This window comes from Anser cygnoides, chromosome 22, assembly GCF_040182565.1.
Source record: "Anser cygnoides isolate HZ-2024a breed goose chromosome 22, Taihu_goose_T2T_genome, whole genome shotgun sequence".
NCBI lineage: Eukaryota > Metazoa > Chordata > Aves > Anseriformes > Anatidae > Anser > Anser cygnoides.
Genome location: NC_089894.1, coordinates 4366874 through 4505312, shown reverse-complemented (window position 1 = coordinate 4505312; position 138439 = coordinate 4366874). Strand labels below are relative to the sequence as shown.

General features: G+C 53.9%; 10 protein-coding genes, 1 long non-coding RNA gene and 4 pseudogenes across 11 annotated transcripts; 13 read left to right on the top strand and 2 right to left on the bottom strand.

The window, feature by feature from the left end:
• Window positions 1-37: 37 nt before the first annotated feature.
• Window positions 38-343, top strand: LOC136786738 (feather keratin Cos2-3). The gene has a single exon (XM_066981415.1). The coding sequence runs from the start codon at window positions 38-40 to the stop codon at window positions 341-343; it is 306 nt and encodes a 101-aa protein (XP_066837516.1).
• A 10821-nt stretch (window positions 344-11164) lies between these two features.
• Window positions 11165-12971, top strand: LOC136786785 (feather keratin Cos2-3-like; annotated as a pseudogene).
• A 783-nt stretch (window positions 12972-13754) lies between these two features.
• Window positions 13755-15340, bottom strand: LOC136786787 (uncharacterized). Its single transcript, XR_010826257.1, has 2 exons — window positions 14897-15340; window positions 13755-14668 (listed from the first exon to the last, which is right to left on the bottom strand). It is a non-coding gene; the product is annotated as an uncharacterized lncRNA (long non-coding RNA).
• A 6289-nt stretch (window positions 15341-21629) lies between these two features.
• LOC136786786 (feather keratin Cos2-3-like) lies at window positions 21630-23492 on the top strand. Its single transcript, XM_066981663.1, has 2 exons — window positions 21630-21810; window positions 22186-23492. Exons 1-2 carry the CDS (start codon window positions 21712-21714, stop codon window positions 22510-22512), a joined length of 426 nt encoding a protein of 141 aa, XP_066837764.1. The 5' UTR covers window positions 21630-21711; the 3' UTR covers window positions 22513-23492.
• Window positions 23493-34627: 11135 nt separating this feature from the next.
• LOC136786832 (feather keratin Cos2-3-like) lies at window positions 34628-36111 on the top strand (annotated as a pseudogene).
• On the top strand, window positions 34742-56343 carry LOC136786835 (feather keratin Cos1-1/Cos1-3/Cos2-1-like). Its single transcript, XM_066981776.1, has 2 exons — window positions 34742-34761; window positions 56017-56343. The coding sequence occupies exon 2, from the start codon at window positions 56038-56040 to the stop codon at window positions 56341-56343; it is 306 nt and encodes a 101-aa protein (XP_066837877.1). The 5' UTR covers window positions 34742-34761; window positions 56017-56037.
• Window positions 39145-43915, top strand: LOC136786834 (feather keratin Cos2-3-like). Its single transcript, XM_066981775.1, has 2 exons — window positions 39145-43012; window positions 43388-43915. The coding sequence occupies exons 1-2, from the start codon at window positions 42914-42916 to the stop codon at window positions 43712-43714; spliced, it is 426 nt and encodes a 141-aa protein (XP_066837876.1). The 5' UTR covers window positions 39145-42913; the 3' UTR covers window positions 43715-43915.
• On the bottom strand, window positions 56148-59906 carry LOC136786737 (uncharacterized). The gene is given in 2 exon segments (XM_066981414.1): window positions 56148-59113; window positions 59115-59906. Coding segments are annotated over 2 exon segments (1059 nt in total). The 3' UTR covers window positions 56148-58846.
• A 5085-nt stretch (window positions 59907-64991) lies between these two features.
• Window positions 64992-66328, top strand: LOC136786815 (feather keratin Cos2-3-like). The gene is made up of 2 exons (XM_066981717.1): window positions 64992-65187; window positions 65563-66328. The coding sequence occupies exons 1-2, from the start codon at window positions 65089-65091 to the stop codon at window positions 65887-65889; spliced, it is 426 nt and encodes a 141-aa protein (XP_066837818.1). The 5' UTR covers window positions 64992-65088; the 3' UTR covers window positions 65890-66328.
• A 10359-nt stretch (window positions 66329-76687) lies between these two features.
• LOC136786820 (feather keratin Cos2-3-like) lies at window positions 76688-77012 on the top strand. Its single transcript, XM_066981732.1, has one exon. The coding sequence runs from the start codon at window positions 76707-76709 to the stop codon at window positions 77010-77012; it is 306 nt and encodes a 101-aa protein (XP_066837833.1). The 5' UTR covers window positions 76688-76706.
• Window positions 77013-84537: 7525 nt separating this feature from the next.
• Window positions 84538-85833, top strand: LOC136786811 (feather keratin Cos2-3-like). The gene is made up of 2 exons (XM_066981705.1): window positions 84538-84686; window positions 85062-85833. Exons 1-2 carry the CDS (start codon window positions 84588-84590, stop codon window positions 85386-85388), a joined length of 426 nt encoding a protein of 141 aa, XP_066837806.1. The 5' UTR covers window positions 84538-84587; the 3' UTR covers window positions 85389-85833.
• Window positions 85834-99051: 13218 nt separating this feature from the next.
• LOC136786813 (feather keratin Cos2-3-like) lies at window positions 99052-99623 on the top strand. The gene has a single exon (XM_066981715.1). It carries the CDS (start codon window positions 99075-99077, stop codon window positions 99621-99623), a length of 549 nt encoding a protein of 182 aa, XP_066837816.1. The 5' UTR covers window positions 99052-99074.
• An 8664-nt stretch (window positions 99624-108287) lies between these two features.
• LOC136786802 (feather keratin Cos2-3-like) lies at window positions 108288-109615 on the top strand. The gene is made up of 2 exons (XM_066981698.1): window positions 108288-108474; window positions 108850-109615. Exons 1-2 carry the CDS (start codon window positions 108376-108378, stop codon window positions 109174-109176), a joined length of 426 nt encoding a protein of 141 aa, XP_066837799.1. The 5' UTR covers window positions 108288-108375; the 3' UTR covers window positions 109177-109615.
• An 11545-nt stretch (window positions 109616-121160) lies between these two features.
• Window positions 121161-122002, top strand: LOC136786805 (feather keratin Cos2-3-like; annotated as a pseudogene).
• A 3224-nt stretch (window positions 122003-125226) lies between these two features.
• Window positions 125227-126483, top strand: LOC136786806 (feather keratin Cos2-3-like; annotated as a pseudogene).
• Window positions 126484-138439: the final 11956 nt, after the last annotated feature.

The following is a 138439-nucleotide window of genomic DNA, read 5'->3' as shown; positions in this document are numbered from 1 at the left end:
CTGCCCTCTCTCCCAGGTGCATCTCTAGCCCCCAGACATGTCCTGCTACGACCAGTGCCGGCCGTGCCAGCCCTGCGGCCCGACCCCGCTGGCCAGCAGCTGCAATGAGCCCTGCGTCAGGCAGTGCCAGAACTCCACCATCGTCATCCAGCCCTCTCCTGTGGTGGTGACCCTGCCCGGACCCATCCTCAGCTCCTTCCCACAGAACACTGCTGTGGGATCCTCTACCTCTGCTGCCGTTGGCAGCATCCTCAGCTGTGACGGAGTCCCCATCAACTCTGGGTGCTGTGACCTCTCCTGTATTACCAGCCGCTACTGTGGCAGCAGGTGCCGCCCCTGCTAAAGATGCCAGACAGTGCCCCAGACCAGGACCCCAGGAACTCAGAACATGCTGCTGTACAAAAATGGATAAAAGAACAAACTTTGTGTTGTTGTATTAAGAGGACCTGACCATCTCTGGTTTGTCCTGTAAAGACAGACAGGAAGGGGCCTGCCTGGATTCTGTGACAACATGGCCGATGTATATCTATCCTGTTTCCCACACACTCTTGTTCTTTCTTTTCTTTCTTGCCCTCTGCTTTCCGTGAGGCCCCCAGAAACCAGCCTGGAGTGACCTGCTAGCCCCTCTCCACTTGTGGGCCAGGTAGATTGATGCCCTGTTGCAAGCCTGCCATTGGAAAAGCTGAACAGATTTTTGTCTGCTCCTGCTGTGCTACGATCTCGGGGCCTCCTCTTGGAGTCAACTCATTTCCCTCCTGAGACTTGATAAACATTTGCAGCAACCCTGAGTGTGTCCCTGTGTGGTCTTTTCCTCTGAATACAGATGACCAAGGGAGAAAACCATTCCTTAGTGGGAATAGGTTGAGGGCACTGCCTCATGCCTCTAGGCACTGGAATGCAGGACATACTGCAGCAATTCATCTTTCGGGCACTGTCTGTTGAAGCTGAGGAAGACATCCCTAGTTCTTCCACAGCCAATGGACACCAGTCCTTGACTTGTGACGTCTCCGCCTAGACAAGTGCTGTTGACATTGGAGGCCCCAGCTCTTGGGGAAGAGAGCTCCTATTGCTTTGGGTGGAGCTGTGCTGGGGATGGAGGCTCAGACAAAGATGTTCCCAAAGGACTGCAGAAACTGGGAATGGTTATTTGTCTTGGGGAAGGCCCTCTGTCTCTACTCCACTTTCACCTTTCCTCCACCACGTGATCATGGGCATCATGTCTGGGCATGGAGAGCAGGTAGAGCTTCCCTGTGCATCCCCATCACCCTTCAGCACAGCATCTGTCATGGCTCAGCTGTTGCCAAGATGCGTAGGGCTGAGGGGATCCACAAGTTCGTACTGCTACCAGTCACATCAGGCCACACACTGGAGCCCCCAGTCCCTGTGAACCCAAGTGGCTTTCTCTTCCCCAAGCTTGGGTAAACTTTCATCAGGCCCTGGAACTCAGTGGCCCTGTAGGTGGCAGAACCCCACCATGCTCCAGAAAAGACATTCTGTGGGTGCAGATATCCAGGTGAGTGAAAGACAAGGGAATAGGGAAAGTGTTTGGATACAGTCAAGGATCTTGCTCAGCATTATAGTCCTGCAGGCCAGGCTCAGAAGAGGCCCAGCACCAGAGCAGAAACGGACAATGGTGTTTCTGGTACCCCCTCCGCACCCATGCTCCGAAGGAGAGCAGGAAGTTCTCCTTCTTTCTCATGAGTTTCTCATGAGTTTCTTTCTCATGACTGAGGTGCTATGCAGTGCCTCGTGCGTGGCAATTGGAGAGCAACATTGTGAAGATGAGAAACTCAGTGATACCCTGGAGAAGGGGAAAAAATATCTATGGCAGGCAGCTGGAAACACAAATGGTTCACCTGATGACATGGAAAGTCTCCAGTGTTTGGGGAGCAATGGTGGTGGAGTACAAGTTCTCCAAGAAGGTGAGCGGGCTGAGGAAAAAGTGCATTGGGATACTGGGGGGCTGGTCACTCCCCACAGTGACAAAGGGGGGCCATTCCCCATAGCCTTCAGAGGGATGAGGAGAAGGTAATGACAAAGAGGATGATGTGCCAGCCGGGATGGTCTGTTAAGCTCAGAAGAATGAATTCAGTCCCAAAGGTCCTGTTCTCCTTTGCCATGGCTCTAAGGTTTCAGAAGGGGATGATGTCAGACTGAGGTTTCATGTTGTAATAAGAGCAGCAGAAAACATCAACAAAAAGTCTTTTCCTTGCCTCTCGTGGCCTCTCTTGATCTCTCATTTTCCCTCCATCTGCCCTCTCTCCATCACACTCTACTTCCGTAGAGACAGCCATACAAACAGCTGTCCATCCTTCTCCAGGCATCCACCCATCCACTCTTGACTTCATGACCCTCCTGGAAAAAAGTACAAAGTACAAATTACAAAAGTGCAAGCTACAAAGTACAGTCTTTCATTAGAAATATTAATGTTTTATTTTTATTTTTTTATTTCATCTTTGAAAAGAAATATTAATGTTTTTTTTTCATTGCTAGAGAAAGATTTCTTTGTGTCCTACAGTGCAGTATTACATTCAATAATTTTCTGCGTAAAAGAAGCTCCCAACTCATAAAAATTCCAGCCAGACAACAAAAATACTGCTATACACTATCATCAGTATCAACCCAGTGATTTTTTTTTCAATCAAAGTGAAGAGAAATTAAGCTTCAGAATGTTGCAAAAGAAACAAAAAATAAATGAAATTTTAGAAGTATTTTTATTCTCTACATTTCCCAGTTCAGCTTTTTCTGAACACGGCCACGGAATGCTCAGAAGAAGATGATGAGAAAGAAGTTTTAAATGTTTTCCTTAGTGGAACATTTTTTTTCCAATATTAATTGCATCATTCCGATTCTCATCCTGGAATTTAACAGCTGTTTGATCAGCTCCAGCCATGTTTCCAGGCAAGAACAGGAGGGAAGGCATTGTTCCTGCAGAGGTGTTCAATGTCTCCAGAGAATCCTTGGGGCAATGATCCCGGGGGTAGATCAGACCCCTGCTGAGACAAGGCTGAGGCTGGTGCTGCCTTCCCCGAGAGCACAGAGGAAAGAGGGCCCATGGCTGCCCCCTGCTGGGAGCTGCCTAGGCCAAGCTTTTCTTTCTCTGGCTTGCTTTGCTTCTTGCTCTTGCAAACAGACAAAAGAGTTTCCTCAAGTCTGAGGACATCAAAACACCACATTCAGCATGCTTTGTGAGACAGAGGAAGCTTCATCAGCACAGCCTCGTTTCTCCTGCCTGGTCTCGGCATTTGCAGCCTGCAGGACACCCAGCTTGTCCCAGACATGCAATCCCCCACTGCCGCAGGAGCTGGTCATTATGACACTGCTCCCTGTGCAGGGGCTGAGGATGATCGCAAATGCCTCCAGCTCCCCTGAGGAGACATCAACGAACTCAGTGGGCTGTAGGTCTTCATTTATCTCTTGCTCTGATTGCTTACTGTGATGAACATGGAGAGCTCTTGGGCCTTTGGCACTAAGGGCTGCTCTATTTGTTCTGTCCCTTAGGCACAGGCTTTGGACATGAACTGCCTGAAGGTCTGGAGGTAACCTGGTGGCTGGGATGCAAATCCAGTTTATTGACTGACTCATTGAAGAGAGAGAAGAACCCTGCAAATCTCTGTCAGAACTACTTCTAGGGGTCTCTGGGCTGGGCTGGCCAGGGCTCCAAGCAAGCTGCTTTATCATGGGCTGGCAGGAATTTACTCACCTTGGGGCTGAGGGGCTGAGAGCCAGCCCCTAGGGGAGTCTTATCTCCCAGCAGGCTCTGCCCTATTCTGTCAGACTGGGAAGAGAGGAAAGTAGAGCCCTGCGGTCCAGGTCAGCCAGTCGGGGTCAGCCCTCTCTGCTCAGCCACAGACACCATCCCGTTTGAGAAAGAGAATATGGCTGTCAGATCTTGGAGTGAACAGGGGAAGCAGCGCAGCCAGGGGAGAGCTGAGGGCCCCATCCCAGAGCTCTGCCTTGCACACACACATCCCCTCCCCATCCGGGGTTGTTGCTCAGCCAGGGCAGCTCCCTGCACCAGGGTGTCACTCACAGCACAGAGGTACAAGGCGCTGTCAGAGAGCTCAACTCCCTTCAGCCGCAGAACACTGTATTTCCCATCAGTGTTCAGCTCCGTGGTGAAACGGTCTTTCTGCTTGGTGCCCTTTCCTGCTTGATAGGAAATCAGCTGAGGGGATTGTCCCTTCTTCTGCTGGTACCAGAACAAACCATTAAAGCTGGAGCTCTGGTACATGCAATTGGTCTGGAAGGTGTTTCCCTGCTCCACGGTGACTTGTCTTTCTTCCTGGGTGACGGACACCTGCCCCATGGTTTCTGGAAGAAAGAGAAGGTCAGCAGCTCTTTGGGGAAATCTCCAGGCAGCCAAACAGGAGTGAATTCAGACCTGTGGGAGATAAGTCTCCCTGTCCTTTACTGGGCTGAAGGGTCCTGAGGCCTGGGCACAGCAAGGTGTTTTGGGGGCAGAGCTCAGAGCTCCCTGGCCAGAGCGGACCCTGAGAGAGCTGTGCTGTGTGCCTGCTCCTCCTGCCTGCTCTCCTTCTGCCCAGAGGACCAGGGCACAGCCTGTCATGCCTGGCTTTGTGTGCTGGGTCCAGCATCCTCCAGCAGGTTGAGGTGCCCATGCAGCTACTGGGAAAAGGTTCAACCTGCTTCCTCATCCCTGTCATCTCAGTGGCCTCCAAGGCCCATCAGTACACACAAAGCTGAGGTGAGTGGTGGCAGGAGGGAGCCCTGGCTGTGCTGACAAGCAGGAGGACATTGGAGACCATGGCAGGAACACATCAGGCAGAAGACAGACTGGACACCCTGGTAATGTCCATGGGAGGAGAGCTTTACTGTCCCTGTATCCACTTGGACACAATCCGGCTGTTTCTATAGGAAAGGGAGAAATGAGGGACTGCAGAGACTGATGAAATCTTCTCTGGTGACAGTAGGTGGACCAGAAGAGAGAGACAGAAAAGAGATGGAATGAAAGGACGAGAGAAGCAGGAGAGGTCTCTTCTGCATCTCCTATTTACAAATTTCGAAGAATAACAGCATCTTGAAGGAACCGGTCCAAGAACCAGAAACGGGAGCCAACATTTACCAACATTTTCCCTGTGATTCAAGAGTTGGTCCCCACATAAACATGGTAAGGCTGATGAGGGCTTCCTGGGGAAAGAAGATTTATGTCTTGATTAAAAGCCAGCACTTACCCAGCAGTTGCCCCAGGAAGGCAGTGAGGACGAGATACCCACGGTGCATGCTGAGACCGACCCTCCTGTTTGCTGAGGGAGAGAGAGTCAGAAAAGCACCTCCCAGCCCCGAGAGAACAGAGCTGCCGGAAATGACTCTGCTGGGGGAACAAGGGGAGATTCAGTGACGAGAAATGTTCTGGTCTGACTGTGCCCAAAATGCTCCCTGGGGTTTCTCCCTCCTTCAGCAGGAGCAACCATTGAGGATTGTCACAGTCAGGGGTCCTGGGAACTCTGGGGGCCACATCAGGGGAAGGGGCTGCTCTCATCTCCTCTCCCAGAGGGGTCCTCACCTCCCCAGCTACAACTGCCTTCTCTTCTGCACACGCACTGCTTGGCCATGGCTGATGTCAGGGCAGTCTTGCCCACTGAGCTTGTTCTTTTTACCCTGGGGTCCTCTGCTCCATGAGGATGTTCCTATTTCCTGTGTGAGGAGAAGACACCTTGATTTCTCTCCCACATCCCCAGAAAGAAGGGAGGAACCATGCTACGCAGCAGCCCAGGGTTTCTGGCTGTGTCCTGTTCTGGTGGGATAATATAGCTTTTGCAAGAGGAATGGGGCTCCAGTGTAGTGTGGGAAGCCACAAGCCCAGAGGGGACAAGGACCATGTGTTCCATGGGGTAAAGGGTGGGGAGTCATCAGGGAAAAAGATGTGGGTTCAGTGGGTCACGTGCACTCACACTGGTGGGCCACAGGGGGCACCCACCCACGGCCACATCCCTGGCAGTCTCTGCTTCCCTGATGCTTGGGCCGCCTCTATCACCACCCCTAACACCTTGTCTGGCTTGGCAGCACCTGGCTAGTTGTGTTGTCTTCCCCCATACCTCCCTCAGCACTCCTCAAACGTGGAGCTCTCAGACACCCAAAGGAATGACACTCCAAGACCTGCAGACCCCAACTGTTCCTTTCATACACCCAGGCAGTGTGAACTTTCTCCCTCTCTCAAAAAAAATTTACTGCACGAAGCAGTGAATCCTCTTCACTGCCTGTGGTGGACCGAAACAGAAAGAGATTGTTCATGGAGATGTTTGGGATCTGCATGGCAGCTCACCTGAGTAGCCACAGAGCTCTGCTGTCAACATCCTTTAGCATGTGGTAGTGAGCATGTGGTGAGTCTGCAGGAGTGAAGCAACGTGTTGTTTGACGAATAGAGTTGTCCATTTCTAAGAAGAATTTCACAAAATCCCAGAAAATCTCCAAAGATAACAATGCCAGTGAATCTCAGCAGGAGCAGGGTCTGCAGCGTGTGCCTTGCCCTGACAAGTGGTCTGTCTTATGTTCCTTTGGTGAACTCCACTGCAACCACTCCCTCGCTCCCCCTGCTCAGAAGACAAGAAGAAAGAAATTTGATATAAGGGAAAAATAAGAGAGAAAAATAAGCAAGGGCCGCAAGGAAGCACAGAGAGAAAAGAAAATTATTCTCTACTTCCCCTCAAAAAGTGATGTCTGGCCATCTCCTGGGAAGCAGGGCCTCATTACTCATAGCGGTCGTTTGGGAGGACAGATGTCTTTGTAATGAGAACTCCCCCATTTCCTTCCCCTTTCCCACCATTTTTTTGCTGAGTGTGACATCACATGGTATGGAATATCCCTTTGGTTGGTTTAGGTCAGCTGCCCTGGTGATGTCCCCTCCTTCCTCTTGCCCACCCTCCACTTCCTGGCTTTGGAGGGGTTGGAGAAAGAGTCTTGATTCTGTGCCAGCACTGCTCCATAATTGCCCAAACATTGGTGCAATGGCAGTGGAGTTGTAGCTCCAAGCACAGAGCACAGCACTCTAGGGGCTGCTGTGGGGAATGTTAATTCTGTCCCAGGCAGTCCCAGTACAGCTCCATAACTCAGGGTTCCTAGCATCAGACAAAAACTTTGCCTATGCTATTCCCTTTTTCTTTCTTGTGTTACCTACAGCTAATGGTATTTTAATCAGTACTGGAAGGCCACTCTTGCTGACATCCATCTACATTCACAATCCACCCTCAAGAAAAGCAACAAAAGTCACAATTTCTAGTTCGAATTTTTCATGTTCCAGACTGTGCGCATTGCCTTGTGTTCTTTTACTTGTTCAAGAAGAGTTCGGCTCCATTTGGCTCTTGAATATATCACCTAGGAACGCAATATGAATAGACAGCTGAAAAACAAAGATTAGGAGTATTCTAATGTGAACTCACCGTGTACTATCCTAATTACAAGAGTAAAAAATCACGCCCCTGTGCTGGGAGACCCCGGCCCGACAAGGGACCCTTCCTCTCTGAGGATGCGCAGATTGATTCTGTCATGGCAGCACTATGCTAGTCATGTAACCATTTGGAGGGGTGGGGATTGTACAAACAAGCTAATATATTGAGAAGGGGTTTTATAAAAGCTGGACAAAAGGTCTTAAGGGCTGCCAGGTTTGTGGAGAAATTGCAGTGCAGAGTTGCGTTGTGTCCCACCTGGATGGCGGTTTCTTGTGCAAAGTGCAGCACAGAGTCCTTCTGTGCATGACCTGCAAAGCCAGAACAGCATTTCAGCACTGCTTGAAGGTGTGTCTGTTCTCCCCCTTTCTCTCCTGTGTCTCTCATTTCACCAGCTTGCTCACTGTCTCCTCTCTCCATCTCCCTTTTCAGGGGCTGTAAAATGCTGAGCTAAGTACACAGGCACTCTTCTTTCTTCAGATGCTGTTTAATTCCCATATCCAAGTCTGTCAGCTTACTGACTTTTTAGCAGTATCTCACCAGGCTTTGAGTCCATACATACCTATCAACAATGCATGTAAGAATGCTAGGCATCTGCAAAGGAAAAGTCTAGATGCTTATTCCTCCCTGCACACTTATTGCTCCTGACATCTCCCAGACTGTCTCCTTTACTGGTCTGCAGCCCCTGCTCTCCCTACAGAAAACACTTGCAGTTCTTCCAGGGAGGCAGGACTCCAATTTCCCCCCTCCAGAAATGATGGGATGCCATCTTGCCCCTAGCTTGCCCTCCTGAATGTCACATCTCACCGAAGTCTGACAGTGCCATCAAGGCTGCCAGAAAAAGCAGGACCATGTCACGCGCTCGCCTTCACAGGGTGCCCACGGAGTGCCCGGAAAGAGGGAGCTCAAGCTTGCGAGTTCACTTCCCCCTCTGCCAGCTCAAAGCAGCCTCTGAACCTCAGCACAGAGGGCGGAGCAAAGCTCTCCCCCTGCTGCTCCTTGGGGCACACCTCTGCCACAGCAAGGCTCTCAAGAGAGGGATGGGCCAGTGGTTAAAGCAGTCAGAAAGGAATCCAGCCAATCTTTGCTGTGCCCCAGGTTCCCCATTGCCAGTCACAGGTTCTCCAGCACCGCGAGCTTCACACTTGTGCCGTTAGCTCACAGCTGCAGGCCTGTGAAGGCCAGGACATTTCACTTGGTCAGCGGTAAGGCAAAAGGACACCAACATGGTCACTGTGTGCTTCCCTCTTTTTGCCCCTTCTGGCAGGTGGGCAGCCCCAGCAAGGGGCAAGTGTCCCCAGTGGTTTCCCGCTGCCATCCTGTACCCGGCCAGACACAGAGGCCTGCACCCAGCTCTGCTGTCAATGGAGATGGGATTGCCCGCCCCCCCTCCACCCAACCCCCTCAGGAGAGCCACACTCTCCCTCTGGCAGGGAAGGACGCCCCACCACAGCCCTCTGCTCAGCAGTCAGCACCTCTGCACACACAGACAGGAGTGAATCCTGCTCCAAGGGCACACCTTCAACGGCGCTGACTAGTGCAGCAAACTCCTCAACGCCTCAGTCCTTTGGCAAGATCCAAGGTTCCAAAAGGTGTCACTAGAGGCAGTGTCCAGCACAGACATTTGTGGCATTGCCAGGACGTCATCTCAGCGCCAGAGGTGCTGGATTTGGGCTTGGGACAAAGCCTGTACAACAAGCTCCTGAAACGAGACCACTGCAGAAAACGGAGGAAACCCGACGTGGCTGTTCCGATGCTCCCTCGGGCCCGTGCTGTTTAACTCCGGGCCCTGCAAGGGGACTTCCAAGCACCGGCAGCGCCCCCACGTGGCTCCGGCTGTGGCTGTGCCCCCGCCTCGCCCCCGCCCCACCTGCCCGGCCCCACGCACTGCGGGGCACCCCCTGACCCCCCCAGCTCCGCAGGCCGTTGGCTGCCTTTGCTGCAAGGGCGCGCTGCTGGCTCGTGTGTGGCAGGGTGCCTCCTGCACCCAAAACCCTTTCCTGAGGCTCTGCTTCCTCGGCAGCCAGCCCCCACCCCGCATTACTCTGGGGGTGCTTCCTGCCCAAGAGGAAAATCCTTTTCTTTGCTCCTTTGCACCATCCTGAGGCTCTGGTCAGCCCCTTTCTCCAGCCTTCCTGCATTCTCCGAAGCCCCCTTGTGACCTACGCTGTCACCACCTGTGTGCCCCGGTTGGGGACCATGCACAAACTGGCCAAGGGTGCCCTCCTTCCTGACGTGCGGAAAACAGACTCCACAATAAGGAAGATTGTAAAGTAGGTATGTTTATTCAGCTGTGGGCAGCACGGGGGGGTAGCCCCTCCAAAATCGTGTGCACCTGATGCGGCAACTGTCCATGGTTATATGCAGCAAAGAGTTACATATACATGAAGTTTCACAATACACCTATACATATTCATAACCTATCCCCGCTTCATATTAAAATTAGTTCCAAGGAGTCATTTCCATAAACTCCTCCCATCTGCACTTGCGCAGTGTATTCTGGTGGTGGTCTCTGGGGGCCGTGGGGATGAAGACTGATGACTATTCCTCGTCACCGCTGGTTGACCTCTTGTCTCTGCACGGACGCAGTTGCTTCTTGGATCTTGTCCATCCACAGGAACACTTTCTACCAGTTTCTTAAGATAGGCTCACACTCTTATTAAGAGACTGACCTTGGTAAAGGGGCTCAAGGCTTCTTGCTTTAATTAATTTTCACAAGCAGCATAGTTAGTAAAGACACTAAGTAGCATCCTAGTTTCATGCCGTCAGCACTCTATCTCTACTTGATAAGATTCCCCTAACTCCCTCTCTCAGTCCCCCCTTTTAGTTAGTACGTTAGAAAGTTCTATTTTAAAAAGTTAGTAAATTATTGTATTCTCCAAACTCCTTCTCTCATTCCGACTGCTCGTAGCCTTAATGAAAACGTTCAGCAGGACTGGATGACTCTGGCATTGCCAGGTGCTACTCAGGCAGAAGGTGCCCTCCATGCCAAAGCTGCTGGTCAGGGCCCCTGGGAAGGGCTCCCAGGAACTATGAACATGGTGTTTGATGGTCAGCCATGCTGAAGCACTCCAAATGCTGAGCATTTGTCTGGCGCAAGGGGGGGCAGCAAGCAGTTTACTCTTGGCACTGTGTGATCCCTTTGCTGTGAAATCCCGCACGTGGAGGAGCGACAGCTGCCCCTGTGCCTTCAGGAGAACCAGCCTGACATGGGCTGGATGGGAATCTGTGCCCCCTGTGGTGCATTTCTGAGACAATGCTGGCAGGCCTTTACAGACAGGTGTGAGGAGATGGGCCTGGCTCCGGCACTGACTCCCAGGAGGACCTGGCAGTGTCCAGGGGTGGAAATCCCTCACTGACAGGCACTATCAGGAGCCTCACAGCAGTCTGCTTCTCCTATACATCCCAAGGTGGTCGATGGACAGCCACGCTGAGGCACTCCAAACATTGTTACCTTGAATTAAACCAAGGACCCAAACTGTCCTGATACGGTCCTTGTTGGGGCCTGAAGTTGGCAGTACCAGAGGGTGATTGTTGCAGCGTGAGGAAAAAGAGGACTCAGAAGAAAGGAGCTGTGTTTCAGTGCCTCTTCCCTGGACACATCTCTACCAGGCTGGTGCCATCTCCGTTCAGCAGCTCTCAGTCTCCTTCTGTCCCTGGGAACCTGCTCCCCTGCACGACTCATGCACAGAGCAGGGGAGAGTGCTGACACTGTGCACATTCCCTCGTGATAAAGGGAAAACAAGGACACACGCATGTGCTGATCTATACCTGCATGAGTCATGCACAAATCTGTGCACCCACGTGCGTTCACACAGAGCCAGCTGCACACAGGTTGTCACAAGACAAGAGCAGATTAGAGAACACAAGCAAGCAGGCCCTCAGGTGACTGCACAAGGTGAGCCTATGAGGAGAGGTGCTATATTCTGGACCTCGTTCTCATAGCAGCTGGGGCTGGTGGGAATGTGAAGCTCAAGGGCAGACTTCGCTGTAGTGACAGTGGAATGGTGGAATTGAGGATCCTGAGCACAGCGAGGAGGAAGCACAACAGACTTCATGCACTGGACTTCTGGAGAGCAGACGTTGGCCTGCTCAGGCATCTGCTTGGAAGTGTACCATGATACAAAGCCCTGACGGGGAGATGGGCCCAAGAAGGCTGGTTAATATTCAAGGATCACCTCCTCCAAGCTCAGGAGCGATGCATCCCAACAAAGACAGAGTGAGGCAAAATGCCAGGAGACCTGCGTGGATGAACATGGAGCAACTGGCTAAACTCAAACATGACAGAGAAGGCCACAGAGGGTGGGAGCAAGGACAGGTAACCTGGAAAGAATACAGAGACATTGTCTGATGAGTAAGTTAGGAGAGCTCAATCTGCTCTAATTAGATTAGAGAGCTAATCTCTGCTCTGCTTCACTGAGACCCCACCTGGAGTGCTGTGTTCAGCTTTGGGGCCCCCAGCATGAGAAAGATATAGACCTGTTAGAGTGGGTCCAGAGGAGAGCCATGAAGATGATCAGAGGGGACCCGTCCAGCACTTCCGGTGAGTCTTCTGCCCTCACTGATGCATTCCTGCCCTAGAAATCCTTGGACATTTCATCCCAGCACTCTAAAGAAACCATTGCTGTGGAATGGCCATGGCCTAGATCTGGAAATGAAAAGGCAGCAGTGCAGGAAACCAACACACAGACCATAACATTTGTTGGAATGGTTTGCATTCAAGATGAGCTTCTCAGAAAATTGTTACCTCTGCCAAGGGTGCCCCTGGGCCTGCGGCAATGAAGTACCAGTATAAAAGGCAGCCCAGCTCCCTGCTCTCTCATCCAATTCTCTCGCCTCATCCTCCTTGGGAACCAGGTGAGTCTGAAGCCCTCTCTCCTCCTCTTCTGAACTAGAAGGGATCTTGCATCAATAGACATCACATCTGATGGTGGTTCAGTGCTATGCTGGGTCTTGGAGTTCCTTGCCATGGGAGAGGGGTGGAGAGAGACATTCTGTGTAGAGAGAGGCTGGGACATGGTGCTGAGGCAGCTTTTTGGATTACGTGCTACGGGATTGTCTCATTGGTTCAGGCTGCTCTTTGAAGGGCCCTGTCAGCACAAAGCGATGAAGACCATGAGCCTCCTGGCAGAGCCTCCCCATCCACCCTCAGCAGTTGTCTTGGCTCCTTTGTTTTGGGTAACAGGGCTGCTCCTCACCTACCCATGCGTTCTGCTTCCTCTCTGCCCTCTCTCCCAGGTGCATCTCCAGCCCCCAGACATGTCCTGCTACAACCAGTGCCTGCCATGCCGGCCCTGTGGCCCGACCCCACTGGCCAGCAGCTGCAACGAGCCCTGCGTCAGGCAGTGCCAGAACTCCACCGTCGTCATTGAGCCCTCTCCTGTGGTGGTGACCCTGCCCGGACCCATCCTCAGCTCCTTCCCGCAGAACACCGTTGTGGGATCCTCCACCTCTGCTGCCGTTGGCAGCATCCTCAGCTGTGACGGAGTCCCCATCACCTCTGGCTGCTGTGACCTCTCGGGCATTTCCAGCCGCTACTGTGGCAGAAGGTGCCTGCCCTGCTAAAGCCACTGGCCATGGCCCTGGGGTTCCAGCACGACCATGGTGCTGGACAATAGAAGGAGGAATCTTCAGGCCATTGCTTGCAGAATGACTGACTTTCCTCACCTCCTCTGGCAGACATTGGCAGGAGCCAGACCAGAGGCTACCCCGAGATTTCTCAAAACATGCCTCATGTCTCTCTTTCCATCCCTCCACCTACCTCCTTCTCTCCCTTTTCTTTGTGTTCTTCTTCTCCCATGGGCTGTGGGGCTCCTCAGAGACCGCCCTCCCACTGCGGTAACAGCAGACACATGCCCTGCATGATCTGCGCCATGGGCAAGGGACGCTGTCTCTCACTAGGCCCTGGTGATCCCTGCACTGAGGGGCCTCTGCTCAGAGTGACCTGCTTTTCCTCTGTACACTCATTAAAGATTTCTGCATCCCAGCCTTGGCTGTAGATGTTATTTTCCCCCCGTGTATGCCCTCTTGAGCTGCCCAGGGAGAATGGTTTTGCCCTTGCTGGGTACAAGATGGGTGTTTAAGGAGCCTCTTCCCTACTCCCAGAAGAATGGGAGGTTGCGACACGCTGCAGAGGGTCCTCTCTTGGGCACTGCCCCTTGCAGCTGCAGAAGACATCCCTGGCTTTCACAGAGCAAGGGGCAATCTATCCCTGCCTTGCAGCGTCTCTGCCCACAGCTCCCCCTGTCCTGCAAACAGAGAGCACAATCTCTGCTGTCCTCACGGGAAAAGCTACGAGTCTGTGGGAGGCTGTGGAGGCTGGGCACCCTGCAGGCTCTTAGGAACGGGCTTCCTCTTGCTCAGGACAGTGCTGTGCTGGGTAAGCAGGTGGGGACAGAAGATGGATGACAGATGTGGGGAATGGGTGGAATAAGTGCAGGGATGCCCCACCGCTTCTACTCCACCTTCATCTCCCCTCTTTTGCCCCACCTCAGGGCTATGGCCAGCACACATGGGCATGTGTGGCAGGAACATGTGTCCCATGAGGCCCAACTGCCCCCAGCACAGCACTTGGCAGGGCCCAGGTGGTGGCACACAGGCAGGGCCGACCCCCTTCACAAGTCAGCATTGGTGTTAGCCGTAATGGACCATACACGGCAATCTCCAGTCCCTGAGGACCCTGCACCCCCATGGGCTGGGTCAGTGCAAAGACAGCAAGCAGTTTGCATGCCCCCACGCTGCTCTGTGGTGCCCACTTGCCCCCAGGCATGCAGCAGCTTTCCTCAGGCCCAGGACCTGCACTCACAGGGACTTCCTCACATTCCTTTCCACTTTTCCTGACCGTTTGGTTTGCTCCTGCTCAAGCAAGAGGTTGTTTCTCTGTTTCTTCTTTCCGTTATGTAGAGGCTATCTTCAGGATGTTTGCAGCGCTCTGGTGCCCAGCTGCACTTCAAGGATGCCCATCGTTTCCAGGCCCAGTTTGACTGCTGGCAGACATTTTTCCTGTCATTGCTTTGCAGCCCCCTGATGTCTGCAGTTTCTCATTAGAGCCTGGTTACCTCTGTAACAGCTCCCATCAGCAGGGCACCCTGTCCCTGCTCGATTACAGAGCTGTTTCCTTAGAGATCCACGTATGGCCCTGCTTGGTACAGCCTTGTCATGTCCAGAAGGAATCAACCATGCAGGCAAGAGAGAAGAGCCAAAGGTGTGCTGGGGTAGACCCTTTGTCTTTCCTGGTGTCAGAGGAATGGAATCAGCCACAGCTGCAAGAGAACGTAACCAGTTTAGCCCAGGTGAAGGAATGGCACTGCCAGGGCTAAGGTGTGGGGTACACAACAGGAAAGAGACCCAGGCAGAGCTCTGACAAACATTTCTGGTTTGTTGGGATGGCCCATGGCCCTGGAAGGGCTTGGCCTGTGTTGCAACTCAATACAGGACTGGTAGTTCCTGGAGACATTGGTTTGTTAATTGCCCTACTGTTTATTGCCTACCTTCAATGCCCCAGGAGACAGTATGTCAACCTTGGGTGAAGTTCTTGGTGTGTCGTTGGCAAATGGATAAAACTGTGGGTGGATTCTGCTTCTGTGTTTGCACAAGGCAGCTTAGCTTGGATGAGACACCCACTAAGCTGAGGAAACCCCTCATGTGGAGCTGCCCCTTTGCCTTCAGGAGAACCAGCCTGACGTGGGCTGGATGGGAATCTGTCCCCTCTGCGATGCATTTCTGAGACAATGCTGGCAGGCCTTTATAGACAGGTGTGAGGAGATGGACCTGGCTCCAGCACTGACTCCCAGGAGGACCTGGCAGTGTCCAGGGGTGGAAATCCCTCACTGACAGGCACTATCAGGAGCCTCACAGCAGTCTGCTTCTCCTATACATCCCAAAGTGGTCGATGGACAGCCACGCTGAGGCACTCCAAACAGTGTTACCTTGAATTAAACCAAGGACCCAAACTGTCCTGATACGGTCCTTGCTGGGGCCTGAAGTTGGCAGTACCAGAGGGTGATTGTTGCAGCGTGAGGAAAAGGAGGGCTCAGGAGAAAGGAGCTGTGTTTCGGTGCCTCTTCCCTGGACACATCTCTGCCAGGCTGGTGCCATCTCCGTTCAGCTGCACCCAGGCTCCAGACCCTCAGCAGAACTGGAGTGCCTTGGAGGGGCCGGGCTGGCGGGGGAACCCCCGGGGCTGCGGGGCGAGGTGGTCCCGGCGGGCGGAGCGGCAGCGCCCCCTGGGGGCTGTGCCCCTGCCTCGCCCCCGCCACACACGCCCGGCCCCGCCCGCCACGGTTCCTGCCCGGCCGCAGCCCCGGCTCCTCTCCCCGTGGCTCTCAGGGCGCAGTAATACACCGCCGCGTCCCGAAGCCGGGGCTGGGCGAGCCACAGGGCGCTGGACCGGCGGTCTGCTGCCACCCACAGCCACCCCTCCGGGTCTGACACTGGTCTGGAGTCTTTGCGACTGCTCACGAGGAATGCGGGGCCTCGGCCCGGGAGCTGACGGTACCACTGGATGAAGTCGCTGGTTTGGATGTTGGGGTGTGAGCAGGTGATGTTGATGCCGGTGCCATCCCTGGTCTCTGCCCACGGCTCCTGCTGCACCTGGGCTCTGCCTGTAGCCACTGCCAAGAAGAAAAGGAGGAGAAAACTCAGAAAAGGGCTTTTCTACTACTGAAAATGTCAGGCGGAGGGGGGAGGGGGATGGAGAAGACGAAAACGGTTGACAGCTGACGGGAGCATTTTCTCAGAAGAAAGCACACAAAGGCATTTCTCCGGGAATGGTTATTTGGGGACCAGGTCGGAGCAGGGCTGTTTGGAAGGAGGGTCCGAGCCGAGCCAGGAGGAGAAGGGAAGCAGGCAGGAACGAGTGGGGGTGTGCCGAAAGGAGAGGAGGAAGGCAGGGAGCAAGGCAAGGTGGGAGGGAACGGCCGGCTGAGCTCGCTGGAGGCAGACGGGACGGCTGCAGAGGGAGGACAGAGGGGAGCGAGGTCCGTGAGAAGCCGGCGGGCCAGCAGCGAGGGCAGCCCCGGCCCCCCGCAGCCCCCGTCCCGGCCCCGCCGCCGGCAGCCCCGCGCACCCAGGAGCACCGCGGCCAGCCCCGCCAGCCCTGCGGCCCGGCCCTGCCGCATCCCGCCGCTCCGCCGCCCGCGCCGCGCTGCCCCCGCCAGCCCCGGCTCTGCTCCGCCCGCGGCGCCTCCTCCCCGCCGCCGCCGCCCGGCGCCGCCAGCTCCGCCCCGGGGCCGCTCGGGGGCTGGCCCGGGCTGCGAGTGCTGGGCGCCTGGGGGCGGGCAGGGCTTGGGCTGCTGCCAGCGGGGCTCTGCCCGTCCTGCAGCCCAGCCCGGGACGCGGAGGCGTGCGGGGAAAGGCTGAGGCAGCTCCTTCGGCACGGGAGAGGAGAGGGGAGGGGAAGGGAGTGGGAGGGGGAGAGGGAGTGGAGAAAGCAGCTGCCCGTCTGCAGCGTCCCCAGCAAGAGGGGCAGGTAGAGGGCAGTGGGCCTGGCTAGACTGGGCCTGGTAGTGTGGTGATGAGAAGCACTGGTTCCCCAGCTGTGGCCGGCACTGCCGGCAGCTCGAATGGTATCGAAGCTGAGCACATATCCGGGAGACACACAGACAAGGTCATGCACACCGCATTTGAGGACTATACACCCAGGCCGGTACCCCCAGTAGCTGCTTTTGGAGACCCAAAAGACTCCTGCCACATTTGCCTGGAGTCTGAGACCCGCTTCACCTGCTCCAGGCGCTTCACAGGGACCCCCTGGCTCCAGCAGCTGACAGCACAGGCCAAAGGCGACCTCACCCCCAGTCTGACTCCAGCACCTGGTGCCAAATCCACTCCTGCTGCTCCACCAGCAGCTGGCCCTTTCTCCTTGCAGCACACATGCACATGGGACAGAGCGAGATTACGCAGAGGTAAGGAAAGATTCCAGAAGAGGACAGGACTGACGGCGGTGCTCAGGTGCAGGGCCCAGCCACACAAGTGCATGGAGCAGCCCCTTTTACACCTTGCTCTGTCTGCCCTGGTGTGCTCCTCCTGGCTCCCCTTGCCCTGCATGTCCCCTCCTGGGGTTGTATAGGTCTGTCCTGCACCCATCCCAGCCTGTGTCCTGGCCCACAGCTGTAGGAGGTGCAAGGCCCAGGCTGATCTTCCTGGCAGTGGCACCTGTGGCTTCTTGATAGGCCGACAACTGGTGTGAATGGTGAGGTTTGTCTCTTGTCATTGCCTCTGTGTTTGTCTTCTCTGGTCTTGGTCTCTGTTTGCTTGTTGAATGCCTCCTCTTTTCTTAGCATCCCAATGGAGAAGGTCCCCAATCTGATAACCTCACTGGCATAAACATGTCCACAGCCCCGTGTACGCCCCCCAAATGGCGTGACTGCCCACATTTGGTCTCCTCACTGCCTCCCTCATCATCTGTCAGTCAGGTTTGTATCTCTGTGTGTTTTTTCCAGCTTCCTACTGTTCTTTCTCTCTGCCCCCCTCGCAAGTGCTGAAGGGCTGCTTCTAGGGTAGGAAACAAGGAGGGAATAGCTGAAAGGTAAGAAAGAAAATAAGGGCTGCTGTGGAAGCAGTGATGGCAGCTTCCCCAAGACCTCCATTGCTGGAGAGTAGAGAAAACGGCATGGCCCTGAAAGCAGAGACAGAGAGCACAGCAGAGGAAACAAACAAACAACCTCCCTCTGTTTCTCAGGTTTCCCATGACTTCCTTTACCTTTTCAGTCCTTAGGCTGTAGATTGGTGCATGGAGCAGGGGCATCACAGCCCTGGAGAAGATGGACACCACTTTGTTGAGGGAGACATTGTCAATGGGGTGGGTATAGAGGAGGAAATGTAGCCAGCTCTCTGCAGAAGCCATCTGCATGAGAGAGAGCGAATCCCAGAAGAAGCTGTGATTGTGTAGGGCCAGAGCAGGGCAAACGAAGGGTGAGCGCCACTTGCGCCAAGGAAGGGAGCAGGAGCTCAGACCACAGGCCTCCCACCAGACTGGAGTACTGCAGTGGGTGGCAGATGCACACAGCTTGGTCCTAGGTCATGAGTGAGAAGAGGACATCCCTGTTTAGGCCCACTAGTGGAGGCAGAGGAGCCAGAGCACACAGCTGGAAAAGTAAATTGTCCTATCTGCAGAGAAGGCATCTAAAAGCATAAGAGGCATCCTGACCAAGACGTGGCACATGTCAGTGAATGGGAGGTTTCCAAAGATAAACTACAGGGAAGGATGCAAGGGCTGGTTGGGCTCCACCATCATGAGTGTATTCCCAGTCTGGATCAAGAGGTAGATGGCTGAGTCCAGAATGAAGAGCAGTAGCTCTCAGCTCTCAGCCAAACCCAGCAGCAACAAAAGAAACCACTCTGTAGACCTTCCCCTCACCCCTGTGGGAAGATACCAGGGGCAGGAGGAAGGAGGAGATGGAGTTGCTGCTCAGGATTCAGGGTCTTCCACCACTCGATATCTTCTGAGGAAAAACACAGCAGGGTCTCAGCAAGCCAGGATGTTCCTTCAGAGACAGGAGAAAGTGAGATCAGAACCCTGGAGTTCAGGAGAGCAGCATTTGCTTTCTTTGCTGTGTGAACACGTACCTGTCTGTGTGCGCCCAAATATACTTCAGTATGCATCCAGGAGTGTCTGTGAGTGCACCCATGAGTTCATGCATCTTTTTACATGAGCAGCAGTGTGCATGAGTGCTGTTCCCTCCACCCGCTTTTGATGTCATGAATGATATCGATATGTGATCGAGGGTCACATTGGGAATTAACAGGAAAAGTGATCTGTCAACAGCATCCCTCCAAGGCTGAGATGTGGTGACTGTGCATGTTGCCCCATGCTTCCTGAGCAGTCCGAACGAGAGGTCATCTGAGAAACCCTCCAGAGGATCACAGGCTGCACCTCCAGCACGCACGTAGTCCAACCCTGTGTTCAGAGCGGGTCTCATCAGATCAGGTTGCTCAGGATCAAGTCCAGGCAAAGTCTGAACTCTTCCAAGGATGGAGCTCCCCTAGCATCTCTTTGGCAATCTGCTCCAGGCCTTGACCGCCTTCAGGGTAAATAGGACCCATGTTCCTCTGGTTCAATGCCACTTCTGCCCAAGGTTTCAGCCCCTGCATGACTCAGCTCCAGGCCCATGAGTCACAGAAGTATGTGTGGCATTGGTTTCCCCATGGGGGACCCCTGTCCCACCCCAGACACCACTGACACCGCACCAGCAGCAGATCTACGTAGGGCTGGGCCTGCTTGAAGAGGGCAGGATTTCTCAGCCTGTCTCCCTGTACATAAAGCTAACACCATCCTTTTGAACTCTCTAGCCATGGGGAGTGCAGCTGTGTCCTGGCCTGGAGAAGCAGGGAGGGGTGACTGGCACCACGCTCTTACACTCTGAATCTTGTGTTACAGAATTAAAATAAGGATCCAAACTGTTGTGGGCCCATTCTTGTTGGGGACTGAAATTGGCAGTGAACTTCCTAGGGTCGGGAGGCAGTGGGCTACAGATACAGAAGGCCGCATTTCATCATGTGTGCTGTGGGCACTTCTGGGCTGGGTTTGTTCTGTGATTGTTCAGCTGTTCTCAGGCTCCTTCTTGCCCTGGCTGCTCTCTGGAGCTCATGGACAGAGCAGTGGAGAATGCCCTGAGGTGACCAGCCCATTTTCTTGTGAGGGGGGCCACACAGTTCTCACAAACACACACCTTCTCTTGCACACCTGCGTGGAATCATGCAAAACTGCACCCACAGACACTTGCACAAATCCAGCACACAGGCTGTCGTAGTTTCACACTGATGGCCAACTAAACTCCACCACACAGCTCTCTCACACCCGCTGCTGAAAGGAAGATGTGGGGAGAGAATGTGATTTAAGCTAAAGGGCTTAAAAGTTGAGGTAGGGATAATATAATTAAAGGGGAAAAAAAAAAAAAAAGAAGGAAATAAAAGAAGAAAAATAAAGAATGAGCAAAGGCCATTTGGAAACAACTTGAGAAATATTTATTCGCCACTTCCCATCAGCAAGTAATGTTTGTCCATGTGTTTGGAAGCACAGACTCAATATGCCCACCCCTGGTTTTCCTTCCCCTTTCACATCTTTACTGCTGAGTGTTCGAGTACGGAATATCCCTTTGGTTGATTTAGGTCAACTGCCCTGGTGACGTCCCCTCCCCACCTCTTGCCCACCCCCTACCTCCTGGCTTTGGGGGGCTTGGAGAGAGTCCTGATGCTGTGCCAGCACTGCTCCACTATAGCCCCAACACTGGTGTGATGGCAATGCTGTTCTAGCTCCAAGCGCAGAGCACAGCATTCTAGGGGCTGCAGTGGGGAATGTTAACTCTGTCCCAGGCAGCCCCAGTACAGGCAAGTGCCCACAAGAGAGGAACCTGTGCATGAACGTGACACAGTGTGCAGCAAAGATTCTGGACAGCATTTGGGCAAAGTACATGCTGTGACCTCGTAGGGAGGGGAGGTGGACTGGGAGCCTTGCAGAAGGCACTGGAGCCAGGGCTCTTGACAAGACAACGTCAGCTTTCTTGGGCCTTGCACTTAAGGCCTGAGAATCCCATTTGTTAGCCTGAGTAGCAGTGGTAAGGGAAAGTGCTGGAGTGCCCCTACTGATCATTGGTGGGTGTCATGACAGAAATAAGCTTGCATCATGTAAGGAGGAGGTGTATGATTTTATTTATTTTTTAAAACAATAAATGAAAGGCATGAAGTTATGGGAGTGAAGAAGGAATTCTCTATGGACAGGATCTGCACTGTGTGTCTTGGGAAAACCCAGCCGGCTCTGTCCGATGCTGGTAGAAGGCAGGGTCACCTGCACATGAAAGGTTTACTTTCTGTCTACATTCATGTTCTTATTCCTTCTAACTAAAACAGACAATGTCCTGTTGGGCCTTTCTTTTGGGATCCAGAAAGAGCCCTGCACAACCTCTCGCCCCATACAGATATCCCTGGGTCAGATCAGGAGGAGGCAAAACAGGCCATCAGGTTTTCCCTGAGGGCAGTGTCAGGAGGGGTAGGGTCACAGGCAGGAGCTGGGTCACCTGTAGGCAAAAGGGCCCCAAAGAGCCCCTAGGGAGTCACCCACACTGACCTCATTTGCCTTTCCTGGACCCTTCCAGCACGTGAGCTGAGTCTTCTGCCCACACTGATGTGTGTTGCCTGGAAATACTTGGGCCTCCCTACCTGCCACTCAGAAGTTGCCTTCTCTGGGGAAAGGGCATAAAGCAGGAAATGAAAAGCAGCATCACAGGAAGGCAACACACATCCCGTATCATTAGGTGGGATGTTTTGCATGCACGAGTAGCTTGTCAGAAAATAGTCCCTGCTTCAAGGGATGCCTCTGGACATGGGGCAGCTAAGGCGCACTATAAAAGCCAGCCCAGGTCTGTGCTCTCTCATCCACTTCTCTGGCCTTCTTCTCCTTGGGAACAAGGTGAGTGTGAAGCCCCTTCTTGTCCCCCTCACTCTCGCATGGGAGGACTCAGTTCCATGGACCTTTCAGCTGCTCTCAGCTGTGTTCCACGCCAAATCTTGGGGCTGCTGGTTGTGGGAGAGTCAAGGGGTAGAAGGTTTGTCATGGAGGAAGACTGGGCCTTTAGTATGATGGCTCCTGGGCTGGAGCCTAGAGTGTAGCCAGGCTCTGGTGGTTCTTTTTGGGCTCTGGCAGGGTGAGGCCAAAAAGCCCTGGCACATCCCTGCACAGCCTCCAGCTCACAGCACTGCCTGTGCCTTGGTTCCCTCAGGGTGTGGTGACATGCTTTTCCTCATGCATGCCCATGTTCTGCTTCCTCCCTGCCCTCTCTCCCAGGTGCACCTCCTGCCCCCAGACATGTCCTGCTACGACCAGTGCCGGCCGTGCCAGCCCTGCGGCCCGACCCCGCTGGCCAGCAGCTGCAACGAGCCCTGCGTCAGGCAGTGCCAGAACTCCACCATCGTCATTGAGCCCTCTCCTGTGGTGGTGACCCTGCCCGGCCCCATCCTCAGCTCCTTCCCGCAGAACACTGTTGTGGGATCCTCCACCTCTGCTGCTGTTGGCAGCATCCTCAGCTGTGACGGAGTCCCCATCAACTCTGGATGCTGTGACCTCTCCTGTATTACCAGCCGCTACTGTGGCAGCAGGTGCCGCCCCTGCTAAAGATGCCGGACAGTGCCCCAGACCAGGACCCCAGGAACTCAGAACATGCTGCTGGACAAAAATGGACGGAAGAACAGACTTTGTGCCGCTGTTTTAAGAGGAGCTGACCATTTCTGACTTGTCCTGTAAAGACAGACAGGAAGGGGCCAGCCTGGATTCTATGACAACATGGCCGATGTATATCTATCCTGTTTTCCACACACTCTTTTCCTTTCTTTTCTTTCTTGCCCTCTGCTTTCCGTAAGGCCCCCAGAAACCAGCCTGGAGTGACCTGCTAGCCCCTCTCCCCTTGTGGGCCAGGTAGATTGATGCCCTGTTGCAAGTCTGCCATTGGAAAAGCCGAACAGATTTTTGTCTGCTCCTGCTGTGCTACGATCTTGGGGCCTCCTCTTGGAGTCACCTCATTTCCCCCTGAGACTTGATAAACATTTGCAGCAACCCTGAGTGTGTCCCTGTGTGGTCTTTTCCTCTGAATACAGATGACCAAGGGAGAAAACCATTCCTTAGTGGGAATAGGCTGGGGGCACTGCCTCATGCCTCTAGGCACTGGAATGCAGGACATACTGCAGCAATTCATCTTTCAGGCACTGTCTGTTGAAGCTGAGGAAGACATCCCTAGTTCTTCCACAGCCAATGGACACCAGTCCTTGACTTGTGACTTGTGACGTCTCCGCCTAGACAAGTGCTGTTGACATTGGAGGCTCCAGCTCTTGGGGAAGAGTGTTCCTCTTGCTTTGGGTGGAGCTGTGCTGGGGATGGAGGCTCAGACAAAGATGATACCGAAGGATTGTAGAAACTGGGAATGGTTAATTGTCTTGGGGAAGACCCTCTATCTCTACTCCACTTTCACCTTTCCTCCACCACCTGGTCATGGGCATCATGTCTGGGCATGGAGAGAAGGTAGAGCTTCCCTGTGCATCCCCATCACCCTTCAACACAGCATCTGGCATGGCCCAGCTGTTGCCAAGATGTGTAGGGCTGAGGGGATCCACAAGTTCGTACTGCCTGATGTGACTACCAGTCACATCAGGCCACACACTGGAGCCCCCAGTCCCTGTGAACCCAACTCTTTTTATGAAGGCAGGGCAAGGACAGGGACTGAAGCCCAAACATGCCCTCATGGCTGCTCGGTCTTGCTTTCTTTTCCCCAAGCATGGATCAGCTTTCATCAGGCCCTGGAACTCAGAGGCCCCATAGGTGGCACAGCCCCTCTATGCTCCAGAAAAGACATTCTGTGGGTGCAGATATCCCAGTGTCCACTGAGACATAGCAGTGAGAATGGGACCTGAGTGTGCACTCAGCAGGATCTGTGTATGGGCCCTGAATGGCACAGGGCAAGCACTGGCCCAACCACAGGGCACACACTGGGGGATCTTGTCTCAGGCATCAAGCTCCTCTGTCATTCCCAGAGCCGTGAGGATGAAGTGGCCCTTGTGCTCCAGGCAGCACCGCTGCTCCCCAAAACCAGGCCAGGGCCTTCCCACATCTGCACACACCTCGGGGCCCTGTGGTGTGGGGGTACTTTGCTTTCACACAGACTGTACATGCTGCCAGTGCCACGGGACCAAGACGGAGGATGGGGCTATTGCTCCATGGTGTGAGGGTGGGGGGACCTCTCCACAGGCCAGGTTCTCTGGGAGGCAGTGCTGGCTCAAGTGGCAGCACAAGGGCAACAAGCATCAGAACCAAGACCACCAAAGCCCAGGATAACCTCGGCTCCCAGCTCTGTACTGACCCCTCACCCGGGGCCTCTGCACAAGCTCAGGCCTAGCATAGCCCTGCCCCAGCTCTGCTGCATGTGTGCCTGTGCCTGGCCTCGCCTAATCTTTTCAGCCTGGCCTGGCCAGCCTCCTAGATGGTGCAGGTCCATCACTGGATGGAGCCTTTAGCCAGGCCTCTCTGGGGTCTGGCCTTAGCCTGCGCCCCAGCCCCAGCTCTCACCCAGGGACCGAGACCTTCTACACATAACACATCTATTGCCTGGGTTAGAGCAATAATCAATAGGTGCTCCTGAGCCAGAATTGTCTCCTGGCTAACACTGAAGTCTGAGACGGAGGAGCACACTCACAATTTGGAGATTCAACTTTGTCTTGGAAACGACAAAATCCTTCTAGAGAACAGGTCAACTTGTTGATTCCATCTTTCCTATTCCCAGCCTGCAGCATAAGTTACCTGAGGAGAACAAGAACAACATTTTAAAAAGACGTTGTCCACATAGCATCTCGTTGTCTCTGAAAACCATAGAATAACAGAACTCTAGGATATCCTAAGTTAGAACAGACAAACAAGGATCATCAAGTCCATCTCCTCTAGCTTCACGCAGGATTACCTGCAAATGAAACCACAGGTCTGAGAGTGTTGTCTAAATGCTTCTTGACTCCAGGCAGGCTTGTTGCTGTGACCACTTCCATGGGGAGGTTTTTTGAGTGCCTTAACTCACTTGCCATTCACTGCTTGGTAAAGAATATATATATTGACAGAAACGTCCTCAGAGAATGGGAACTGTGATGGGGTGGGAGGCACAAGCAGGAAATGTCTTGTGGTGAGTGAAAGACAAGGGAAAAGGGAACGTGTTTGGATACAGTCAAGGATCTTGCTCAGCATTATAGCCCCACAGGCCAGGCTCAGAAGGGGCCCAGCACCAGAGCAGAAACGGACAATGGTGTTCCTGGTACCCCCTCCGCACCCATGCTCCTAAGGTGAGCAGGAAGCAGAGTTTCTTTCAGGTCACTCCCCACAGTGACAAAGGGGGGCCATTCCCCATAGCCTTCAGAGAGATGAGGAGAAGGTAATAACAAAGAGGATGATGTGCCAGCCGGGATGGTCTGTTAAGCTCAGAAGAATGAATTCAGCCCCAAAGGTCCTGTTCTCCTTTGCCATGGCTCTAAGGTTTCAGAAGGGGATGATGTCAGACTGAGGTTTCATGTTGTAATTTCAGCAGTAGTAATTTGAGACAAGGCTGAGGCTGGTGCTGCCTTCCGCGAGACCACAGAGGAAAGAGGGCCCATGGCTGCCCCCTGCTGGGAGCTGCCTCGGCCAAGCTTTTCTTTCTCCAGGTTGCTTCAATTCTTGCTCTTGCAAGCAGACAAAAGAGTTTCTTCAAGTCTGAGGACATCAAAACACCACATTCAACATGCTTTGTGAGACAGAGGAAGCTTCATCAGCACAGCCTCGTTTCTCCTGCCAGGTCTCGGCATTTGCAGCCTGCAGGACACCCAGCTTGTCCCAGACATGCAATCCCCCACTGCCGCAGGAGCTGGTCATTATGACACTGCTCCCTGTGCAGGGGCTGAGGATGATCACACATGCCTCCAGCTCCCCTGAGGAGACATCAACAAACTCAGTGGGCTGTAAGTCTTCATTTATCTCTTGCTCTGATTGCTTGCTGTGATGAACATGGAGAGCTCTTGGGCCTTTGGCACTAAGGGCTGCTCTATTTGTTCTGTCCCTTAGGCACAGGCTTTGGACATGAACTGGCTGAAGGTCTGGAGAAAACCTGGTGGCTGGGATGCAAATCCAATTTATTGACTGACTCATTGAAGAGAGAGAAGAACCCTGCAAATCTCTGTCAGAACTACTTCTAGGGGTCTCTGGGCTGGGCTGGCCAGGGCTCGAAGCAAGCTGCTTTATCATGGGCTGGCAGGAATTTACTCACCCTGGGGCTGAGGGGCTGAAAGCCAGCCCCTAGGGGAGTCTCATTTCCCAGCAGACTCTGTCCTATTCTGTCAGACCGGGAAGAGGGGAAAGTAGAGCCCTGCGGTCCAGGTCAGCCAGTCGGGGTCAGCCCTCTCTGCTCAGCCACAGACACCATCCCGTTTGAGAAAGAGAATATGGCTGTCAGCTCTTGGAGTGAACAGGGGAAGCAGCGCAGCCAGGGGAGAGCTGAGGGCCCCATCCCAGAGCTCTGCCTTGCACACACACATCCCCTCCCCATCCGGGGTTGTTGCTCAGCCAGGGCAGCTCCCTGCACCAGGGTGTCACTCACAGCACAGAGGTACAAGGCGCTGTCAGAGAGCTCAACTCCCTTCAGCCGCAGAACACTGTATTTCCCATCAGTGTTCAGCTCTGTGGTGAAACGGTCTTTCTGCTTGGTGCCCTTTCCTGCTTGATAAGAAATCAGCTGAGGGGATTGTCCCTTCTTCTGCTGGTACCAGAGCAAACCATAAAAGTTGGAGCTCTGGTATGTGCAATTGGTCTGGAAGGTGTTTCCCTGCTCCATGGTGACTTGTCCTTCTTCCTGGGTGATGGACACCTGCCCCATGGTTTCTGGAAGAAAGAGAAGGTCAGCAGCTCTGTGAGGAAATCTCCAGGCAGCCAAACAGGAGTGAATTCAGACCTGTGGGAGATAAGTCTCCCTGTCCTTTACTGGGCTGAAGGGTCCTGAGGCCGGGGCACAGCAGGGTGTTTTGGGGGCAGAGCTAAGAGCTCCCTGGCCAGAGCGGACCCTGTGAGAGCTGTGCTGTGTGCCTGCTCCTCCTGCCTGCTCTCCTTCTGCCCAGAGGACCAGGGCACAGCCTGTCATGCCTGGCTTTGTGTGCTGGGTCCAGCATCCTCCAGCAGGTTGAGGCACCCGTGCAGCTACTGGGAAAAGGTTCAACCTGCTTCCTCATCCCTGTCAACTCAGGGGCCTCCAAGACCAATCAGTACACACAAAGCTGAGGTGAGTGGTGGCAGGAGGGAGCCCTGGCTGTGGAGACAAGCAGGAGGACATTGGAGGCCATGGCAGGAACACATCAGGCAGAACACATCAGGCAGAAGACAGACTGGACACCCTGGTAATATCCATGGGAGGAGAGCTTTACTGTCCCTGTATCCACTTGGACACAATCCAGCTGTTTCTACAAGAAAGGGAGAAATGAGGGACTGCAGAGACTGATGAAATCTTCTCTGGTGAGAGTAGGTGGACCAGAAGAGAGAGGCAGAAATAAAAGGACAGAAAGTACAAGAAAAAAAAAAAAAGGAGACGCGCCTCAGGTCTATCCTCTGCATTTTCTTCTCATTTTGAAGAATAACAGCATCTTGAAGGAACCAGTCCAAGAACCAGAAATGGGAGCCAACATTTACCAACATTTTCCCTGTGATTCAAGAGTTGGTCCCTACATAAACATGGTAAGGCTGATGACGGCTTCCTGGGGAAAGAAAATTTATGTCTTGATTAAAAGCCAGCACTTACCCAGCAGTTGCCCCAGGAAGGCAGTGAGGACGAGATACCCGTGGTGCATGCTGAGACCGACCCTCCTGTTTGCTGAGGGAGAGAGAGTCAGAAAAGCACCTCCCAGCCCCGAGAGAACAGAGCTGCCGGAAATGACTCTGCTGGGGGAACAAGGGGAGATTCAGTGACGAGAAATGTTCTGGTCTGACTGTGCCCAAAATGCTCCCTGGGGTTTCTCCCTCCTCCAGCAGGAGCAACCATTGAGGATTGTCACAGTCAGGGGTCCTGGGAACTCTGGGGGCCACATCAGGGGAAGGGGCTGCTCTCATCTCCTCTCCCAGAGGGGTCCTCACCTCCGCAGCTACAACTGCCTTCTCTTCTGCACACGCACTGTTTGGCCATGGCTGATGTCAGGGCAGTCTTCGCCACTGAGCTTGTTCTTTTTACCCTGGGGCCCTCAGGTGCATGGGGATGTTCCTATTTCCTGTGTGAGGAGAAGACACCTCGATTTCTCTCCCACATCCCCAGAAAGAAGGGAGGAACCATGCTACGCAGCAGCCCAGGGTTTCTGGCTGTGTCCTGTTCTGGTGGGATAACGTAGCATTTGCAAGAGGAACGGGGCTCCAGTGTGGTGTGGGATGTCACAAGCCCAGAGGGGACAAGGACAACCTGTTCCATAGGGTAAGGGGTGAGGAGTCAGCAGGGAAAAAGATGTGGGTTCAGTGGGTCACGTGCACTCACACTGGTGGGCCACAGCGGGCACCCACCCACGGCCACATCGCTGGCAGTCTGCTTCCCTGATGCTTGGGCCCCCTCTATCACCACCCCTAACACCTTGTCTGGCTTGGCAGCACCTGGCTAGTTGTGTTGTCTTCCCCCATATCTCCCTCAGCACACCTCAAACGTGGAGCTCTCAGACACCCAAAGGAATGACATTCCAAGCCCTGCAGACCCCAACTGTTCCTTTTATACCCCCCAGGCAGTGTGAACTTTCTCCCTCTCTCAAAAAAAATTTACCACACAAAGCAGTGAATCCTCTTCACTGCCTGTGGAGTCCTGATACAGAAGGAGATTGTTCATGGAGAAGCTTGGGATCTGCATGGCAGCTCACCAGTGTAGCTACAGAGCTCTGCTGTGCTGTACAGAGCTGTGCAGTCCACATTCTTTGGCACGTGGCAGTGAGCATGTGGCGAGTCTGTAGGAGTGAAGCAACGTGTTGTTTGACGAATAGAGTTGTCCATTTCTAAGAAGAATTACACAAAATCCCAGAAAATCTCCAAAGATAACAATGCCAGTGAGTCTCGGCAGGAGCAGGAGCTGCAGCGTGTGCCTTGCCCTGACAAGTGGTCTGTCTTATGTTCCTTTGGTAAACTCCACCGCAACCACTCCCTCGCTCCCCCTGCTCAGAAGAACTAGGGGAGAAGAAAGAAAATTGATATAAGGGAAAAGTAAGAGAGAAAAATAAGCAAGGGCCGCACAGAAGCACAGAGTGAAAAGAAAATTATTCTCTACTTCCCCTCAAAAAGTGATGTCTGGCCATCTCCTGGGAAGCAGGGCCTCAATACTCATAGCGGTCATTTGGGAGGACAGATGTCTTCATAATGAGACCTCCCCCCTTTCCTTCCCCTTTCCCAACATTTATTGTTGAGTGTGACATCACATGGTATGGAATATCCCTTTGGTTGGTTTAGATCAGCTGCCCTGGCGATGTCCCCTCCTTTGCCTATGCTATTCCCTTTTTCTTTCTTGTGTTTCCTCCAGCTAATGGTATTTTAATCAGTACTGGAAGGCCACCCTTGCTGGCATCCATCTACATTCACAATCCACCCTCAAGAAAACAATTAAAGTCACAATTTCTAGTTCGAATTTTTCATGTTCCAGACTGTGTGCATTGCCTTGTGTTCTTTTACTTGTTCGAGTTCGGCTCCATTTGGCTCTTGAATATATCACCTAGGAACGCAATATGAATAGACAGCTGAAAAACAAAGATTAGGAGTATTCTAATGTGAACTCACCGTGTACTATCCTAATTACAAGAGTAAAAATCACGCCCCTATACTGTGAGACCCTGGCCCAACAAAGGACCCCTCATCTCTGAGGATGCGCAGAATGATTCTGTCATGGCAGCACTATGCTAATCATGTAACCATTCGAAGGGGTGGGGATTGTACAAACATGCAAATGTATTGAGAACGGGTTTTATGAAAGCTGAACAAAAAGTCTTAAGAGGTGCCAGGTTTGTGGGAAACCACCAGGTACCCAGACTTGCACTATTCTAAAATAAACAATCTCTTGAGCTTGTGTGTGGATTGGCTCATAGTACACCGGGTAAGAAATCTGGACTTTTTACCTGGTTGTGTCTCCTCCCACCTTCACCTGCACCTCCAGCCTCCTTGGTGGAGGGTAGCGTGAGAAGCTGAAAAGTCCTCGACTTCGTCTAAGCACTGTTCTGCAACAGCCAAAACATCTGTATCTTTGGCTGATAATTCCCTTTTCAACCTTCTGTTTTCTTCCTCTAAACTTCCAGCCCATTCCTTCTCAATTTTCCACGTTGCAGCTAACAACCAGCACACTCCTTCCTTCCTTTTGTCTTTCCTTACCATACACGCATCCTTCCATTTATTAAATTCATTCCCTGAGGCATTTGGATTGTGGTGTACTGACCTTAGCCACTCCTGCTTTGCATCTTGCCATCCATTTCCAAGAAAACCCTTCCACAGTGTGGCCCATTTATCAAGGGAACCATTCCTTATTCTAACACAAGGATCCTGCTGACTACACCCAGGTCTGTCTCCCAACACTACAGAGCACTGGCAGGTTCTTTAGGGATCCTTGGCAGAAGGAGGACTGGCCACAGGTTGTGGTTATAACTAGAGATTTATTATTACATAAGAAATTACTAGAAATACTAAAAATTACTACAAAATCCTAAAGATTACTACAAATAAATTACTAGTTGAATTACTAGAGTGATAACACTAATGCCCTTTCTCACCACAATGGTGGGTGTCTCCACATGCTGGGGCCAGTGAGAGGGAGAGACAAGGGGGCAGCGGTGCACCTTAACAGCCCCCTTCCACATTATGGATATTTGCCTTACTGTTGGTTATGCTAACCACACTGCCAGGCATCAGGAGCAGGGGCTGCCACTCACACCTGGCTCACCACAAGCCCCACGTGTCCTTGCTGGGCAGGCTCAGCTCAGAGCTCCATGCAAACTGTGATGAGAGGGAGCTGCTCCTCACAGCACGCGCACCTTCCTGTATAAAGCTGCATGCTGCAGGCACCAGTGTGGTTTCAGCGCACACAGGTAGACAGCGCTGTCCTGGAGCTTGGCGTCTTGCACGTGGAGAAGCACCTGGGAGTTCTCCATGGAGAGCACAGAGGAGATCCTCCCGGAATGCACATGAGGCTTGGACTTGCTCACCTGCAGCAAGAACTGAGGGGACTGGGTCGGGCGCTGCTGATACCAGAAGATGTAGGGAGCAAAGCTGCTGGTGGAGAAATTGCAGTGCAGAGTTGCGTTGTGTCCCACCTGGATGGTGGTTTCTTGTGCAAACTGCAGCACAGAGTTCTTCTGTGCATGACCTGCAAAGCCAGAACAGCATTTCAGCACTGCTTGAAGGTGTGTCTGTTCTCCCCCTTTCTCTCCTGTCTCTCTCATTTCACCAGCTTGCTCACTGTCTCCTCTCTACATCTCCCTTTTCAGGGGCTGTAAAATGCTGAGCTAAGTACACAGGCACTCTTCTTTCTTCAGATGCTGTTTAATTCCCATACCCAAGTCTGTCAGCTTACCGACTTTTTAGCAGTACCTCGCCAGGCTTTGAGTCCATACATACCTATCAACAATGCATGTAAGAATGCTAGGCATCTGCAAAGGAAAAGTCTAGATGCTTATTCCTCCCTGCACACTTATTGCTCCTGACATCTCCCAGACTGTCTCCTTTACTGGTCTGCAGCCCCTGCTCTCCCTACAGAAAACACCTGCAGTTCTTCCAGGGAGGCAGGACTCCAATTTCCCCCCTCCAGAAATGATGGGATGCCATCTTGCCCCTAGCTTGCCCTCCTGAAAGTCACATCTCACCAAAGTCTGACAGTGCCATCAAGGCTGCCAGAAAAAGCAGGACCATGTCACGCTCTCGCCTTCACAGGGTGCCCACGGAGTGCCTGGAAAGAAGGAGCTCAAGCTTGCGAGTTCACTTCCCCCTCTGCCAGCTCAAAGCAGCCTCTGAACCTCAGCACAGAGGGCGGAGCAAAGCTCTCCCCCTGCTGCTCCTTGGGGCACACCTCTGCCACAGCAAGGCTCTCAAGAGAGGGATGGGCCAGTGGTTAAAGCAGTCAGAAAGGAATCCAGCCAATCTTTGCTGTGCCCCAGGTTCCCCATTGCTAGTCACAGGTTCTCCAGCACCGCGAGCTTCACACTTGTGCCGTTAGCTCACAGCTGCAGGCCTGTGAAGGCCAGGACATTTCACTTGGTCAGCGGTAAGGCAAAAGGACACCAACATGGCCACTGTGTGCTTCCCTCTTTTTGCCCCCTCTGGCAGGTGGGCAGCCCCAGCAAGGGGCAAGTGTCCCCAGTGGCCTCCCACTGCCATCCTGAACCCAGCCAGACACAGAGGCCTGCACCCAGCTCTGCTGTCAATGGAGATGGGATTGCCTCCCCCCCCTCCACCCAACCCCCTCAGGAGAGCCACACTCTCCCTCTGGCAGGGAAGGACGCCCCACCACAGCCCTCTGCTCAGCAGTCAGCACCTCTGCACACACAGACGGGAGTGAATCCTGCTCCAAGGGCACACCTTCAACGGCGCTGACTAGTGCAGCAAACTCCTCAACGCCTCAGTCCTTTGGCAAGATCCAAGGTTCCAAAAGGTGTCACTAGAGGCAGTGTCCAGCACAGACATTTGTGGCATTGCCAGGACGTCATCTCAGCGCCAGAGGTGCTGGATTTGGGCTTGGGACAAAGCCTGTACAACAAGCTCCTGAAACGAGACCCTGCAGAAAACAGAGGAAACCCAGCGTGGCTGTTCCGATGCTCCCTCGGGCCCGTGCTGTTTAACTCCGGGCCCTGCAAGGGGACTTCCAAGCACCGGCAGCGCCCCCACGTGGCTCCGGCTGTGGCTGTGCCCCCGCCTCGCCCCCGCCCCACCTGCCCGGCCCCACGCACTGCGGGGCACCCCCTGACCCCCCCAGCTCCGCAGGCCGTTGGCTGCCTTTGCTGCAAGGGCGCGCTGCTGGCTCGTGTGTGGCAGGGTGCCTCCTGCACCCAAAACCCTTTCCTGAGGCTCTGCTTCCTCGGCAGCCAGACCCCACCCCGCATTACTCTGGGGGTGCTTCTTGCCCAAGAGGAAAATCCTTTTCTTTGCTCCTTTGCACCATCCTGAGGCTCTGGTCAGCCCCCTTCTCCAGCCTTCCTGCATTCTCCGAAGCCCCCTTGTGACCTACGCTGTCACCACCTGTGTGCCCCGGTTGGGGACCATGCACAAACTGGCCAAGGGTGCCCTCCTTCCGACTGCTCTTGGCCTTAATGAAAGCATTCAGCAGGACTGGATGTCTCTGGCATTGCCAGCTGCTACTCAGGCAGAAGGTGCCCTGCATGCCAAAGCTGCTGGTCAGGGCCCCTTGGAAGGGCTCCCAGGAACTATGCACATGGTGTTTGATGGACAGCCACGCTGAGGCACTCCAAACATTGTTACCTTGAATTAAACCAAGGACCCAAACTGTCCTGATACAGTCCTTGTTGGGGCCTGAAGTTGGCAGTACCAGAGGGTGATTGTTGCAGTGTGAGGAAAAGGAGGGCTCAGGAGAAAGGAGCTGTGTTTCAGTGCCTCTTCCCTGGACACATCTCTGCCAGGCTGGTGCCATCTCCGTTCAGCGGCTCTCAGGCTCCTTCTGACCCTGGGAACCTGCTCCCCTGCACGACTCATGCACAGAGCAGGGGAGAGTGCTCACACTGTGCACATTCCCTCGTGATAAAGGGGAAACAAGGACACACGCATGTGCTCATCTATACCTGCATGGAGCCATGCACAAATCTGTGCACCCACATGCGTTCACACAAAGCCAGCTGCACACAAGTTTTCAAAAGACAAGAGCAGATGTGTGAACACAAGCAAGCAGGCCCTCAGGTGACTGCACAAGGTGAGCCTATGAGGAGAGGTGCTATATTCTGGACCTCGTTCTCATAGCAGCTGGGGCTGGTGGGAATGTGAAGCTCAAGGGCAGCCTTGGCTGCAGTGACTGTGAAATAGTGGAATTGATGATCCTGAGCACAGCGAGGAGGAAGCACAACAGACTTCACGCCCTGGACTTCTGGAGAGCAGACTTTGGCCTGCTCAGACATCTGCTTGGAAGTGTACCATGATACAAAGCTGTGAAGGGGAGATGGGCCCAAGAAGGCTGGTTAATATTCAAGGATCACCTCCTCCAAGCTCAGGAGCGATGCATCCCAACAAAGACAGAGTGAGGCAAAATGCCAGGAGAACTGCGTGGATGAACATGGAGCAACTGGCTAAACTCAAACATGACAGAGAAGGCCACAGAGGGTGGGAGCAAGGACAGGTAACCTGGAAAGAATACAGAGACATTGTCTGATGAGTAAGTTAGGAGAGCTAAATCTGCTCTAATTAGATTAGAGAGCTTATCTCTGCTCTGCTTCACTGAGACCCCACCTGGAGTGCTGTGTTCAGCTTTGGGGCCCCCAGCATGAGAAAGATATAGACCTGTTAGAGTGGGTCCAGAGGAGAGCCATGAAGATGATCAGAGGGGACCCGTCCAGCACTTCCGGTGAGTCTTCTGCCCTCACTGATGCATTCCTGCCCTAGAAATCCTTGGACATTTCATCCCAGCACTCTAAAGAAACCATTGCTGTGGAATGGCCATGGCCTAGATCTGGAAATGAAAAGGCAGCAGTGCAGGAAACCAACACACAGACCATAACATCTGTTGGAACGGTTTGCATTCAAGATGAGCTTGTCAGAAAATTGTTACCTCTGCCAAGGGTGCCCCTGGGCCTGCGGCAATGAAGTACCAGTATAAAAGGCAGCCCAGCTCCCTGCTCTCTCATCCAATTCTCTCGCCTCATCCTCCTCGGGAACCAGGTGAGTCTGAAGCCCTCTCTCCTCCTCTTCTGAACTAGAAGGGATCTTGCATCAATAGACATCACATCTGATGGTGGTTCAGTGCTATGCTGGGTCTTGGAGTTCTTTGCCATGGGAGAGGGGTGGAGGGAGACATTCTGTGTAGAGAGAGGCTGGGACATGGTGCTGAGGCAGCTTTTTGGATTACGCGCTACGGGATTGTCTCATTGGTTCAGGCTGCTCTTTGAAGGGCCCTGTCAGGACAAAGCGATGAAGACCATGAGCCTCCTGGCAGAGCCTCCACATCCACCCTCAACAGTTGTCTTGGCTCCTTTGTTTTGGGTAACAGGGCTGCTCCTCACCTACCCACGCGCTCTGCTTCCTCTCTGCCCTCTCTCCCAGGTGCATCTCTAGCCCCCAGACATGTCCTGCTACAACCAGTGCCTGCCATGCCGGCCCTGTGGCCCGACCCCACTGGCCAGCAGCTGCAACGAGCCCTGCGTCAGGCAGTGCCAGAACTCCACCATCGTCATTGAGCCCTCTCCTGTGGTGGTGACCCTGCCCGGACCCATCCTCAGCTCCTTCCCGCAGAACACCGTTGTGGGATCCTCCACCTCTGCTGCCGTTGGCAGCATCCTCAGCTGTGACGGAGTCCCCATCATCTCTGGCTGCTGTGACCTCTCGGGCATTTCCAGCCGCTACTGTGGCAGAAGGTGCCTGCCCTGCTAAAGCCACTGGCCATGGCCCTGGGGTTCCAGCACGACCATGGTGCTGGACAATAGAAGGAGGAATCTTCAGGCCATTGCTTGCAGAATGACTGACCTTCCTCACCAGAGGAGGTAACATTGGCAGGAGCCAGACCAGAGGCTACCCCGAGATTTCTCAAAACATGCCCCATGTCTCTCCTTCCATCCCTCCACCTACCTCCTTCTCTCCCTTTTCTTTGTGTTCTTCTTCTCCCATGGGCTGTGGGGCTCCTCAGAGACCGCCCTCCCACTGCGGTAACAGCAGACACATGCCCTGCATGATCTGCGCCATGGGCAAGGGACGCTGCCTCTCGGTAGGCCCTGGTGATCCCTGCACTGAGGGGCCTCTGCTCAGAGTGACCTGCTTTTCCTCTGTACACTCATTAAAGATTTCTGCATCCCAGCCTTGGCTGTAGATGTTATTTTCCCCCCGTGTATGCCCTCTTGAGCTGCCCAGGGAGAATGGTTTTGCCCTTGCTGGGTACAAGATGGGTGTTTAAGGAGCCTCTTCCCTACTCCCAGAAGAATGGGAGGTTGCGACACGCTGCAGAGGGTCCTCTCTTGGGCACTGCCCCTTGCAGCTGCAGAAGACATCCCTGGCTTTCACAGAGCAAGGGGCAATCTACCCTTGCCTTGCAGCGTCTCTGCCCACAGCTCCCCCTGTCCTGCAAACAGAGAGCACAACCTCTGCTGTCCTCACGGGAAAAGCTACGAGTCTGTGGGAGGCTGTGGAGGCTGAGCACCCTGCAGGCTCTTAGGAACGGGCTTCCTTTTGCTCAGGACAGTGCTGTGCTGGGTAAGCAGGTGGGGACAGAAGACGGATGGCAGATGTGGGGAATGGGTGGAATAAGTGCAGGGATGCCCCACCGCTTCTACTCCACCTTCATCTCCCCTCTTTTGCCCCACCTCAGGGCTATGGCCAGCACACATGGGCATGTGTGGCAGGAACATGTGTCCCATGAGGCCCAACTGCCCCCAGCACAGCACTTGGCAGGGCCCAGGTGGTGGCACACAGGCAGGGCCGACCCCCTTCACAAGTCAGCATTGGTGTTAGCCGTAATGGACCATACACGGCAATCTCCAGTCCCTGAGGACCCTGCACCCCCATGGGCTGGGTCAGTGCAAAGACAGCAAGCAGTTTGCATGCCCCCACGCTGCTCTGTGGTGCCCACTTGCCCCCAGGCATGCAGCAGCTTTCCTCAGGCCCAGGACCTGCACTCACAGGGACTTCCTCACATTCCTTTCCACTTTTCCGGACCGTTTGGTTTGCTCCTGCTCAAGCAAGAGGTTGTTTCTCTGTTTCTTCTTTCCGTTATGTAGAGGCTATCTTCAGGATGTTTGCAGTGCTCTGGTGCCCAGCTGCACTTCAAGGATGCCCATCGTTTCCAGGCCCAGTTCGACTGCTGGCAGACATCTTTCCTGTCAGTGCTTTGCAGCCCCCTGATGTCTGCAGTTTCTCATTAGAGCCTGGTTACCTCTGTAACAGCTCCCATCAGCAGGGCACCCTGTCCCTGCTCGATTACAGAGCTGTTTCCTTAGAGATCCACGTATGGCCCTGCTTGGTACAGCCTTGTCATGTCCAGAAGGAATCAACCATGCAGGCAAGAGAGAAGAGCCAAAGGTGTGCTGGGGTAATCCCGTTTGTTGGGATGGCCCATTGCCCTGGAAGGGCTTGGCCTGTGTTGCAACTCAATACAGGACTGGTAGATCCTGGAGACATTGGTTTCTTAATTGCCCTACTGTTTATTGCCTACCTTCAATGCCCCAGGAGACAGTATGTCAACCATGGGTGAAGTTCTGGGCACGTGTCATTGGAAAATGGATAAAACTGTGGGTGGGATCTGCTTCTGTGTTTGCACAAGGCAGCTTAGCTTGGATGAGACACCCACTAAGCTGAGCAGTCCCCTTTGCTGTGAAATCCCTCATGTGGAGCTGCCCCTTTGCCTTCAGGAGAACCAGCCTGACGTGGGCTGGATGGGAATCTGTGCCCCCTGTGATGCATTTCTGAGACAATGCTGGCAGGCCTTTACAGACAGGTGTGAGGAGATGGGCCTGGCTCCGGCACTGACTCCCAGGAGGACCTGGCAGTGTCCAGGGGTGGAAATCCCTCACTGACAGGCACTATCAGGAGCCTCACAGCAGTCTGCTTCTCCTATACATCCCAAGGTGGTCGATGGACAGCCACGCTGAGGCACTCCAAACATTGTTACCTTGAATTAAACCAGGACCCAAACTGTCCTGATACAGTCCTTGTTGGGGCCTGAAGTTGGCAGTACCAGAGGGTTATTGTTGCAGCGTGAGGAAAAGGAGGGCTCAGGAGAAAGGAGCTGTGTTTCAGTGCCTCTTCCCTGGACACATTTCTGCCAGGCTGGTGCCATCTCCGTTCAGCTGCACCCAGGCTCCAGACCCTTTCAGCAGAACTGGAGTGCCTTGGAGGGGCCGGGCTGGCGGGGGAACCCCCGGGGCTGCGGGGCGAGGTGGTCCCGGCGGGCGGAGCGGCAGCGCCCCCTGGGGGCTGTGCCCCTGCCTCGCCCCCGCCACACACGCCCGGCCCCGCCCGCCACGGTTCCTGCCCGGCCTCAGCCCCGGCTCCTCTCCCCGTGGCTCTCAGGGCGCAGTAATACACCGCCGCGTCCCGAAGCCGGGGCTGGGCGAGCCACAGGGCGCTGGACCGGCGGTCTGCTGCCACCCACAGCCACCCCTCCGGGTCTGACACTGGTCTGGAGTCTTTGCGACTGCTCACGAGGAATGCGGGGCCTCGGCCCGGGAGCTGACGGTACCACTGGATGTACTCGCCGGTTTGGATGTTGGGGTGTGAGCAGGTGATATTGATGCCGGTGCCATCCCTGGTCTCTGCCCACGGCTCCTGCTGCACCTGGGCTCTGCCTGTAGCCACTGCCAAGAAGAAAAGGAGGAGAAAACTCAGAAAAGGGCTTTTTTACTACTGAAAATGTCAGGCGGAGGGGGGAGGGGGATGGAGAAGACGAAAACGGTTGACAGCTGACGGGGGCATTTTCTCAGAAGAAAGCACACAAAGGCATTTCTCTGGGAATGGTTATTTGGGGACCAGGTCGGAGCAGGGCTGTTTGGAAGGAGGGTCCGAGCCGAGCCAGGAGGAGAAGGGAAGCAGGCAGGAACGAGTGGGGGTGTGCCGAAAGGAGAGGAGGAAGGCAGGGAGCAAGGCAAGGTGGGAGGGAACGGCCGGCTGAGCTCGCTGGAGGCAGACGGGACGGCTGCAGAGGGAGGACAGAGGGGAGCGAGGTCCGTGAGAAGCCGGCGGGCCAGCAGCGAGGGCAGCCCCGGCCCCCCGCAGCCCCCGTCCCGGCCCCGCCGCCGGCAGCCCCGCGCACCCAGGAGCACCGCGGCCAGCCCCGCCAGCCCTGCGGCCCGGCCCTGCCGCATCCCGCCGCTCCGCCGCCCGCGCCGCGCTGCCCCCGCCAGCCCCGGCTCTGCTCCGCCCGCGGCGCCTCCTCCCCGCCGCCGCCGCCCGGCGCCGCCAGCTCCGCCCCGGGGCCGCTCGGGGGCTGGCCCGGGCTGCGAGTGCTGGGCGCCTGGGGGCGGGCAGGGCTTGGGCTGCTGCCAGCGGGGCTCTGCCCGTCCTGCAGCCCAGCCGGGACGCGGAGGCGAGTGCGGGGAAAGGCTGAGGCAGCTCCTTCGGCACGGGAGAGGAGAGGGGATAGGAGAGGGAGTGGGAGACTTGGTGCATGGAGCAGGGCATCACAGCCCTGGGGAAGATGGACACCACTTTGTTGAGGGAGACATTGGCAATGGATTGGGTTTAGAGGAGGGAATGTAGCCCCCGGCATGATACAAGTGCAGCCAAGTGAGAGTGAGCAGAGAGTGTCTTGTGTCTCCTCAGATGTCTACATTGAGAAGGAGACCAGGAGCACCCTGCAGGAGCTCAAGGAGGACAGGAAAACTGGTGGTGCTGTTGTAGTCAAGCAGCACAGCAGTCCAGAAGCTCTCTGCAGAAGCCAGCTGCATGAGAGATAGCGAATCCCAGAAGAAGCTGTGATTGTGTAGGGCCAGAGCAGGGCAAACGAAGGGTGAGCGCCACTTGTGCCAAGGAAGGGAGCAGGAGCTCAGACCACAGGCCTCCCACCAGACTGGAGTACTGCAGTGGGTGGCAGATGCACACAGCTTGGTCCTAGGCCATGAGTGAGAAGAGGACATCCCAGTTTAGGCCCACTAGTGGAGGCAGAGGAGCCAGAGCACACAGCTGGAAAAGTAAATTGTCCTATCTGCAGAGAAGGCATCTAAAAGCATAAGAGGCATCCTGACCAAGACGTGGCACATGTCAGTGAATGGGAGGTTTCCAAAGACAAACTACATGGAACGATGCAAGGGCTGGTTGGGCTCCACCATCATGAGTGTATTCCCAGTCTGGCTCAAGAGGTAGATGGCTGAGTCCAGAATGAAGAGCAGTAGCTCTCAGCTCTCAGACAAACCCAGCAGCAACAAAAGAAACCACTCTGTAGACCTTCCCCTCACCCCTGTGGGAAGATACCAGGGGCAGGAGGAAGGAGGAGATGGAGTTGCTGCTCAGGACTCATGGTCTTCCACCTCTTGATATCTTCTGAGGAAAAACACAGCAGGGCCTCAGCAAGCCAGGATGTTCCTTCAGAGACAGGAGAAAGTGAGATCAGAACCCTGGAGTTCAGGAGAGCAGCATTTGCTTTCTTCACTGTGTGCACACGTACCTGTCTGTGTGTGCCCAAATATACTTCAGTATGCATTCAGGAGTGTCTGTGAGTGCACCCATGAGTTCATGCATCTTTTTAGATGAGCATGAGCTTTTACAGTGTGCATGAGTGCTGTTCCCTCCACCCACTTTTGATGTCATGAATGATATCTGTATGTGATCAAGGGTCACAGTGGGAATTAATAGAAACAGTGATTTTTCAACAGCATCCCTCCAAGGCTGAGATGTGGTGACTGTGCATGTTGCCCCAGGCTTCCTGAGCAGTCCGAATGAGAGGTCATCTGAGAAACCCTCCAGAGGATCACAGGCTGCACCTCCAGCACGCACGTAGTCCAACCCTGTGTTCAGAGCGGGTCTCATCAGATCAGGTAGCTCAGGATCAAGTCCAGGCAAAGTCTGAACTCTTCCAAGGATGGAGCTCCCCTAGCATCTCTTTGGCAATCTGCTCCAGGCCTTGACCGCCTTCAGGGTAAATAGGACCCATGTTCCTCTGGTTCAATGCCACTTCTGCCCAAGGTTTCAGCCCCTGCATGACTCAGCTCCAGGCCCATGAGTCACAGAAGTATGTGTGGCATTGGTTTCCCTATGGGGGACCCCTGTCCTACCCCAGACACCACTGACACCACACCAGCAGCAGATCTACGTAGGGCAGGGCCTGCTTGAAGAGGGCAGGATTTCTCAGCCTTTCTCCCTGTACATAAAGCTAACACCATCCTTTTGAACTCTCTAGCCATGGGGAGTGCAGCTGTGTCCTGGCCTGGAGAAGCAGGGAGGGGTGACTGCCACCACGCTCTTACACTCTGAATCTTGTGTTACAGAATTGAAATAAGGATCCAAACTGTTGTGGGCCCATTCTTGTTGGGGACTGAAATTGGCAGTGAACTTCCTAGGGTCGGGAGGCAGTGGGCTACAGATACAGAAGGCCGCATTTCAGCATGTGTGCTGTGGGCACTTCTGGGCTGGGTTTGTTCTGTGATTGTTCAGCTGTTCTCAGGTTCCTTCTTGCCCTGGCTGCTCTCTGGAGCTCATGGACAGAGCATTGGAGAATGCCCTGAGGTGACCAGCCCATTTTCTTGTGAGGGGGGCCACACAGTTCTCACAAACACACACCTTCTCTTGCACACCTGCGTGGAATCATGCAAAACTGCACCCACAGACACTTGCACAAGTCCAGCACACAGGCTGTCGTAGTTTCACACTGATGGCCAACTAAACTCCACCACACAGCTCTCTCACACCCCCTGCTGAAAGGAAGATGTGGGGAGAGAATGTGATTTAAGCTAAAGGGCTTAAAAGTTGAGATAGTGATAATGTAAATATATGAAAAAGGAAGAAAAAAACAAAAACCAATGAGCAAAGGCTTTTTGGAAACAAATTGAGAGAAAATTATTCTCCACTTCCCATCAGCAAGTAATGTGTTTGGAAGCACAGACTCAATATGCCCACCCCTGGTTTTCCTTCCCCTTTCACATCTTCACTGCTGAGTGTGACATCATCCAGTACGGAATATCCCTTTGGTTGGTTTAGGTCAGCTGCCCTGATAATGTGCCCTCCACACCTCTTGCCCACCCCCTACCTTCTGGCTTTGGGGGGCTTGGAGAGAGTCTTGATGCTGTGCCAGCACTGCTCCACTATAGCCCCAACACTGGTGTGATGGCAATGCTGTTCTAGCTCCAAGCGCAGAGCACAGCATTCTAGGGGCTGCTGTGGGGAATGTTAACTCTGTCCCAGGCAGCCCCAGTACAGGCAAGTGCCCACAAGAGAGGAACATGTGCATGAACGTGACACAGCGTGCAGCAGAGATTCTGGACAGCATTTGGGCAAAGTACATGGTTTGATGTGGTAGAGAGGGGAGGTGGACTGGGAGCCTTGCAGAAGGCACTGGAGCCAGGGCTCTTGACAAGACAACGTCAGCTTTCTTGGGCCTTGCACTTAAGGCCTGAGAATCCCATTTGTTAGCCTGAGTAGCAGTGGTAAGGGAAAGTGCTGGAGTGCCCCTACTGATCACTGGTGGGTGTCATGACAGAAACAAGCTTGCATCATGTAAGGAGGAGGTGTACGATTTTATTTATTTTTTAAAACAATAAATGAAAGGCATGAAGTTAGGGGAGTGAAGAAGGAATTCTCTATGGACAGGATCTGCACTGAGTGTCTTGGGAAAACCCAGCCGGCTCTGTCCGATGCTGGTAGAAGGCAGGGTCACCTGCACATGAAAGGTTTACTTTCTGTCTACATTCATGTTCTTATTCCTTCTAACTAAAACAGACAAGGTCCTGTTGGGCCTTTCTTTTGGGATCCAGAAAGGGCCCTGCACAACCTCTCCCCTTATACAGACATCCCTGGGTCAGAGCAGGAGGAGGCAAAACAGGCCATCAGGTTTTCCCTGAGGGCAGTATCAGGAGGGGTAGGGTCACAGGCAGGAGCTGGGTCACCTATAGCCAAAAGGGCCCCAAAGAGCCCCTAAGGAGTCACCCAAGCTGACCTCATTTGCCTTTCCTGGACTCTTCCAGCACGTGAGCTGAGTCTTCTGCCCACACTGATGTGTGTTGCCTCGAAATACTTGGGCCTCCCTACCTGCCACTCAGAAGTTGTCTTCTCTGGGGAAAGGGCATAAAGCAGGAAATGAAAAGCAGAATCACAGGAAGGCAACACACATCCCGTATCATTAGGTGGGATGTTTTGCATGCACGAGTAGCTTGTCAGAAAATAGTCCCTGCTTCAAGGGATGCCTCTGGACATGGGGCAACTAAGGCCCAGTATAAAAGCCAGCCCAGGTCTGTGCTCTCTCATCCACTTCTCTGGCCTTCTTCTCCTTGGGAACAAGGTGAGTGTGAAGCCCCTTCTTGTCCCCCTCATTCTCCAAAAGCAGATCTCAACTACATGGACCTCTCAGCTGTTATCAGCTGTGTTCCATGCCAAATCTTGGGGCTGCTGGTTGTGGGAGAGTCAAGGGGTAGAAGGTTTGTCATGGAGGAAGACTGGGCCTTTAGTATGATGGCTCCTGGGCTGGAGCCTAGAGTGTAGCCAGGCTCTGGTGGTTCTTTCTGGGCTCTGGCAGGATGAGACCAAGAAGGCCTCACACATCCCTGCACAGCCTCCAGCTCACAGCACTGCCTGTGCCTTGGTTCCGTCAGGGTGTGGTGACATGCTTTTCCTCATGCACGCCCATGTTCTGCTTCCTCCCTGCGCTCTCTCCCAGGTGCACCTCCTACCCCCAGACATGTCCTGCTATGACCAGTGCCGGCCATGCCAGCCCTGCGGCCCGACCCCGCTGGCCAGCAGCTGCAATGAGCCCTGCGTCAGGCAGTGCCAGAACTCCACCATCGTCATCCAGCCCTCTCCTGTGGTGGTGACCCTGCCTGGACCCATCCTCAGCTCCTTCCCGCAGAACACTGCTGTGGGATCCTCCACCTCTGCTGCCGTTGGCAGCATCCTCAGCTGTGACGGAGTCCCCATCAACTCTGGGTGCTGTGACCTCTCCTGTATTACCAGCCGCTACTGTGGCAGCAGGTGCCGCCCCTGCTAAAGATGCCAGACAGTGCCCCAGACCAGGACCCCAGGAACTCAGAACATGCTGCTGTACAAAAATGGATAAAAGAACAAACTTTGTGTTGTTGTATTAAGAGGACCTGACCATCTCTGACTTGTCCTGTAAAGACAGACAGGAAGGGGCCTGCCTGGATTCTGTGACAACATGGCCGATGTATATCTATCCTGTTTCCCACACACTCTTGTTCTTTCTTTTCTTTCTTGCCCTCTGCTTTCCGTGAGGCCCCCAGAAACCAGCCTGGAGTGACCTGCTAGCCCCTCTCCACTTGTGGGCCAGGTAGATTGATGCTCTGTTGCAAGTCTGCCATTGGAAAAGCCGAACAGATTTTTGTCTGCTCCTGCTGTGCTACGATCTCGGGGCCTCCTCTTGGAGTCACCTCATTTCCCTCCTGAGACTTGATAAACATTTGCAGCAACCCTGAGTGTGTCCCTGTGTGGTCTTTTCCTCTGAATACAGATGGCCAAGGGAGAAAACCATTCCTTAGTGGGAATAGGTTGAGGGCACTGCCTTATGCCTCTAGGCACTGGAATGCAGGACATACTGCAGCAATTCATCTTTCAGGCACTGTCTGTTGAAGCTGAGGAAGACATCCCTAGTTCTTCCACAGCCAATGGACACCAGTCCTTGACTTGTGCCGTCTCCGCCTAGACAAGTGCTGTTGACATTGGAGGCCCCAGCTCTTGGGGAAGAGAGCTCCTATTGCTTTGGGTGGAGCTGTGCTGGGGATGGAGGCTCAGACAAAGATGTTCCCAAAGGACTGCAGAAACTGGGAATGGTTATTTGTCTTGGGGAAGGCCCTCTGTCTCTACTCCACTTTCACCTTTCCTCCACCACGTGATCATGGGCATCATGTCTGGGCATGGAGAGCAGGTAGAGCTTCCCTGTGCATCCCCATCACCCTTCAGCACAGCATCTGTCATGGCTCAGCTGTTGCCAAGATGCGTAGGGCTGAGGGGATCCACAAGTTCGTACTGCTACCAGTCACATCAGGCCACACACTGGAGCCCCCAGTCCCTGTGAACCCAAGTGGCTTTCTCTTCCCCAAGCTTGGGTAAACTTTCATCAGGCCCTGGAACTCAGTGGCCCTGTAGGTGGCAGAACCCCACCATGCTCCAGAAAAGACATTCTGTGGGTGCAGATATCCAGGTGAGTGAAAGACAAGGGAATAGGGAAAGTGTTTGGATACAGTCAAGGATCTTGCTCAGCATTATAGTCCTGCAGGCCAGGCTCAGAATAGGCCCAGCACCAGAGCAGAAACGGACAATGGTGTTCCTGGTACCCCCTCCGCACCCATGCTCCGAAGGAGAGCAGGAAGTTCTCCTTCTTTCTCATGAGTTTCTCATGAGTTTCTTTCTCATGACTGAGGTGCTATGCAGTGCCTCGTGTGTGGCAATTGGAGAGCAACATTGTGAAGATGAGAAACTCAGTGATACCCTGGAGAAGGGGAAAAAATATCTATGGCAGGCAGCTGGAAACACAAATGGTTCACCTGATGACATGGAAAGTCTCCAGTGTTTGGGGAGCAATGGTGGTGGAGTACAAGTTCTCCAGGAAGGTGAGCGGGCTGAGGAAAAAGTGCATTGGGATACTGGGGGGCTGGTCACTCCCCACAGTGACAAAGGGGGGCCATTCCCCATAGCCTTCAGAGGGATGAGGAGAAGGTAATGACAAAGAGGATGATGTGCCAGCCGGGATGGTCTGTTAAGCTCAGAAGAATGAATTCAGTCCCAAAGGTCCTGTTCTCCTTTGCCATGGCTCTAAGGTTTCAGAAGGGGATGATGTCAGACTGAGGTTTCATGTTGTAATAAGAGCAGCAGAAAACATCAACAAAAAGTCTTTTCCTTGCCTCTCGTGGCCTCTCTTGATCTCTCATTTTCCCTCCATCTGCCCTCTCTCCATCACACTCTACTTCCGTAGAGACAGCCATACAAACAGCTGTCCATCCTTCTCCAGGCATCCACCCATCCACTCTTGACTTCATGACCCTCCTGGAAAAAAGTACAAAGTACAAATTACAAAAGTGCAAGCTACAAAGTACAGTCTTTCATTAGAAATATTAATGTTTTATTTTTATTTTTTTATTTCATCTTTGAAAAGAAATATTAATGTTTTTTTTTCATTGCTAGAGAAAGATTTCTTTGTGTCCTACAGTGCAGTATTACATTCAATAATTTTCTGCGTAAAAGAAGCTCCCAACTCATAAAAATTCCAGCCAGACAACAAAAATACTGCTATACACTATCATCAGTATCAACCCAGTGATTTTTTTTTCAATCAAAGTGAAGAGAAATTAAGCTTCAGAATGTTGCAAAAGAAACAAAAAATAAATGAAATTTTAGAAGTATTTTTATTCTCTACATTTCCCAGTTCAGCTTTTTCTGAACAGGGCCACGGAATGCTCAGAAGAAGATGATGAGAAAGAAGTTTTAAATGTTTTCCTTAATGGAACATTTTTTTTCCAATATTAATTGCATCATTCCGATTCTCATCCTGGAATTTAACAGCTGTTTGATCAGCTCCAGCCATGTTTCCAGGCAAGAACAGGAGGGAAGGCATTGTTCCTGCAGAGGTGTTCAATGTCTCCAGAGAATCCTTGGGGCAATGATCCCGGGGGTAGATCAGACCCCTGCTGAGACAAGGCTGAGGCTGGTGCTGCCTTCCCCGAGAGCACAGAGGAAAGAGGGCCCATGGCTGCCCCCTGCTGGGAGCTGCCTAGGCCAAGCTTTTCTTTCTCTGGCTTGCTTTGCTTCTTGCTCTTGCAAGCAGACAAAAGAGTTTCCTCAAGTCTGAGGACATCAAAACACCACATTCAGCATGCTTTGTGAGACAGAGGAAGCTTCACCAGCACAGCCTCGTTTCTCCTGCCTGGTCTCGGCATTTGCAGCCTGCAGGACACCCAGCTTGTCCCAGACATGCAATCCCCCACTGCCGCAGGAGCTGGTCATTATGACACTGCTCCCTGTGCAGGGGCTGAGGATGATCGCAAATGCCTCCAGCTCCCCTGAGGAGACATCAACGAACTCAGTGGGCTGTAGGTCTTCATTTATCTCTTGCTCTGATTGCTTACTGTGATGAACATGGAGAGCTCTTGGGCCTTTGGCACTAAGGGCTGCTCTATTTGTTCTATCCCTTAGGCACAGGCTTTGGACATGAACTGGCTGAAGGTCTGGAGAAAACCTGGTGGCTGGGATGCAAATCCAGTTTATTGACTGACTCATTGAAGAGAGAGAAGAACCCTGCAAATCTCTGTCAGAACTACTTCTAGGGGTCTCTGGGCTGGGCTGGCCAGGGCTCGAAGCAAGCTGCTTTATCATGGGCTGGCAGGAATTTACTCACCCTGGGGCTGAGGGGCTGAGAGCCAGCCCCTAAGGCAGTCTTATCTCCCAGCAGGCTCCGCCCTATTCTGTCAGACTGGGAAGAGAGGAAAGTAGAGCCCTGCGGTCCAGGTCAGCCAGTCGGGGTCAGCCCTCTCTGCTCAGCCACAGACACCATCCCGTTTGAGAAAGAGAATATGGCTGTCAGATCTTGGAGTGAACAGGGGAAGCAGCGCAGCCAGGGGAGAGCTGAGGGCCCCATCCCAGAGCTCTGCCTTGCACACACACTTCCCCTCCCCATCCGGGGTTGTTGCTCAGCCAGGGCAGCTCCCTGCACCAGGGTGTCACTCACAGCACAGAGGTACAAGGCGCTGTCAGAGAGCTCAACTCCCTTCAGCCGCAGAACACTGTATTTCCCATCAGTGTTCAGCTCCGCGGTGAAACGGTCTTTCTGCTTGGTGCCCTTTCCTGCTTGATAGGAAATCAGCTGAGGGGATTGTCCCTTCTTCTGCTGGTACCAGAGCAAGCCATTAAAGTAGGAGGTCTCGTATGTGCAAGTGGTCTCGAATGCATTTCCCTGCTCTGTGGTGACTTGTCCTTCTTGCTGGGTGACGGACACCTGCCCCATGGTTTCTGGAAGAAAGAGAAGGTCAGCAGCTCTTTGGGGAAATCTCCAGGCAGCCAAACAGGAGTGAATTCAGACCTGTGGGAGATAAGTCTCCCTGTCCTTTACTGGGCTGGAAGGTCCTGAGGCCGGGGCACAGCAGGGTGTTTTGGGGGCAGAGCTCAGAGCTCCCTGGCCAGAGCGGACCCTGAGGAGAGCTGTGCTGTGTGCCTGCTCCTCCTGCCTGCTCTCCTTCTGCCCAGAGGACCAGGGCACAGCCTGTCATGCCTGGCTTTGTGTGCTGGGTCCAGCATCCTCCAGCAGGTTGAGGTGCCCATGCACCTACTGGGAAAAGGTTCAACCTGCTTCCTCATCCCTGTCATCTCAGGGGCCTCCAAGGCCCATCAGTACACACAAAGCTGAGGTGAGTGGTGGCAGGAGGGAGCCCTGGCTGTGCTGACAAGCAGGAGGACATTGGAGACCATGGCAGGAACACATCAGGCAGAAGACAGACTGGACACCCTGGTAATGTCCATGGGAGGAGAGCTTTAATGTCCCTGTATCCCCTTGGACACAATCCGGCTGTTTCTGTAGGAAAGGGAGAAATGAGGGACTGCAGAGACTGATGAAATCTTCTCTGGTGACAGTAGGTGGACCAGAAGAGAGAGACAGAAAAGAGATGGAATGAAAGGACGAGAGAAGCAGGAGAGGTCTCTTCTGCATCTCCTATTTACAAATTTCGAAGAAAAACAGCATCTAGAAGGAACCGGTCCAAGAACCAGAAACGGGAGCCAACATTTACCAACATTTTCCCTGTGATTCAAGAGTTGGTCCCCACATAAACATGGTAAGGCTGATGAGGGCTTCCTGGGGAAAGAAGATTTATGTCTTGATTAAAAGCCAGCACTTACCCAGCAGTTGCCCCAGGAAGGCAGTGAGGACGAGATACCCACGGTGCATGCTGAGAGCGACCCTCCTGTTTGCTGAGGGAGAGAGAGTCAGAAAAGCACCTCCCAGCCCCGAGAGAACAGAGCTGCCGGAAATGACTCTGCTGGGGGAACAAGGGGAGATTCAGTGACGAGAAATGTTCTGGTCTGACTGTGCCCAAAATGCTCCCTGGGGTTTCTCCCTCCTCCAGCAGGAGCAACCATTGAGGATTGTCACAGTCAGGGGTCCTGGGAACTCTGGGGGCCACATCAGGGGAAGGGGCTGCTCTCATCTCCTCTCCCAGAGGGGTCCTCACCTCCTCAGCTACAACTGCCTTCTCTTCTGCACACGCACTGTTTGGCCATGGCTGATGTCAGGGCAGTCTTGCCCACTGAGCTTGTTCTTTTTACCCTGGGGTCCTCTGCTCCATGAGGATGTTCCTATTTCCTGTGTGAGGAGAAGACACCTCGATTTCTCTCCCACATCCCCAGAAAGAAGGGAGGAACCATGCTACGCAGCAGCCCAGGGTTTCTGGCTGTGTCCTGTTCTGGTGGGATAACGTAGCTTTTGCAAGAGGAACGGGGCTCCAGTGTAGTGTGGGAAGCCACAAGCCCAGAGGGGACAAGGACAACCTGTTCCATAGGGTAAGGGGTGAGGAGTCAGCAGGGAAAAAGATGTGGGTTCAGTGGGTCACGTGCACTCACACTGGTGGGCCACAGGGGGCACCCACCCACGGCCACATCCCTGGCAGTCTCTGCTTCCCTGATGCTTGGGCCCCCTCTATCACCACCCCTAACACCTTGTCTGGCTTGGCAGCACCTGGCTAGTTGTGTTGTCTTCCCCCATACCTCCCTCAGCACTCCTCAAACGTGGAGCTCTCAGACACCCAAAGGAATGACACTCCAAGCCCTGCAGACCCCAACTGTTCCTTTCATACACCCAGGCAGTGTGAACTTTCTCCCTCTCTCAAAAAAAATTTACTGCACGAAGCAGTGAATCCTCTTCACTGCCTGTGGTGGACCGAAACAGAAAGAGATTGTTCATGGAGATGTTTGGGATCTGCATGGCAGCTCACCTGAGTAGCCACAGAGCTCTGCTGTCAACATCCTTTAGCATGTGGTAGTGAGCATGTGGTGAGTCTGCAGGAGTGAAGCAACGTGTTGTTTGACGAATAGAGTTGTCCATTTCTAAGAAGAATTTCACAAAATCCCAGAAAATCTCCAAAGATAACAATGCCAGTGAATCTCAGCAGGAGCAGGGTCTGCAGCGTGTGCCTTGCCCTGACAAGTGGTCTGTCTTAGGTTCCTTTGGTGAACTCCACTGCAACCACTCCCTCGCTCCCCCTGCTCAGAAGACAAGAAGAAAGAAATTTGATATAAGGGAAAAATAAGAGAGAAAAATAAGCAAGGGCCGCAAGGAAGCACAGAGAGAAAAGAAAATTATTCTCTACTTCCCCTCAAAAAGTGATGTTTGGCCATCTCCTGGGAAGCAGGGCCTCATTACTCATAGCGGTCGTTTGGGAGGACAGATGTCTTTGTAATGAGAACTCCCCCATTTCCTTCCCCTTTCCCACCATTTTTTTGCTGAGTGTGACATCACATGGTATGGAATATCCCTTTGGTTGGTTTAGGTCAGCTGCCCTGGTGATGTCCCCTCCTTCCTCTTGCCCACCCTCCACTTCCTGGCTTTGGAGGGGTTGGAGAAAGAGTCTTGATTCTGTGCCAGCACTGCTCCATAATTGCCCAAACATTGGTGCAATGGCAGTGGAGTTGTAGCTCCAAGTGCAGAGCACAGCACTCTAGGGGCTGCTGTGGGGAATGTTAATTCTGTCCCAGGCAGTCCCAGTACAGCTCCATAACTCAGGGTTCCTAGCATCAGACAAAAACTTTGCCTATGCTATTCCCTTTTTCTTTCTTGTGTTACCTACAGCTAATGGTATTTTAATCAGTACTGCAAGGCCACTATTGCTGGCACCCATCTACATTCACAATCCACCATCAAGAAAAGCAACAAAAGTCACAATTTCTAGTTCGAATTTTTCATGTTCCAGACTGTGCGCATTGCCTTGTGTTCTTTTACTTGTTCAAGAAGAGTTCGGCTCCATTTGGCTCTTGAATATATCACCTAGGAACGCAATATGAATAGACAGCTGAAAAACAAAGATTAGGAGTATTCTAATGTGAACTCACCGTGTACTATCCTAATTACAAGAGTAAAAAATCACGCCCCTGTGCTGGGAGACCCCGGCCCGACAAGGGACCCTTCCTCTCTGAGGATGCGCAGATTGATTCTGTCATGGCAGCACTATGCTAGTCATGTAAACATTTGGAGGGGTGGGGATTGTACAAACAAGCTAATATATTGAGAAGGGGTTTTATAAAAGCTGGACAAAAGGTCTTAAGGGCTGCCAGGTTTGTGGAGAAATTGCAGTGCAGAGTTGCATTGTGTCCCACCTGGATGGCGGTTTCTTGTGCAAAGTGCAGCACAGAGTCCTTCTGTGCATGACCTGCAAAGCCAGAACAGCATTTCAGCACTGCTTGAAGGTGTGTCTGTTCTCCCCCTTTCTCTCCTGTCTCCCTCATTTCACCAGCTTGCTCACTGTCTCCTCTCTACATCTCCCTTTTCAGGGGCTGTAAAATGCTGAGCTAAGTACACAGGCACTCTTCTTTCTTCAGATGCTGTTTAATTCCCATACCCAAGTCTGTCAGCTTACTGACTTTTTAGCAGTATCTCACCAGGCTTTGAGTCCATACATACCTATCAACAATGCATGTAAGAATGCTAGGCATCTGCAAAGGAAAAGTCTAGATGCTTATTCCTCCCTGCACACTTATTGCTCCTGACATCTCCCAGACTGTCTCCTTTACTGGTCTGCAGCCCCTGCTCTCCCTACAGAAAACACTTGCAGTTCTTCCAGGGAGGCAGGACTCCAATTTCCCCCCTCCAGAAATGATGGGATGCCATCTTGCCCCTAGCTTGCCCTCCTGAAAGTCACATCTCACCAAAGTCTGACAGTGCCATCAAGGCTGCCAGAAAAAGCAGGACCATGTCACGCTCTCGCCTTCACAGGGTGCCCACGGAGTGCCCGGAAAGAGGGAGCTCAAGCTTGCGAGTTCACTTCCCCCTCTGCCAGCTCAAAGCAGCCTCTGAACCTCAGCACAGAGGGCGGAGCAAAGCTCTCCCCCTGCTGCTCCTTGGGGCACACCTCTGCCACAGCAAGGCTCTCAAGAGAGGGATGGGCCAGTGGTTAAAGCAGTCAGAAAGGAAACCAGCCAATCTTTGCTGTGCCCCAGGTTCCCCATTGCTAGTCACAGGTTCTCCAGCACCGCGAGCTTCACACTTGTGCCGTTAGCTCACAGCTGCAGGCCTGTGAAGGCCAGGACATTTCACTTGGTCAGCGGTAAGGCAAAAGGACACCAACATGGCCACTGTGTGCTTCCCACTTTTTGCCCCTTCTGGCAGGTGGGCAGCCCCAGCAAGGGGCAAGTGTCCCCAGTGGTTTCCCGCTGCCATCCTGAACCTGGCCAGACACGGAGGCCTGCACCCAGCTCTGCTGTCTATGGAGATGGGATTGCCTCCCCGTCCTCCACCCAACCCCCTCAGGAGAGCTACACTCTCCCTCTGGCAGGGAAGGACGCCCCACCACAGCCCTCTGCTCAGCAGTCAGCACCTCTGCACACACAGACAGGAGTGAATCCTGCTCCAAGGGCACACCTTCAACGGCGCTGACTAGTGCAGCAAACTCCTCAACGCCTCAGTCCTTTGGCAAGATCCAAGGTTCCAAAAGGTGTCACTAGAGGCAGTGTCCAGCACAGACATTTGTGGCATTGCCAGGACGTCATCTCAGCGCCAGAGGTGCTGGATTTGGGCTTGGGACAAAGCCTGTACAACAAGCTCCTGAAACGAGACCACTGCAGAAAACGGAGGAAACCCGACGTGGCTGTTCCGATGCTCCCTCGGGCCCGTGCTGTTTAACTCCGGGCCCTGCAAGGGGACTTCCAAGCACCGGCAGCGCCCCCACGTGGCTCCGGCTGTGGCTGTGCCCCCGCCTCGCCCCCGCCCCACCTGCCCGGCCCCACGCACTGCGGGGCACCCCCTGACCCCCCCAGCTCCGCAGGCCGTTGGCCGCCTTTGCTGCAAGGGCGCGCTGCTGGCTCGTGTGTGGCTGGGTGCCTCCTGCACCCAAAACCCTTTCCTGAGGCTCTGCTTCCTCGGCAGCCAGCCCCCACCCCGCATTACTCTGGGGGTGCTTCCTGCCCAAGAGGAAAATCCTTTTCTTTGCTCCTTCGCAACAATCTGAGGCTCTGGTCAGCCCCTTTCTCCAGCCTGTCCGCATTCTCTGAAGCCCCCTTGTGACCTACTCTGTCACCACCTGTGTGCCCCGGTTGGGGACCATGCACAAACTGGCCAAGGGTGCCCTCCTTCCTGACGTGCGGAAAACAGACTCCACAATAAGGAAGATTGTAAAGTAGGTATGTTTATTCAGCTGTGGGCAGCACGGGGGGGTAGCCCCTCCAAAATCGTGTGCACCTGATGCGGCAACTGTCCATGGTTATATGCAGCAAAGAGTTACATATACATGAAGTTTCACAATACACCTATACATATTCATAACCTATCCCCGCTTCATATTAAAATTAGTTCCAAGGAGTCATTTCCATAAACTCCTCCCATCTGCACTTGCGCAGTGTATTCTGGTGGTGGTCTCTGGGGGCCGTGGGGATGAAGACTGATGACTATTCCTCGTCACCGCTGGTTGACCTCTTGTCTCTGCACGGACGCAGTTGCTTCTTGGATCTTGTCCATCCACAGGAACACTTTCTACCAGTTTCTTAAGATAGGCTCACACTCTTATTAAGAGACTGACCTTGGTAAAGGGGCTCAAGGCTTCTTGCTTTAATTAATTTTCACAAGCAGCATAGTTAGTAAAGACACTAAGTAGCATCCTAGTTTCATGCCGTCAGCACTCTATCTCTACTTGATAAGATTCCCCTAACTCCCTCTCTCAGTCCCCCCTTTTAGTTAGTACATTAGAAAGTTCTATTTTAAAAAGTTAGTAAATTATTGTATTCTCCAAACTCCTTCTCTCATTCCGACTGCTCGTAGCCTTAATGAAAACGTTCAGCAGGACTGGATGACTCTGGCATTGCCAGCTGCTACTCAGGCAGAAGGTGCCCTCCATGCCAAAGCTGCTGGTCAGGGCCCCTGGGAAGGGCTCCCAGGAACTATGAACATGGTGTTTGATGGTCAGCCATGCTGAAGCACTCCAAATGCTGAGCATTTGTCTGGCGCAAGGGGGGGCAGCAAGCAGTTTACTCTTGGCACTGTGTGATCCCTTTGCTGTGAAATCCCGCACGTGGAGGAGCGACAGCTGCCCCTGTGCCTTCAGGAGAACCAGCCTGACATGGGCTGGATGGGAATCTGTGCCCCCTGTGGTGCATTTCTGAGACAATGCTGGCAGGCCTTTACAGACAGGTGTGAGGAGATGGGCCTGGCTCCGGCACTGACTCCCAGGAGGACCTGGCAGTGTCCAGGGGTGGAAATCCCTCACTGACAGGCACTATCAGGAGCCTCACAGCAGTCTGCTTCTCCTATACATCCCAAGGTGGTCGATGGACAGCCACGCTGAGGCACTCCAAACATTGTTACCTTGAATTAAACCAAGGACCCAAACTGTCCTGATACGGTCCTTGTTGGGGCCTGAAGTTGGCAGTACCAGAGGGTGATTGTTGCAGCGTGAGGAAAAAGAGGACTCAGAAGAAAGGAGTTGTGTTTCAGTGCCTCTTCCCTGGACACATCTCTGCCAGGCTGGTGCCATCTCCGTTCAGCAGCTCTCAGTCTCCTTCTGTCCCTGGGAACCTGCTCCCCTGCAGGACTCATGCACAGAGCAGGGGAGAGTGCTGACACTGTGCACATTCCCTCGTGATAAAGGGAAAACAAGGACACACGCATGTGCTGATCTATACCTGCATGAGTCATGCACAAATCTGTGCACCCACGTGCGTTCACACAGAGCCAGCTGCACACAGGTTGTTACAAGACAAGAGCAGATTAGAGAACACAAGCAAGCAGGCCCTCAGGTGACTGCACAAGGTGAGCCTATGAGGAGAGGTGCTATATTCTGGACCTCGTTCTCATAGCAGCTGGGGCTGGTGGGAATGTGAAGCTCAAGGGCAGACTTGGCTGTAGTGACAGTGGAATGGTGGAATTGAGGATCCTGAGCACAGCGAGGAGGAAGCACAACAGACTTCATGCCCTGGACTTCTGGAGAGCAGACTTTGGCCTGCTCAGACATCTGCTTGGAAGTGTACCATGATACAAAGCCCTGACGGGGAGATGGGCCCAAGAAGGCTGGTTAATATTCAAGGATCACCTCCTCTAAGCTCAGGAGCGATGCATCCCAACAAAGACAGAGTCAGGCAAAATGCCAGGAGAACTGCGTGGATGAACATGGAGCAACTGGCTAAACTCAAACATGACAGAGAAGGCCACAGAGGGTGGGAGCAAGGACAGGTAACATGGAAAGAATACAGAGACATTGTCTGATGAGTAAGTTAGGAGAGCTCAATCTGCTCTAATTAGATTAGAGAGCTAATCTCTGCTCTGCTTCACTGAGACCCCACCTGGAGTGCTGTGTTCAGCTTTGGGGCCCCCAGCATGAGAAAGATATAGACCCGTTAGAGTGGGTCCAGAGGAGAGCCATGAAGATGATCAGAGGGGACCCGTCCAGCACTTCCGGTGAGTCTTCTGCCCTCACTGAGGCATTCCTGCCCTAGAAATCCTTGGACATTTCATCCCAGCACTCTAAAGAAACCATTGCTGTGGAATGGCCATGGCCTAGATCTGGAAATGAAAAGGCAGCAGTGCAGGAAACCAACACACAGACCATAACATTTGTTGGAATGGTTTGCATTCAAGATGAGCTTGTCAGAAAATTGTTACCTCTGCCAAGGGTGCCCCTGGGCCTGCGGCAATGAAGTACCAGTATAAAAGGCAGCCCAGCTCCCTGCTCTCTCATCCAATTCTCTCGCCTCCTCCTCCTTGGGAACCAGGTGAGCCTGAAGCCCTCTCTCCTCCTCTTCTGAACTAGAAGGGATCTTGCATCAATAGACATCACATCTGATGGTGGTTCAGTGCTATGCTGGGTCTTGGAGTTCTTGGCCATGGGAGAGGGGTGGAGAGAGACATTCTGTGTAGAGAGAGGCTGGGACATGGTGCTGAGGCAGCTTTTTGGATTACGTGCTACGGGATTGTCTCATTGGTTCAGGCTGCTCTTTGAAGGGCCCTGTCAGCACAAAGCGATGAAGACCATGAGCCTCCTGGCAGAGCCTCCACATCCACCCTCAACAGTTGTCTTGGCTCCTTTGTTTTGGGTAACAGGGCTGCTCCTCACCTACCCACGCGCTCTGCTTCCTCTCTGCCCTCTCTCCCAGGTGCATCTCCAGCCCCAAGACATGTCCTGCTACAACCAGTGCCTGCCATGCAGGCCCTGTGGCCCGACCCCACTGGCCAGCAGCTGCAACGAGCCCTGCGTCAGGCAGTGCCAGAACTCCACCGTCGTCATTGAGCCCTCTCCTGTGGTGGTGACCCTGCCCGGACCCATCCTCAGCTCCTTCCCGCAGAACACCGTTGTGGGATCCTCCACCTCTGCTGCCGTTGGCAGCATCCTCAGCTGTGACGGAGTCCCCATCACCTCTGGCTGCTGTGACCTCTCGGGCATTTCCAGCCGCTACTGTGGCAGAAGGTGCCTGCCCTGCTAAAGCCACTGGCCATGGCCCTGGGGTTCCAGCACGACCATGGTGCTGGACAATAGAAGGAGGAATCTTCAGGCCATTCCTTGCAGAATGACTGACTTTCCTCACCTCCTCTGGCAGACATTGGCAGGAGCCAGACCAGAGGCTACCCCGAGATTTCTCAAAACATGCCCCATGTCTCTCCTTCCATCCCTCCACCTACCTCCTTCTCTCCCTTTTCTTTGTGTTCTTCTTCTCCCATGGGCTGTGGGGCTCCTCAGATCCAGCCCTCCCACTGCGGTAACAGCAGACACATGCCCTGCATGATCTGCGCCATGGGCAAGGGACGCTGTCTCTCAGTAGGCCCTGGTGATCCCTGCACTGAGGGGCCTCTGCTCAGAGTGACCTGCTTTTCCTCTGTACACTCATTAAAGATTTCTGCATCCCAGCCTTGGCTGTAGATGTTATTTTCCCTCCGTGTATGCCCTCCTGAGCTGCCAGGGAGAATGGTTTTGCCCTTGCTGGGTACAAGATGGGTGTTTAAGGAGCCTCTTCCCTACTCCCAGAAGAATGGGAGGTTGCGACACGCTGCAGAGGGTCCTCTCTTGGGCACTGCCCCTTGCAGCTGCAGAAGACATCCCTGGCTTTCACAGAGCAAGGGGCAATCTACCCTTGCCTTGCAGCGTCTCTGCCCACAGCTGCCCCTGTCCTGCAAACAGAGAGCACAACCTCTGCTGTCCTCACGGGAAAAGCTACGAGTCTGTGGGAAGCTGTGGAGGCTGAGCACCCTGCAGGCTCTTAGGAATGGGCTTCCTTTTGCTCAGGACAGTGCTGTGCTGGGTAAGCAGGTGGGGACAGAAGACGGATGGCAGATGTGGGGAATGGGTGGAATAAGTGCAGGGATGCCCCACCGCTTCTACTCCACCTTCATCTCCCCTCTTTTGCCCCACCTCAGGGCTATGGCCAGCACACATGGGCATGTGTGGCAGGAACATGTGTCCCATGAGGCCCAACTGCCCCCAGCACAGCACTTGGCAGGGCCCAGGTGGTGGCACACATGCAGGACCGACCCCCTTCACAAGTCAGCATTGGTGTTAGCCGTAATGGACCATACACGGCAATCTCCAGTCCCTGAGGACCCTGCACCCCCATGGGCTGGGTCAGTGCAAAGACAACAAGCAGTTTGCATGCCCCCACGCTGCTCTGTGCTGCCCACTTGACCCCAGGAATGCAGCAGCTTTCCTCAGGCCCAGGACCTGCACTCACAGGGACTTCCTCACATTCCTTTCCACTTTTCCTGACCGTTTGGTTTGCTCCTGCTCAAGCAAGAGGTTGTTTCTCTGTTTCTTCTTTCCGTTATGTAGAGGCTCTTTTCAGGATGTTTGCAGCGCTCTGGTGCCCAGCTGCACTTCAAGGATGCCCATTGTTTCCAGGCCCAGTTCGACTGCTGGCAGACATTTTTCCTGTCATTGCTTTGCAGCCCCCTGATGTCTGCAGTTTCTCATTAGAGCCTGGTTACCTCTGTAACAGCTCCCATCAGCAGGGCACGCTGTCCCTGCTCGATTACAGAGCTGTTTCCTTAGAGATCCACGTATGGCCCTGCTTGGTACAGCCTTGTCATGTCCAGAAGGAATCAACCATGCAGGCAAGAGAGAAGAGCCAAAGGTGTGCTGGGGTAGACCCTTTGTCTTTCCTGGTGTCAGAGGAATGGAATCAGCCACAGCTGCAAGAGAACGTAACCAGTTTAGCCCAGGTGAAGGAATGGCACTGCCAGGGCTAAGGTGTGGGGTACACAACAGGAAAGAGACCCAGGCAGAGCTCTGAGAAACATTTCTGGTTTGTTGGGATGGCCCATGGCCCTGGAAGGGCTTGGCCTGTGTTGCAACTCAATACAGGACTGGTAGTTCCTGGAGACATTGGTTTCTTAATTGCCCTACTGTTTATTGCCTACCTTCAATGCCCCAGGAGACAGTATGTCAACCTTGGGTGAAGTTCTTGGTGTGTCGTTGGCAAATGGATAAAACTGTGGGTGGGATCTGCTTCTGTGTTTGCACAAGGCAGCTTAGCTTGGATGAGACACCCACTAAGCTGAGCAGTCCCCTTTGCTGTGAAATCCCTCATGTGGAGCTGCCCCTTTGCCTTCAGGAGAACCAGCCTGACGTGGGCTGGATGGGAATCTGTCCCCTCTGCGATGCATTTCTGAGACAATGCTGGCAGGTCTTTATAGACAGGTGTGAGGAGATGGGCCTGGCTCCGGCACTGACTCCCAGGAGGACCTGGCAGTGTCCAGGGGTGGAAATCCCTCACTGACAGGCACTATCAGGAGCCTCACAGCAGTCTGCTTCTCCTATACATCCCAAGGTGGTCGATGGACAGCCACGCTGAGGCACTCCAAACACTGTTACCTTGAATTAAACCAAGGACCCAAACTGTCCTGATACGGTCCTTGTTGGGGCCTGAAGTTGGCAGTACCAGAGGGTTATTGTTGCAGCGTGAGGAAAAGGAGGGCTCAGGAGAAAGGAGCTGTGTTTCAGTGCCTCTTCCCTGGACACATCTCTGCCAGGCTGGTGCCATCTCCGTTCATCTGCACCCAGGCTCCAGACCCTTTCAGCAGAACTGGAGTGCCTTGGAGGGGCCGGGCTGGCGGGGGAACCCCCGGGGCTGCGGGGCGAGGTGGTCCCGGCGGGCGGAGCGGCAGCGCCCCCTGGGGGCTGTGCCCCTGCCTCGCCCCCGCCACACACGCCCGGCCCCGCCCGCCACGGTTCCTGCCCGGCCGCAGCCCCGGCTCCTCTCCCCGTGGCTCTCAGGGCGCAGTAATACACCGCCGCGTCCCGAAGCCGGGGCTGGGCGAGCCACAGGGCGCTGGACCGGCGGTCTGCTGCCACCCACAGCCACCCCTCCGGGTCTGACACTGGTCTGGAGTCTTTGCGACTGCTCACGAGGAATGCGGGTCCTCGGCCCGGGAGCTGACGGTACCACTGGATGTACTCGCCGGTTTGGATGTTGGGGTGTGAGCAGGTGATGTTGATGCCGGTGCCATCCCTGGTCTCTGCCCACGGCTCCTGCTGCACCTGGGCTCTGCCTGTAGCCACTGCCAGGAAGAAAAGGAGGAGAAAACTCAGAAAATGGCTTTTTTTTGCACTGAAAGTATCACGCAAGGGGAGAGGAGAGAAGAAAGCGGTTGACAGCTGATGGGGGCATTTTCTCAGAAGAAAGCACACAAAGGCATTTCTCCGGGAATGGTTATTTGGGGACCAGGTCGGAGCAGGGCTGTTTGGAAGGAGGGTCCGAGCCGAGCCAGGAGGAGAAGGGAAGCAGGCAGGAACGAGTGGGGGTGTGCCGAAAGGAGAGGAGGAAGGCAGGGAGCAAGGCAAGGTGGGAGGGAACGGCCGGCTGAGCTCGCTGGAGGCAGACGGGACGGCTGCAGAGGGAGGACAGAGGGGAGCGAGGTCCGTGAGAAGCCGGCGGGCCAGCAGCGAGGGCAGCCCCGGCCCCCCGCAGCCCCCGTCCCGGCCCCGCCGCCGGCAGCCCCGCGCACCCAGGAGCACCGCGGCCAGCCCCGCCAGCCCTGCGGCCCGGCCCTGCCGCATCCCGCCGCTCCGCCGCCCGCGCCGCGCTGCCCCCGCCAGCCCCGGCTCTGCTCCGCCCGCGGCGCCTCCTCCCCGCCGCCGCCGCCCGGCGCCGCCAGCTCCGCCCCGGGGCCGCTCGGGGGCTGGCCCGGGCTGCGAGTGCTGGGCGCCTGGGGGCGGGCAGGGCTTGGGCTGCTGCCAGCGGGGCTCTGCCCGTCCTGCAGCCCAGCCCGGGACGCGGAGGTGTGCGGGGAAAGGCTGAGGCAGCTCCTTCGGCACGGGATAGGAGAGGGGAGGGGAAGGGAGGGGGAGGGGGAGAGGGAGTGGAGAAAGCAGCTGCCCGTCTGCAGCGTCCCCAGCAAGAGGGGCAGGTAGAGGGCAGTGGGCCTGGCTAGACTGGGCCTGGTAGTGTGGTGATGAGAAGCACTGGTTCCCCAGCTGTGGCCGGCACTGCCGGCAGCTCGAATGGTATCGAAGCTGAGCACATATCCGGGAGACACACAGACAAGGTCATGCACACCGCATTTGAGGACTGGACACCCAGGAAGGTACCCCCAGTAGCTGCTTTTGGAGACCCAAAAGACTCCTGCCACATTTGCCTGGAGTCTGAGACCCGCTTCACCTGCTCCAGGCGCTTCACAGGGACCCCCTGGCTCCAGCAGCTGACAGCACAGGCCAAAGGCGACCTCACCCCCAGTCTGACTCCAGCACCTGGTGCCAAATCCACTCCTGCTGCTCCACCAGCAGCTGGCCCTTTCTCCTTGCAGCACACATGCACATGGGACAGAGCGAGATTACGCAGAGGTAAGGAAAGATTCCAGAAGAGGACAGGACTGACGGCGGTGCTCAGGTGCAGGGCCCAGCCACACAAGTGCATGGAGCAGCCCCTTTTACACCTTGCTCTGTCTGCCCTGGTGTGCTCCTCCTGGCTCCCCTTGCCCTGCATGTCCCCTCCTGGGGTTGTATAGGTCTGTCCTGCACCCATCCCAGCCTATGTCCTGGCCCACAGCTGGAGGAGGTGCAAGGCCCAGGCTGATCTTCCTGGCAGTGGCACCTGTGGCTTCTTGATAGGCCGACAACTGGTGTGAATGGTGAGGTTTGTCTCTTGTCATTGCCTCTGTGTTTGTCTTCTCTGGTCTTGGTCTCTGTTTGCTTGTTGAATGCCTCCTCTTTTCTTAGCATCCCAATGGAGAAGGTCCCCAATCTGATAACCTCACTGGCATAAACATGTCCACAGCCCCGTGTACGCCCCCCAAATGGCGTGACTGCCCACATTTGGTCTCCTCACTGCCTCCCTCATCATCTGTCAGTCAGGTTTGTATCTCTGTGTGTTTTTTCCAGCTTCCTACTGTTCTTTCTCTCTGCCCCCCTCGCAAGTGCTGAAGGGCTGCTTCTAGGGTAGGAAACAAGGAGGGAATAGCTGAAAGGTAAGAAAGAAAATAAGGGCTGCTGTGGAAGCAGTGATGGCAGCTTCCCCAAGATCTCCATTGCTGGAGAGTAGAGAAAAGGGCATGGCCCTGAAAGCAGAGACAGAGAACACAGCAGAGGAAACAAACAAACAACCTCCCTCTGTTTCTCAGGTTTCCCATGACTTCCTTTACCTTTTCAGTCCTTAGGCTGTAGATTGGTGCATGGAGCAGGGGCGTCACAGCCCTGGAAAAGATGGACACCACTTCGTTGAGGGAGACATTGTCAATGGGGTGGGTATAGAGGAGGAAATGTAGCCAGCTCTCTGCAGAAGCCATCTGCATGAGAGATAGCGAATCCCAGAAGAAGCTGTGATTGTGTAGGGCCAGAGCAGGGCAAACGAAGGGTGAGCGCCACTTGTGCCAAGGAAGGGAGCAGGAGCTCAGACCACAGGCCTCCCACCAGACTGGAGTACTGCAGTGGGTGGCAGATGCACACAGCTTGGTCCTAGGTCATGAGTGAGAAGAGGACATCCCTGTTTAGGCCCACTAGTGGAGGCAGAGGAGCCAGAGCACACAGCTGGAAAAGTAAATTGTCCTATCTGCAGAGAAGGCATCTAAAAGCATAAGAGGCATCCTGACCAAGACGTGGCACATGTCAGTGAATGGGAGGTTTCCAAAGATAAACTACAGGGAAGGATGCAAGGGCTGGTTGGGCTCCACCATCACGAGTGTATTCCCAGTCTGGATCAAGAGGTAGATGGCTGAGTCCAGAATGAAGAGCAGTAGCTCTCAGCTCTCAGCCAAACCCAGCAGCAACAAAAGAAACCACTCTGTAGACCTTCCCCTCACCCCTGTGGGAAGATACCAGGGGCAGGAGGAAGGAGGAGATGGAGTTGCTGCTCAGGACTCATGGTCTTCCACCTCTTGATATCTTCTGAGGAAAAACACAGCAGGGCCTCAGCAAGCCAGGATGTTCCTTCAGAGACAGGAGAAAGTGAGATCAGAACCCTGGAGTTCAGGAGAGCAGCATTTGCTTTCTTTGCTGTGTGAACACGTACCTGTCTGTGTGTGCACAAATATACTTCAGTATGCATCCAGGAGTGTCTGTGAGTGCACCCATGAGTTCATGCATCTTTTTACATGAGCAGCAGTGTGCATGAGTGCTGTTCCCTCCACCCACTTTTGATGTCATGAATGATATCGGTATGTGATCGAGGGTCACATTGGGAATTAACAGGAAAAGTGATCTGTCAACAGCATCCCTCCAAGGCTGAGATGTGGTGACTGTGCATGTTGCCCCATGCTTCCTGAGCAGTCCGAACGAGAGGTCATCTGAGAAACCCTCCAGAGGATCACAGGCTGCACCTCCAGCACGCACGTAGTCCAACCCTGTTTTCAGAGCGGGTCTCATCAGATCAGGTTGCTCAGGATCAAGTCCAGGCAAAGTCTGAACTCTTCCAAGGATGGAGCTCCCCTAGCATCTCTTTGGCAATCTGCTCCAGGCCTTGACCGCCTTCAGGGTAAATAGGACCCATGTTCCTCTGGTTCAATGCCACTTCTGCCCAAGGTTTCAGCCCCTGCATGACTCAGCTCCAGGCCCATGAGTCACAGAAGTATGTGTGGCATTGGTTTCCCCATGGGGGACCCCTGTCCCACCCCAGACACCACTGACACCACACCAGCAGCAGATCTACGTAGGGCTGGGCCTGCTCGAAGAGGGCAGGATTTCTCAGCCTGTCTCCCTGTACATAAAGCTAACACCATCCTTTTGAACTCTCTAGCCATGGGGAGTGCAGCTGTGTCCTGGCCTGGAGAAGCAGGGAGGGGTGACTGGCACCACAGTCTTACACTCTGAATCTTGTGTTACAGAATTAAAATAAGGATCCAAACTGTTGTGGGCCCATTCTTGTTGGGGACTGAAATTGGCAGTGAACTTCCTAGGGTCGGGAGGCAGTGGGCTACAGATACAGAAGGCCGCATTTCATCATGTGTGCTGTGGGCACTTCTGGGCTGGGTTTGTTCTGTGGTTGTTCAGCTGTTCTCAGGCTCCTTCTTGCCCTGGCTGCTCTCTGGAGCTCATGGACAGAGCAGTGGAGAATGCCCTGAGGTGACCAGCCCATTTTCTTGTGAGGGGGGCCACACAGTTCTCACAAACACACACCTTCTCTTGCACACCTGCGTGGAATCATGCAAAACTGCACCCACAGACACTTGCACAAATCCAGCACACAGGCTGTCGTAGTTTCACACTGATGGCCAACTAAACTCCACCACACAGCTCTCTCACACCCGCTGCTGAAAGGAAGATGTGGGGAGAGAATGTGATTTAAGCTAAAGGGCTTAAAAGTTGAGGTAGGGATAATATAATTAAAGGGAAAAAAAAAAAAGAAGGAAATAAAAGAAGAAAAATAAAAAATGAGCAAAGGCCATTTGGAAACAAATTGAGAAATATTTATTCGCCACTTCCCATCAGCAGGTAATGTTTGTCCATGTGTTTGGAAGCACAGACTCAATATGCCCACCCCTGGTTTTCCTTCCCCTTTCACATCATTACTGCTGAGTGTTCGAGTACGGAATATCCCTTTGGTTGATTTAGGTCAGCTGCCCTGGTGACGTCCCCTCCCCACCTCTTGCCCACCCCCTACCTCCTGGCTTTGGGGGGCTTGGAGAGAGTCCTGATGCTGTGCCAGCACTGCTCCACTATATCCCCAACACTGGTGTGATGGCAATGCTGTTCTAGCTCCAAGCGCAGAGCACAGCATTCTAGGGGCTGCAGTGGGGAATGTTATCTCTGTCCCAGGCAGCCCCAGTACAGGCAAGTGCCCACAAGAGAGGAACATGTGCATGAACGTGACACAGTGTGCAGCAGAGATTCTGGACAGCATTTGGGCAAAGTACATGCTGTGACCTCGTAGGGAGGGGAGGTGGACTGGGAGCCTTGCAGAAGGCACTGGAGCCAGGGCTTCTGACAAGACAACGTCAGCTTTCTTGGGCCTTGCACTTAAGGCCTGAGAATCCCATTTGTTAGCCTGAGTAGCAGTGGTAAGGGAAAGTGCTGGAGTGCCCCTACTGATCATTGGTGGGTGTCATGACAGAAATAAGCTTGCATCATGTAAGGAGGAGGTGTATGATTTTATTTATTTTTTAAAACAATAAATGAAAGGCATGAAGTTATGGGAGTGAAGAAGGAATTCTCTATGGACAGGATCTGCACTGTGTGTCTTGGGAAAACCCAGCCGGCTCTGTCCGATGCTTGTAGAAGGCAGGGTCACCTGCACATGAAAGGTTTACTTTCTGTCTACATTCATGTTCTTATTCCTTCTAACTAAAACAGACGTTGTCCTGTTGGGCCTTTCTTTTGGGATCCAGAAAGAGCCCTGCACAACCTCTCGCCCCATACAGATATCCCTGGGTCAGAGCAGGAGGAGGCAAAACAGGCCATCAGGTTTTCCCTGAGGGCAGTGTCAGGAGGGGTAGGGTCACAGGCAGGAGCTGGGTCACCTGTAGGCAAAAGGGCCCCAAAGAGCCCCTAGGGAGTCACCCACACTGACCTCATTTGCCTTTCCTGGACCCTTCCAGCACGTGAGCTGAGTCTTCTGCCCACACTGATGTGTGTTGCCTGGAAATACTTGGGCCTCCCTTCCTGCCACTCAGAAGTTGCCTTCTTTGGGGAAAGGGCATAAAGCAGGAAATGAAAAGCAGCATCACAGGAAGGCAACACACAGCCCGTATCATTAGGTGGGATGTTTTGCATGCACGAGTAGCTTGTCAGAAAATAGTCCCTGCTTCAAGGGATGCCTCTGAACATGGGGCAGCTAAGGCCCACTATAAAAGCCAGCCCAGGTCTGTGCTCTCTCATCCACTTCTCTGGCCTTCTTCTCCTTGGGAACAAGGTGAGTGTGAAGCCCCTTCTTGTCCCCCTCACTCTCGCATGGGAGGACTCAGTTCCATGGACCTTTCAGCTGCTATCAGCTGTGTTCCACGCCAAATCTTGGGGCTGCTGGTTGTGGGAGAGTCAAGGGGTAGAAGGTTTGCCATGGAGGAAGACTGGGCCTTTAGTATGATGGCTCCTGGGCTGGAGCCTAGAGTGTAGCCAGGCTCTGGTGGTTCTTTTTGGGCTCTGGCAGGATGAGGCCAAGAAGCCCTGGCACATCCCTGCACAGCCTCCAGCTCACAGCACTGCCTGTGCCTTGGTTCCCTGAGGGTGTGGTGACAGGCTTTTCCTCATGCATGCCCATGTTCTGCTTCCTCCCTGCCCTCTCTCCCAGGTGCACCTCCTGCCCCCAGACATGTCCTGCTACGACCAGTGCCGGCCGTGCCAGCCCTGCGGCCCGACCCCGCTGGCCAGCAGCTGCAACGAGCCCTGCGTCAGGCAGTGCCAGAACTCCACCATCGTCATTGAGCCCTCTCCTGTGGTGGTGACCCTGCCCGGCCCCATCCTCAGCTCCTTCCCACAGAACACCGTTGTGGGATCCTCCACCTCTGCTGCCGTTGGCAGCATCCTCAGCTGTGACGGAGTCCCCATCAACTCTGGCTGCTGTGACCTCTCCTGTATTGCCAGCCGCTACTGTGGCAGCAGGTGCCGCCCCTGCTAAAGATGCCAGAGAGTGCCCCAGACCAGGACCCCAGGAACTCAGAACATGCTGCTGGACAAAAATGGAAGGAAGAACAGACTTTGTGCCGCTGTTTTAAGAGGAGCTGACCATTTCTGACTTGTCCTGTAAAGACAGACAGGAAGGGGCCAACCTGGATTCTATGACAACATGGCCGAAGTATACCTATCCTGTTTTCCACACACTCTTGTTCTTTCTTTTATTTCTTGCCCTCTGCTTTCCGTGAGGCCCCCACAAACCAGCCTGGAGTGACCTGCTAGCCCCTCTCCACTTGTGGGCCGGGTAGATTGATGCTCTGTTGCAAGTCTGCCATTGGAAAAGCCGAACAGATTTTTGTCTGCTCCTGCTGTGCTACGATCTTGGGGCCTCCTCTTGGAGTCACCTCATTTCCCCCTGAGACTTGATAAACATTTGCAGCAACCCTGAGTGTGTCCCTGTGTGGTCTTTTCCTCTGAATACAGATGACCAAGGGAGAAAACCATTCCTTAGTGGGAATAGGTTGAGGGCACTGCCTCATGCCTCTAGGCACTGGAATGCAGGACATACTGCAGCAATTCATCTTTCAGGCACTGTCTGTTGAAGCTGAGGAAGACATCCCTAGTTCTTCCACAGCCAATGGACACCAGTCCTTGACTTGTGACTTGTGACGTCTCCGCCTAGACAAGTGCTGTTGACATTGGAGGCCCCAGCTCTTGGGGAAGAGTGTTCCTCTTGCTTTGGGTGGAGCTGTGCTGGGGATGGAGGCTCAGACAAAGATGATCCCGAAGGATTGTAGAAACTGGGAATGGTTAATTGTCTTGGGGAAGACCCTCTATCTCTACTCCACTTTCACCTTTCCTCCACCACCTGGTCATGGGCATCATGTCTGGGCATGGAGAGCAGGTAGAGCTTCCCTGTGCATCCCCATCACCCTTCAACACAGCATCTGGCATGGCCCAGCTGTTGCCAAGATGTGTAGGGCTGAGGGGATCCACAAGTTCGTACTGCCTGATGTGACTACCAGTCACATCAGGTCACACACTGGAGCCCCCAGTCCCTGTGAACCCAACTCTTTTTATGAAGGCAGGGCAAGGACAGGGACTGAAGCCCAAACATGCCCTCATGGCTGCTCGGTCTTGCTTTCTTTTCCCCAAGCATGGATCAGCTTTCATCAGGCCCAGGAACTCAGAGGCCCCATAGGTGGCACAGCCCCTCTATGCTCCAGAAAAGACATTCTGTGGGTGCAGATATCCCAGTGTCCGCTGAGACATAGCAGTGAGAATGGGACATGATTGTGCACTCAGTAGAATCTGTGTATGGGCCCTGAATGGCACAGGGCATGCATTGGCCCAAGCACAGGGCACACACTGGGGGATCTTGTCTCAGGCATCACGCTCCTCTGTCATTCCCAGAGCCATGAGGATGAAGTGGCCCTTGTGCTCCACGCAGCACCGCTGCTCCCCAAAACCAGGCCAGGGCCTTCCCACATCTGCACACACCTCGGGGCCCTGTGGTGTGGGGGTACTTTGCTTTCACACAGACTGTACATGCTGCCAGTGCCACGGGACCAAGATGGAGGATGGGGCTATTGCTCCATGGTGTGAGGATGGGGGGACCTCTCCACAGGCCAGGTTCTCTGGGAGTCAGTGCTGGCTCAAGTGGCAGCACAAGGGCAACAAGCATCAGAACCAAGACCACCAAAGCCCAGGATAACCACGGCTCCCAGCTCTGTACTGACCCCTCACCCGGGGCCTCTGCACAAGCTCAGGCCTAGCATAGCCCTGCCCCAGCTCTGCTGCATGTGTGCCTGTGCCTGGCCTCGCCTAATCTTTTCAGCCTGGCCTGGCCAGCCTCCTAGATGGCCAGATCCATCACTGGATGGAGCCTTTAGCCAGGCCTCTCTGGGGTCTGGCCTTAGCCTGCGCCCCAGCCCCAGCTCTCACCCGGGGACCGAGACCTTCTACACATAACACATCTATTGCCAGGGTTAGAGCAATAATCAATAGGTGCTCCTGAGCCAGAATTGTCTCCTGGCTAACACTGAAGTCTGAGACGGAGGAGCACACTCACAATTTGGAGATTCACTTTTGTCTTGGAAACGACAAAATCCTTCTAGAGAACAGGTCAACTTGTTGATTCCATCTTTCCTATTCCCAGCCTGCAGCATAAGTTACCTGAGGAGAACAAGAACAACATTTTAAAAAGACGTTGTCCACATAGCATCTCGTTGTCTCTGAAAACCATAGAATAACAGAACTCTTGGATATCCTAAGTTAGAACAGACAAACAAGGATCATCAAGTCCATCTCCTCTAGCTTCACGCAGGATTACCTGCAAATGAAACCACAGGTCTGAGAGTGTTGTCTGAATGCTTCTTGACTCCAGGCAGGCTTGTTGCTGTGACCACTTCCATGGGGAGCCTTTTTGAGTGCCTTAACTCACTTGCCATTCACTGCTTGGTAAAGAATATATATATTGACAGAAACGTCCTCAGAGAATGGGAACTGTGATGGGGTGGGAGGCACAAGCAGGAAATGTCTTGTGGTGAGTGAAAGACAAGGGAAAAGGGAAAGTGTTTGGATACAGTCAAGGATCTTGCTCAGCATTATAGCCCCACAGGCCAGGCTCAGAAGGGGCCCAGCACCAGAGCAGAAACGGACAATGGTGTTCCTGGTACCCCCTCCGCACCCATGCTCCTAAGGTGAGCAGGAAGCAAAGCTTCTTTCAGGGGCTGGTCACTCCCCACAGTGACAAAGGGGGGCCATTCCCCATAGCCTTCAGAGAGATGAGAAGGTAATGACAAAGAGGATGATGTGCCAGCCGGGATGGTCTGTTAAGCTCAGAAGAATGAATTCAGCCCCAAAGGTCCTGTTCTCCTTTGCCATGGCTCTAAGGTTTCAGAAGGGGATGATGTCAGACTGAGGTTTCATGTTGTAATTTCAGCAGTAGTAATTTGAGACAAGGCTGAGGCTGGTGCTGCCTTCCGCGAGAGCACAGAGGAAAGAGGGCCCATGGCTGCCCCCTGCTGGGAGCTGCCTCGGCCGAGCTTTTCTTTCTCCAGGTTTCTTCAATTCTTGCTCTTGCAAGCAGACAAAAGAGTTTCTTCAAGTCTGAGGACATCAAAACACCACATTCAACATGCTTTGTGAGACAGAAGAAGCTTCATCAGCTTGCCTGGTCTCGGCATTTTCAGCCTACAGGACACCCAGCTTGTCCCAGACATGCAATCCCCCACTGCCGCAGGAGCTGGTCATTATGACACTGCTCCCTGTGCAGGGGCTGAGGATGATCACACATGCCTCCAGCTCCCCTGAGGAGACGTCAACGAACTCAGTGGGCTGTAGGTCTTCATTTATCTCTTGCTCTGATTGCTTACTGTGATGAACATGGAGAGCTCTTGGGCCTTTGGCACTAAGGGCTGCTCTATTTGTTCTGTCCCTTAGGCACAGGCTTTGGACATGAACTGGCTGAAGGTCTGGAGAAAACCTGGTGGCTGGGATGCAAATCCAATTTATTGACTGACTCATTGAAGAGAGAGAAGAACCCTGCAAATCTCTGTCAGAACTGCTTCTAGGGGTCTCTGGGCTGGGCTGGCCAGGGCTCGAAGCAAGCTGCTTTATCATGGGCTGGCAGGAATTTACTCACCTTGGGGCTGAGGGGCTGAGAGCCAGCCCCTAGGGGAGTCTTATCTCCCAGCAGACTCTGTCCTATTCTGTCAGACTGGGAAGAGGGGAAAGTAGAGCCCTGCGGTCCAGGTCAGCCAGTCGGGGTCAGCCCTCTCTGCTCAGCCACAGACACCAGCCCGTTTGAGAAAGAGAATATGGCTGTCAGATCTTGGAGTGAACAGGGGAAGCAGCGCAGCCAGGGGAGAGCTGAGGGCCCCATCCCAGAGCTCTGCCTTGCACACACACATCCCCTCCCCATCCGGGGTTGTTGCTCAGCCAGGGCAGCTCCCTGCACCAGGGTGTCACTCACAGCACAGAGGTACAAGGCGCTGTCAGAGAGCTCAACTCCCTTCAGCCGCAGAACACTGTATTTCCCATCAGTGTTCAGCTCCGTGGTGAAACGGTCTTTCTGCTTGGTGCCCTTTCCTGCTTGATAGGAAATCAGCTGAGGGGATTGTCCCTTCTTCTGCTGGTACCAGAATAAGCTCTGAACGTTGGAGCTCTGGTATGTGCAATTGGTCTGGAAGGTGTTTCCCTGCTCCACGGTGACTTGTCCTTCTTCCTGGGTGACGGACACCTGCCCCGTGGTTCCTGGAAGAAAGAGAAGGTCAGCAGCTCTTTGAGGAAATCTCCAGGCAGCCAAACAGGAGTGAATTCAGACCTGTGGGAGATAAGTCTCCCTGTCCTTTACTGGGCTGAAGGGTCCTGAGGCCTGGGCACAGCAGGGTGTTTTGGGGGCAGAGCTCAGAGCTCCCTGGCCAGAGCGGACCCTGAGGAGAGCTGTGCTGTGTGCCTGCTCCTCCTGCCTGCTCTCCTTCTGCCCAGAGGACCAGGGCACAGCCTGTCATGCCTGGCTTTGTGTGCTGGGTCCAGCATCCTCCAGCAGCTTGAAGCGCCCCTGCAGCTACTGGGAAAAGGTTCAACCTGTTTCCTCATCCCTGTCATCTCAGGGTGCTCCAAGAATCAACAGTACAAACAAAGCTGAGGTGAGTTGTGGCAAGAGGGAGGCCTGGCTGTGCTGACAAGCAGGAGGACATTGGAGACCATGGCAGGAACACATCAAGCAGAAGACAGACTGGACACCCTGGTAATGTCCATGGGAGGAGAGCTTTCATGTCCCTGTATCCACTTGGACACAATCCAGCTGTTTCTACAAGAAAGGGAGAAATGAGGGACTGCAGAGACTGATGAAATCTTCTCTGGTGACAGTAGGTGGACCAGAAGAGATAGACAGAAATAAAAGGACAGAAAGTACAAGAAAAACAGGAGACGCGCCTCAGGTCTATCCTCTCTGCATTTTCTTCTCATTTTGAAGAATAACAGCATCTAGAAGAACCAGTCCAAGAAGCAGAAACGGGAGCCAACATTTACCAACATTTTCTCTGTGATTCAAGAGTTGGTCCCCACATAAACATGGTAAGGCTGATGAGGGCTTCCTGGGGAAAGAAGATTTATGTCTTGATTAAAAGCCAGCACTTACCCAGCAGTTGCCCCAGGAAGGCAGTGAGGACGAGATACCCGTGGTGCATGCTGAGACCGACCCTCCTGTTTGCTGAGGGAGAGAGAGTCAGAAAAGCACCTCCCAGCCCCGAGAGAACAGAGCTGCCGGAAATGACTCTGCTGGGGGAACAAGGGGAGATTCAGTGACGAGAAATGTTCTGGTCTGACTGTGCCCCAAATGCTCCCTGGGGTTTCTCCCTCCTCCAGCAGGAGCAACCGTTGAGGATTGTCACAGTCAGGGGTCCTGGGAACTCTGGGGGCCACATCAGGGGAAGGGGCTGCTCTCATCTCCTCTCCCAGAGGGGTCCTCACCTCCCCAGCTACAACTGCCTTCTCTTCTGCACACGCACTGTTTGGCCATGGCTGATGACAGGGCAGTCTTTGCCACTGAGCTTGTTCTTTTTACCCTGGGGCCCTCAGGTGCATGGGGATGTTCCTATTTCCTGTGTGAGGAGAAGACACCTCGATTTCTCTCCCACATCCCCAGAAAGAAGGGAGGAACCATGCTACGCAGCAGCCCAGGGTTTCTGGCTGTGTCCTGTTCTGGTGGGATAACGTAGCATTTGCAAGAGGAATGGGGCTCCAGTGTGGTGTGGGATGTCACAAGCCCAGAGGGGACAAGGACAACCTGTTCCATAGGGTAAAGGGTGAGGAGTCAGCAGGGAAAAGGATGTGGGTTCAGTGGGTCACGTGCATTCACACTGATGGGCCACAGCGGGCACCCACCCACGGCCACATCGCTGGCAGTCTGCTTCCCTGATGCTTGGGCCCCCTCTATCACCACCCCTAACACCTTGTCTGGCTTGGCAGCACCTGGCTAGTTGTGTTGTCTTCCCCCATACCTCCCTCAGCACACCTCAAATGTGGAGCTCTCAGACACCCAAAGGAATGACACTCCAAGCCCTGCAGACCCCAACTGTTCCTTTTATACCCCCCAGGCAGCGTGAACTTTTCTCCCTCTCTCCAAAAAAATTTACCGCACGAAGCAGTAAATCCACTTAACTGTGTTGTTGTGTCTCCTCCCACCTTCATCTGCACCTCCAGCCTCCTTGGTGGAGGGTAGCGTGAGAAGCTGAAAAGTCCTCGACTTCGTCTAAGCACTGTTCTGCAACAGCCAAAACATCTGTATCTTTGGCTGATAATTCCCTTTTCAACCTTCTGTTTTCTTCCTCTAAACTTCCAGCCCATTCCTTCTCAATTTTCCACGTTGCAGCTAACAACCAGCACACTCCTTCCTTCCTTTTGTCTTTCCTTACCATACACGCATCCTTCCATTTATTAAATTCATTCCCTGAGGCATTTGGATTGTGGTGTATTGACCTTAGCCACTCCTGCTTTGCATCTTGCCATCCATTTCCAAGAAAACCCTTCCACAGTGTGGCCCATTTATCAAGGGAACCATTCCTTATTCTAACACAAGGATCCTGCTGACTACACCCAGGTCTGTCTCCCAACACTACAGAGCACTGGCAGGTTCTTTAGGGATCCTTGGCAGAAGGAGGACTGGCCACAGGTTGTGGTTATAACTAGAGATTTATTATTACATAAGAAATTACTAGAAATACTAAAAATTACTACAAAATCCTAAAGATTACTACAAATAAATTACTAGTTGAATTACTAGAGTGATAACACTAATGCCCTTTCTCACCACAATGGTGGGTGTCTCCACATGCTGGGGCCAGTGAGAGGGAGAGACAAGGGTGCAGGGGTGCACCTTAACAGCCCCCTTCCACATTATGGATATTTGCCTTACTGTTGGTTATGCTAACCACACTGCCAGGCATCAGGAGCAGGGGCTGCCACTCACACCTGGCTCACCACAAGCCCCACGTGTCCTTGCTGGGCAGGCTCAGCTCAGAGCTCCATGCAAACTGTGATGAGAGGGAGCTGCTCCTCACAGCACCCGCACCTTCCTGTATAAAGCTGCATGCTGCAGGCACCAGTGTGGTTTCAGCGCACACAGGTAGACAGCGCTGTCCTGGAGCTTGGCATCTTGCACGTGGAGAATCACCTGGGAGTTCTCCATGGAGAGCACAGAGGAGATCCTCCCGGAATGCACATGAGGCTTGAACTTGCTCACCTGCAGCAAGAACTGAGGAGACTGGGTCGGGCGCTGCTGATACCAAAAGATGTAGAAAGCAGAGCTGCTGGTGGAGAAATTGCAGTGCAGAGTTGCGTTGTGTCCCACCTGGATGGTGGTTTCTTGTGCAAACTGCAGCACAGAGTCCTGTGCATGACCTGCAAAACCAGAACAGCATTTCAGCACTGCTTGAAGGTGTGTCTGTTCTCCCCCTCTCTCTCCTGTGTCTCTCATTTCACCAACTTGCTCACTGTCTCCTCTCTCCATCTCCTTTTTCACGGGCTGTAAAATGCTGAGCTAAGTACACATGCACTCTTCTTTCTGCAGATGCTGTTTAATTCCCATACCCAAGTCTGTCAGCTTACCGACTTTTTAGCAGTACCTCGCCAGGCTTTGAGTCCATACATACCTATCAACAATGCATGTAAGAATGCTAGGCATCTGCAAAGGAAAAGTCTAGATGCTTATTCCTCCCTGCACACTTATTGCTCCTGACATCTCCCAGACTGATTCCCGTACCTGTCTGCAGCCCCTGCTCTCCCTACAGAAAACACCTGCAGTTCTTCCAGTGAGGCAGGACTCCAATTTCCCCCCTCCAGAAATGATGGGATGCCATTTTGCCCCTAGCTTGCCCTCCTGAAAGTCACATCTCACCAAAGTCTGACAGTGCCATCAAGGCTGCCAGAAAAAGCAGGACCATGTCACGCTCTTGCCTTCACAGGGTGCCCACGGAGTGCCCGGAAAGAAGGAGCTCAAGCTTGAGAGTTCACTTCCCCCTCTGCCAGCTCAAAGCAGCCTCTGAACCTCAGCACAGAGGGCAGAGCAAAGCTCTCCCCCTGCTGCTCCTTGGGGCACACCTCTGCCACAGCAAGGCTCTCAAGAGAGGGATGGGCCAGTGGTTAAAGCAGTCAGAAAGGAATCCAGCCAATCTTTGCTGTGCCCCAGGTTCCCCATTGCTAGTCACAGGTTCTCCAGCACCGCGAGCTTCACACTTGTGCCATTAGCTCACAGCTGCAGGCCTGTGAAGGCTAGGACATTTCACTTGGTCAGCGGTAAGGCAAAAGGACACCAACATGGCCACTGTGTGCTTTCCTCTTTTTGCCCCTTCTGGCAGGTGGGCAGCCCCAGCAAGGGGCAAGTGTCCCCAGTGGCCTCCCACTGCCATCCAGAACCCAGCCAGACACAGAGGCCTGCACCCAGCTCTACTGTCAATGGAGAAGGGATGCCTTTTGCTGCCCTTCTTCCCTGTCCCTGTCCTCTTCTTCCCTAGGGGCTGCGTGGATGGAGGTAGGACCAGGCACAGACCCAGGTACCCAACTTTCTCTGCCAGTCTGGTTATACTTCACCTCTTCCCTGGGCAAGGGGGAAGGCTCTGCAAGGAAATATCTCCATTGACAGAGCCAGCTCAGAAAGCCCCCCCCAGGCAGAGCCTCATTCTCCCTCTGGCAGGGAAGGACGCCCCACCACAGGCCTCTGCTCAGCAGTCAGCACCTCTGCACACACAGACAGGAGTGAATCCTGCTCCAAGGGCACACCTTCAACGGCGCTGACTAGTGCAGCAAACTCCTCAACGCCTCAGTCCTTTGGCAAGATCCAAGGTTCCAAAAGGTGTCACTAGAGGCAGTGTCCAGCACAGACATTTGTGGCATTGCCAGGACGTCATCTCAGCGCCAGAGGTGCTGGATTTGGGCTTGGGACAAAGCCTGTACAACAAGCTCCTGAAACGAGACCCTGCAGAAAACAGAGGAAACCCAGCGTGGCTGTTCCGATGCTCCCTCGGGCCCGTGCTGTTTAACTCCGGGCCCTGCAAGGGGACTTCCAAGCACCGGCAGCGCCCCCACGTGGCTCCGGCTGTGGCTGTGCCCCCGCCTCGCCCCCGCCCCACCTGCCCGGCCCCACGCACTGCGGGGCACCCCCTGACCCCCCCAGCTCCGCAGGCCGTTGGCTGCCTTTGCTGCAAGGGCGCGCTGCTGGCTCGTGTGTGGCAGGGTGCCTCCTGCACCCAAAACCCTTTCCTGAGGCTCTGCTTCCTCGGCAGCCAGCCCCCACCCCGCATTACTCTGGGGGTGCTTCCTGCCCAAGAGGAAAATCCTTTTCTTTGCTCCTTTGCACCATCCTGAGGCTCTGGTCAGCCCCCTTCTCCAGCCTTCTTGCATTCTCCGAAGCCCCCTTGTGACCTACGCTGTCACCACCTCTGTGCCCCGGTTGGGGACCATGCACAAACTGGCCAAGGGTGCCCTCCTTCCGACTGCTCGTGGCCTTAATGAGAGCAGTCAGCAGGACTGGATGCCTCTGGCATTGCCAGCTGCTATGGTGGAAAGGTGGAACTGAGGATCCTGAGCACAGCGAGGAGGAAGCACAACAGACTTGATGCCCTGGACTTCTGGAGAGCAGACTTTGGCCTGCTCAGACATCTGCTTGGAAGTGTACCATGATACAAAGCTGTGAAGGGGAGATGGGCCCAAGAAGGCTGGTTAATATTCAAGGATCACCTCCTCCAAGCTCAGGAGCGATGCATCCCAACAAAGACAGAGTCAGGCAAAATGCCAGGAGACCTGCGTGGATGAACATGGAGCAACTGGCTAAACTCAAACATGACAGAGAAGGCCATAGAGGGTGGGAGCAAGGACAGGTAACATGGAAAGAATACAGAGACATTGTCTGATGAGTAAGTTAGGAGAGCTCAATCTGCTCTAATTAGATTAGAGAGCTAATCTCTGCTCTGCTTCACTGAGACCCCACCTGGAGTGCTGTGTTCAGCTTTGGGGCCCCCAGCATGAGAAAGCTATAGACCTGTTAGAGTGGGTCCAGAGGAGAGCCATGAAGATGATCAGAGGGGACCCGTCCAGCACTTCCGGTGAGTCTTCTGCCCTCACTGATGCATTCCTGCCCTAGAAATCCTTGGACATTTCATCCCAGCACTCTAAAGAAACCATTGCTGTGGAATGGCCATGGCCTAGATCTGGAAATGAAAAGGCAGCAGTGCAGGAAACCAACACACAGACCATAACATTTGTTGGAATGGTTTGCATTCAAGATGAGCTTCTCAGAAAACTGTTACCTCTGCCAAGGTTGCCCCTGGGCCTGCGGCAATGAAGTACCAGTATAAAAGGCAGCCCAGCTCCCTGCTCTCTCATCCAATTCTCTCGCCTCCTCCTCCTTGGGAACCAGGTGAGTCTGAAGCCCTCTCTCCTCCTCTTCTGAACTAGAAGGGATCTTGCATCAATAGACATCACATCTGATGGTGGTTCAGTGCTATGCTGGGCCTTGGAGTTCTTTGCCATGGGAGAGGGGTGGAGGGAGACATTCTGTGTAGAGAGAGGCTGGGACATGGTGCTGAGGCAGCTTTTTGGATTACGCGCTACGGGATTGTCTCATTGGTTCAGGCTGCTCTTTGAAGGGCCCTGTCAGGACAAAGCGATGAAGACCATGAGCCTCCCGGCACAGCCTCCCATCCACCCTCAGCAGTTGTCTTGGCTCCTTTGTTTTGGGTAACAGGGCTGCTCCTCACCTACCCACGCGCTCTGCTTCCTCTCTGCCCTCTCTCCCAGGTGCATCTCCAGCCCCAAGACATGTCCTGCTACAACCAGTGCCTGCCATGCCGGCCCTGTGGCCCGACCCCACTGGCCAGCAGCTGCAATGAGCCCTGCGTCAGGCAGTGCCAGAAGTCCACCGTCGTCATTGAGCCCTCTCCTGTGGTGGTGACCCTGCCCGGACCCATCCTCAGCTCCTTCCCGCAGAACACCGTTGTGGGATCCTCCACCTCTGCTGCCGTTGGCAGCATCCTCAGCTGTGACGGAGTCCCCATCACCTCTGGCTGCTGTGACCTCTCGGGCATTTCCAGCCGCTACTGTGGCAGAAGGTGCCTGCCCTGCTAAAGCCACTGGCCATGGCCCTGGGGTTCCAGCACGACCATGGTGCTGGACAATAGAAGGAGGAATCTTCAGGCCATTGCTTGCAGAATGACTGACCTTCCTCACCAGAGGAGGCAACATTGGCAGGAGCCAGACCAGAGGCTACCCCGAGATTTCTCAAAACATGGCCCATGTCTCTCCTTTCCATCCCTCCACCTACTACTCTCTCTCCCTTTTCTTTGTGTTCTTCTGCTCCCATGGGCTGTGAGGCTCCTCAGATCCAGCCCTCCCACTGCGGTAACAGCAGACACATGCCCTGCATGATCTGCGCCATGGGCAAGGGACGCTGTCTCTCACTAGGCCCTGGTGATCCCTGCACTGAGGGGCCTCTGCTCAGAGTGACCTGCTTTTCCTCTGTACACTCATTAAAGATTTCTGCATCCCAGCCTTGGCTGTAGATGGTATTTTTCCTCCATGTATGCCCTCCTGAGCTGCCCAGGGAGAATGGTTTTGCCCTTGCTGGGTACAAGATGGGTGTTTAAGGAGCCTCTTCCCCACTCCCAGAAGAATGGGAGGTTGCGACACGCTGCAGAGGGTCCTCTCTTGGGCACTGCCCCTTGCAGCTGCAGAAGACATCCCTGGCTTTCACAGAGCAAGGGGCAATCTATCCTTGCCTTGCAGCGTCTCTGCCCACAGCTCCCCCTGACCTGCAAACAGAGAGCACAACCTCTGCTGTCCTCACGGGAAAAGCTATGAGTCTGTGGGAGGCTGTGGAGGCTGGGCACCCTGCAGGCTCTTAGGAACGGGCTTCCTCTTGCTCAGGACAGTGCTGTGCTGGGTAAGCAGGTGGGGACAGAAGATGGATGACAGATGTGGGGAATGGGTGGAATAAGTGCAGGGATGCCCCACCGCTTCTACTCCACCTTCATCTCCCCTCTTTTGCCCCACCTCGGGGCTATGGCCAGCACACATGGGCATGTGTGGCAGGAACATGTGTCCCATGAGGCCCAACTGCCCCCAGCACAGCACTTGGCAGGGCCCAGGTGGTGGCACACATGCAGGGCTGACACCCTTCACAAGTCAGCATTGGTGTTAGCCGTAATGGACCATACACGGCAATCTCCAGTCCCTGAGGACCCTGCACCCCCATGGGCTGGGTCAGTGCAAAGACAGCAAGCAGTTTGCATGCCCCCACGCTGCTCTGTGCTGCCCACTTGACCCCAGGAATGCAGCAGCTTTCCTCAGGCCCAGGACCTGCACTCACAGGGACTTCCTCACACTCCTTTCCACTTTTCCTGACCGTTTGGTTTGCTCCTGCTCAAGCAAGAGGTTGTTTCTCTCTTTCTTCTTTCCGTTATGTAGAGGCTATCTTCAGGATGTTTGCAGCGCTCTGGTGCCCAGCTGCACTTCAAGGATGCCCATTGTTTCCAGGCCCAGTTCGACTGCTGGCAGACATTTTTCCTGTCAGTGCTTTGCAGCCCCCTGATGTCTGCAGCTTCTCATTAGAGCCTGGTTACCTCTGTAACAGCTCCCATCAGCAGGGCACGCTGTCCCTGCTCGATTACAGAGCTGTTTCCTTAGAGATCCACGTATGGCCCTGCTTGGTACAGCCTTGTCATGTCCAGAAGGAATCAATCATGCAGGCAAGAGAGAAGAGCCAAAGGTGTGCTGGGGTAGACCCTTTGTCTTTCCTGGTGTCAGAGGAATGGAATCAGCCACAGCTGCAAGAGAACGTAACCAGTTTAGCCCAGGTGAAGGAATGGCACTGCCAGGGCTAAGGTGTGGGGTAGACCACAGGAAAGAGACCCAGGCAGAGCTCTGACAAACATTTCTGGTTTGTTGGGATGGCCCGTTGCCCTGGAAGGGCTTGGCCTGTGTTGCAACTCAATACAGGACTGGTAGTTCCTGGAGACATTGGTTTCTTAATTGCCCTACTGTTTATTGCCTACCTTCAATGCCCCAGGAGACAGTATATCAACCTTGGGTGAAGTTCTTGGTGTGTGTCGTTGGCAAATGGATAAAACTGTGGGTGGGATCTGCTTCTGTGTTTGCATGAGGCAGCTTAGCTTGGATGAGACACCCACTAAGCTGAGCAGTCCCCTTTGCTGTGAAATCCCTCATGTGGAGCTGCCCCTTTGCCTTCAGGAGAACCAGCCTGACGTGGGCTGGATGGGAATCTGTCCCCTCTGCGATGCATTTCTGAGACAATGCTGGCAGGCCTTTATAGACAGGTGTGAGGAGATGGGCCTGGCTCCGGCACTGACTCCCAGGAGGACCTGGCAGTGTCCAGGGGTGGAAATCCCTCACTGACAGGCACTATCAGGAGCCTCACAGCAGTCTGCTTCTCCTATACATCCCAAAGTGGTCGATGGACAGCCACGCTGAGGCACTCCAAACATTGTTACCCTGAATTAAACCAAGGACCCAAACTGTCCTGATACGGTCCTTGCTGGGGCCTGAAGTTGGCAGTACCAGAGGGTGATTGTTGCAGCGTGAGGAAAAGGAGGACTCAGGAGAAAGGAGCTGTGTTTCGGTGCCTCTTCCCTGGACACATCTCTGCCAGGCTGGTGCCATCTCCGTTCAGCTACACCCAGGCTCCAGACCCTTTCAGCAGAACTGGAGTGCCTTGGAGGGGCCGGGCTGGCGGGGGAACCCCCGGGGCTGCGGGGCGAGGTGGTCCCGGCGGGCGGAGCGGCAGCGCCCCCTGGGGGCTGTGCCCCTGCCTCGCCCCCGCCACACACGCCCGGCCCCGCCCGCCACGGTTCCTGCCCGGCCGCAGCCCCGGCTCCTCTCCCCGTGGCTCTCAGGGCGCAGTAATACACCGCCGCGTCCCGAAGCCGGGGCTGGGCGAGCCACAGGGCGCTGGACCGGCGGTCTGCTGCCACCCACAGCCACCCCTCCGGGTCTGACACTGGTCTGGAGTCTTTGCGACTGCTCACGAGGAATGCGGGGCCTCGGCCCGGGAGCTGATGGTACCACTGGATGAAGTCGCTGGTTTGGATGTTGGGGTGTGAGCAGGTGATGTTGATGCCGGTGCCATCCCTGGTCTCTGCCCACGGCTCCTGCTGCACCTGGGCTCTGCCTGTAGCCACTGCCAAGAAGAAAAGGAGGAGAAAACTCATGAAAGGGCTTTTCTACTACTGAAATTGTCATGTGGGGGGAGGGAAGACGAAAACGGTTGACAGCTGATGGGGGCATTTTCTCAGAAGAAAGCACACAAAGGCATTTCTCCGGGAATGGTTATTTGGGGACCAGGTCGGAGCAGGGCTGTTTGGAAGGAGGGTCCGAGCCGAGCCAGGAGGAGAAGGGAAGCAGGCAGGAATGAGTGGGGGTGTGCCGAAAGGAGAGGAGGAAGGCAGGGAGCAAGGCAAGGTGCGAGGGAACGGCCGGCTGAGCTCGCTGGAGGCAGACGGGACGGCTGCAGAGGGAGGACAGAGGGGAGCAAGGTCCGTGAGAAGCCGGCGGGCCAGCAGCGAGGGCAGCCCCGGCCCCCCGCAGCCCCCGTCCCGTCCCCGCCGCCGGCAGCCCCGCGCACCCAGGAGCACCGCGGCCAGCCCCGCCAGCCCTGCGGCCCGGCCCTGCCGCATCCCGCCGCTCCGCCGCCCGCGCCGCGCTGCCCCCGCCAGCCCCGGCTCTGCTCCGCCCGCGGCGCCTCCTCCCCGCCGCCGCCGCCCGGCGCCGCCAGCTCCGCCCCGGGGCCGCTCGGGGGCTGGCCCGGGCTGCGAGTGCTGGGCGCCTGGGGGCGGGCAGGGCTTGGGCTGCTGCCAGCGGGGCTCTGCCCGTCCTGCAGCCCAGCCCGGGACGCGGAGGCGAGTGCGGGGAAAGGCTGAGGCAGCTCCTTCGGCACGGGAGAGGAGAGGGGAGGGGAAGGGAGTGGGAGACTTGGTGCATGGAGCAGGGCATCACAGCCCTGGAGAAGATGGACACTACTTTGTTGAGGGAGACATTGGCAATGGATTGGGTTTAGAGGAGGGAATGTAGCCCCCGGCATGATACAAGTGCAGCCAAGTGAGACTGAGCAGACAGTGTCTTGTGTCTCCTCACATGTCTACATTCAGAGGGAGACCAGGAGCACCCTGCAGGAGCTCAAGGAGGACAGGAAAACTGGTGGTGCTGTTGTAGTCAAGCAGCTCAGCAGTCCAGAAGCTCTCTGCAGAAGCCAGCTGCATGAGAGATAGCGAATCCCAGAAGAAGCTGTGATTGTGTAGGGCCAGAGCAGGGCAAACGAAGGGTGAGCGCCACTTGTGCCAAGGAAGGGAGCAGGAGCTCAGACCACAGGCCTCCCACCAGACTGGAGTACTGCAGTGGGTGGCAGATGCACACAGCTTGGTCATAGGCCATGAGTGAGAAGAGGACATCCCAGTTTAGGCCCACTAGTGGAGGCAGAGGAGCCAGAGCACACAGCTGGAAAAGTAAATTGTCCTATCTGCAGAGAAGGCATCTAAAAGCGTAAGAGGCATCCTGACCAAGACATGGCATATGTCAGTGAATGGGAGGTTTCCAAAGATAAACTACATGGAAGGGTGCAAGGGCTGGTTGGGCTCCACCATCGCGAGTGTATTCCCAGTCTGGATCAAGAGGTAGATGGCTGAGTCCAGAATGAAGAGCAGTAGCTCTCAGCTCTCAGCCAAACCCAGCAGCAACAAAAGAAACCACTCTGTAGACCTTCCCCTCACCCCTGTGGGAAGATACCAGGGGCAGGAGGAAGGAGGAGATGGAGTTGCTGCTCAGGACTCATGGTCTTCCACCACTCGATATCTTCTGAGGAAAAACACAGCAGGGTCTCAGCAAGCCAGGATGTTCCTTCAGAGACAGGAGAAAGTAATATCAGAACCCTGGAGTTCAGGAGAGCAGCATTTGCTTTCTTTGCTGTGTGAACACGTACCTGTCTGTGTGCGCCCAAATATACTTCAGTATGCATCCCGGAGTGTCTGTGAGTGCACCCATGAGTTCATGCATCTTTTTACATGAGCAGCAGTGTGCATGAGTGCTGTTCCCTCCACCCCCTTTTGATGTCATGAATGATATCGGTATGTGATCAAGGGTCACAGTGGGAATTAATAGAAACAGTGATTTGTCAACAGCATCCCTCCAAGGCTGAGATGTGGTGACTGTGCATGTTGCCCCAGGCTTCCTGAGCAGTCCGAATGAGAGGTCATCTGAGAAACCCTCCCAGAGGATCACAGGCTGCACCTCCAGCACGCACGTAGTCCAACCCTGTGTTCAGAGCGGGTCTCATCAGATCAGGTTGCTCAGGATCAAGTCCAGGCAAAGTCTGAACTCTTCCAAGGACGGAGCTCCCATAGCATCTCTTTGGCAATCTGCTCCAGGCCTTGACCGCCTTCAGGGTAAATAGGACCCATGTTCCTCTGGTTCAATGCCACTTCTGCCCAAGGTTTCAGCCCCTGCATGACTCAGCTCCAGGCCCATGAGTCACAGAAGTATGTGTGGCATTGGTTTCCCCATGCGGGACCCCTGTCCTACCCCAGACACCACTGACAGCGCACCGGCAGCAGATCTAAGTAGGGCTGGGCCTGCTCGAAGAGGACAGGATTTCTCAGCCTGTCTCCCTGTACATAAAGCTAACACCATCCTTTTGAACTCTCTAGCCATGGGGCTTGCAGCTGTGTCCTGGCCTGGAGAGGCAAGGAGGGGTGACTGCCACCATGCTCTTACACTCTGAATCTTGTGTTACAGAATTAAAATAAGGATCCAAACTTTTGTGGGCCCATCCTTGTTGGGGACTGAAATTGGCAGTGAACTTCCTAGGGTCGGGAGGCAGTGGGCTACAGATACAGAAGGCCGCATTTCATCATGTGTGCTGTGGGCACTTCTGGGCTGGGTTTGTTCTGTGATTGTTCAGCTGTTCTCAGGCTCCTTCTTGCCCTGGCTGCTCTCTGGAGCTCATGGACAGAGCAGTGGAGAATGCCCTGAGGTGACCAGCCCATTTTCTTGTGAGGGGGGCCACACAGTTCTCACAAACACACACCTGCTCTTGCACACCTGCGTGGAATCATGCAAAACTGCACCCACAGACACTTGCACAAGTCCAGCACACAGGCTGTTGTAGTTTCACACTGATGGCCAACTAAACTCCACCACACAGCTCTCTCACACCCCGTGCTGAAAGGAAGATGTGGGGAGAGAATGTGATTTAAGCTAAAGGGCTTAAAAGTTGAGATAGGGATGACATAATTAAAGGAAAAAAAAAAAAAAAAAACAATGAGCAAAGGCCATTTGGAACAAATTGAGAAAAAATTATTCTCCACTTCCCATCAACAAGTAATGTTTGTCCATGTCTTTGGAAGCACAGACTGAATATGCCCACCCCTGGTTTTCCTTCCCCTTTCACATCTTCACTGCTGCGTGTTTGTGTATGGAATATCCCTTTGGTTGGTTTAGGTCAGCTGCCCTGGTGATGTCCCCTCCCCACCTCTTGCCCACCCCCTACCTCCTGGCTTTGGGGGGCTTGGAGAGAGTCCTGATGCTGTGCCAGCACTGCTCCACTATATCCCCAACACTGGTGTGATGGCAATGCTGTTCTAGCTCCAAGCGCAGAGCACAGCATTCTAGGGGCTGCTGTGGGGAATGTTATCTCTGTCCCAGGCAGCCCCAGTACAGGCAAGTGCCCACAAGAGAGGAACCTGTGCATGAACGTGACACAGTGTGCAGCAAAGATTCTGGACAGCATTTGGGCAAAGTACATGGTTTGATGTGGTAGAGAGGGGAGGTGGACTGGGAGCCTTGTAGAAGGCACTGGAGCCAGGGCTCTTGACAAGAGAACGTCAGCTTTCTTGGGCCTTGCACTTAAGGCCTGAGAATCCCATTTGTTAGCCTGAGTAGCAGTGGTAAGGGAAAGTGCTGGAGTGCCCCTACTGATCACTGGTGGGTGTCATGACAGAAATAAGCTTGCATCATGTAAGGGGGAGGTGTATGATTTTATTTATTTTTTTAAAATAATAAATGAAAGGCATGAAGTTATGGGAGTGAAGAATGAATTCTCTATGGACAGGATCTGCACTGTGTGTCTTGGGAAAACCCAGCCGGCTCTGTCAAATGCTGGTAGAAGGCAGGGTCACCTGCACATGAAAGGTTTACTTTCTGTCTACATTCATGTTCTTATTCCTTCTAACTAAAACAGACAAGGTCCTGTTGGGCCTTTCTTTTGGGATCCAGAAAGGGCCTTGCACAACCTCTCGCCCCATACAGATACCCCTGGGTCAGAGCAGGAGGAGGCAAAACAGGCCATCAGGTTTTCCCTGAGGGCAGTGTCAGGAGGGGTAGGGTCACAGGCAGGAGCTGGGTCACCTGTAGGCAAAAGGGCCCCAAAGAGCCCCTAGGGAGTCACCCACACTGACCTCATTTGCCTTTCCTGGACTCTTCCAGCACGTGAGCTGAGTCTTCTGCCCACACTGATGTGTGTTGCCTGGAAATACTTGGGCCTCCCTACCTGCCACTCAGAAGTTGCCTTCCCAAAGAAGGGCATAAAGCAGGAAATGAAAAGCAGCATCACAGGAAGGCAACACACAGCCCGTATCATTAGGTGGGATGTTTTGCATGCACGAGTAGCTTGTCAGAAAACACTCCCTGCTTCAAGGGATGCCTCTGGACATGGGGCAGCTAAGGCGCACTATAAAAGCCAGCCCAGGTCTGTGCTCTCTCATACACTTCTCTGGCCTTCTTCTCCTTGGGAACAAGGTGAGTGTGAAGCCCCTTCTTGTCCCCCTCACTCTCCAAAAGCCGATCTCAACTACATGGACCTTTCAGCTGCTATCAGCTGTGTTCCACGCCAAATCTTGGGGCTGCTGGTTGTGGGAGAGTCAAGGGGTAGAAGGTTTGTCACGGAGGAAGACTGGGCCTTTAGTATGATGGCTCCTGGGCTGGAGCCTAGAGTGTAGCCAGGCTCTGGTGGTTCTTTTTGGGCTCTGGCAGGGTGAGGCCAAGAAGCCCTGGCACATCCCTGCACAGCCTCCAGCTCACAGCACTGCCTGTGCCTTGGCTCCCTCAGGGTGTGGTGACATGCTTTTCCTCATGCATGCCCATGTTCTGCTTCCTCCCTGCCCTCTCTCCCAGGTGCACCTCCTGACCCCAGACATGTCCTGCTACGACCAGTGCCGGCCGTGCCAGCCCTGCGGCCCGACCCCGCTGGCCAGCAGCTGCAACGAGCCCTGCGTCAGGCAGTGCCAGAACTCCACCATCGTCATTGAGCCCTCTCCCGTGGTGGTGACCCTGCCCGGCCCCATCCTCAGCTCCTTCCCGCAGAACACCGTTGTGGGATCCTCTACCTCTGCTGCCGTTGGCAGCATCCTCAGCTGTGACGGAGTCCCCATCAACTCTGGCTGCTGTGACCTCTCCTGTATTACCAGCCGCTACTGTGGCAGCAGGTGCCGCCCCTGCTAAAGATGCCAGACAGTGCCCCAGACCAGGACCCCAGGAACTCAGAACATGCTGCTGGACAAAAATGGACGGAAGAACAGACTTTGTGCCGTTGTTTTAGGAGGACCTGACCATCTCTGGTTTGTCCTGTAAAGACAGACAGGAAGGGGCCAGCCTGGATTCTATGACAACATGGCCTATTTATACCTTTCCTGTTTTCCACACACTCTTTTTCTTTCTTTTCTTTCTTGCCCTCTCCTTTCCGTGAGGCCCCCACAAACCAGCCTGGAGTGACCTGCTAGACCCTCTCCCCTTGTGGGCCAGGTAGATTGATGCTCTGTTGCAAGTCTGCCATTGGAAAAGCCGAACAGATTTTTGTCTGCTCCTGCTGTGCTACGATCTCGGGGCCTCCTCTTGGAGTCACCTCATTTCCCTCCTGAGACTTGATAAACATTTGCAGCAACCCTGAGTGTGTCCCTGTGTGGTCTTTTCCTCTGAATACAGATGGCCAAGGGAGAAAACCGTTCCTTAGTGGGAATAGGCTGGGGGCACTGCCTCATGCCTCTAGGCACTGGAATGCAGGACATACTGCAGCAATTCATCTTTCAGGCACTGTCTGTTGAAGCTGAGGAAGACATCCCTTCTTCTTCCACAGCCAATGGACACCAGTCCTTGACTTGTGACGTCTCCGCCTAGACAAGTGCTGTTGACATTGGAGGCCCCAGCTCTTGGGGAAGAGTGTTCCTCTTGCTTTGGGTGGAGCTGTGCTGGGAATGGAGGCTCAGACAAAGATGATCCCAAAGGACTGCAGAAACTGGGAATCGTTAATTGTCTTGGGGATTGCCCTCTATCTCTACTCCACTTTCACCTTCCTCCACCACCTGATCATGGGCATCGTGTCTGGGCATGGAGAGCAGGTAGAGCTTCCCTGTGCATCCCTATCACCTTTCAGCACAGCATCTGGCATGGCCCAGCTGTTGCCAAGATGTGCAGGGCTGAGGGGATCCACAAGTTCGTACTGCTACCAGTCACATCAGGCCACACACTGGAGCCCCCAGTCCCTGTGAACCCAACTCCATTTTCATGAAAGCAGGCTCAGGACAGGGACTGATGCCCAAACATGCCACTCATGGCTGCTCTGTCTTACTTTCTTTTCCCCAAGCTTGGGTCAACTTTCATCAGGCCCTGGAACTCAGAGGCCCCATAGGTGGCACAGCCCCTCTATGCTCCAGAAAAGACATTCTGTGGGTGCAGATATCCCACAGTCTCCGCTGAGACATAGCAGTGAGAATGGGACCTGAGTGTGCACTCAGCAGAATCTGTGTATGGGCCCTGAACGGCACAGGGCATGCACTGGCCCAACCACAGGGCACACACTGGGGGATCTTGTCTCAGGCATCAAGCTCCTCTGTCATTCCCAGAGCCGTGAGGATGAAGTGGCCCTTGTGCTCCAGGCAGCACCGCTGCTCCCCAAAACCAGGCCAGGGCCTTCCCACATCTGCACACACCTCGGGGCCCTGTGGTGTGGGGGTACTTTGCTTTCACACAGACTGTACATGCTGCCAGTGCCACGGGACCAAGATGGAGGATGGGGCTATTGCTCCATGGTGTGAGGGTGGGGGGACCTCTCCACAGGCCAGGTTCTCTGGGAGTCAGTGCTGGCTCAAGTGGCAGCACAAGGGCAACAAGCATCAGAACCAAGACCACCAAAGCCCATGACAACAACAGCTCCCAGCTCTGGCCTGACCCCTCACCCGGGGTCTCTGCACAAGCTCAGGCCTAGCATAGCCCTGCCCCAGCTCTGCTGCATGTGTGCCTGTGCCTGGCCTCGCCTAATCTTTTCAGCCTGGCCTGGCCAGCCTCCGAGATGGCCAGATCCATCACTGGATGGAGCCTTTAGCCAGGCCTCTCTGGGGTCTGGCCTTAGCCTGCGCCCCAGCCCCAGCTCTCACCCGGGGACCGAGACCTTCTACACATAACACATCTATTGCCTGGGTTAGAGCAATAATCAATAGGTGCTCCTGAGCCAGAATTGTCTCCTGGCTAACACTGAAGTCTGAGACGGAGGAGCACACTCACAATTTGGAGATTCACTTTTGTCTTGGAAATGACAAAATCCTTCTAGAGAACAGGTCAACTTGTTGATTCCATCTTTCCTATTCCCAGCCTGCAGCATAAGTTACCTGAGGAGAACAAGAACAACATTTTAAAAAGACGTTGTCCACATAGCATCTCGTTGTCCCTGAAAACCATAGAATAACAGAACTCTAGGATATCCTAAGTTAGAACAGACAAACAAGGATCATCAAGTCCATCTCCTCTAGCTTCACGCAGGATTACCTGCAAATGAAACAACAGGTCTGAGAGTGTTGTCTGAATTCTTCTTGACTCCAGGCAGGCTTGTTGCTGTGACCACTTCCATGGGGAGCCTTTTTGAGTGCCTTAACTCACTTGCCATTCACTGCTTGGTAAAGAATATATATATTGACAGAAACGTCCTCAGAGAATGGGAACTGTGATGGGGTGGGAGGCACAAGCAGGAAATGTCTTGTGGTGAGTGAAAGACAAGGGAAAAGGGAACGTGTTTGGATACAGTCAAGGATCTTGCTCAGCATTATAGCCCCACAGGCCAGGCTCAGAAGAGGCCCAGCATCAGAGCAGAAACGGACAATGGTGTTCCTGGTACCCCCTCCGTACCCATGCTCCGAAGGAGAGCAGGAAGCAGAGTTTCTTTCTCATGACTGAGGTGTAATGCAATGCCTCGTGCGTGGCAATCGGAGAGCAACATTGTGAAGATGAGAAACTCAGTGATACCCTGGAGAAGGGGAAAAAATGTCTATGGCAGGCAGCTGGAAACACAAATGGTTCACCTGATGACATGGAAATTCTCCAGTGTTTGGGGAGCAATGGTGGTGGAGTACAAGTTCTCCAAGAAGGTGAGAAGGCTGAGGAAAAAGTGCATTGGGATACTGGGGGGCTGGTCACTCCCCACAGTGACAAAGGGGGGCCATTCCCCATAGCCTTCAGAGAGATGAGGAGAAGGTAATGACAAAGAGGATGATGTGCCAGCCGGGATGGTCTGTTAAGCTCAGAGGAATGAATTCAGAATTTTATTTTTTATTTCATCTTTGAAAAGAAATATTATTATTTTTTTAATTCCTATTGAAAGATTTCTTTGTGTCCCACAGTGCAGTATTACATTCAATAATTTTCTGCGTAAAATAAGCTCCCAACTCATAAAAGTTCCAGCCAGACAACAGAAATACTGCTATACACTATCATCAGTGTCAACCCAGTGATTTTTTTTTTTCAATCAAAGTGAAGAGAAATTAAGCTTCAGAATGTTGCAAAAGAAACAAAACATAAATGAAATTTTAGAAGTATTTTTATTCTCTACATTTCCCAGTTCAGCTTTTTCTGAACAGGGCCACGGAATGCTCAGAAGAAGATGATGAGAAAGAAGTTTTAAATGTTTTCCTTAATGGAACATTTTTTTTCCAATATTAATTGCATCATTCCGATTCTCATCCTGGAATTTAACAGCTGTTTGATCAGCTCCAGCCATGTTTCCAGGCAAGAACAGGAGGGAAGGCATTGTTCCTGCAGAGGTGTTCAATGTCTCCAGAGAATCCTTGGGGCAATGATCCCGGGGGTAGATCAGACCCCTGCTGAGACAAGGCTGAGGCTGGTGCTGCCTTCCCCGAGAGCACAGAGGAAAGAGGGCCCATGGCTGCCCCCTGCTGGGAGCTGCCTAGGCCAAGCTTTTCTTTCTCTGGCTTGCTTTGCTTCTTGCTCTTGCAAACAGACAAAAGAGTTTCCTCAAGTCTGAGGACATCAAAACACCACATTCAGCATGCTTTGTGAGACAGAGGAAGCTTCACCAGCACAGCCTCGTTTCTCCTGCCTGGTCTCGGCATTTGCAGCCTACAGGACACCCAGCTTGTCCCAGACATGCAATCCCCCACTGCCGCAGGAGCTGGTCATTATGACACTGCTCCCTGTGCAGGGGCTGAGGATGATCACACATGCCTCCAGCTCCCCTGAGGAGACATCAACGAACTCAGTGGGCTGTAGGTCTTCATTTATCTCTTGCTCTGATTGCTTACTGTGATGAACATGGAGAGCTCTTGGGCCTTTGGCACTAAGGGCTGCTCTATTTGTTCTGTCCCTTAGGCACAGGCTTTGGACATGAACTGGCTGAAGGTCTGGAGAAAACCTGGTGGCTGGGATGCAAATCCAATTTATTGACTGACTCACTGAAGAGAGAGAAGAACCCTGCAAATCTCTGTCAGAACTGCTTCTAGGGGTCTCTGGGCTGGGCTGGCCAGGGCTCCAAGCAAGCTGCTTTATCATGGGCTGGCAGGAATTTACTCACCCTGGGGCTGAGGGGCTCAGAGCCAGCCCCTAGGGGAGTCTTATCTCCCAGCAGGCTCTGCCCTATTCTGTCAGACCGGGAAGAGAGGAAAGTAGAGCCCTGCGGTCCAGGTCAGCCAGTCGGGGTCAGCCCTCTCTGCACAGCCACAGACACCAGCCCGTTTGAGAAAGAGAATATGGCTGTCAGCTCTTGGAGTGAACAGGGGAAGCAGCGCAGCCAGGGGAGAGCTGAGGGCCCCATCCCAGAGCTCTGCCTTGCACAGACACATCCCCTCCCCATCCGGGGTTGTTGCTCAGCCAGGGCAGCTCCCTGCACCAGGGTGTCACTCACAGCACAGAGGTACAAGGCGCTGTCAGAGAGCTCAACTCCCTTCAGCCGCAGAACACTGTATTTCCCATCAGTGTTCAGCTCCGTGGTGAAACGGTCTTTCTGCTTGGTGCCCTTTCCTGCTTGATAGGAAATCAGCTGAGGGGCTTTTCCCTTCTTCTGCTGGTACCACAATAAGGTCTGAAAGTTGGAGCTCTGGTATGTGCAATTTGTCTGGAAGGTGTTTCCCTGCTCCACGGTGACTTGTCCTTCTTGCTGGGTGACGGACACCTGCCCCATGGTTCCTGGAAGAAAGAGAAGGTCAGCAGCTCTGTGGGGAAATCTCCAGGCAGCCAAACAGGAGTGAATTGAGACCTGTGGGAGATAAGTCTCCCTGTCCTTTACTGGGCTGAAGGGTCCTGAGGCCTGGGCACAGCAGGGTGTTTTGGGGGCAGAGCTCAGAGCTCCCTGGCCAGAGCGGACCCTGAGGAGAGCTGTGCTGTGTACCTGCTCCTCCTGCCTGCTCTCCTTCTGCCCAGAGGACCAGGGCACAGCCTGTCATGCCTGGCTTTGTGTGCTGGATCCAGCATCCTCCAGCAGGTTGAGGCGCCCATGCAGCTACTGGGAAAAGGTTCAACCTGCTTCCTCATCCCTGTCATCTCAGGGTGCTCCAAGGCTCAACAGTACAAACAAAGCTGAGGTGAGTTGTGGCAAGAGGGAGGCCTGGCTGTGCTGACAAGCAGGAGGACATTGGAGACCATGGCAGGAACACATCAAGCAGAAGACAGACTGGACACCCTGGTAATGTCCATGGGAGGAGAGCTTTACTGTCCCTGTATCCACTTGGACACAATCCAGCTGTTTCTACAAGAAAGGGAGAAATGAGGGACTGCAGAGACTGATGAAATCTTCTCTGGTGACAGTAGGTGGACCAGAAGAGATAGACAGAAATAAAAGGACAGAAAGTACAAGAAAAACAGGAGACGCGCCTCAGGTCTATCCTCTCTGCATTTTCTTCTCATTTTGAAGAATAACAGCATCTAGAAGGAACCGGTCCAAGAAGCAGAAACGGGAGCCAAAATTTACCAACATTTTCCCTGTGATTCAAGAGTTGGTCCCCACATAAACGTGGTAAGGCTGATGAGGGCTTCCTGGGGAAAGAAGGTTTATGTCTTGATTAAAAGCCAGCACTTACCCAGCAGTTGCCCCAGGAAGGCAGTGAGGACGAGATACCCGCGGTGCATGCTGAGACCGACCCTCCTGTTTGCTGAGGGAGAGAGAGTCAGAAAAGCACCTCCCAGCCCCGAGAGAACAGAGCTGCCGGAAATGACTCTGCTGGGGGAACAAGGGGAGATTCAGTGACGAGAAATGTTCTGGTCTGACTGTGCCCAAAATGCCCCCTGGGGTTTCTCCCTCCTCCAGCAGGAGCAACCGTTGAGGATTGTCACAATCAGGGGTCCTGGGAACTCTGGGGGCCACATCATGGGAAGGGGCTGCTCTCATCTCCTCTCCCAGAGGGGTCCTCAGCTCCCCAGCTACAACTGCCTTCTCTTCTGCACACGCACTGTTTGGCCATGGCTGATGGCAGCACCTGGCTAGTTGTGTTGTCTTCCCCCATACCTCCCTCAGCACACCTCAAACGTGGAGCTCTCAGACACCCAAAGGAATGACACTCCAAGCCCTGCAGACCCCAACTGTTCCTTTTATACCCCCCAGGCAGTGTGAACTTTCTCCCTCTCTCAAAAAAAATTTACCGCACGAAGCAGTGAATCCTCTTCACTGCCTGTGGAGTCCTGATACAGAAGGAGATTGTTCATGGAGAAGCTTGGGATCTGCATGGCAGCTCACCAGTGTAGCTACAGAACTCTGCTGTGCTGTACAGAGCTGTGCAGTCCACATTCTTTGGCACGTGGCAGTGAGCATGTGGCGAGTCTGTAGGAGTGAAGCAACGTGTTGTTTGACGAATAGAGTTGTCCATTTCTAAGAAGAATTACACAAAATCCCAGAAAATCTCCAAAGATAACAATGCCAGTGAATCTCGGCAGGAGCAGGATCTGCAGCATGTGCCTTGCCCTGACAAGTGGTCTGTCTTATGTTCCTTTGGTAAACTCCACCGCAACCACTCCCTCGCTCCCCCTGCTCAGAAGAAGAAGGGGAGAAGAAAGAAATTTGATATAAGGGAAAAGTAAGAGAGAAAAATAAGCAAGGGCCGCACAGAAGCACAGAGTGAAAAGAAAATTATTCTCTACTTCCCCTCAAAAAGTGATGTCTGGCCATCTCCTGGGAAGCAGGGCCTCAATACTCATAGCGGTCGTTTGGGAGGACAGATGTCTTCATAATGAGAGCTCCCCCCTTTCCTTCCTCTTTCCCAACTTTTATTGTTGAGTGTGACATCACATGGTATGGAATATCCCTTTGGTTGGTTTAGGTCAGCTGCCCTGGCGATGTCCCCTCCTTTGCCTGTGCTATTCCCTTTTTCTTTCTTGTGTTTCCTCCAGCTAATGGTATTTTAATCAGTACTGGAAGGCCACCCTTGCTGGCATCCATCTACATTCACAATCCACCCTCAAGAAAACAATTAAAGTCACAATTTCTAGTTCGAATTTTTCATGTTCCAGACTGTGCGCATTGCCTTGTGTTCTTTTACTTGTTCAAGAAGAGTTCGGCTCCATTTGGCTCTCGAATATATCACCTAGCAACGCAAGATGAATAGACAGCTGAAAAACAAAGATTAGGAGTATTCTAATGTGAACTCACCATGTACTATCCTAATTACAAGAGTAAAAATCACGCCTCTATACTGCGAGACCCCGGCCCAACAAAGGACCCCTCATCTCTGAGGATGCGCAGAATGATTCTGTCATGGCAGCACTATGCTAATCATGTAACCATTTGGAGGGGTGGGGATTGTACAAACATGCAAATGTATTGAGAACGGGTTTTATGAAAGCTGAACAAAAAGTCTTAAGAGGTGCCAGGTTTGTGGGAAACCACCAGGTACCCAGACTTCAACTATTCTGAAATAAACAATCTCTTGACCTTGTGTGTGGATTGGCTCATAGTACACCGGGTAAGAAATCTGGACTTTTTACCTGGTTGTGTCTCCTCCCACCTTCACCTGCACCTCCAGCCTCCTTGGTGGAGGGTAGCGTGAGAAGCTGAAAAGTCCTCGACTTCGTCTAAGCACTGTTCTGCAACAGCCAAAACATCTGTATCTTTGGCTGATAATTCCCTTTTCAACCTTCTGTTTTCTTCCTCTAAACTTCCAGCCCATTCCTTCTCAATTTTCCACGTTGCAGCTAACAACCAGCACACTCCTTCCTTCCTTTTGTCTTTCCTTACCATACACGCATCCTTCCATTTATTAAATTCATTCCCTGAGGCATTTGGATTGTGGTGTATTGACCTTAGCCACTCCTGCTTTGCATCTTGCCATCCATTTCCAAGAAAACCCTTCCACAGTGTGGCCCATTTATCAAGGGAACCATTCCTTATTCTAACACAAGGATCCTGCTGACTACACCCAGGTCTGTCTCCCAACACTACAGAGCACTGGCAGGTTCTTTAGGGATCCTTGGCAGAAGGAGGACTGGCCACAGGCTGTGGTTATAACTAGAGATTTATTATTACATAAGAAATTACTAGAAATACTAAAAATTACTACAAAATCCTAAAGATTACTACAAATAAATTACTAGTTGAATTACTAGAGTGATAACACTAATGCCCTTTCTCACCACAATGGTGGGTGTCTCCACATGCTGGGGCCAGTGAGAGGGAGAGACAAGGGGGCAGCGGTGCACCTTAACAGCCCCCTTCCACATTATGGATATTTGCCTCACTGTTGGTTATGCTAACCACACTGCCAGGCATCAGGAGCAGGGGCTGCCACTCACACCTGGCTCACCACAAGCCCGACGTGTCCTTGCTGGGCAGGCTCAGCTCAGAGCTCCATGCAAACTGTGATGAGAGGGAGCTGCTCCTCACAGCACCCGCACCTTCCTGTATAAAGCTGCATGCTGCACGCACCAGTGTGGTTTCAGCGCACACAGGTAGACAGCGCTGTCCTGGAGCTTGGCATCTTGCACGTGGAGAAGCACCTGGGAGTTCTCCACGGAGAGCACAGAGGAGATCCTCCCGGAATGCACATGAGGCTTGAACTTGCTCACCTGCAGCAAGAACTGAGGGGACTGGGTCGGGCGCTGCTGATACCAGAAGATGTAGGGAGCAGAGCTGCTGGTGGAGAAATTGCAGTGCAGAGTTGCATTGTGTCCCACCTGGATGGTGGTTTCTTGTGCAAACTGCAGCACAGAGTCCTTCTGTGCATGACCTGCAAAGCCAGAACAGCATTTCAGCACTGCTTGAAGGTGTGTCTGTTCTCCCCCTTTCTCTCCTGTCTCTCTCATTTCACCAACTTGCTCACTGTCTCCTCTCTCCATCTCCCTTTTCACGGGTTGTAAAATGCTGAGCTAAGTACACAGGCACTCTTCTTTCTGCAGATGCTGTTTAATTCCCTTACCGAAGTCTGTCAGCTTACCGACTTTTTAGCAGCACCTCACCAGGCTTTGAGTCCATACATACCTATCAACAATGCATGTAAGAATGCTAGGCATCTGCAAAGGAAAAATGCAGATGCTCATTCATCCCTGTACACTCGTTGCCCCTGACATCTTTCAGATCATCTCCTGTATTGGTCTGCAGCCCCTGCTCTCCCTACAGAAAACACTTGCAGTTCTTCCAGGGAGGCAGGACTCCAATTTCCCCCCTCCGGAAATGATGGGATGCCATCTTGCCCCTAGCTTGCCCTCCTGAAAGTCACATCTCACCAAAGTCTGACAGTGCCATCAAGGCTGCCAGAAAAAGCAGGACCATGTCATGCGCTCGCCTTCACAGGGTGCCCACGGAGTGCCCGGAAAGAAGGAGCTCAAGCTTGCGAGTTCACTTCCCCCTCTGCCAGCTCAAAGCAGCCTCTGAACCTCAGCACAGAGGGCGGAGCAAAGCTGTCCCCCTGCTGCTCCTTGGGGCACACCTCTGCCACAGCAAGGCTCTCAAGAGAGGGATGGGCCAGTGGTTAAAGCAGTCAGAAAGGAATCCAGCCAATCTTTGCTGTGCCCCAGGTTCCCCATTGCCAGTCACAGGTTCTCCAGCACCGCGAGCTTCACACTTGTGCCGTTAGCTCACAGCTGCAGGCCTGTGAAGGCCAGGACATTTCACTTGGTCAGCGGTAAGGCAAAAGGACACCAACATGGCCACTGTGTGCTTCCCTCTTTTTGCCCCTTCTGGCAGGTGGGCAGCCCCAGCAAGGGGCAAGTGTCCCCAGTGGCCTCCCACTGCCATCCAGAACCCAGCCAGACACAGAGGCCTGCACCCAGCTCTGCTGTCAATGGAGATGGGATTGCCTCCCCCCCCTCCACCCAACCCCCTCAGGAGAGCCACACTCTCCCTCTGGCAGGGAAGGACGCCCCACCACAGCCCTCTGCTCAGCAGTCAGCACCTCTGCACACACAGACAGGAGTGAATCCTGCTCCAAGGGCACACCTTCAACGGCGCTGACTAGTGCAGCAAACTCCTCAACGCCTCAGTCCTTTGGCAAGATCCAAGGTTCCAAGAGGTGTCACTAGAGGCAGTGTCCAGCACAGACATTTGTGGCATTGCCAGGACGTCATCTCAGCGCCAGAGGTGCTGGATTTGGGCTTGGGACAAAGCCTGTACAACAAGCTCCTAAAACGAGACCACTGCAGAAAACGGAGGAAACCCGACGTGGCTGTTCCGATGCTCCCTCGGGCCCGTGCTGTTTAACTCCGGGCCCTGCAAGGGGACTTCCAAGCACCGGCAGCGCCCCCACGTGGCTCCGGCTGTGGCTGTGCCCCCGCCTCGCCCCCGCCCCACCTGCCCGGCCCCACGCACTGCGGGGCACCCCCTGACCCCCCCAGCTCCGCAGGCCGTTGGCCGCCTTTGCTGCAAGGGCGCGCTGCTGGCTCGTGTGTGGCTGGGTGCCTCCTGCACCCAAAACCCTTTCCTGAGGCTCTGCTTCCTCGGCAGCCAGCCCCCACCCCGCATTACTCTGGGGGTGCTTCCTGCCCAAGAGGAAAATCCTTTTCTTTGCTCCTTTGCACCATCCTGAGGCTCTGGTCAGCCCCCTTCTCCAGCCTTCCTGCATTCTCCGAAGCCCCCTTGTGACCTACGCTGTCACCACCTGTGTGCCCCGGTTGGGGACCATGCACAAACTGGCCAAGGGTGCCCTCCTTCCTGACGTGCGGAAAACAGACTCCACAATAAGGAAGATTGTAAAGTAGGTATGTTTATTCAGCTGTGGGCAGCACGGGGGGGTAGCCTCTCCAAAATCGTGTGCACCTGATGCGGCAACTGTCCATGGTTATATGCAGCAAAGAGTTACATATACATGAAGTTTCACAATACACCTATACATATTCATAACCTATCCCCGCTTCATATTAAAATTAGTTCCAAGGAGTCATTTCCATAAACTCCTCCCATCTGCACTTGCGCAGTGTATTCTGGTGGTGGTCTCTGGGGGTCGTGGGGATGAAGACTGATGACTATTCCTCGTCACCGCTAGTTGACCTCTTGTCTCTGCGCGGACGCAGTTGCTTCTTGGATCTTGTCCATCCACATGAACACTTTCTACCAGTTTCTTAAGATAGGCTCACACTCTTATTAAGAGACTGACCTTGGTAAAGGGGCCCAAGGCTTCTTGCTTTAATTAATTTTCACAAGCAGCATAGTTAGTAAAGACACTAAGTAGCATCCTAGTTTCATGCCGTCAGCACTCTATCTCTACTTGATAAGATTCCCCTAACTCCCTCTCTCAGTCCCCCCTTTTAGTTAGCACGTTAGAAAGTTCTGTTCTAAAAAGTTAGTAAATTATTGTATTCTCCAAATTCCTTCTCTCATTCCGACTGCTCGTAGCCTTAATGAAAACGTTCAGCAGGACTGGATGACTCTGGCATTGCCAGGTGCTACTCAGGCAGAAGGTGCCCTGCATGCCAAAGCTGCTGGTCAGGGCCCCTTGGAAGGGCTCCCAGGAACTATGAACATGGTGTTTGATGGTCAGCCATGCTGAAGCACTCCAAATGCTTAGCATTTGTCTGGCGCAAGGGGGGGATCAGTTTACTCTTGGCACTGTGTGATCCCTTTGCTGTGAAATCCCGCACGTGGAGGAGCGACAGCTGCCCCTGTGCCTTCAGGAGAACCAGCCTGACATGGGCTGGATGGGAATCTGTTCCCTCTGCGATGCATTTCTGAGGCAATGCTGGAAGGCCTTTATAGACAGGTGTGAGGAGATGGGCCTGGCTCCAGCACTGACTCCCAGGAGGACCTGGCAGTGTCCAGGGGTGGAAATCCCTCACTGACAGGCATTATCAGGAGCCTCACAGCAGTCTGCTTCTCCTATACATCCCAAGGTGGTCGATGGACAGCCACGCTGAGGCACTCCAAACCTTGTTACCTTGAATTAAACCAAGGACCCAAACTGTCCTGATACGGTCCTTGTTGGGGCCTGAAGTTGGCAGTACCAGAGGGTGATTGTTGCAGCGTGAGGAAAAGGAGGGCTCAGGAAAAAGGAGCTGTGTTTCAGTGCCTCTTCCCTGGACACATCTCTGCCAGGCTGGTGCCATCTCTGTTCAGCGGCTCTCAGGCTCCTTCTGTCCCTGGGAACCTGCTCCCCTGCACGACTCATGCACAGAGCAGGGGAGAGTGCTGACACTGTGCACATTCCCTCGTGATAAAGGGGAAACAAGGACACACGCATGTGCTCATCTATACCTGCATGGAGTCATGCACAAATCTGTGCACCCACATGCGTTCACACAGAGCCAGCTGCACACAGGTTGTCACAAGACGAGCAGATGTGTGAACACAAGCAAGCAGGCCCTCAGGTGACTGCACAAGGTGAGCCTATGAGGAGAGGTGCTATATTCTGGACCTCGTTCTCATAGCAGCTGGGGCTGGTGGGAATGTGAAGCTCAAGGGCAGACTTGGCTGTAGTGACAGTGGAATGGTGGAATTGAGGATCCTGAGCACAGCGAGGAAGAAGCACAACAGACTTCATGCACTGGACTTCTGGAGAGCAGACTTTGGCCTGTTCAGGCATCTGCTTGGAAGTGTACCATGATACAAAGCCCTGAAGGGGAGATGGGCCCAAGAAGGCTGGTTAATATTCAAGGATCACCTCCTCCAAGCTCAGGAGCGATGCATCCCAACAAAGACAGAGTCAGGCAAAATGCCAGGAGACCTGCGTGGATGAACATGGAGCAACTGGCTAAACTCAAACATGACAGAGAAGGCCACAGAGGGTGGGAGCAAGGACAGGTAACATGGAAAGAATACAGAGACATTGTCTGATGAGTAAGTTAGGAGAGCTAAATCTGCTCTAATTAGATTAGAGAGCTAATCTCTGCTCTGCTTCACTGAGACCCCACCTGGAGTGCTGTGTTCAGCTTTGGGGCCCCCAGCATGAGAAAGATATAGACCCGTTAGAGTGGGTCCAGAGGAGAGCCATGAAGATGATCAGAGGGGACCCGTCCAGCACTTCCGGTGAGTCTTCTGCCCTCACTGATGCATTCCTGCCCTAGAAATCCTTGGACATTTCATCCCAGCAATCTAAAGAAACCATTGCTGTGGAATGGCCATGGCCTAGATCTGGAAATGAAAAGGCAGCAGTGCAGGAAACCAACACACAGACCATAACATTTGTTGGAATGGTTTGCATTCAAGATGAGCTTGTCAGAAAATTGTTACCTCTGCCAAGGGTGCCCCTGGGCCTGCAGCAATGAAGTACCAGTATAAAGGGCAGCCCAGCTCCCTGCTCTCTCATCCAATTCTCTCGCCTCATCCTCCTTGGGAACCAGGTGAGTCTGAAGCCCTCTCTCCTCCTCTTCTGAACTAGAAGGGATCTTGCATCAATAGACATCACATCTGATGGTGGTTCAGTGCTATGCTGGGCCTTGGAGTTCCTTGCCATGGGAGAGGGGTGGAGAGAGACATTCTGTGTAGAGAGAGGCTGGGACATGGTGCTGAGGCAGCTTTTTGGATTACGTGCTACGGGATTGTCTCATTGGTTCAGGCTGCTCTTTGAAGGGCCCTGTCAGGACAAAGCGATGAAGACCATGAGCCTCCTGGCAGAGCCTCCACATCCACCCTCAGCAGTTGTCTTGGCTCCTTTGTTTTGGGTAACAGGGCTGCTCCTCACCTACCCACGCGCTCTGCTTCCTCTCTGCCCTCTCTCCCAGGTGCATCTCCAGCCCCAAGACATGTCCTGCTACAACCAGTGCCTGCCGTGCCAGCCCTGCGGCCCGACCCCGCTGGCCAGCAGCTGCAACGAGCCCTGCGTCAGGCAGTGCCAGAACTCCACCGTCGTCATTGAGCCCTCTCCTGTGGTGGTGACCCTGCCCGGACCCATCCTCAGCTCCTTCCCGCAGAACACCGTTGTGGGATCCTCCACCTCTGCTGCCGTTGGCAGCATCCTCAGCTGTGACGGAGTCCCCATCACCTCTGGCTGCTGTGACCTCTCGGGCATTTCCAGCCGCTACTGTGGCAGAAGGTGCCTGCCCTGCTAAAGCCACTGGCCATGGCCCTGGGGTTCCAGCACGACCATGGTGCTGGACAATAGAAGGAGGAATCTTCAGGCCATTGCTTGCAGAATGACTGACCTTCCTCACCTCCTCTGGCAGACATTGGCAGGAGCCAGACCAGAGGCTACCCCGAGATTTCTCAAAACATGCCCCATGTCTCTCCTTCCATCCCTCCACCTACTACCTCCTTCTCTCCCTTTTCTTTGTGTTCTTCTTCTCCCATGGGCTGCGGGGCTCCTCAGAGACAGCCCTCCCACTGCGGTAACAGCAGACACATGCCCTGCATGATCTGCGCCATGGGCACGGGACGCTGTCTCTTGGTAGGCCCTGGTGATCCCTGCACTGAGGGGCCTCTGCTCAGAGTGACCTGCTTTTCCTCTGTACACTAATTAAAGATTTCTGCATCCCAGCCTTGGCTGTAGATGTTATTTTCCCTCCGTGTATGCCCTCCTGAGCTGCCAGGGAGAATGGTTTTGCCCTTGCTGGGTACAAGATGGGTGTTTAAGGAGCCTCTTCCCTACTCCCAGAAGAATGGGAGGTTGCGACACGCTGCAGAGGGTCCTCTCTTGGGCACTGCCCCTTGCAGCTGAAGAAGACGTCCCTGGCTTTCACAGAGCAAGGGGCAATCTACCCTTGCCTTGCAGCGTCTCTGCCCACAGCTCCCCCTGTCCTGCAAACAGAGAGCACAATCTCTGCTGTCCTCACGGGAAAAGCTATGAGTCTGTGGGAGGCTGTGGAGGCTGAGCACCCTGCAGGCTCTTAGGAATGGGCTTCCTCTTGCTCAGGACAGTGCTGTGCTGGGTAAGCAGGTGGGGACAGAAGACGGATGGCAGATGTGGGGAATGGGTGGAATAAGTGCAGGGATGCCCCACCGCTTCTACTCCACCTTCATCTCCCCTCTTTTGCCCCACCTTGGGGCTATGGCCAGCACACATGGGCATGTGCGGCAGGAACATGTGTCCCATGAGGCCCAACTGCCCCCAGCACAGCACTTGGCAGGGCCCAGGTGGTGGCACACATGCAGGACCGACCCCCTTCACAAGTCAGCATTGGTGTTAGCCGTAATGGACCATACGCGGCAATCTCCAGTCCCTGAGGACCCTGCACCCCCATGGGCTGGGTCAGTGCAAAGACAACAAGCAGTCTGCATACCCCCACGCTGCTCTGTGGTGCCCACTTGCCCCCAACCATGCAGCAGCTTTCCTCAGGCCCAGGACCTGCACTCACAGGGACTTCCTCACATTCCTTTCCACTTTTCCTGACCGTTTGGTTTGCTCCTGCTCAAGCAAGAGGTTGTTTCTCTGTTTCTTCTTTCCGTTATGTAGAGGCTATCTTCAGGATGTTTGCAGCGCTCTGGTGCCCAGCTGCACTTCAAGGATGCCCATTGTTTCCAGGCCCAGTTCGACTGCTGGCAGACATTTTTCCTGTCATTGCTTTGCAGCCCCCTGATGTCTGCAGTTTCTCATTAGAGCCTGGTTACCTCTGTAACAGCTCCCATCAGCAGGGCACCCTGTCCCTGCTCGATTACAGAGCTGTTTCCTTAGAGATCCACGTATGGCCCTGCTTGGTACAGCCTTGTCATGTCCAGAAGAAATCAACCATGCAGGCAAGAGAGAAGAGCCAAAGGTGTGCTGGGGTAGACCCTTTGTCTTTCCTGGTGTCAGAGGAATGGAATCAGCCACAGCTGCAAGAGAACGTAACCAGTCTAGCCCAGGTGAAGGAATGGCACTGCCAGGGCTAAGGTGTGGGGCAGACCACAGGAAAGAGACCCAGGCAGAGCCCTGAGAAACATTTCTGGTTTGTTGGGATGGCCCATTGCCCTGGAAGGGCTTGGCCTGTGTTGCAACTCAGTACAGGACTGGTAGTTCCTGGAGACATTGGTTTCTTAATTGCCCTACTGTTTATTGCCTACCTTCAATGCCCCAGGAGACAGTATGTCAACCTTGGGTGAAGTTCTGGGCACGTGTCATTGGCAAATGGATAAAACTGTGGGTGGGATCTGCTTCTGTGTTTGCACGAGGCAGCTTAGCTTGGATGAGACACCCACTAAGCTGAGCAAACCCCTTTGCTGTGAAATCCCTCATGTGGAGCTGCCCCTTTGCCTTCAGGAGAACCAGCCTGACGTGGGCTGGATGGGAATCTGTGCCCCCTGTGATGCATTTCTGAGACAATGCTGGCAGGCCTTTACAGACAGGTGTGAGGAGATGGGCCTGGCTCCGGCACTGACTCCCAGGAGGACCTGGCAGTGTCCAGGGGTGGAAATCCCTCACTGACAGGCACTATCAGGAGCCTCACAGCAGTCTGCTTCTCCTATACATCCCAAGGTGGTCGATGGACAGCCACGCTGAGGCACTCCAAACATTGTTACCTTGAATTAAACCAGGAACCCAAACTGTCCTGATACAGTCCTTGCTGGGGCCTGAAGTTGGCAGTACCAGAGGGTGATTGTTGCAGCGTGAGGAAAAGGAGGGCTCAGGAGATAGGAGCTGTGTTTCAGTGCCTCTTCCCTGGACACATTTCTGCCAGGCTGGTGCCATCTCCGTTCAGCTACACCCAGGCTCCAGACCCTTTCAGCAGAACTGGAGTGCCTTGGAGGGGCCGGGCTGGCGGGGGAACCCCCGGGGCTGCGGGGCGAGGTGGTCCCGGCGGGCGGAGCGGCAGCGCCCCCTGGGGGCTGTGCCCCTGCCTCGCCCCCGCCACACACGCCCGGCCCCGCCCGCCACGGTTCCTGCCCGGCCGCAGCCCCGGCTCCTCTCCCCGTGGCTCTCAGGGCGCAGTAATACACCGCCGCGTCCCGAAGCCGGGGCTGGGCGAGCCACAGGGCGCTGGACCGGCGGTCTGCTGCCACCCACAGCCACCCCTCCGGGTCTGACACTGGTCTGGAGTCTTTGCGACTGCTCACGAGGAATGCGGGGCCTCGGCCCGGGAGCTGACGGTACCACTGGATGAAGTCGCTGGTTTGGATGTTGGGGTGTGAGCAGGTGATGTTGATGCCGGTGCCATCCCTGGTCTCTGCCCGTGGCTCCTGCTGCACCTGGGCTCTGCCTGCAGCCACTGCCAGGAAGAAAAGGAGGAGAAAACTCAGAAAATGGCTTTTTTTTTGCACTGAAAGTATCACGCAAGGGGAGAGGAGAGAAGAAAACGGTTGACAGCTGATGGGGGCATTTTCTCAGAAGAAAGCACACAAAGGCATTTCTCCGGGAATGGTTATTTGGGGACCAGGTCGGAGCAGGGCTGTTTGGAAGGAGGGTCCGAGCCGAGCCAGGAGGAGAAGGGAAGCAGGCAGGAACGAGTGGGGGTGTGCCGAAAGGAGAGGAGGAAGGCAGGGAGCAAGGCAAGGTGGGAGGGAACGGCCGGCTGAGCTCGCTGGAGGCAGACGGGACGGCTGCAGAGGGAGGACAGAGGGGAGCGAGGTCCGTGAGAAGCCGGCGGGCCAGCAGCGAGGGCAGCCCCGGCCCCCCGCAGCCCCCGTCCCGGCCCCGCCGCCGGCAGCCCCGCGCACCCAGGAGCACCGCGGCCAGCCCCGCCAGCCCTGCGGCCCGGCCCTGCCGCATCCCGCCGCTCCGCCGCCCGCGCCGCGCTGCCCCCGCCAGCCCCGGCTCTGCTCCGCCCGCGGCGCCTCCTCCCCGCCGCCGCCGCCCGGCGCCGCCAGCTCCGCCCCGGGGCCGCTCGGGGGCTGGCCCGGGCTGCGAGTGCTGGGCGCCTGGGGGCGGGCAGGGCTTGGGCTGCTGCCAGCGGGGCTCTGCCCGTCCTGCAGCCCAGCCCGGGACGCGGAGGTGTGCGGGGAAAGGCTGAGGCAGCTCCTTCGGCACGGGAGAGGAGAGGGGAGGGGAAGGGAGTGGGAGGGGGAGAGGGCGTGGAGAAATCAGCTGCCCGTCTGCAGCGTCCCCAGCAAGAGGGGCAGGTGGAGGGCAGCGGGCCGGGCTAGACTGGGCCTGGTAGTGTGGTGATGAGAAGCACTGGTTCCTCAGCTGTGGCCGGCACTGCCGGCAGCTCGAATGGTATCGAAGCTGAGCACATATCCGGGAGACACACAGACAAGGTCATGCACACCCCATTTGAGGACTGGACACCCAGGCCGGTACCCCCAGTAGCTGCTTTTGGAGACCCAAAAGACTCCTGCCACATTTGCCTGGAGTCTGAGACCCGCTTCCCCTGCTCCAGGCGCTTCACAGGGACCCCCTGGCTCCAGCAGCTGACAGCACAGACCAGGGGCGACCTCGCCCCCAGTCTGACTCCAGCACCTGGTGCCAAATCCACTCCTGCTGCTCCACCAGCAGCTGGCACTTTCTCCTTGCAGCACACATGCACATGGGACAGAGCGAGATTACGCAGAGGTAAGGAAAGATTCCAGAAGAGGACAGGACAGACGGCGGTGCTCAGGTGCAGGGCCCAGCCACACAAGTGCATGGAGCAGCCCCTTTTACACCTTGCTCTGTCTGCCCTGGTGTGCTCCTCCTGGCTCCCCTTGCCCTGCATGTCCCCTCCTGGGGTTGTATAGGTCTGTCCTGCACCCATCCCAGCCTGTGTCCTGGCCCACAGCTGGAGGAGGTGCAAGGCCCAGGTTGATCTTCCTGGCAGTGGCACCTGTGGCTTCTTGATAGGCCGACAACTGGTGTGAATGGTGAGGTTTGTTTCTTGTCATTGCCTCTGTGTTTGTCTTCTCTGGTCTTGGTCTCTGTTTGCTTGTTGAATGCCTCCTCTTTTCTTAGCATCCCAATTGAGAAGGTCCCCAATCTGATAACCTCACTGGCATAAACATGTCCACAGCCCCGTGTACGCCCCCTAAATGGCGTGACTGCCCACATTTGGTCTCCTCACTGCCTCCCTCATCATCTGTCAGTCAGGTTTGTATCTCTGTGTGTTTTTTCCAGCTTCCTACTGTTCTTTCTCTCTGCCCCCCTCGCAAGTGCTGAAGGGCTGCTTCTAGGGTAGGAAACAAGGAGGGAATAGCTGAAAGGTAAGAAAGAAAATAAGGGCTGCTGTGGAAGCAGTGATGGCAGCTTCCCCAAGATCTCCATTGCTGGAGAGTAGAGAAAACGGCATGGCCCTGAAAGCAGAGACAGAGAACACAGCAGAGGAAACAAACAAACAACCTCCCTCTGTTTCTCAGGTTTCCCATGACTTCCTTTACCTTTTCAGTCCTTAGGCTGTAGATTGGTGCATGGAGCAGGGGCGTCACAGCCCTGGAAAAGATGGACACCACTTCGTTGAGGAAGACATTGTCAATGGGGTGGGTATAGAGGAGGAAATGTAGCCAGCTCTCTGCAGAAGCCATCTGCATGAGAGAGAGCGAATCCCAGAAGCAGCTGTGATTGTGTAGGGCCAGAGCAGGGCAAACGAAGGGTGAGCGCCACTTGCGCCAAGGAAGGGAGCAGGAGCTCAGACCACAGGCCTCCCACCAGACTGGAGTACTGCAGTGGGTGGCAGATGCACACAGCTTGGTCCTAGGTCATGAGTGAGAAGAGGACATCCCTGTTTAGGCCCACTAGTGGAGGCAGAGGAGCCAGAGCACACAGCTGGAAAAGTAAATTGTCCTATCTGCAGAGAAGGCATCTAAAAGCATAAGAGGCATCCTGACCAAGACGTGGCACATGTCAGTGAATGGGAGGTTTCCAAAGATAAACTACAGGGAAGGATGCAAGGGCTGGTTGGGCTCCACCATCACGAGTGTATTCCCAGTCTGGATCAAGAGGTAGATGGCTGAGTCCAGAATGAAGAGCAGTAGCTCTCAGCTCTCAGCCAAACCCAGCAGCAACAAAAGAAACCACTCTGTAGACCTTCCCCTCACCCCTGTGGGAAGATACCAGGGGCAGGAGGAAGGAGGAGATGGAGTTGCTGCTCAGGACTCATGGTCTTCCACCTCTTGATATCTTCTGAGGAAAAACACAGCAGGGCCTCAGCAAGCCAGGATGTTCCTTCAGAGACAGGAGAAAGTGAGATCAGAACCCTGGAGTTCAGGAGAGCAGCATTTGCTTTCTTTGCTGTGTGAACACGTACCTGTCTGTGTGTGCACAAATATACTTCAGTATGCATCCAGGAGTGTCTGTGAGTGCACCCATGAGTTCATGCATCTTTTTACATGAGCAGCAGTGTGCATGAGTGCTGTTCCCTCCACCCACTTTTGATGTCATGAATGATATCGGTATGTGATCAAGGGTCACAGTGGGAATTAACAGGAAAAGTGATCTGTCAACAGCATCCCTCCAAGGCTGAGATGTGGTGACTGTGCATGTTGCCCCAGGCTTCCTGAGCAGTCCGAACGAGAGGTCATCTGAGAAACCCTCCAGAGGATCACAGGCTGCACCTCCAGCACGCACGTAGTCCAACCCTGTTTTCAGAGCGGGTCTCATCAGATCAGGTTGCTCAGGATCAAGTCCAGGCAAAGTCTGAACTCTTCCAAGGATGGAGCTCCCCTAGCATCTCTTTGGCAATCTGCTCCAGGCCTTGACCGCCTTCAGGGTAAATAGGACCCATGTTCCTCTGGTTCAATGCCACTTCTGCCCAAGGTTTCAGCCCCTGCATGACTCAGCTCCAGGCCCATGAGTCACAGAAGTATGTGTGGCATTGGTTTCCCCATGGGGGACCCCTGTCCCACCCCAGACACCACTGACACCGCACCAGCAGCAGATCTACGTAGGGCTGGGCCTGCTCGAAGAGGGCAGGATTTCTCAGCCTGTCTCCCTGTACATAAAGCTAACACCATCCTTTTGAACTCTCTAGCCATGGGGAGTGCAGCTGTGTCCTGGCCTGGAGAAGCAGGGAGGGGTGACTGGCACCACAGTCTTACACTCTGAATCTTGTGTTACAGAATTAAAGTAAGGATCCAAACTGTTGTGGGCCCATTCTTGTTGGGGACTGAAATTGGCAGTGAACTTCCTAGGGTCGGGAGGCAGTGGGCTACACATACAGAAGGCCGCATTTCATCATGTGTGCTGTGGGCACTTCTGGGCTGGGTTTGTTCTGTGATTGTTCAGCTGTTCTCAGGCTCCTTCTTGCCCTGGCTGCTCTCTGGAGCTCATGGACAGAGCAGTGGAGAATGCCCTGAGGTGACCAGCCCATTTTCTTGTGAGGGGGGCCACACAGTTCTCACAAACACACACCTTCTCTTGCACACCTGCGTGGAATCATGCAAAACTGCACCCACAGACACTTGCACAAGTCCAGCACACAGGCTGTCGTAGTTTCACACTGATGGCCAACTATACTCCACCACACAGCTCTCTCACAGCCCCTGCTGAAAGGAAGATGTGGGGAGAGAATGTGATTTAAGCTAAAGGGCTTAAAAGTTGAGGTAGGGATAATATAATTAAAGGGAAAAAAAAAAAAAGAAGGAAATAAAAGAAGAAAAATAAAAAATGAGCAAAGGCCATTTGGAAACAAATTGAGAAATATTTATTCTCCACTTCCCATCAGCAGGTAATGTTTGTCCATGTGTTTGGAAGCACAGACTCAATATGCCCACCCCTGGTTTTCCTTCCCCTTTCACATCATTACTGCTGAGTGTTCGAGTACGGAATATCCCTTTGGTTGATTTAGGTCAGCTGCCCTGGTGACGTCCCCTCCCCACCTCTTGCCCACCCCCTACCTCCTGGCTTTGGGGGGCTTGGAGAGAGTCCTGATGCTGTGCCAGCACTGCTCCACTATAGCCCCAACGCTGGTGTGATGGCAATGCTGTTCTAGCTCCAAGCACAGAGCACAGCATTCTAGGGGCTGCAGTGGGGAATGTTATCTCTGTCCCAGGCAGCCCCAGTACAGGCAAGTGCCCACAAGAGAGGAACATGTGCATGAACGTGACACAGTGTGCAGCAAAGATTCTGGACAGCATTTGGGCAAAGTACATGCTGTGACCTCGTAGGGAGGGGAGGTGGACTGGGAGCCTTGCAGAAGGCACTGGAGCCAGGGCTTCTGACAAGACAACGTCAGCTTTCTTGGGCCTTGCACTTAAGGCCTGAGAATCCCATTTGTTAGCCTGAGTAGCAGTGGTAAGGGAAAGTGCTGGAGTGCCCCTACTGATCACTGGTGGGTGTCATGACAGAAATAAGCTTGCATCATGTAAGGGGGAGGTGTACGATTTTATTTATTTTTTAAAACAATAAATGAAAGGCATGAAGTTATGGGAGTGAAGAAGGAATTCTCTATGGACAGGATCTGCACTGTGTGTCTTGGGAAAACCCAGCCGGCTCTGTCCGATGCTGGTAGAAGGCAGGGTCACCTGCACATGAAAGGTTTACTTTCTGTCTACATTCATGTTCTTATTCCTTCTAACTAAAACAGACAATGTCCTGTTGGGCCTTTCTTTTGGGATCCAGAAAGGGCCCTGCACAACCTCTCGCCCCATACAGATATCCCTGGGTCAGAGCAGGAGGAGGCAAAACAGGCCAGCAGGTTTTCCCTGAGGGCAGTGTCAGGAGGGGTAGGGTCACAGGCAGGAGCTGGGTCACCTGTAGGCAAAAGGGCCCCAAAGAGCCCCTAGGGAGTCACCCACACTGACCTCATTTGCCTTTCCTGGACCCTTCCAGCACGTGAGCTGAGTCTTCTGCCCACACTGATGTGTGTTGCCTGGAAATACTTGGGCCTCCCTACCTGCCACTCAGAAGTTGCCTTCTCTGGGGAAAGGGCATAAAGCAGGAAATGAAAAGCAGCATCACAGGAAGGCAACACACATCCCGTATCATTAGGTGGGATGTTTTGCATGCACGAGTAGCTTGTCAGAAAATAGTCCCTGCTTCAAGGGATGCCTCTGGACATGGGGCAGCTAAGGCGCACTATAAAAGCCAGCCCAGGTCTGTGCTCTCTCATCCACTTCTCTGGCCTTCTTCTCCTTGGGAACAAGGTGAGTGTGAAGCCCCTTCTTGTCCCCCTCACTCTCGCATGGGAGGACTCAGTTCCATGGACCTTTCAGCTGCTATCAGCTGTGTTCCATGCCAAATCTTGGGGCTGCTGGTTGTGGGAGAGTCAAGGGGTAGAAGGTTTGCCATGGAGGAAGACTGGGCCTTTAGTATGATGGCTCCTGGGCTGGAGCCTAGAGTGTAGCCAGGCTCTGGTGGTTCTTTTTGGGCTCTGGCAGGATGAGGCCAAGAAGCCCTGGCACATCCCTGCACAGCCTCCAGCTCACAGCACTGCCTGTGCCTTGGTTCCCTCAGGGTGTGGTGACAGGCTTTTCCTCATGCATGCCCATGTTCTGCTTCCTCCCTGCCCTCTCTCCCAGGTGCACCTCCTGCCCCCAGACATGTCCTGCTACGACCAGTGCCGGCCGTGCCAGCCCTGCGGCCCGACCCCGCTGGCCAGCAGCTGCAACGAGCCCTGCGTCAGGCAGTGCCAGAACTCCACCATCGTCATTGAGCCCTCTCCTGTGGTGGTGACCCTGCCCGGCCCCATCCTCAGCTCCTTCCCACAGAACACCGTTGTGGGATCCTCCACCTCTGCTGCCGTTGGCAGCATCCTCAGCTGTGACGGAGTCCCCATCACCTCTGGCTGCTGTGACCTCTCCTGTATTACCAGCCGCTACTGTGGCAGCAGGTGCCGCCCCTGCTAAAGATGCCAGACAGTGCCCCAGACCAGGACCCCAGGAACTCAGAACATGCTGCTGGACAAAAATGGAAGGAAGAACAGACTTTGTGCCGCTGTTTTAAGAGGAGCTGACCATTTCTGACTTGTCCTGTAAAGACAGACAGGAAGGGGCCAACCTGGATTCTATGACAACATGGCCGAAGTATACCTATCCTGTTTTCCACACACTCTTGTTCTTTCTTTTCTTTCTTGCCCTCTGCTTTCCGTGAGGCCCCCACAAACCAGCCTGGAGTGACCTGCTAGCCCCTCTCCACTTGTGGGCCGGGTAGATTGATGCTCTGTTGCAAGTCTGCCATTGGAAAAGCTGAACAGATTTTTGTCTGCTCCTGCTGTGCTACGATCTTGGGGCCTCCTCTTGGAGTCACCTCATTTCCCCCTGAGACTTGATAAACATTTGCAGCAACCCTGAGTGTGTCCCTGTGTGGTCTTTTCCTCTGAATACAGATGACCAAGGGAGAAAACCATTCCTTAGTGGGAATAGGTTGAGGGCACTGCCTCATGCCTCTAGGCACTGGAATGCAGGACATACTGCAGCAATTCATCTTTCAGGCACTGTCTGTTGAAGCTGAGGAAGACATCCCTAGTTCTTCCACAGCCAATGGACACCAGTCCTTGACTTGTGACGTCTCCGCCTAGACAAGTGCTGTTGACATTGGAGGCCCCAGCTCTTGGGGAAGAGTGTTCCTCTTGCTTTGGGTGGAGCTGTGCTGGGGATGGAGGCTCAGACAAAGATGATCCCGAAGGATTGTAGAAACTGGGAATGGTTAATTGTCTTGGGGAAGACCCTCTATCTCTACTCCACTTTCACCTTTCCTCCACCACCTGGTCATGGGCATCATGTCTGGGCATGGAGAGCAGGTAGAGCTTCCCTGTGCATCCCCATCACCCTTCAACACAGCATCTGGCATGGCCCAGCTGTTGCCAAGATGTGCAGGGCTGAGGGGATCCACAAATTCGTACTGCTACCAGTCACATCAGGTCACACACTGGAGCCCCCAGTCCCTGTGAACCCAACTCTTTTTATGAAGGCAGGGCAAGGACAGGGACTGAAGCCCAAACATGCCCTCATGGCTGCTCGGTCTTGCTTTCTTTTCCCCAAGCATGGATCAGCTTTCATCAGGCCCTGGAACTCAGAGGCCCCATAGGTGGCACAGCCCCTCTATGCTCCAGAAAAGACATTCTGTGGGTGCAGATATCCCAGTGTCCGCTGAGACATAGCAGTGAGAATGGGACATGATTGTGCACTCAGCAGAATCTGTGTATGGGCCCTGAATGGCACAGGGCATGCATTGGCCCAACCACAGGGCACACACTGGGGGATCTTGTCTCAGGCATCACGCTCCTCTGTCATTCCCAGAGCCATGAGGATGAAGTGGCCCTTGTGCTCCATGCAGCACCGCTGCTCCCCAAAACCAGGCCAGGGCCTTCCCACATCTGCACACACCTCGGGGCCCTGTGGTGTGGGGGTACTTTGCTTTCACACAGACTGTACATGCTGCCAGTGCCACGGGACCAAGATGGAGGATGGGGCTATTGCTCCCTGGTGTGAGGGTGGGGGGACCTCTCCACAGGCCAGGTTCTCTGGGAGTCAGTGCTGGCTCAAGTGGCAGCAGAAGGGCAACAAGCATCAGAACCAAGACCACCAAAGCCCAGGATAACCACGGCTCCCAGCTCTGTACTGACCCCTCACCCGGGGCCTCTGCACAAGCTCAGGCCTAGCATAGCCCTGCCCCAGCTCTGCTGCATGTGTGCCTGTGCCTGGCCTCGCCTAATCTTTTCAGCCTGGCCTGGCCAGCCTCCTAGATGGCCAGATCCATCACTGGATGGAGCCTTTAGCCAGGCCTCTCTGGGGTCTGGCCTTAGCCTGCGCCCCAGCCCCAGCTCTCACCCGGGGACCGAGACCTTCTACACATAACACATCTATTGCCAGGGTTAGAGCAATAATCAATAGGTGCTCCTGAGCCAGAATTGTCTCCTGGCTAACACTGAAGTCTGAGACGGAGGAGCACACTCACAATTTGGAGATTCACTTTTGTCTTGGAAACGACAAAATCCTTCCAGAGAACAGGTCAACTTGTTGATTCCATCTTTCCTATTCCCAGCCTGCAGCATAAGTTACCTGAGGAGAACAAGAACAACATTTTAAAAAGACGTTGTCCACATAGCATCTCGTTGTCTCTGAAAACCATAGAATAACAGAACTCTTGGATATCCTAAGTTAGAACAGACAAACAAGGATCATCAAGTCCATCTCCTCTAGCTTCACGCAGGATTACCTGCAAATGAAACCACAGGTCTGAGAGTGTTGTCTGAATGCTTCTTGACTCCAGGCAGGCTTGTTGCTGTGACCACTTCCATGGGGAGCCTTTTTGAGTGCCTTAACTCACTTGCCATTCACTGCTTGGTAAAGAATATATATATTGACAGAAACGTCCTCAGAGAATGGGAACTGTGATGGGGTGGGAGGCACAAGCAGGAAATGTCTTGTGGTGAGTGAAAGACAAGGGAACAGGGAAAGTGTTTGGATACAGTCAAGGATCTTGCTCAGCATTATAGCCCCACAGGCCAGGCTCAGAAGGGGCCCAGCACCAGAGCAGAAACGGACAATGGTGTTCCTGGTACCCCCTCCGCACCCATGCTCCTAAGGTGAGCAGGAAGCAAAGTTTCTTTCAGGGGCTGGTCACTCCCCACAGTGACAAAGGGGGGCCATTCCCCATAGCCTTCAGAGAGATGAGAAGGTAATGACAAAGAGGATGATGTGCCAGCCGGGATGGTCTGTTAAGCTCAGAAGAATGAATTCAGCCCCAAAGGTCCTGTTCTCCTTTGCCATGGCTCTAAGGTTTCAGAAGGGGATGATGTCAGACTGAGGTTTCATGTTGTAATTTCAGCAGTAGTAATTTCACACAAGGCTGAGGCTGGTGCTGCCTTCCGCGAGAGCACAGAGGAAAGAGGGCCCATGGCTGCCCCCTGCTGGGAGCTGCCTCGGCCGAGCTTTTCTTTCTCCAGGTTTCTTCAATTCTTGCTCTTGCAAGCAGACAAAAGAGTTTCTTCAAGTCTGAGGACATCAAAACACCACATTCAACATGCTTTGTGAGACAGAAGAAGCTTCATCAGCTTGCCTGGTCTCGGCATTTTCAGCCTACAGGACACCCAGCTTGTCCCAGACATGCAATCCCCCACTGCCGCAGGAGCTGGTCATTATGACACTGCTCCCTGTGCAGGGGCTGAGGATGATCACACATGCCTCCAGCTCCCCTGAGGAGACGTCAACGAACTCAGTGGGCTGTAGGTCTTCATTTATCTCTTGCTCTGATTGCTTACTGTGATGAACATGGAGAGCTCTTGGGCCTTTGGCACTAAGGGCTGCTCTATTTGTTCTGTCCCGTAGGCACAGGCTTTGGACATGAACTGGCTGAAGGTCTGGAGAAAACCTGGTGGCTGGGATGCAAATCCAGTTTATTGACTGACTCATTGAAGAGAGAGAAGAACCCTGCAAATCTCTGTCAGAGCTACTTCTAGGGGTCTCTGGGCTGGGCTGGCCAGGGCTCGAAGCAAGCTCCTTTAACACGGGCTGGCAGGAATTTACTCACCCTGGGGCTGAGGGGCTGAGAGCCAGCCCCTAAGGCAGTCTTATCTCCCAGCAGGCTCTGCCCTATTCTGTCAGACTGGGAAGAGAGGAAAGTAGAGCCCTGCGGTCCGGGTCAGCCAGTCGGGGTCAGCCCTCTCTGCTCAGCCACAGACACCAGCCCGTTTGAGAAAGAGAATATGGCTGTCAGATCTTGGAGTGAACAGGGGAAGCAGCGCAGCCAGGGGAGAGCTGAGGGCCCCATCCCAGAGCTCTGCCTTGCACAGACACTTCCCCTCCCCATCCGGGGTTGTTGCTCAGCCAGGGCAGCTCCCTGCACCAGGGTGTCACTCACAGCACAGAGGTACAAGGCGCTGTCAGAGAGCTCAACTCCCTTCAGCCGCAGAACACTGTATTTCCCATCAGTGTTCAGCTCCGTGGTAAAACGGTCCTTCTGCTTGGTGCCCTTTCCTGCTTGATAAGAAATCAGCTGAGGGGATTGTCCCTTCTTCTGATGATACCAGAGCAATGCATCAGATGTGGAGCTCTGGTATGTGCAATTGGTCTGGAAGGTGTTTCCCTGTTCCACGGTGACTTGTCTTTCTTCCTGGGTGACGGACACCTGCCCCATGGTTTCTGGAAGAAAGAGAAGGTCAGCAGCTCTGTGAGGAAATCTCCAGGCAGTCAAACAGGAGTGAATTGAGACCTGTGGGAGATAAGTCTCCCTGTCCTTTACTGGGCTGGAAGGTCCTGAGGCCGGGGCACAGCAGGGTGTTTTGGGGGCAGAGCTAAGAGCTCCCTGGCCAGAGCGGACCCTGAGGAGAGCTGTGCTGTGTGCCTGCTCCTCCTGCCTGCTCTCCTTCTGCCCAGAGGACCAGGGCACAGCCTGTCATGCCTGGCTTTGTGTGCTGGGTCCAGCATCCTCCAGCAGGTTGAGGCACCCGTGCAGCTACTGGGAAAAGGTTCAACCTGCTTCCTCATCCCTGTCATCTCAGTGGCCTCCAAGTCCCACCAATATAAACAAAGCTGAGGTGAGTGGTGGCAAGAGGGAGCCCTGGCTGTGCTGACAAGCAGGAGGACATTGGAGGCCATGGCAGGAACACATCAGGCAGAAGACATCAGGCAGAAGACAGACTGGACACCCTGGTAATGTCCATGGGAGGAGAGCTTTCATGTCCCTGTATCCACTTGGACACAATCCGGCTGTTTCTGTAGGAAAGGGAGAAAAGAGGGACTGCAGAGACTGATGAAATCTTCTCTGGTGACAGTAGGTGGACCAGAAGAGAGAGGCAGAGGGAAACAGACAGAAAGGACACGAAACACAGGAGACGCGCCTCAGGTCTCTCCTCTCTGTATTTTCTTCTCATTTCAAAGAATAACAGCATCTTGAAGGAACCGGTCCAAGAAGCAGAAACGGGAGCCAACATTTACCAACACTTTCCCTGTGATTCAAGAGTCGGTCCCCACATAAACATGGTAAGGCTATGAGGGCTTCCTGGGGAAAGAAGATTTATGTCTTGATTAAAAGCCAGCACTTACCCAGCAGTTGCCCCAGGAAGGCAGTGAGGACGAGATACCCGCGGTGCATGCTGAGAGCGACCCTCCTGTTTGCTGAGGGAGAGAGAGTCAGAAAAGCACCTCCCAGCCCCGAGAGAACAGAGCTGCCGGAAATGACTCTGCTGGGGGAACAAGGGGAGATTCAGTGACGAGAAATGTTCTGGTCTGACCGTGCCCAAAATGCTCCCTGGTGTTTCTCCCTCCTCCAGCAGGAGCAACCATTGAGGATTGTCACAGTCAGGGGTCCTGGGAACTCTGGGGGCCACATCAGGGGAAGGGGCTGCTCTCATCTCCTCTCCCAGAGGGGTCCTCACCTCCTCAGCTACAACTGCCTTCTCTTCTGCACACGCACTGCTTGGCCATGGCTGATGTCAGGGCAGTCTTGCCCACTGAGCTTGTTCTTTTTACCCTGGGGTCCTCTGCTCCATGAGGATGTTCCTATTTCCTGTGTGAGGAGAAGACACCTCGATTTCTTTCCCACATCCCCAGAAAGAAGGGAGGAACCATGCTACGCAGCAGCCCAGGGTTTCTGGCTGTGTCCTGTTCTGGTGGGATAACGTAGCATTTGCAAGAGGAACGGGGCTCCAGTGGGGTATGGGATGCGAAAAGCCCAGAGGGGACAAGGACAACCTGTTCCATAGGCTAAAGGGTGGGGAGTCATCAGGGAAAAGCATGTGGGTTCAGTGGGTCACGTGCACTCACACTGATGGGCCACAGCGGGCACCCACCCACGGCCACATCGCTGGCACTCTCTGCTTCCCTGATGCTTGGGCCGCCTCTATCACCACCCCTAACACCTTGTCTGGCTTGGCAGCACCTGGCTAGTTGTGTTGTCTTCCCCCATACCTCCCTCAGCACTCCTCAAATGTGGAGCTCTCAGACACCGAAAAGAATGACACTCCAAGCCCTGCAGACCCCAACTGTTCCTTTTATACCCCCCAGGCAGTGTGAACTTTCTCCCTCTCTCCAAAAAAATTTACCGCAGGAAGCAGTAAATCCACTTCACTGTGTTGTTGTGTCTCCTCCCACCTTCACCTGCACCTCCAGCCTCCTTGGTGGAAGGTAGCGTGAGAAGCTGAAAAGTCCTCGACTTCGTCTAAGCACTGTTCTGCAACAGCCAAAACATCTGTATCTTTGGCTGATAATTCCCCTTTCCAACCTTCTGTTTTCTTCCTCTAAACTTCCAGCCCATTCCTTCTCAATTTTCCACGTTGCAGCTAACAACCAGCACACTCCTTCCTTCCTTTTGTCTTTCCTTACCATACACGCATCCTTCCATTTATTAAATTCATTCCCTGAGGCATTTGGATTGTGGTGTACTGACCTTAGCCACTCCTGCTTTGCATCTTGCCATCCATTTCCAAGAAAACCCTTCCACAGAGTGGCCCATTTATCAAGGGAACCATTCCTTATTCTAACACAAGGATCCTGCTGACTACACCCAGGTCTGTCTCCCAACACTACAGAGCACTGGCAGGTTCTTTAGGGATCCTTGGCAGAAGGAGGACTGGCCACAGGTTGTGGTTATAACTAGAGATTTATTATTACATAAGAAATTACTAGAAATACTAAAAATTACTACAAAATCCTAAAGATTACTACAAATAAATTACTAGTTGAATTACTAGAGTGATAACACTAATGCCCTTTCTCACCACAATGGTGGGTGTCTCCACATGCTGGGGCCAGTGAGAGGGAGAGACAAGGGTGCAGGGGTGCACCTTAACAGCCCCCTTCCACATTATGGATATTTGCCTTACTGTTGGTTATGCTAACCACACTGCCAGGCATCAGGAGCAGGGGCTGCCACTCACACCTGGCTCACCACAAGCCCGACGTGTCCTTGCTGGGCAGGCTCAGCTCAGAGCTCCATGCAAACTGTGATGAGAGGGAGCTGCTCCTCACAGCACCCGCACCTTCCTGTATAAAGCTGCATGCTGCACGCACCAGTGTGGTTTCAGCGCACACAGGTAGACAGCGCTGTCCTGGAGCTTGGCATCTTGCACGTGGAGAAGCACCTGGGAGTTCTCCACGGAGAGCACAGAGGAGATCCTCCCGGAATGCACATGAGGCTTGGACTTGCTCACCTGCAGCAAGAACTGAGGAGACTGGGTCGGGCGCTGCTGATACCAAAAGATGTAGAAAGCAGAGCTGCTGGTGGAGAAATTGCAGTGCAGAGTTGCGTTGTGTCCCACCTGGATGGTGGTTTCTTGTGCAAACTGCAGCACAGAGTCCTGTGCATGACCTGCAAAACCAGAACAGCATTTCAGCACTGCTTGAAGGTGTGTCTGTTCTCCCCCTCTCTCTCCTGTGTCTTTCATTTCACCAACTTGCTCACTGTCTCCTCTCTCCATCTCCTTTTTCACGGGCTGTAAAATGCTGAGCTAAGTACACATGCACTCTTCTTTCTTCAGATGCTGTTTAATTCCCATACCCAAGTCTGTCAGCTTACCGACTTTTTAGCAGTACCTCGCCAGGCTTTCAGTCCATACATACCTATCAACAATGCATGTAAGAATGCTAGGCATCTGCAAAGGAAACGTGCAGATGCTCATTCATCCCTGTACACTCGTTGCCCCTGACATCTCCCAGACTGATTCCTGTACCTGTCTGCAGCCCCTGCTCTCCCTACAGAAAACACCTGCAGTTCTTCCAGGGAGGCAGGACTCCAATTTCCCCCCTCCAGAAATGATGGGATGCCATCTTGCCCCTAGCTTGCCCTCCTGAATGTCACATCTCACCAAAGTCTGACAGTGCCATCAAGGCTGCCAGAAAAAGCAGGACCATGTCACGCGCTCGCCTTCACAGGGTGCCCACGGAGTGCCCGGAAAGAGGGAGCTCAAGCTTGCGAGTTCACTTCCCCCTCTGCCAGCTCAAAGCAGCCTCTGAACCTCAGCACAGAGGGCGGAGCAAAGCTCTCCCCCTGCTGCTCCTTGGGGCACACCTCTGCCACAGCAAGGCTCTCAAGAGAGGGATGGGCCAGTGGTTAAAGCAGTCAGAAAGGAATCCAGCCAATCTTTGCTGTGCCCCAGGTTCCCCATTGCCAGTCACAGGTTTTCCAGCACCGCGAGCTTCACACTTGTGCCGTTAGCTCACAGCTGCAGGCCTGTGAAGGCCAGGACATTTCACTTGGTCAGCGGTAAGGCAAAAGGACACCAACATGGCCACTGTGTGCTTTCCTCTTTTTGCCCCTTCTGGCAGGTGGGCAGCCCCAGCAAGGGGCAAGTGTCCCCAGTGGCCTCCCACTGCCATCCAGAACCCAGCCAGACACAGAGGCCTGCACCCAGCTCTACTGTCAATGGAGAAGGGATGCCTTTTGCTGCCCTTCTTCCCTGTCCCTGTCCTCTTCTTCCCTAGGGGCTGCGTGGATGGAGGTAGGACCAGGCACAGACCCAGGTACCCAACTTTCTCTGCCAGTCTGGTTATACTTCACCTCTTCCCTGGGCAAGGGGGAAGGCTCTGCAAGGAAATATCTCCATTGACAGAGCCAGCTCAGAAAGCCCCCCCCAGGCAGAGCCTCATTCTCCCTCTGGCAGGGAAGGACGCCCCACCACAGCCCTCTGCTCAGCAGTCAGCACCTCTGCACACACAGACAGGAGTGAATCCTGCTCCAAGGAGAGACCTTCAACGGCGCTGACTAGTGCAGCAAACTCCTCAACGCCTCAGTCCTTTGGCAAGATCCAAGGTTCCAAAAGGTGTCACTAGAGGCAGTGTCCAGCACAGACATTTGTGGCATTGCCAGGACGTCATCTCAGCGCCAGAGGTGCTGGATTTGGGCTTGGGACAAAGCCTGTACAACAAGCTCCTGAAACGAGACCACTGCGGAAAACGGAGGAAACCCGACGTGGCTGTTCCGATGCTCCCTCGGGCCCGTGCTGTTTAACTCCGGGCCCTGCAAGGGGACTTCCAAGCACCGGCAGCGCCCCCACGTGGCTCCGGCTGTGGCTGTGCCCCCGCCTCGCCCCCGCCCCACCTGCCCGGCCCCACGCACTGCGGGGCACCCCCTGACCCCCCCAGCTCCGCAGGCCGTTGGCCGCCTTTGCTGCAAGGGCGCGCTGCTGGCTCGTGTGTGGCAGGGTGCCTCCTGCACCCAAAACCCTTTCCTGAGGCTCTGCTTCCTCGGCAGCCAGCCCCCACCCCGCATTACTCTGGGGGTGCTTCCTGCCCAAGAGGAAAATCCTTTTCTTTGCTCCTTTGCACCATCCTGAGGCTCTGGTCAGCCCCCTTCTCCAGCCTTCCTGCATTCTCCGAAGCCCCCTTGTGACCTACGCTGTCACCACCTGTGTGCCCCGGTTGGGGACCATGCACAAACTGGCCAAGGGTGCCCTCCTTCCTGACGTGCGGAAAACAGACTCCACAATAAGGAAGATTGTAAAGTAGGTATGTTTATTCAGCTGTGGGCAGCACGGGGGGGTAGCCCCTCCAAAATCGTGTGCACCTGATGCGGCAACTGTCCATGGTTATATGCAGCAAAGAGTTACATATACATGAAGTTTCACAATACACCTATACATATTCATAACCTATCCCCGCTTCATATTAAAATTAGTTCCAAGGAGTCATTTCCATAAACTCCTCCCATCTGCACTTGCGCAGTGTATTCTGGTGGTGGTCTCTGGGGGCCGTGGGGATGAAGATTGATGACTATTCCTCATCACCGCTGGTTGACCTCTTGTCTCTGCACGGACGCAGTTGCTTCTTGGATCTTGTCCATCCACAGGAACACTTTCTACCAGTTTCTTAAGATAGGCTCACACTCTTATTAAGAGACTGACCTTGGTAAAGGGGCTCAAGGCTTCTTGCTTTAATTAATTTTCACAAGCAGCATAGTTAGTAAAGACACTAAGTAGCATCCTAGTTTCATGCCGTCAGCACTCTATCTCTACTTGATAAGATTCCCCTAACTCCCTCTCTCAGTCCCCCCTTTTAGTTAGCACGTTAGAAAGTTCTATTTTAAAAAGTTAGTAAATTATTGTATTCTCCAAACTCCTTCTCTCATTCCAACTGCTCGTAGCCTTAATGAAAACGTTCAGCAGGACTGGATGACTCTGGCATTGCCAGCTGCTACTCAGGCAGAAGGTGCCCTCCATGCCAAAGCTGCTGGTCAGGGCCCCTGGGAAGGGCTCCCAGGAACTATGAACATGGTGTTTGATGGTCAGCCATGCTGAAGCACTCCAAATGCTGAGCATTTGTCTGGCGCAAGGGGGGGCAGCAAGCAGTTTACTCTTGGCACTGTGTGATCCCTTTGCTGTGAAATCCCGCACGTGGAGGAGCGACAGCTGCCCCTGTGCCTTCAGGAGAACCAGCCTGACATGGGCTGGATGGGAATCTGTGCCCTCTGCGATGCATTTCTGAGACAATGCTGGCAGGCCTTTATAGACAGGTGTGAGGAGATGGGCCTGGCTCCGGCACTGACTCCCAGGAGGACCTGGCAGTGTCCAGGGGTGGAAATCCCTCACTGACAGGCACTATCAGGAGCCTCACAGCAGTCTGCTTCTCCTATACAGCCCAAGGTGGTCGATGGACAGCCACGCTGAGGCACTCCAAACCTTGTTACCTTGAATTAAACCAAGGACCCAAACTGTCCTGATACGGTCCTTGTTGGGGCCTGAAGTTGGCAGTACCAGAGGGTGATTGTTGCAGCGTGAGGAAAAGGAGGGCTCAGGAGAAAGGAGCTGTGTTTCAGTGCCTCTTCCCTGGACACATCTCTACCAGGCTGGTGCCATCTCCATTCAGCGGCTCTCAGGCTCCTTCTGACCCTGGGAACCTGCTCCCCTTCAGGACTCATGCACAGAGCAGGGGAGAGTGCTGACACTGTGCACATTCCCTCGTGATAAAGGGGAAACAAGGACACACGCATGTGCTCATCTATACCTGCATGGAGTCATGCACAAATCTGTGCACCCACATGCATTCACACAGAGCCAGCTGCACACAGGTTGTCACAAGACAAGAGCACATGTGTGAACACAAGCAAGCAGGCCCTCAGGTGACTGCACAAGGTGAGCCTATGAGGAGAGGTGCTATATTCTGGACCTTGTTCTCATAGCAGCTGGGGCTGGTGGGAATGTGAAGCTCAAGGGCAGACTTGGCTTTAGTGACAGTGGAATGGTGGAATTGAGGATCCTGAGCACAGCGAGGAGGAAGCACAACAGACTTCATGCACTGGACTTCTGGAGAGCAGACTTTGGCCTGTTCAGGCATCTGCTTGGAAGTGTACCATGATACAATGCCCTGACGGGGAGATGGGCCCAAGAAGGCTGGTTAATATTCAAGGATCACCTCCTCCAAGCTCAGGAGCGATGCATCCCAACAAAGACAGAGTCAGGCAAAATGCCAGGAGACCTGCGTGGATGAACATGGAGCAACTGGCTAAACTCAAACATGACAGAGAAGGCCACAGAGGGTGGGAGCAAGGACAGGTAACATGGAAAGAATACAGAGACATTGTCTGATGAGTAAGTTAGGAGAGCTCAATCTGCTCTAATTAGATTAGAGAGCTTATCTCTGCTCTGCTTCACTGAGACCCCACCTGGAGTGCTGTGTTCAGCTTTGGGGCCCCCAGCATGAGAAAGATATAGACCTGTTAGAGTGGGTCCAGAGGAGAGCCATGAAGATGATCAGAGGGGACCCGTCCAGCACTTCCGGTGAGTCTTCTGCCCTCACTGATGCATTCCTGCCCTAGAAATCCTTGGACATTTCATCCCAGCACTCTAAAGAATCCATCACTGCGGTATGGCCATGGCCTAGATCTGGAAATGAAAAGGCAGCAGTGCAGGAAACCAACACACAGACCATAACATTTGTTGGAATGGTTTGCATTCAAGATGAGCTTGTCAGAAAATTGTTACCTCTGCCAAGGGTGCCCCTGGGCCTGCGGCAATGAAGTACCAGTATAAAAGGCAGCCCAGCTCCCTGCTCTCTCATCCAATTCTCTCGCCTCATCCTCCTCGGGAACCAGGTGTGTCTGAAGCCCTCTCTCCTCCTCTTCTGAACTAGAAGGGATCTTGCATCAATAGACATCACATCTGATGGTGGTTCAGTGCTATGCTGGGCCTTGGAGTTCTTTGCCATGGGAGAGGGGTGGAGGGAGACATTCTGTGTAGAGAGAGGCTGGGACATGGTGCTGAGGCAGCTTTTTGGATTACGCGCTACGGGATTGTCTCATTGGTTCAGGCTGCTCTTTGAAGGGCCCTGTCAGGACAAAGCGATGAAGACCATGAGCCTCCTGGCACAGCCTCCACATCCACCCTCAGCAGTTGTCTTGGCTCCTTTCTTTTGGGTAACAGGGCTGCTCCTCACCTACCCACGCGCTCTGCTTCCTCTCTGCCCTCTCTCCCAGGTCCATCTCCAGCCCCAAGACATGTCCTGCTACAACCAGTGCCTGCCATGCCGGCCCTGTGGCCCGACCCCACTGGCCAGCAGCTGCAATGAGCCCTGCGTCAGACAGTGCCAGAACTCCACCGTCGTCATTGAGCCCTCTCCTGTGGTGGTGACCCTGCCCGGACCCATCCTCAGCTCCTTCCCGCAGAACACCGTTGTGGGATCCTCCACCTCTGCTGCCGTTGGCAGCATCCTCAGCTGTGACGGAGTCCCCATCACCTCTGGCTGCTGTGACCTCTCGGGCATTTCCAGCCGCTACGGTGGCAGAAGGTGCCTGCCCTGCTAAAGCCACTGGCCATGGCCCTGGGGTTCCAGCACGACCATGGTGCTGGACAATAGAAGGAGGAATCTTCAGGCCATTGCTTGCAGAATGACTGACCTTCCTCACCTCCTCTGGCAGACATTGGCAGGAGCCAGACCAGAGGCTACCCCGAGATTTCTCAAAACATGCCCCATGTCTCTCCTTCCATCCCTCCACCTACCTCCTTCTCTCCCTTTTCTTTGTGTTCTTCTTCTCCCATGGGCTGTGGGGCTCCTCAGAGATAGCCCTCCCACTGCCGTAACAGCAGACACACGACCGGCACGATCTGCGCCATGGGCAAGGGACGCTGTCTCTCAGTAGGCCCTGGTGATCCCTGCACTGAGGGGCCTCTGCTCAGAGTGACCTGCTTTTCCTCTGTACACTCATTAAAGATTTCTGCATCCCAGCCTTGGCTGTAGATGTTATTTTCCCTCCGTGTATGCCCTCCTGAGCTGCCAGGGAGAATGGTTTTGCCCTTGCTGGGTACAAGATGGGTGTTTAAGGAGCCTCTTCCCTACTCCCAGAAGAATGGGAGGTTGCGACACGCTGCAGAGAGTCCTCTCTTGGGCACTGCCCCTTGCAGCTGAAGAAGACGTCCCTGGCTTTCACAGAGCAAGGGGCAATCTACCCTTGCCTTGCAGCGTCTCTGCCCACAGCTCCCCCTGTCCTGCAAACAGAGAGCACAACCTCTGCTGTCCTCACGGGAAAAGCTATGAGTCTGTGGGAGGCTGTGGAGGCTGGGCACCCTGCAGGCTCTTAGGAACGGGCTTCCTCTTGCTCAGGACAGTGCTGTGCTGGGTAAGCAGGTGGGGACAGAAGATGGATGACAGATGTGGGGAATGGGTGGAATAAGTGCAGGGATGCCCCACCGCTTCTACTCCACCTTCATCTCCCCTCTTTTGCCCCACCTTGGGGCTATGGCCAGCACACATAGGCATGTGCGGCAGGAACATGTGTCCCATGAGGCCCAACTGCCCCCAGCACAGCACTTCACAGGGCCCAGGTGGCACACATGCAGGACCGACCCCCTTCACAAGTCAGCATTGGTGTTAGCCGTAATGGACCATACACGGCAATCTCCAGTCCCTGAGGACCCTGCACCCCCATGGGCTGGGTCAGTGCAAAGACAGCAAGCAGTCTGCATACCCCCACGCTGCTCTGTGCTGCCCACTTGACCCCAGGAATGCAGCAGCTTTCCTCAGGCCCAGGACCTGCACTCACAGGGACTTCCTCACATTCCTTTCCACTTTTCCGGACCGTTTGGTTTGCTCCTGCTCAAGCAAGAGGTTGTTTCTCTGTTTCTTCTTTCCGTTATGTAGAGGCTCTCTTCAGGATGTTTGCAGCGCTCTGGTGCCCAGCTGCACTTCAAGGATGCCCATTGTTTCCAGGCCCAGTTCGACTGCTGGCAGACATTTTTCCTGTCATTGCTTTGCAGCCCCCTGATGTCTGCAGCTTCTCATTAGAGCCTGGTTACCTCTGTAACAGCTCCCATCAGCAGGGCACGCTGTCCCTGCTCGATTACAGAGCTGTTTCCTTAGAGATCCACGTATGGCCCTGCTTGGTACAGCCTTGTCATGTCCAGAAGGAATCAACCATGCAGGCAAGAGAGAAGAGCCAAAGGTGTGCTGGGGTAGACCCTTTGTCTTTCCTGGTGTCAGAGGAATGGAATCAGCCACAGCTGCAAGAGAACGTAACCAGTTTAGCCCAGGTGAAGGAATGGCACTGCCAGGGCTAAGGTGTGGGGTAGACCACAGGAAAGAGACCCAGGCAGAGCTCTGAGAAACATTTCTGGTTTGTTGGGATGGCCCATGGCCCTGGAAGGGCTTGGCCTGTGTTGCAACTCAATACAGGACTGGTAGATCCTGGAGACATTGGTTTCTTAATTGCCCTACTGTTTATTGCCTACCTTCAATGCCCCAGGCGACTGTTAGCAGGATATAAACCCTGGGTGAAGTTCTGGGTGGGTGTCATTGGCAAATGGATAAAACTGTGGGTGGGATCTGCTTCTGTGTTTGCAGGAGGCAGCTTAGCTTGGATGAGACACCCACTAAGCTGAGCAAACACCTCATGTGGAGCTGCCCCTTTGCCTTCAGGAGAACCAGCCTGACATGGGCTGGATGGGAATCTGTGCCCTCTGCGATGCATTTCTGAGGCAATGCTGGAAGGCCTTTATAGACAGGTGTGAGGAGATGGGCCTGGCTCCGGCACTGACTCCCAGGAGGACCTGGCAGTGTCCAGGGGTGGAAATCCCTCACTGACAGGCACTATCAGGAGCCTCACAGCAGTCTGCTTCTCCTATACATCCCAAGGTCATCGATGGACAGCCTCGCTGAGGCACTCCAAACACTGTTACCTTGAATTAAACCAAGGACCCAAACTGTCCTGATACAGTCCTTGTTGGGGCCTGAAGTTGGCAGTACCAGAGGGTGATTGTTGCAGCGTGAGGAAAAGGAGGGCTCAGGAGAAAGGAACTGTGTTTCGGTGCCTCTTCCCTGGACACATCTCTGCCAGGCTGGTGCCATCTCCGTTCAGCGGCTCTCAGGCTCCTTCTGACCCTGGGAACCTGCTCCCCTGCACGACTCATGTACAGAGCAGGGGAGAGTGCTCACACCGTGCACATTCCCTCGAGATAAAGGGGAAACAAGGACACACGCACGTGCTCATCTATAGCTGCATGGAGCCATGCACAAATCTGTGCACCCACATGCGTTCACACAGAGCCAGCTGCACACAGGTTTTCACAAGACAAGAGCAGATGTGTGAACACAAGCAAGCAGGCCCTCAGGTGACTGCACAAGGTGAGCCTATGAGGAGAGGTGCTATATTCTGGACCTCGTTCTCATAGCAGCTGGGGCTGGTGGGAATGTGAAGCTCAAGGGCAGCCTTGGCTACAGTGACTGTGAAATAGTGGAATTGGTGATCCTGAGCACAGCGAGGAGGAAGCACAACAGACTTCATGCACTGGACTTCTGGAGAGCAGACTTTGGCCTGCTCAGGCATCTGCTTGGCAGTGTACCATGATACAAAGCTGTGAAGGGGAGATGGGCCCAAGAAGGCTGGTTAATATTCAAGGATCACCTCCTCCAAGCTCAGGAGCGATGCATCCCAACAAAGACGGAGTCAAGGCAAAACACCAGGAGACCTGCGTGGATGAACATGGAGCAACTGGCTAAACTCAAACATGACAGAGAAGGCCACAGAGGGTGGGAGCAAGGACAGGTAACATGGAAAGAATACAGAGACATTGTCTGATGAGTAAGTTAGGAGAGCTAAATCTGCTCTAATTAGATTAGAGAGCTAATCTCTGCTCTGCTTCACTGAGACCCCACCTGGAGTGCTGTGTTCAGCTTTGGGGCCCCCAGCATGAGAAAGATATAGACCTGTTAGAGTGGGTCCAGAGGAGAGCCATGAAGATGATCAGAGGGGACCCGTCCAGCACTTCCGGTGAGTCTTCTGCCCTCACTGATGCATTCCTGCCCTAGAAATCCTTGGACATTTCATCCCAGCACTTTAAAGAAACCATCGCTGTGGAATGGCCATGGCCTAGATCTGGAAATGAAAAGGCAGCAGTGCAGGAAACCAACACACAGACCATAACATTTGTTGGAATGGTTTGCATTCAAGATGAGCTTGTCAGAAAATTGTTACCTCTGCCAAGGGTGCCCCTGGGCCTGCAGCAATGAAGTACCAGTATAAAAGGCAGCCCAGCTCCCTGCTCTCTCATCCAATTCTCTCGCCTCCTCTTCCTTGGGAACCAGGTGAGTCTGAAGCCCTCTCTCCTCCTCTTCTGAACTAGAAGGGATCTTGCATCAATGGACATCACATCTGATGGTGGTTCAGTGCTATGCTGGGTCTTGGAGTTCTTGGCCATGGGAAAGGGGTGGAGAGAGATGTTCTGTGTAGAGAGAGGCTGGGACATGGTGCTGAGGCAGCTTTTTGGATTACGAGCTACGGGATTGTCTCATTGGTTCAGGCTGCTCTTTGAAGGGCCCTGTCAGGACAAAGCGATGAAGACCATGAGCCTCCTGGCACAGCCTCCACATCCACCCTCAGCAGTTGTCTTGGCTCCTTTGTTTTGGGTAACAGGGCTGCTCCTCACCTACCCATGCGTTCTGCTTCCTCTCTGCCCTCTCTCCCAGGTGCATCTCCAGCCCCAAGACATGTCCTGCTACAACCAGTGCCTGCCATGCCGGCCCTGTGGCCCGACCCCACTGGCCAGCAGCTGCAATGAGCCCTGCGTCAGGCAGTGCCAGAACTCCACCGTCGTCATTGAGCCCTCTCCTGTGGTGGTGACCCTGCCCGGACCCATCCTCAGCTCCTTCCCGCAGAACACCGTTGTGGGATCCTCCACCTCTGCTGCCGTTGGCAGCATCCTCAGCTGTGACGGAGTCCCCATCACCTCTGGCTGCTGTGACCTCTCGGGCATTTCCAGCCGCTACGGTGGCAGAAGGTGCCTGCCCTGCTAAAGCCACTGGCCATGGCCCTGGGGTTTCAGCACGACCATGGTGCTGGAGAATAGAAGGAGGAATCTTCAGGCCATTGCTTGCAGAATGACTGACCTTCCTCACCAGAGGAGGTAACATTGGCAGGAGCCAGACCAGAGGCTACCCCGAGATTTCTCAAAACATGCCCCATGTCTCTCCTTCCATCCCTCCACCTACCTCCTTCTCTCCCTTTTCTTTGTGTTCTTCTTCTCCCATGGGCTGTGGGGCTCCTCAGATCCAGCCCTCCCACTGCGGTAACAGCAGACACACGACCGGCACGATCTGCGCCATGGGCAAGGGACGCTGTCTCTCGGTAGGCCCTGGTGATCCCTGCACTGAGGGGCCTCTGCTCAGAGTGACCTGCTTTTCCTCTGTACACTCATTAAAGATTTCTGCATCCCAGCCTTGGCTGTAGATGTTATTTTCCCTCCGTGTATGCCCTCCTGAGCTGCCAGGGAGAATGGTTTTGCCCTTGCTGGGTACAAGATGGGTGTTTAAGGAGCCTCTTCCCTACTCCCAGAAGAATGGAAGGTTGCGACACGCTGCAGAGAGTCCTCTCTTAGGCACTGCCCCTTGCAGCTGCAGAAGACATCCCTGGCTTTCACAGAGCAAGGGGCAATCTACCCTTGCCTTGCAGCGTCTCTGCCCACAGCTCCCCCTGTCCTGCAAACAGAGAGCACAACCTCTGCTGTCCTCACGGGAAAAGCTACGAGACTGTGGGAGGCTGTGGAGGCTGGGCACCCTGCAGGCTCTTAGGAACGGGCTTCCTCTTGCTCAGGACAGTGCTGTGCTGGGTAAGCAGGTGGGGACAGAAGATGGATGACAGATGTGGGGAATGGGTGGAATAAGTGCAGGGATGCCCCACCGCTTCTACTCCACCTTCATCTCCCCTCTTTTGCCCCACCTTGGGGCTATGGCCAGCACACATAGGCATGTGCGGCAGGAACATGTGTCCCATGAGGCCCAACTGCCCCCAGCACAGCACTTGGCAGGGCCCAGGTGGTGGCACACATGCAGGGCCGACCCCCTTCACAAGTCAGCATTGGTGTTAGCCGTAATGGACCATACGCGGCAATCTCCAGTCCCTGAGGACCCTGCACCCCCATGGGCTGGGTCAGTGCAAAGACAGCAAGCAGTTTGCATGCCCCCACGCTGCTCTGTGCTGCCCACTTGCCCCCAGGCATGCAGCAGCTTTCCTCAGGCCCAGGACCTGCACTCACAGGGACTTCCTCACGCTCGTTTCCACTTTTCCTGACCGTTTGTTTTGCTCCCGCTCAGGCAAAAGGTTGTTTCTCTGTTTCTTCCTTTGGTTATGTAGAGGCTATCTTCAGGATGTTTGCAGCGCTCTGGTGCCCAGCTGCACTTCAAGGATGCCCATTGTTTCCAGGCCCAATTCAACTGCTGGTAGACATTTTTCCTGTCAGTGCTTTGCAGCCCCCTGATGTCTGCAGCTTCTCATTAGAGCCTGGTTACCTCTGTAACAGCTCCCATCAGCAGGGCACGCTGTCCCTGCTCGATTACAGAGCTGTTTCCTTAGAGATCCACGTATGGCCCTGCTTGGTACAGCCTTGTCATGTCCAGAAGGAATCAACCATGCAGGCAAGAGAGAAGAGCCAAAGGTGTGCTGGGGTAGACCCTTTATCTCTCCTGGTGTCAGAGGAATGGAATCAGCCACAGCTGCAAGAGAATGTAACCAGTTTAGCCCAGGTGAAGGTATGGCACTGCCAGGGCTAAGGTGTGGGGTAGACCACAGGAAAGAGACCCAGGCAGAGCTCTGAGAAACATTTCTGGTTTGTTGGGATAGCCCATGGCCCTGGAAGGGCTTGGCCTGTGTTGCAACTCAATACAGGACTGGTAGATCCTGGAGACATTGGTTTCTTAATTGCCCTACTGTTTATTGCCTACCTTCAATGCCCCAGGAGACAGTATATCAACCTTGGGTGAAGTTCTTGGTGTGTCGTTGGCAAATGGATAAAACTGTGGCTGGATTCTGCTTCTGTGTTTGCACAAGGCAGCTTAGCTTGGATGAGACACCCACTAAGCTGAGCAAACCCCTTTGCTGTGAAATCCCTCATGTGGAGCTGCCCCTTTGCCTTCAGGAGAACCAGCCTGACGTGGGCTGGATGGGAATCTGTCCCCTCTGCGATGCATTTCTGAGGCAATGCTGGCAGGTCTTTATAGACAGGTGTGAGGAGATGGGCCTGGCTCCGGCACTGACTCCCAGGAGGACCTGGCAGTGTCCAGGGGTGGAAATCCCTCACTGACAGGCACTATCAGGAGCCTCACAGCAGTCTGCTTCACCTATACATCCCAAGGTGTTCGATGGACAGCCACGCTGAGGCACTCCAAACATTGTTACCTTGAATTAAACCAAGGACCCAAACTGTCCTGATACAGTCCTTGTTGGGGCCTGAAGTTGGCAGTACCAGAGGGTGATTGTTGCAGCGTGAGGAAAAGGAGGGCTCAGGAGAAAGGAGCTGTGTTTCAGTGCCTCTTCCCTGGACACATCTCTGCCAGGCTGGTGCCATCTCCGTTCAGCTGCACCCAGGCTCCAGACCCTTTCAGCAGAACTGGAGTGCCTTGGAGGGGCCGGGCTGGCGGGGGAACCCCCGGGGCTGCGGGGCGAGGTGGTCCCGGCGGGCGGAGCGGCAGCGCCCCCTGGGGGCTGTGCCCCTGCCTCGCCCCCGCCACACACGCCCGGCCCCGCCCGCCACGGTTCCTGCCCGGCCGCAGCCCCGGCTCCTCTCCCCGTGGCTCTCAGGGCGCAGTAATACACCGCCGCGTCCCGAAGCCGGGGCTGGGCGAGCCACAGGGCGCTGGACCGGCGGTCTGCTGCCACCCACAGCCACCCCTCCGGGTCTGACACTGGTCTGGAGTCTTTGCGACTGCTCACGAGGAATGCGGGGCCTCGGCCCGGGAGATGACGGTACCAGTGGATGACTTCATTAGACTGGATGTTGGGGTGTGAGCAGGTGATATTGATGCCGGTGCCATCCCTGGTCTCTGCCCACGGCTCCTGCTGCACCTGGGCTCTGCCTGTAGCCACTGCCAAGAAGAAAAGGAGGAGAAAAATCAGAAAAGGGCTTTTCTGCTACTGAAAATGTCATGGGGGGGGGGGGGGGGGGGGGGGGGAGGGGAGACGAAAACGGTTGACAGCTGACGGGAGCATTTTCTCAGAAGAAAGCACACAAAGGCATTTCTCCGGGAATGGTTATTTGGGGACCAGGTCGGAGCAGGGCTGTTTGGAAGGAGGGTCCGAGCCGAGCCAGGAGGAGAAGGGAAGCAGGCAGGAACGAGTGGGGGTGTGCCGAAAGGAGAGGAGGAAGGCAGGGAGCAAGGCAAGGTGGGAGGGAACGGCCGGCTGAGCTCGCTGGAGGCAGACGGGACGGCTGCAGAGGGAGGACAGAGGGGAGCGAGGTCCGTGAGAAGCCGGCGGGCCAGCAGCGAGGGCAGCCCCGGCCCCCCGCAGCCCCCGTCCCGGCCCCGCCGCCGGCAGCCCCGCGCACCCAGGAGCACCGCGGCCAGCCCCGCCAGCCCTGCGGCCCGGCCCTGCCGCATCCCGCCGCTCCGCCGCCCGCGCCGCGCTGCCCCCGCCAGCCCCGGCTCTGCTCCGCCCGCGGCGCCTCCTCCCCGCCGCCGCCGCCCGGCGCCGCCAGCTCCGCCCCGGGGCCGCTCGGGGGCTGGCCCGGGCTGCGAGTGCTGGGCGCCTGGGGGCGGGCAGGGCTTGGGCTGCTGCCAGCGGGGCTCTGCCCGTCCTGCAGCCCAGCCGGGACGCGGAGGCGAGTGCGGGGAAAGGCTGAGGCAGCTCCTTCGGCACGGGAGAGGAGAGGGGATAGGAGAGGGAGTGGGAGACTTGGTGCATGGAGCAGGGCATCACAGCCCTGGGGAAGATGGACACCACTTTGTTGAGGGAGACATTGGCAATGGATTGGGTTTAGAGCAGGGAATGTAGCCCCCGGCATGATACAAGTGCAGCCAAGGGAGAGTGAGCAGACAGTGTCTTGTGTCTCCACAGATGTCTACATTGAGAAGGAGACCAGGAGCACCCTGCAGGAGCTCAAGGAGGACAGGAAAACTGGTGGTGCTGTTGTAGTCAAGCAGCACAGCAGTCCAGAAGCTCTCTGCAGAAGCCAGCTGCATGAGAGATAGCGAATCCCAGAAGAAGCTGTGATTGTGTAGGGCCAGAGCAGGGCAAACGAAGGGTGAGCGCCACTTGTGCCAATGAGGGGAGCAGGAGCTCAGACCACAGGCCTCCCACCAGACTGGAGTACTGCAGTGGGTGGCAGATGCACTCAGCTTGGTCATAGGCCATGAGTGCGAAGAGGACATCCCAGTTTAGGCCCACTAGTGGAGGCAGAGGAGCGAGAGCACACAGCTGGAAAAGTAAATTGTCCTATCTACAGAGAAAGCATCTAAAAGAATAAGAGGCATCCTGACCAAGACGTGTGTCCTGGTTCCAGTTAGGACAGAGTTAATTTTCCTCCTAGTAGCTGGCAGGGTGCTATGTTTTGGATTAGGATGAGAAGAGTGCTGATAACATGCTGATGTTTTAATTGTTGCAGAACAGTGTTTACACCAGGCCAAGGGCTTTTCGTCTTCTCGCTCTGTCCTGCCAGCGAGCAGGCTAGGGGTGCAGCAGGAGCTGGGAGGGGACAGACCCAGGACAGCTGACCCAAACTGGCCAAAGGGGTATTCCATACCATCTGACGTCATGCTAAACAATATATAGGGGTGGCTAGCCGGGGTGGGGGGGACGGCTGCTCGGGGATAGGCTGGGCATCGGTCAACGGGTCGTGAGCAATTGCATTGTGCATCACTTGTTTCGTACACATTACTATTATTAATACTATTATCATTATTATTATTATTGTTATTATTATTTCTCTGTCTTAATAAACTGTCTTTATCACAACTCACAGGCTTCACTTTCCCGTTTCTCTCCCCCATCCCAGAGAGGGAGGGGGAGGGGGAGGGAACGGCTGTGTGGTGTTTAGCTGCTGGCCGGGTTAAACCACAACAGTCCTTTTGGCGCCCAATGTGGGGCTCGAAGGGTTGAGATAACGACAGATTTGACCAGAGTGTGTTAAACTAAAATTGGTATAAGTATTGGACCTGCTTAATAGTTGCTAGTCACAATGTTGATTGCCTTAATCTCGTCTGCTGTGCCTGTTTCCCAAATTGAGTTTTATAGCACATTACTTTCTGTATGTGCTCCCTGTCGTGCTGTTTATCCTTTCCGGGCCCTGGTTTAAGATTGTTATGGTACTGTGCGGTGTAACAATGGCTTATGAAATGATGAGATTTCTGGTCATGACTCTAACCTGGTATTTGTACTCAGCACTGTCGTCGACTCTATACTTTGGAAACCATATCTCGGAAACTATCAGCAATTACACCTATTGCCTTTTTTTCATCAGGGAGCCAATCTGTGGAGGGGACAGGGGAAGACATTTTTCCCTACCTGTTCACTCTCCCTTTCTCCTTCACCACCCTCTTATCCTCTGAGCTAGTTACGGTGGTTCTCCAAGATGTTGAATATCCTTGGGATACTCAGACCAGCATGTTCTTGTTATGTCTCCTGAATGCGCTTCAGGTTTTGTTTAAGGTTAAACAATTACTTAGGAATCTCATCCAGAGATCTGTCTTGAGGTGGGATAGTTGCGAGTGGCAGGGAGTGTGGGAGGATATGGGCAGGTTTCTAGAGCAGTGGTCACCTCCAGTGTTCTGGACATTCACCCCTGAACAACTGCAAAATCCTAAAAAGCTTGCAGAATGCTTGAAAAAAAAGGTGTCATGACTCTGGCAGTTCCAAAGTGACACAAATCACTGTAGCGTGCTGGGGTCTGGCTTGTGCCTATCGAGCTGCAATTGATGCTACTATCAACCTAGCTACAGACCCTGCAGCCACTCCAGCTCCCGCAGCCGCTCCAGCTCCTGCAGCTGCTCCAGTTCCAGCTCCCGCAGCCACTCCAGCCCCTGCAGCAGCTCCAGCTCCAGCAGCTGCTCCCACTCCTGTGGCTGGGTCAGAGAAGCGAGCTGTAGCAGTGCAAGTTGCCCCTGCAGAGGGTATTCCAAGCCCTGTGGCAGACCCTGTGGCTGGGTCAGAGAAGCGAGCTGTAGCAGTGCAAGTTGCCCCTGCAGAGGGTATTCCAAGCCCTGTGGCAGACCCTGTGGCTGGGTCAGAGAAACGAGCTGTAGCAGTGCAAGTTGCCTCTGTAGACATGGTGAAAAAATGGTATAGAGACTCAGGTCGTTTAGAACGCAGACAGTCTTCTGCTAGGTCTGGGTATAGAGAAGACGAGGCTGGGCCATCAAATGTGCAGGAGGATGAAGATGAGGATGAGGATGTTGAAAAATCAACAGTAACTACCCGGACTCTATACCAGCGTGAGCTACGAGATGTGCGAAAAGACTTTGGTCGCTGTATAGGTGAGCAGCTTGTCACCTGGCTGCTCCGGTGCTGGGACACCAGAGCCAATTGTGTGGAATTAGAGGGCAGGGAGGCCAGGCAGCTGGGATCCCTTGCTAGGGACGCAGGCATTGACAAAGCAATTGGAGATGGAGCACGATCTCACAGCCTCTGGAGGCGTCTTCTGTCAGCTGTGAAGGAAAGGTATCCCTTCAAGGAGGAACTTGTATGTCTACCAGGCAAGTGGACCACCATGGAGAAGGGAATTCAGTACCTGAGGGAATTGGCCGTACGGAAAGTAATTTATAAGGACCTAGACGACGCACAAACATCCACAGATCCAGATGAAGTCCAGTGTACATGACCCATGTGGCGGAAGTTTGTGCGGAGTGCACCATCATCATATGCCAGCTCATTGGCAATAATAACCTGGAAAGAGAATGAGGGACCCACAGTGGATGAAGTGGCTAAACAATTCCGGCAGTACAAAGAAAGTCTCTCCTCTTCCCTACAGGCCTACGTCTCGGCTGTGGAAAAACTCTCTGAAGAGTTCCACCAACTTAAAGAGAATTTATCTTCCCCTCCACCTGAACGAACCAGTGTCCATCAGCTAAAAGAGAACACTTTGGAGAAACTTTCTGAAGAGGTCCACCAACTTAAAGAGAGTTTATTTTCCTCCCCACCTGTACAAACCAGTGTCTCAGCTGTTAGGGGTAAATGTTCATCTGTGCAAGGAAGACAATATGGTGGGCACACACCCTGCGCCACCCTGTGGTTTTACCTACGTGACCATGGAGAGGACATGAGAAAATGGGATGGAAAATCTACTGCGACCCTAGAGGCACAGGTACGTGATTTGCAAAAGAAAACAATTGGGAAAAAGGGGTTCTCTGAAAAGTTTGCTGCTCCAACTTCCAGCAGGCAGTCCTTTAAACACAGAAACGAAGATTCTGACCAGGACTAGAGGGGCCCTGCCTCCAGCCAGGGGGAGGAAAGGGACAATCGAGTTTATTGGACTGTGTGGATTCGATGGCCTGGCACATCAGATGCACAGAAGTATAAGGCTTTAGTAGACACCAGTGCACAATGTACTCTAATGCCATCAAGCTATAAAGGGCCAGAGCCCATCTGTATTTGTGGTGTGACGGGGGGATCCCAGCAGTTAACTGTATTGGAGGCTGAAGTAAGTCTAACCGGTAATGAGTGGCAAAAGCACCGTATTGTGACTGGCCCAGATGCTCCGTGCATCCTTGGCATAGACTATCTTAGAAGAGGATATTTCAAGGACCCAAAAGGGTTCCGCTGGGCTTTTGGCATAGCTGCCTTAGAGACAGAGGACATTAAACAGTTGTCTACCTTTCCCGGTCTCTCAGAGGACCCTTCTGTTGTGGGGTTGCTGAGGGTTGAAGAACAGCAAGTGCCGATCGCTACCACAACTGTGCACCAGCGGCAATATCGCACCAACCGAGACTCCCTGATTCCCATCCATAAGCTAATTTGTCAACTGGAGAGCCAAGGAGTGATCAGCAAGACTCATTCACCTTTTAATAGTCCCATATGGCCAGTGCGAAAGTCTAATGGTGAGTGGAGACTAACAGTGGACTATCAAGGCCTGAACGAAGTCACGCCACCACCGAGTGCTGCAGTGCCGGACATGCTAGAACTCCAGTATGAACTGGAATCAAAGGCAGCCAAGTGGTATGCCACAATTGATATCGCTAATGCATTTTTCTCCATCCCTAGAGCAGCAGAGTGCAGGCCACAGTTTGCTTTCACTTGGAGGGGAGTCCAATATACTTGGAATCGGCTGCCCCAGGGGTGGAAACACAGCCCTACCATTTGCCATGGACTGATCCAGTCTGCGCTGGAGCAGGGGGAAGCTCCTGAACACCTGCAGTACATCGATGACATCATTGTGTGGGGTGACACTGCAGAGGAAGTTTTCGAGAAAGGGAAGAAAATAGTCCAAATCCTTCTGAAGGCCGGTTTTGCCATAAACCAAAATAAAGTTAAAGGACCTGCACGAGAGATCCAGTTTTTAGGAATAAAATGGCAAGATGGACGTCGTCAAATCCCAATGGATGTGATCAACAAAATAACAGCTATGTCTCCACCAACTAGCAAAAAAGAATCACAAACTTTCCTAGGTGTCGTGGGGTTTTGGAGAATGCGTATTCCAAATTACAGTCTGATTGTAAACCCGCTCTACCAAGTAACCCGTAAGAAGAATGCTTTTGAATGGGGCCCTGAGCAACGACAAGCCTTTGGACAAATTAAGCAGGAAATAGTTCATGCAGTAGCCCTTGGGCCAGTCCGAACAGGACCAGATGTAAAGAATGTGCTCTACACCGCAGCCGGGGAGAATGGTCCCACCTGGAGCCTCTGGCAGAAAGAACCTGGGGAAACTCGAGGTCGACCCCTGGGGTTTTGGAGTCGGGGATACAGAGGATCTCAGGCCCACTATACTCCAACTGAAAAGGAGATATTGGCAGCATATGAAGGAGTTCGATCTGCTTTGGAAGTGGTTGGTACTGAAGCGCAGCTCCTCCTGGCAACCCGACTGCCGGTACTAGGCTGGATGTTCAAAGGAAGGGTCCCCTCTACACATCATGCAACTGATGCTACATGGAGCAAGTGGGTTGCACTGATTACTCAGCGGGCTCGAATAGGAAACCCCAGTCGTCCAGGAATCTTGGAAGTGATTATGGACTGGCCAGAAGGCAAACACTTTGGGATATCATCAGAGGAGGAGGTGGTCCGTGCTGAAGAAGCCCCACTGTACAACAAGCTACCAGAAAATGAGAAGAAATATGCCCTGTTCACTGATGGGTCCTGTTGTATTGTGGGAAAGCATCGGAGATGGAAAGCTGCTGTATGGAGTCCTACACGACGAGTTGCAGAAGCTGCTGAGGGAGAAGGTGAATCGAGTCAGTTTGCAGAAGTGAAAGCCATTCAGCTGGCTTTAGATATTGCTGAACGTGAAAAGTGGCCAGTTCTCTATCTCTATACTGATTCATGGATGGTAGCAAATGCCCTGTGGGGGTGGTTACAGCAATGGAAGCAGAACAACTGGCAGCGCAGGGGCAAACCCATCTGGGCTGCTGCATTGTGGCAAGATATTGCTGCCCGGGTAGAGAACCTGGTTGTAAGGGTACGCCATGTAGATGCTCATGTGCCCAAGAATCGGGCTACTGAAGAACATCGAAACAATCAGCAGGTGGATCAGGCTGCTAAGATTGAAGTGGCTCAGGTGAACCTGGACTGGCAACATAAATGTGAATTATTTATAGCCCGATGGGCCCATGACACCTCAGGCCATCAAGGTAGAGATGCAACATACAGATGGGCTCATAATCGAGGGGTGGACCTGACCATGGATACTATAGCACAGGTTATTCATGACTGTGAAACATGTGCTGCAATCAAGCAAGCCAAACGGTCAAAGCCTCTTTGGTATGGAGGACGATGGCTGAAATATAAATATGGAGAGGCCTGGCAGATTGATTACATCACACTTCCTCAAACCCGCAACGGCAAGCGCCACGTACTTACAATGGTGGAAGCAACCATCGGATGGCTGGAAACATATCCTGTGCCCCATGCCACCGCCCGGAACACTATCCTGGGCCTTGAAAAGCAAGTCCTATGGCGACATGGCACCCCAGAGAGGATTGAGTCAGACAATGGGACTCATTTCCGAAACAACCTTATAGACACTTGGGCCAAAGAACATGGTATTGAGTGGGTGTATTACATCCCCTATCATGCACCAGCCTCTGGGAAAGTTGAACGATACAATGGACTGTTAAAGACTACACTGAAAGCAATGGGTGCTGGGACATTCAAAAATTGGGATACACATTTGGCAAAGGCCACCTGGTAAGTCAATACCAGGGGATCTGCCAACCGAGCTGGACCTGCCCAATCAAACCTGTTACGCACTGTAGAAGGGGATAAAGTTCCTGTAGTGCACGTAAGAAACATGCTGGGTAAAACAGTCTGGGCTACTCCTGCCTCAGGAAAAGGCAAACCCATTCGTGGAATTGCTTTTACTCAGGGACCTGGATGCACTTGGTGGGTAATGCAAAAGAATGGGGAAGTCTGGTGTGTACCTCAAGGGGATTTAATACTGGGTGAGAATAGCTCATGAGTTGAATTGTAGTATGTTAATTATTATATAATACTGTATGTCATCACTACCATGATTGCTATATATCATAGATGAAAATGGTTATTAATTACAAGGTGTTGGAAAGAGTGTAGCCTGAGCATGACATAAATGGTATGGAATAAGGGGTGGATATCTGTCCTGGTTCCAGTTAGGACAGAGTTAATTTTCCTCCTAGTAGCTGGTAGGGTGCTATGTTTTGGATTAGGATGAGAAGAGCGCTGATAACATGCTGATGTTTTAATTGTTGCAGAGCAGTGTTTACACCAGGCCAAGGGCTTTTCGTCTTCTCACTCTGTCCTGCCAGCGAGCAGGCTAGGGGTGCAGCAGGAGCTGGGAGGGGACAGACCCAGGACAGCTGACCCAAACTGGCCAAAGGGGTATTCCATACCATCTGACGTCATGCTAAACAATATATAGGGGTGGCTAGCCGGGGTGGGGGGGACGGCTGCTCGGGGATAGGCTGGGCATCGGTCAACGGGTCGTGAGCAATTGCATTGTGCATCACTTGTTTCGTACACATTACTATTATTAATACTATTATCATTATTATTATTATTGTTATTATTATTTCTCTCTCTTAATAAACTGTCTTTATCACAACTCACAGGCTTCACTTTCCCGTTTCTCTCCCCCATCCCAGAGAGGGAGGGGGGAGGGTGAGTGAACGGCTGTGTGGTGTTTAGCTGCCGGACAGGTTAAACCACAACAACGTGCCATATGTCAGTTAATGGGAGGTCTCCAAAGATAAACTACAGGGAAGGATGGAAGGGCTGGTTGGGCTCCACCATCATGAGTGTATTCCCAGTCTGGATCAAGAGGTAGATGGCTGAGTCCAGAATGAAGAGCAGTAGCTCTCAGCTCTCAGACAAACCGAGCAGCAACAAAAGAAACCCCTCTGTAGACCTTCCCCTCACCCCTGTGGGAAGATACCAGGGGCAGGAGGAAGGAGGAGATGGAGTTGCTGCTCAGGACTCATGGTCTTCCACCACTCGATATCTTCTGGACGAACAACACAGCAGGGCCTCAGCAAGCCAGGATGTTCCTTCAGAGACAGGAGAAAGTGAGATCAGAACCCTGGAGTTCAGGAGAGCAGCATTAGCTTTCTTCGCTGTGTGCACACATACCTGTCTGTGTGTGCCCAAATATACTTCAGTATGTATCCAGGAGTGTCTGTGAGTGCACCCATGAGTTCATGCATCTTTTTACATGAGCAGCAGTGTGCATGAGTGCTGTTCCCTCCACCCGCTTTTGATGTCATGAATGATATCGGTATGTGATCAAGGGTCACAGTGGGAATTAATAGAAACAGTGATCTGTCAACAACATCCCTCCAAGGCTGAGATGTGGTGACTGTGCAT

Bases quoted from the DNA above. Each gene is read 5' to 3' on its own strand.
- LOC136786802 (XM_066981698.1), top strand. From the start codon at position 108,376: ATGCCTCTGGACATGGGGCAGCTAAGGCGCACTATAAAAGCCAGCCCA. The intron at 108,475-108,849 runs GTGAGTGTGAAG...CCTCTCTCCCAG, and splicing joins TTCTTCTCCTTGGGAACAAG to GTGCACCTCCTGCCCCCAGA.
- LOC136786811 (XM_066981705.1), top strand. From the start codon at position 84,588: ATGCCTCTGGACATGGGGCAGCTAAGGCGCACTATAAAAGCCAGCCCA. The intron at 84,687-85,061 runs GTGAGTGTGAAG...CCTCTCTCCCAG, and splicing joins TTCTTCTCCTTGGGAACAAG to GTGCACCTCCTGACCCCAGA.
- LOC136786815 (XM_066981717.1), top strand. From the start codon at position 65,089: ATGCCTCTGAACATGGGGCAGCTAAGGCCCACTATAAAAGCCAGCCCA. The intron at 65,188-65,562 runs GTGAGTGTGAAG...CCTCTCTCCCAG, and splicing joins TTCTTCTCCTTGGGAACAAG to GTGCACCTCCTGCCCCCAGA.
- LOC136786820 (XM_066981732.1), top strand. From the start codon at position 76,707: ATGTCCTGCTACAACCAGTGCCTGCCATGCCGGCCCTGTGGCCCGACC.
- LOC136786834 (XM_066981775.1), top strand. From the start codon at position 42,914: ATGCCTCTGGACATGGGGCAACTAAGGCCCAGTATAAAAGCCAGCCCA. The intron at 43,013-43,387 runs GTGAGTGTGAAG...GCTCTCTCCCAG, and splicing joins TTCTTCTCCTTGGGAACAAG to GTGCACCTCCTACCCCCAGA.
- LOC136786835 (XM_066981776.1), top strand. From the start codon at position 56,038: ATGTCCTGCTACAACCAGTGCCTGCCATGCAGGCCCTGTGGCCCGACC.
- LOC136786786 (XM_066981663.1), top strand. From the start codon at position 21,712: ATGCCTCTGGACATGGGGCAGCTAAGGCGCACTATAAAAGCCAGCCCA. The intron at 21,811-22,185 runs GTGAGTGTGAAG...CCTCTCTCCCAG, and splicing joins TTCTTCTCCTTGGGAACAAG to GTGCACCTCCTGCCCCCAGA.
- LOC136786738 (XM_066981415.1), top strand. From the start codon at position 38: ATGTCCTGCTACGACCAGTGCCGGCCGTGCCAGCCCTGCGGCCCGACC.
- LOC136786813 (XM_066981715.1), top strand. From the start codon at position 99,075: ATGGTGCTGAGGCAGCTTTTTGGATTACGTGCTACGGGATTGTCTCAT.